The 139,266-nt window shown below is 45.1% G+C and overlaps 4 protein-coding genes, 1 long non-coding RNA gene and 1 pseudogene across 43 annotated transcripts, besides 17 other annotated features; 4 read left to right on the top strand and 2 right to left on the bottom strand.

The window, feature by feature from the left end:
• Positions 1,103-1,968: an enhancer, noted in NCBI's record as "H3K27ac hESC enhancer chr5:141428697-141429562 (GRCh37/hg19 assembly coordinates)". NCBI's record gives its function as "activates a minimal SCP1, AML or CMV promoter by ChIP-STARR-seq in primed H9 embryonic stem cells {active_cell/tissue: H9 hESC(primed)}" and the evidence as "EXISTENCE:reporter gene assay evidence [ECO:0000049][PMID:30033119]".
• Positions 1,969-2,836: an enhancer, noted in NCBI's record as "NANOG-H3K27ac hESC enhancer chr5:141427829-141428696 (GRCh37/hg19 assembly coordinates)". NCBI's record gives its function as "activates a minimal SCP1, AML or CMV promoter by ChIP-STARR-seq in primed H9 embryonic stem cells {active_cell/tissue: H9 hESC(primed)}" and the evidence as "EXISTENCE:reporter gene assay evidence [ECO:0000049][PMID:30033119]".
• MRPL11P2 (mitochondrial ribosomal protein L11 pseudogene 2) lies at positions 13,913-14,573 on the top strand (annotated as a pseudogene).
• Positions 18,022-18,316: a silencer, noted in NCBI's record as "tiled region #4900; K562 Repressive DNase matched - State 8:EnhW". NCBI's record gives its function as "represses a minimal TATA promoter and a strong SV40 promoter by Sharpr-MPRA in K562 cells {active_cell/tissue: K562}" and the evidence as "EXISTENCE:reporter gene assay evidence [ECO:0000049][PMID:27701403]".
• Positions 32,712-32,771: a silencer, noted in NCBI's record as "silent region_16467". NCBI's record gives its function as "represses an Ori minimal core promoter by ATAC-STARR-seq in GM12878 lymphoblastoid cells {active_cell/tissue: GM12878}" and the evidence as "EXISTENCE:reporter gene assay evidence [ECO:0000049][PMID:35858748]".
• Positions 32,922-32,981: an enhancer, noted in NCBI's record as "active region_23315". NCBI's record gives its function as "activates an Ori minimal core promoter by ATAC-STARR-seq in GM12878 lymphoblastoid cells {active_cell/tissue: GM12878}" and the evidence as "EXISTENCE:reporter gene assay evidence [ECO:0000049][PMID:35858748]".
• Positions 36,534-36,806: a transcriptional cis regulatory region, noted in NCBI's record as "candidate enhancer chr5.3497 targeted for multiplex CRISPR interference". NCBI's record gives its function as "positively regulates GNPDA1 gene expression with high confidence in K562 cells {active_cell/tissue: K562}" and the evidence as "EXISTENCE:mutant phenotype evidence [ECO:0000015][PMID:30612741]".
• Positions 37,948-38,217: a silencer, noted in NCBI's record as "silent region_16466". NCBI's record gives its function as "represses an Ori minimal core promoter by ATAC-STARR-seq in GM12878 lymphoblastoid cells {active_cell/tissue: GM12878}" and the evidence as "EXISTENCE:reporter gene assay evidence [ECO:0000049][PMID:35858748]".
• Positions 38,073-50,429, top strand: GNPDA1 (glucosamine-6-phosphate deaminase 1). Of its 4 annotated transcripts, none has more exons than XM_006714747.2 (8): positions 38,073-38,105; positions 38,761-38,812; positions 39,059-39,188; positions 43,200-43,301; positions 44,774-44,956; positions 45,984-46,168; positions 47,838-48,012; positions 48,971-50,429. In XM_006714747.2, the coding sequence occupies exons 3-8, from the start codon at positions 39,065-39,067 to the stop codon at positions 49,069-49,071; spliced, it is 870 nt and encodes a 289-aa protein (XP_006714810.1). In that variant the 5' UTR covers positions 38,073-38,105; positions 38,761-38,812; positions 39,059-39,064; the 3' UTR covers positions 49,072-50,429. The 4 variants fall into 4 exon arrangements, with proteins under 4 accessions (XP_006714810.1, XP_047272538.1, NP_005462.1 ...); XM_047416582.1 differs by having other exon boundaries at positions 38,073-38,185; NM_005471.5 differs by lacking the exon at positions 38,761-38,812.
• Positions 38,889-38,948: a silencer, noted in NCBI's record as "silent region_16465". NCBI's record gives its function as "represses an Ori minimal core promoter by ATAC-STARR-seq in GM12878 lymphoblastoid cells {active_cell/tissue: GM12878}" and the evidence as "EXISTENCE:reporter gene assay evidence [ECO:0000049][PMID:35858748]".
• Positions 50,430-60,807: 10,378 nt separating the features above from the next.
• RNF14 (ring finger protein 14) lies at positions 60,808-101,763 on the bottom strand. 23 transcript variants are annotated; one of them, XM_047417899.1, is made up of 10 exons: positions 84,196-84,257; positions 81,866-82,186; positions 80,223-80,396; positions 77,358-77,517; positions 76,145-76,296; positions 72,270-72,797; positions 70,749-70,977; positions 67,548-67,720; positions 66,167-66,297; positions 60,808-63,367 (listed from the first exon to the last, which is right to left on the bottom strand). In XM_047417899.1, exons 4-10 carry the CDS (start codon positions 77,509-77,511, stop codon positions 63,310-63,312), a joined length of 1,425 nt encoding a protein of 474 aa, XP_047273855.1. In that variant the 5' UTR covers positions 77,512-77,517; positions 80,223-80,396; positions 81,866-82,186; positions 84,196-84,257; the 3' UTR covers positions 60,808-63,309. The 23 variants fall into 23 exon arrangements, with proteins under 23 accessions (XP_047273855.1, XP_047273854.1, XP_047273860.1 ...); XM_047417898.1 differs by having other exon boundaries at positions 81,933-82,186; XM_047417904.1 differs by lacking the exons at positions 81,866-82,186; positions 84,196-84,257 and adding an exon at positions 101,690-101,722.
• Positions 81,320-88,553, top strand: LOC124901095 (uncharacterized). 2 transcript variants are annotated; one of them, XR_007058977.1, is made up of 3 exons: positions 81,320-81,492; positions 87,886-88,009; positions 88,475-88,553. It is a non-coding gene; the product is annotated as an uncharacterized LOC124901095 (long non-coding RNA). The 2 variants fall into 2 exon arrangements; XR_007058976.1 differs by lacking the exon at positions 81,320-81,492 and adding an exon at positions 85,690-85,775.
• Positions 81,813-81,962: an enhancer, noted in NCBI's record as "active region_23314". NCBI's record gives its function as "activates an Ori minimal core promoter by ATAC-STARR-seq in GM12878 lymphoblastoid cells {active_cell/tissue: GM12878}" and the evidence as "EXISTENCE:reporter gene assay evidence [ECO:0000049][PMID:35858748]".
• Positions 82,073-82,212: a silencer, noted in NCBI's record as "silent region_16464". NCBI's record gives its function as "represses an Ori minimal core promoter by ATAC-STARR-seq in GM12878 lymphoblastoid cells {active_cell/tissue: GM12878}" and the evidence as "EXISTENCE:reporter gene assay evidence [ECO:0000049][PMID:35858748]".
• Positions 92,226-93,131: an enhancer, noted in NCBI's record as "H3K27ac-H3K4me1 hESC enhancer chr5:141337534-141338439 (GRCh37/hg19 assembly coordinates)". NCBI's record gives its function as "activates a minimal SCP1, AML or CMV promoter by ChIP-STARR-seq in primed H9 embryonic stem cells {active_cell/tissue: H9 hESC(primed)}" and the evidence as "EXISTENCE:reporter gene assay evidence [ECO:0000049][PMID:30033119]".
• PCDH12 (protocadherin 12) lies at positions 92,898-107,519 on the top strand. The gene is made up of 4 exons (NM_016580.4): positions 92,898-96,128; positions 99,510-99,607; positions 101,517-101,668; positions 105,295-107,519. The coding sequence occupies exons 1-4, from the start codon at positions 93,249-93,251 to the stop codon at positions 105,717-105,719; spliced, it is 3,555 nt and encodes a 1,184-aa protein (NP_057664.1). The 5' UTR covers positions 92,898-93,248; the 3' UTR covers positions 105,720-107,519.
• Positions 93,132-94,038: an enhancer, noted in NCBI's record as "H3K27ac-H3K4me1 hESC enhancer chr5:141336627-141337533 (GRCh37/hg19 assembly coordinates)". NCBI's record gives its function as "activates a minimal SCP1, AML or CMV promoter by ChIP-STARR-seq in primed H9 embryonic stem cells {active_cell/tissue: H9 hESC(primed)}" and the evidence as "EXISTENCE:reporter gene assay evidence [ECO:0000049][PMID:30033119]".
• A 1,533-nt stretch (positions 107,520-109,052) lies between the features above and the next one.
• Positions 109,053-127,229, bottom strand: DELE1 (DAP3 binding cell death enhancer 1). 13 transcript variants are annotated; one of them, XR_427783.3, is made up of 14 exons: positions 127,128-127,229; positions 126,405-126,519; positions 125,573-125,690; positions 122,802-122,949; positions 121,360-121,518; positions 121,026-121,111; positions 120,826-120,922; positions 117,699-117,841; positions 116,702-116,860; positions 116,514-116,606; positions 113,743-113,902; positions 112,340-112,579; positions 112,196-112,248; positions 109,053-111,546 (listed from the first exon to the last, which is right to left on the bottom strand). XR_427783.3 is itself a non-coding variant. In NM_001142603.3 (13 exons), exons 1-12 carry the CDS (start codon positions 127,156-127,158, stop codon positions 112,341-112,343), a joined length of 1,548 nt encoding a protein of 515 aa, NP_001136075.1. In that variant the 5' UTR covers positions 127,159-127,229; the 3' UTR covers positions 109,053-111,546; position 112,340. The 13 variants fall into 13 exon arrangements, 7 of the variants coding, with proteins under 7 accessions (NP_001136075.1, NP_055588.3, XP_005268609.1 ...); XR_001742388.2 differs by having other exon boundaries at positions 112,196-112,579; XR_007058666.1 differs by lacking the exon at positions 113,743-113,902.
• Positions 121,279-121,779: an enhancer, noted in NCBI's record as "H3K4me1 hESC enhancer chr5:141308886-141309386 (GRCh37/hg19 assembly coordinates)". NCBI's record gives its function as "activates a minimal SCP1, AML or CMV promoter by ChIP-STARR-seq in naive H9 embryonic stem cells {active_cell/tissue: H9 hESC(naive)}" and the evidence as "EXISTENCE:reporter gene assay evidence [ECO:0000049][PMID:30033119]".
• Positions 126,835-127,348: an enhancer, noted in NCBI's record as "H3K27ac hESC enhancer chr5:141303317-141303830 (GRCh37/hg19 assembly coordinates)". NCBI's record gives its function as "activates a minimal SCP1, AML or CMV promoter by ChIP-STARR-seq in naive H9 embryonic stem cells {active_cell/tissue: H9 hESC(naive)}" and the evidence as "EXISTENCE:reporter gene assay evidence [ECO:0000049][PMID:30033119]".
• Positions 136,796-136,935: a silencer, noted in NCBI's record as "silent region_16463". NCBI's record gives its function as "represses an Ori minimal core promoter by ATAC-STARR-seq in GM12878 lymphoblastoid cells {active_cell/tissue: GM12878}" and the evidence as "EXISTENCE:reporter gene assay evidence [ECO:0000049][PMID:35858748]".
• Positions 136,796-137,382: a biological region, named in NCBI's record as "H3K27ac-H3K4me1 hESC enhancer GRCh37_chr5:141293283-141293820".
• Positions 136,845-137,382: an enhancer, noted in NCBI's record as "H3K27ac-H3K4me1 hESC enhancer chr5:141293283-141293820 (GRCh37/hg19 assembly coordinates)". NCBI's record gives its function as "activates a minimal SCP1, AML or CMV promoter by ChIP-STARR-seq in naive H9 embryonic stem cells {active_cell/tissue: H9 hESC(naive)}" and the evidence as "EXISTENCE:reporter gene assay evidence [ECO:0000049][PMID:30033119]".

Here is a 139,266-nt window from a genome sequence, read left to right as displayed (position 1 = left end):
ACTCAGGAGGCTGAGACTGGAGGATCACCTGAGCCTGGAGGATCACCTGATCCCAGCGAGGTTGAGGCTGCAGTGAGCCGTGATCATGCCACTACACTCTGGCCTGAGCCAGATGCTGTCTCAAAAAATAAAATAAAATAAAATAAAATAAAATAAAATAAAATAAAATAAAATAAAGACCTTGGGCTGTAATTACCCAGCTAAACCACTCCTGAATTCCTGGCCCAGAGAAATTATGAAATAATACGTGTTTGTTATTTTAAGCTGCTAAGTGGTGGGACAGTTTGCTATGAAACAATAGTCAATACAATGGTTATAGGATATTCGTTGAATGAATCAATTAGTCTGTGGTGAGTTTCCGTCTATCTCTTATTTTTCTCACCTCCTACCTTTCATTACATTCTCCTTGTGCTATTTGCATCACCTAAAAATTCTAGTTAGACCATTCTGTAAAATCTCCCTGATCTGCAGTAAGTCATATTAGTTGAGACGTTTGTTCAGCTGTTTTAATAAGACCAAATAAAAACAGTTTTGAAGAGGTAGATATGGCCAGGTGCGGTGGCTCACAACTGTAATCCCAGCACTTTGGAAGGCCGAGGGGGGTGGATCACCTGAGGTCAGGAGTTCGAGACCAGCCTGGCCAACATGGCGAAACCCTGTCTCTACTAAAAATACAAAAATTAGCTGGGCACCTGTAATCCTAGCTACCTGGGAGACTGAGACAGGAGAATTGCTTGAACCCAGGAGGTGGAGGTTGTAGTGAGGCGAGATCACACACTGCACTCCAGCCTGGGTGACAGAGCGAGACTCTGTCAAAAAAAAAAAAAAAAGTTATTTTTATATATCTTTATAAAAAAAAAGATATTTATATCTCTGCCATGTAAAAGTCTGAGCCTAGGAAGCCTAGAGGAAAGGTGAGGCTCTGTTTCCTGAGGGGGCCTCAGGCACCCAGATGCCTCCTATCTTGTTGCTCTGCCATCTCCAAGAGCCACGCTATCCAAATCTGCAGACACTAGCCACAGGTAGCTCTTTTACTTATTTAAAATTAAATAAAATGAAAGATTCAAGTTATCAGTTGCACTTGTCATATTTCAAGTGCTTAATAGTCACATGTGGCTAGTGGTTCTATGTTGGATAGTGCAGATGTATAAGATATGTAGTATTTCCATCATCACTCTGCTCTAGAGTGTTACCTTCATTCACAAGGTAGACAATTCTGCTCTACCATGTCCACATTCTAATTTATAGAAAGAGATAAAATAAAGTATAAACAGTTTCCTTCCTTTTTTTTTTGAGACGGAGTCTCACTCTGTTGCCAGGCTGGAGTGCAGTGGCCTAATCCCGGCTCACTGCAACCTCCGCCTCCCGGGTTCAGAGATTCTCCTGCCTCAGCCTCCTGAGTAGCTGAGATTACAGGCATGTGCCACCACACTCGGCTAATTTTTGTATTTTTAGTAGAGACGGGGTTTCACCATGTTGGCCAGGATGGTCTCGATCTCTTGACCTTGTCATCCACCTGCCTTGGCCTCCCAAAGTGCTGGGATTACAGGTGTGAGCCACCACGCCTGGCCCAGTTTCCTTTCAGTGCCATGACCCAGAGGGTGAATGCGTCACTTCTGCGCTCACATCCCATTGGCCAGATCTAGTCACGTGGCCACACCTAGCTAAAGAGAAGCAGAAAGATATTGCCTCCTGGAGAGTGGCTAACCTCAAGGTGAGACAGCCTCTCCCTGGAAGGAAGACTCAGAGAATGGACATTGGGGAACCATTAGCAGGGTCTGCCCAGTCATGTTCCTCCAGGAGTCACCACGTGTTCTCATGCAGCATGCACGTTTCTTCCTGCAGCCCATTAGGCTGCTGGCTCCACAGCCCCCACCTGTGCAACAGTGGGACCTCTGCCTTCCTCAGAGTGTCCCATTTCTTTCTGTGAGTCCCTGAGAGGAGCCTCACAAGGGCACGCAAAACCAGTCTATCCCTGGAGTCACCAGGCAGCCTCTAGCCTTTTTTTAATCTTTGGCCCCATTTCTGCATGTCTGTGCCCCTGAATCCCCTTGGAAAGGCATCACCTCTGCCTTAACCATCATGAGGGGCCTGTGGCTTTTCTGGGCCCCAAGGCAGAGCATTTCATGCAGAGCTGGGGACTGGATTGGCTCCCTCTGAGCTACACCAGCTTGCCTGGGCTCTCAAGCAGCTCTGCCTGGCCCTGAATTTTGGGAAGTCCCATCTTGAATTGTTCCATCAGCTTATTCTTGCTCTAAGTCCCTCTCTTTATAGAGTGCTTATGTCGAGTCTGAAGGAGTGAGTAGGGGGCACAAGTACTTCCATCTACTTCCAGACATTTCTTCCCCCTTTCATACAGCAAAACTTCCCACATAAATGGATAGAGATCAAGGAGAGCTGTTGGGAATATGGATTGTCAGAACCAACAGCTGCCAAGTCACAATGTACTATTATTCCCTGACCTCTCTCTGTAGACCTCACCTGAGAGACCCCTCTGGCGTCTTCGACTTACTTGGTTAGCATCTGCCCTCTCACAGATCCACATTTCCCTTCCTAGACTTCTCCGGAAACCCAACAGCTCCTGCTCGGCCCCAAAGACACCTGGCCTGACTGTGCTTTTGTGTTATAGATTTACTTCGCATTCTTGGGGAAGGAGTGCCTCCTGCACGTGAGAAGGAGCAATCCTGTGTTCTAGAGAGGATCCTCTTCAAACTGGCAATTGTTGGTTAGAAATAGGTTTTTGTCTCAAGGGTGGGGAGGCAGCTGCTTGGGAGGACAGCTTGGCAGCCTTCAAATCATGCATACCAGCCGTTTAACAAGCAGCTCCACTCCTGGAAATTTTAAAGGACATAAGCAAAGATTTAGTGGCAAGATACTCATTATAAATGTGTTTATAATAGTGAAAAATTGGCAATAGTCTAAATGCTCAAGAATAAGAGGATTAAATTATGGACAGCCATATGACGGAACATTATTTGGCTTTAAAAAATTATGCTGTATATAAATATTCATAGACATGGAAAGATGGTCATGGTAGATTGTTAGAAAAAATATTGTAGTATGTTGCCATTTTTGTCAGTTTACACACTGATACACATGCAGATGGATATATATCAAATGTTAACAGTGATTTGCTTGAGATGATGAGTATTTTTACTGTCTTCTTTTTGCCTATGTGTATCTTCTAGGTGGGTGTTTGTTACCTTGCAAAGGGAAGAAAATGATTAGAATTATTTGCAATTCAAAACTATACTGCTGGCTGGGCACGGTCGCTCTCGCCTGTAATCCCAGCACTTTGGGAGGCCAAGGCGGGTGAATCACTTGAGGTCAGCAGTTCACCTGGCCAACATGGCAAAACCCTGTCTCTATTAAAGATACAAAAATTAGCCCAGCGTGGTGGCAGGCACCTGTAATCCCTCCCTACTCGGGAGGCTGAGGCACGAGAATGCTTGAACCCAGTAGGCGGAAGTTGTCGATAGCCAATATCGTGCCACTGCACTCCAGCCTGGGTGATGGAGTGAGACTGTTTCAAAACAAACAAACAAACAAACAAAAACAAAAACCCAAAAAACAAAAATGAAAAAACTACACTGCCTCCCAGTCAGACTGGATAAAATCAAAAGGACTGACAATACCAACTGTTGGTGAGGATGTGGAGCAACCAAGACTCATCCATGGCTGATGGGAGTGTAAATTGTAACAACCACTTTGGAAACCTCCGCCTCTAGGTTCAAGTGACTCTCCTGCCTCAGCCTCCCAAGTACCTGGGATTACAGATGGGGTTTCGAAATGTTGGCCAGGCTGGTCTCCAACTCCTAACCTCAGGTGATCCGTCCACCTCAGCCTCCCAAAGTACTGGGATTACAGGTGTGAGCCACTGCACCTGGCCGATGGCTTCTGTATTGAATAGCACAGGACTATATCTTGAGTGGTGGCTTTAATGGTATATACTTACATATAAAAATTCATCAAGCTGTACACTTATAAAAGTTATATCTCAATAAAATAATTAAAAAAAATTTTTAAACGCTTTTTTTTTTTTGAGATGGCGTTTCGCTCTTGTTGCCCAGGCTGGAGTGCAATGGCACCATCTCAGCTCACTGCAACCTCGCCTCCCAGGTTCAAGCGATTCTCCTGCCTCAGACTCCCGAGCAGCTGGGACTACAGGCATGCGCCACCATGCCCGGCTAATTTTGTATTTTTAGTAGAGATGGAGTTTCTTCATGTTGGTCAGGCTGGTCTCAAACTTCTGACCTCAGGTGATCCTCCCACCTCGGCCTCCCAAAGTGCTGGGATTACAGGCATGAGCCACTGCACTGGGCCTTAAAACCCTTTTTAAAAAGAAGTTTGAGAGGCTGAGACAAGCGGATCACCCAAGGTCAGGAGTTTGAGACCAGCCTGGACAACATGGCGAAACCCTGTCTCTACTAAAAATACAAAAATTAGCCGGGCATAGTGGGGGGAGCTACTCTGGAGGCTGAGGCAGGAGAATCTCTTGAACCCGGGAGGTGGAGGTTGCAGTGAGCTGAGATCGCACCACTGCACTCCAACCTTGGCAACGGACGGAGACTCTGTAGAGGTTTAAAAGTTATATCAAGCAAAGAAGACCAGCTGCTCCAGGACCAACATGGTTCAGCATTCCAAGGGCAACCCCTCAGGTCAGCTGACTTGCTCGAATGACAGAGACTCCACCCAGGGTGTGGTAGAGCAGAAACCAGTTCCACTAAAAAAAGGAAGAACAGAAACTTGGGGAGAATGGCCTACTGCTAATAGAGCTGTGCAGCGATTCTAAAGGTCTGCACTCAGCACTTTATTACTGTTTGCCCCACAGTTGAAGACAATGATCGGAGACTCATGCAGAAGAAAGGCAGGGGAGATCCCGAGAAGGTCCTCATGGTAACAGCTGGTCCTTGTTCCACTCAAGCCTGAGAAAATCCACCTCCATAGATCTACTCTGAGCCCCACAATTGAGGCCAGTGTTCCTGAGATGGAGTGCACATATCAGATGATTTTAGTGGTATAACAGTACATTTTTTTTTTACTAGTTATGTATTTATTTAAAATTATAAGGCCAAGTGCAGTGGCTCACACCTATAATCCCAGTGTTTTGGGGCGCTGAGGCAGGCAAATCACCTGAGGTTAGGAGTTCGAGATCAGCCTGGCTAACATGGTGAAGCCCCATCTCTACTAAAGATAAGCTGGGCGTGGTGGTGCACACCTGTAATCCCAGCTACTGGGGAGGCTGAGGCAGGAGAATCGCTTGAACCTGGGAGGCAGAGGTTGCAGTGAGCTGAGATCGTGCCACTGCACTCCAGCCTGGGTGACAGAGTGAGACTCTGTCTCAAAAAAAAAAAATTATACATATATAAGTTTGTGTGTATATATAATGAAACATAAAATCCATGACTGTATAGGCAGCAACTGATTAGGGTAATGTTAAAGTTTAAAAGATGATTGTAAGGCTGGGTTCAATGGCACACACCTATAGTGCCAGCACTTTGAGAAGCCAAGGCAGAAAGATCAGTTGAACTCAGGGGTTTGAGACCAGCCTGGGCAACATAGTGAGACCCCATTTCTACAAAAAAAACTTTTAAAAATTGGCTGGACGTGGTGACACATGCCAGCAGTCCCAGCTACTTGGCAGGTTGAGATGGGAAGATCCCTTGGCTCAGGAAGACAAGGCTACAGTGAGCTATAATTGTGCCAGTGCGCTTCAGCCTGGGCAACACAGAGAGACCTTGTCTAAAAACAAAAACCAAAAAAACAAAAACAAAAACAAAAACAAAAAAATCCGTAAAGAAAAATATTGAGTAAATAATGACACAAATGGTACATAGAGAAAAAATATCATGAAGTATGCAAATCTTTGAGGTTTCAAAAAAAGTGGTTTATGCCACTCTCCCTCTGTGAACTGATCCTGGAGACCCAGGATTTTGGGGGTGGGGGAAGGGGAAGCACATAAGGGGCTACTCCATGTGGGTGAATCAGGAGCAAAATTGAATCAGCAATTTGTTCAGAATCTAACAGCTATCAGAAACTGCATGTTGGAAGTTAGAAGCTAATAGGCCACTTGCTAGAAAAACGAAGACCTTTGTAGGGACCAGGAGGACCTTTGGCTCTGAAGATTCACTGAAAAATCAACTCACAAAAGGCAGATTAATTGGAGAAAAGGTGTACCAATTTATTTAACATGTATACACAGGAGCTTTCATAAAGAAGACCCAAAGATACAGAGGAAATTGTGCATTTTTATGCTTAGCTTCAACAAATTATGGACAGCTGTGTTGAAATATGATTGGACCAGTTTTCCCAGCACCATTTACTAAATAAGGAATCCTTTCCCCATTGCTTGTTTTTCTCAAGTTTGTCAAAGATCAGATAGTTGTAGATATGCGGCATTATTTCTGAGGGCTCTGTTCTGTTCCATTGATCTGTATCTCTGTTTTGGTACCAGTACCATGCTGTTTTGGTTACTGTAGCCTTGTAGTATAGTTTGAAGTCAGGTAGCGTGATGCCTCCAGCTTTGTTCTTTTGGCTTAGGATTGACTTGGCGATGCGGGCTCTTTTTTGGTTCCATATGAACTTTAAAGTAGTTTTTTCCAATTCTGTGAAGAAAGTCATTGGTAGCTTGATGGGGATGGCATTGAATCTATAAATTACCATGGGCAGTATGGCCATTTTCACGATATTGATTCTTCCTACCCATGAGCATGGAATGTTCTTCCATTTGTTTGTATCCTCTTTTATTTCATTGAGCAGTGGTTTGTAGGTCTCCTTGAAGAGGTCCTTCACATCCCTTGTAAGTTGGATTCCTAGGTATTTTATTCTCTTTGAAGCAATTGTGAATGGGAGTTCACTCATGATTTGGCTCTCTGTTTGTCTGTTATTGGTGTATAAGAATGCTTGTGATTTTTGTACATTGATTTTGTATCCTGAGACTTTGCTGAAGTTGCTTATCAGCTTAAGGAGATTTTGCGCTGAGACAATGGGGTTTTCTAGATATACAATCATGTCATCTGCAAACAGGGACAATTTGACTTCCTCTTTTCCTAATTGAATACCCTTTATTTCCTTCTCCTGCCTAATTGCCCTGGCCAGAACTTCCAACACTATGTTGAATAGGAGTGGTGAGAGAGGGCATCCCTGTCTTGTGCCAGTTTTCAAAGGGAATGCTTCCAGTTTTTGCCCATTCAGTATGATATTGGCTGTGGGTTTGTCATAGATAGCTCTTATTATTTTGAGATACGTCCCATCAATACCTAATTTATTGAGAGTTTTTAGCATGAAGGGTTGTTGAATTTTGTCAAAGGCCTTTTCTGCATCTATTGAGATAATCATGTGGTTTTTGTCTTTGGTTCTGTCTATATGCTGGATTACGTTTATTGATTTGCATATATTGAACCAGCCTTGCATCCCAGGGATGAAGCCCACTTGATCACGGTGGATAAGCTTTTTGATGTGCTGCTGGATTCGGTTTGCCAGTATTTTATTGAGGATTTTTGCATCAGTGTTCATCAAGGATATTGGTCTAAAATTCTCTTTTTTGGTTGTGTCTCTGCCTGGCTTTGGTATCAGGATGATGCTGGCCTCATAAAATGAGTTAGGGAGGATTCCCTCTTTTTCTATTGATTGGAATAGTTTCAGAAGGAATGGTACCAGTTCCTCCTTGTACCTCTGGTAGAATTTGGCTGTGAATCCATCTGGTCCTGGACTCTTTTTGGTTGGTAAGCTATTGATTATTGCCACAATTTCAGAGCCTGTTATTGGTCTATTCAGAGAGTCAACTTCTCCCTGGTTTAGTCTTGGGAGGGTGTATGTGTCGAGGAATTTATCCATTTCTTCTAGATTTTCTAGTTTATTTGCGTAGAGGTGTTTGTAGTATTCTCTGATGGTAGTTTGTATTTCTGTGGGATCGGTGGTGATATCCCCTTTATCATTTTTTATTGCGTCTATTTGATTCTTCTCTCTTTTCTTCTTTATTAGTCTTGATAGTGGTCTATCAACTTTGTTGATCCTTTCAAAAAACCAGCTCCTGGATTCATTAATTTTTTGAAGGTTTTTTTGTGTCTCTATTTCCTTCAGTTCTGCTCTGATTTTAGTTATTTCTTGCCTTCTGCTAGCTTTTGAATGTGTTTGCTCTTGCTTTTCTAGTTCTTTTAATTGTGATGTTAGGGTGTCAATTTTGGATCTTTTCTGCTTTCTCTTGTGGGCATTTAGTGCTATAAATTTCCCTCTACACACTGCTTTGAATGTGTCCCAGAGATTCTGGTATGTTGTGTCTTTGTTCTCATTGGTTTCAAAGAACATCTTTATTTCTGCCTTCATTTCTTTATGTACCCAGCAGTCATTCAGGAGCAGGTTGTTCAGTTTCCACGTAGTTGAGCAGTTCTGAGTGAGTTTCTTAATCCTGAGTTCTAGTTTGATTGCACTGTGGTCTGAGAGACAGTTTGCCATATGTAGAAAGCTGAAACTGGATCCCTTCCTTATACTTTATACAAAAATTAATTCAAGATGGATTAAAGACTTAAACGTTAGACCTAAAACCATAAAAATCCTAGAAGAAAACCTAGGCATTACCATTCAGGACATAGGCATGGGCAAGGACTTCATGTCTAAAACACCAAAAGCAATGGCAACAAAAGCCAAAATTGACAAATGGGATCTAATTAAACTAAAGAGCTTCTGCACAGCAAAAGAAACTACCATCAGAGTGAACAGGCAACCTACAAAATGAGAGAAAATTTTCGCAACCTACTCATCTGACAAAGGGCTAATATCCAGAATCTACAAAGAACTCAAACAAATTTACAAGAAAAAAACAAACAACTCCATCAAAAAGTGGGCAAAGGACATGAACAGACACTTCTCAAAAGAAGACATTTATGCAGCCAAAAAACACATGAAAAAATGCTCACCATCACTGGCCATCAGAGAAATGCAAATCAAAACCACAATGAGATACCATCTCACACCAGTTAGAATGGCAATCATTAAAAAGTCAGGAAACAACAGGTGCTGGAGAGGATGTGGAGAAATAGGAACACTTTTACACTGTTGGTGGGACTGTAAACTAGTTCAACCCTTGTGGAAGTCAGTGTGGCGATTCCTCAGGGATCTAGAACTAGAAATACCATTTGACCCAGCCATCCCATTACTGGGTATATACCCAAAGGACTATAAATCATGCTGCTATAAAGACACATGCACACGTATGTTTATTGTGGCACTATTCACAATAGCAAAGACTTGGAACCAACCCAAATGTCCAACAATGATAGACTGGATTAAGAAAATGTGGCACATATACACCATGGAATACTATGCGGCCATAAAAAATGATGAGTTCATGTCCTTTGTAGGGACATGGATGAAATTGGAAATCATCATTCTCAGTAAACTATCGCAAGAACAAAAAACCAAACACCGCATATTCTCACTCATAGGTGGGAATTGAACAATGAGAACACATGGACACAGGAAGGGGAACATCACACTCTGGGGACTGTTGTGGGGTGGGGGGAGGGGGGAGGGATAGCTTTAGGAGATATACCTAATGCTAAATGATGAGTTAATGGGTGCAGCACACCAGCATGGCACATGTATACATATGTAACTAACCTGCACATTGTGCACATGTACCCTAAACCTTAAAGTATAATAATAATTAAATAAAAAAAATTAAAAAAAAAAAGAAATACGATTGGACCAAAAAGATATGCTCTGGCTGGGCATGGTGGCTCGTGCTGTAATCCCAGCACTTTAGGAGGCCTAGAAGGGCAGATCACTCAAGGTCAGGAGTTTGAGACCAACCTGACCAACATGGTGAAACCCTGTCTATACTAAAAATACAAAAATAAGCCAGGCATGGTGGCGCGTGCCTGTAGTCCCAGCTACTTGGGAGGCTGAGTCATGAGAATCACTTGAACCCAGGAGGCATAGTTTGCGGTGAGCAGAGATCGTGCCACTGCATTCCAGCCTGGGTGACAGGGGGAGACTCTGTCTCAAAATAAATAAATAAATAAATAAACACTCTAGACTGAATGGGATAATCCAGCCAGGCTTGTCTGTCTAGATTCTTCTTGGCGTCTCTGAGCAGCATTCTTTCCTTCTGGTGTGAGGCAGGACCCTCTCTACAATGGGGGTCTTATGACCTGCAATCAAACAAGGTAGGTCAGACCATTTCTTTACGGCCAGTTTTTTACACAGAAAAGTGGGGAGAAAGTTAGAATAATATTTTCAAGTTTTATGGCTGGCTTTAGGGAAAAGGGACTCTGGTTGCTATGAATCACATTAGGGAAGAGGGATCCTAGTTTCTAAGGCTAGAATGGGACTGGGGAGACAGGACGGCAGGAGAAGGTCAGAGAAAAACTTTTGTTCCTGATGTTGTTTCTGAGGCCTTCATTTTGGGGTGTTATTTTCTGAGACCCAACACCTTAAAGACAGCAAATGGTGCAGATTTCTCTAGAAGAGCTTATTTTGTAGTCACAGTAGAGATTTCCTTTTTGTTTTCCTAGGGCAAAGGGCAAAGGCTCCCACTCCTCACCCAGGTGATATCCCCAGAGCCATGCTCTTCCCAGTTCAGGCATCTCCCCACATGGGAACTTCCTGTTTGTTGAGACCACAGACAAAATGGCTGCCCACAGGGCTGACCATCAGCCATGGGAAAGTACATATACTAAACGGTTAAACAAAAAAAGACATGGAACAGTACTCTAACTTTGAGTGGACAGTCTCTTTTTTAAATCCTATCATAAATCCATTTTAAGAATTTAGGTTGCCAGGCTGGGTGCAGTGGCTTACGCCTGTAATCCCAGCACTTTAGGAGGCCAAGGTGGGTGGATTACCTGACATCAGTAGTTTGAGACCAGCCTAGCCAACATGGTGAAACCCCATCTCTTCTAAAAATACAAAAAATTAGCCAGGCATGGTGGCAGGTGCCTGTAATCCCAGCTACTTGGGAGGCTGAAGCAGGAGAATCGCTTGCACCCAGGAGGCAGAGGTTGCAGTGAGCCTAGGTCACGCCATTGCACTCCAGCCTGGGCAACAAGAGCGAAACTCAGTATCAAAAAACAAAACAAAACAAAAACAAGAATTTAGATTGCCTTTCAATATTCTGAAATCTTTTCTTTTCTTTTTTTCTTTGTTCTTTTTCTTCTTGTTTCTGAGTGAAATGCTTCCTAACTTGGATAAAGTTACCGTCAGATACCAAGGCTAGCTGTCAAGGTCAAGGTCATGCAAGAAACGGAGCAAGTAACGGTGTTGCCCCAGACTTTAGTTCCTCTGGGCACTCTCAGAACTCACTGGGAAGAGAAGCCCTGTCCCCCAGCCCTGTACACAGGGTGCTGTAGAGGAGGACCAAAAGATGCCACCACCTTGTTCTTACTGGAACTCTGTGCAACTGGGAGCAGAGAGGCAAACAAACAATACAAAGGCAGAAGGAGGCTGAGAAGGAGGAACACATAGGGCCAGGCTGAGGATGGAAGAGTCACCCCCAGGGCCACACCCTGGCTCATAAGACAGGGCTGGAGGAGGGTGAATTTTATATCCCTTCTCAGAGCTCCCTGCTATACAGATGGGTCCATCACAGCAGTGACCATTACTTCCATATACTGACCATTCACCACGAGCCAGGCACCACTCAGAGTGCTTTCCATGCATTATCCCATTTGGCAGAGAGACAATAATACACTCTGGAGTTTCTTTTTCAGTCAGCAAATTGTTTTAAGAGCCTACTATGTGTCAGGCACAGTTTTAGGTACTGGGGAAACAGCAGTGCCAAGGCCAAGTCCCTAGTCTAAGAAATGGCCAGGCATGGTGGTTCATGTCTGTAATCCCAGCACTTTGGGAGGCCATGGCGGGTGGATCACCTGAGGTCAGAAGTTCAAGGCTAGCCTGGCCAAGATGGAGAAACTCCATTTCTACTAAAATACAAAAATTATCTGGGCATGGTGGCATGCACCTGTAATCCCAGCTACTCAGGAGCCTGAGGTAGGAGAATCACTTGAACCTGGGAGGCGAAAGGAAAGGGAGGGGAGGGGAAAGGAGGGGAGTGGGGAGAGGGGAGGAAAGGAAGGAAGGAAGGAAAGAAGGAAGGAAGGAAGGGAGAGAGGGAAAAAAGAAAGAAAGAGAGAGAAAAAGAAAGAAAGAAAGAAAAGAAAAAGAAAGAAAGAGAAAGGGAGAGAGAGAAAGAAAGAAAAGAAAGAAAGAAAGAGAAAGGAAGAAAGGAAGGGAAGAAATTACAAGAGATGCTGAAGTTATTGCTGTTAAAAAAAAAAAAAAAAAAGAAGAGGAAGAAACTACACCAGAGACCAGGTCTGGGTATCATATCTGACTCCGCCTTTTACTAGATGAGTGACAATTAGTGCCACTAGACTTCAGCCTCTCCATTTGTGAAACAGCAAAAAAAAAAAAAATGTGAGAGAGATATTGATATAGCATATCTATATATCATATATAACAGATATATATCTTATCTATATAAATTCACCTTAAAGGTTTGTGCAAGGATTAAGTGAGATAAATATGTGCCTAAAGTTCTTGGAACAGTGCTGACAACACAGTAAATGCTTAATAAATACTGGCAACTACTTACAATGCTTGAGGTAGGTACTCTTATTGCCTCCACTTTTAAAAATTGTGGTAAAATATACATAACATAAAATTTACCATTTTAACTGTTTTTTTTTTTTTTTTTGAGACGGAGTCTCTCTCTGTCACCAGGCTGGAGTGCAGTAGCGTGAACTCGGCTCACTGCAACCTCTGACTCCCTGGTTCAAGCAATTCTCCTGCCTCAGCCTTCAGAGTAGCTGGGATTACAGGTACGCGGCCACCATGCCCAGCTAATTTTTGTATTTTTAGTAGAGATGGGGTTTCACCATGTTGGCCAGGATGGTCTTGATCTCCTGACCTCGTGATCCTCCCGCCTTGGCCTCCCAAAGTGCTGGGATTACAGGTGTGAGCCACAGCGCCCAGCCATTTTAACCATTTTTAGGTGCACAGTTGGTGAAGTACATTCACATTGATGTGCAACCATCACCACCACCATCCATCTCTAGAATTTTTTTCATTTTCCCAAACTAAAACTCTGTATCATTAAACAATAACTCCTGTTCTCCTCCCTCAGCCCCCAGCAGCCACCCTTCTACTTTCTGTCTCTATGAATTTGACTACTCCAGGTACACATAGACCTACAGCTATATGAATCAAACAGTATTTGTCCTTTCGTGACTGGCTTATTTCACTTAGCATAGTCTGTTCAAGGTTCATTCATGTTATAGCATGTGTCAGAATTTTCTTCCTTTTTAAGGCTGAATAATATTCCATTGTATGTATGTACCACATTTTGCTTATCTATCCATTCATCTGTTGATGGACGCTTGGGTTAGTTCCATGTTTTAACTACCTGTATTGTAAATAATGCTGCCAGGAATATAGGTGTTGTTAAAGCAAACTAAATATGGCCTGAGAAGGACTCCGTACTTCTCTATTTGAGTCCTTGTGGATGAACTGTAACCTAGCTTAATAGGCAGACAAGATTGAAAACCTAACTTAGGAGTGTGCACCTGTAACAATAGCTGAGTCTTGGCAAGTCCCAGCAGCCAAACTTCAACCACTCATAGACTGCTAAGTGTTAAAATTGTGTTCAAATAAGGCAACGCCAACCTGTAACCAATCCAGCTGTTTTTATACCTCACTTCCAATTTCCCTACATCGTTTCCCTTTTTTGTCTATAAATCTTCTACCACGTGGCTGTGCTGGAGTCTCTCTGAATTGGCTGTGATTCTGGGGGCTGCCCAATTCGTGAATCCTTCATTGGTCAGTTAAACTCCTTTAAATTTAATTCGGCTGAAGTTTTTCTTTTAACAGTGTACAAATACCTCTTCAAGATTCTGCTTTCAATTCTTTTGGACATGCACCCAGAAGTTATGTTGATAGATCGGCCCTGAGGTGAACTAAAGCCAGCAGCCCCACATCATGTCAAAGTTCGGCCGGGCCACCCGGGGCCTCAGGAAGCCCGAGGTCGGCGATGTGATCCGGACCATCGTGCGGGCAGGCCTGGCCATGCCCGGGCCCCCACTAGGCCCAGTGCTGGGTCAGAGAAGGGCTTCCATCAACCAATTTTGCAAGGAGTTCAATGAGAGGACAAAGGACATCAAGGAAGGCATTCCTCTGCTTACCAAGATTTTTCTGAAGCCTGACGGGACATTTGAAATCAAGATTGGACAACCCACTGTTTCCTACTTCGTGAAGGCAGCAGCTGGGATTGAAAAGGGGGCCCGGCCAACAGCCTCAGTTCAGAAGAGTTTGCAGCTTTCCAGAAGGAACAAGCCATCTTCCTGGCTGCTCAGAAGAAGGCAGATTTGGCCACCCAGGAGGAAGCTGCCAAGAAGTGACCCTTTCCCCCAACTCCTAGATTTCAAAGGAGGCAGCTGGGAAGGGGCCAGTTGCAAAGGCTGTGCCCAAGGGGAGGAAGGAGGTCACACCAATATGATGATGGTTTTCGTGACTTTGAATGATATATTTTTGTACATCTAGCTGTATCGAGACATCAGGCCTGAATAAACATCTTTTCTAAAAAAAAAGAAAAAAAAAGGAAGTTATATTGATAGATCATATGGCAAGTCTGTTTGTTTGTTTTTATTTTTTAACTTAAAAAAAATAAAAAGAGGCTGGGCACAGTGGCTCACGCCTGTAATCCTAGCACTTTGGGAGGCTGAGGCAGGCAGAAGAGGTCAGGAGTTCGAGACCAGCCTGACCAACATGGTGAAACCCCATCTCTAGTAAAAGTACAAAAATTAGCCAGGCGTGGTGGCTAACGCTTGTAATCCCAGCTACTTGGGAGGCTGAGGCAGGAGAATTGCTTGAATCTGGGAGGCGGAGGTTGCAGTGAGCTGAGATCATGCCATTGCACTCCAGCCTGGGCAACAAAAGCGAAACTCATTTCAAAAATAAAAAATAAAATAAAAAGAGACAAGGCCTCACTACGTTGCCCAGGCTGGTCTCAAACTCCTGCGCTCCAGTGAGCCACCCACCTCAGCCTCCCAAAGTGCTAGGATTACAAGCATGAGCCACCACACCCAGCTACCTGTTTGATTTTTGACAAACCGCTATACTGTTTTCCATAATGGCCGCACCATTTTACATTCTTACCAACAGTGCACAAGGGTTCCAATTTCTCCACACCCTTGCCAACACTTGTTCTGTGCTGTTGTTTTGATAGTAGCCATCCTAATGGGTGTGACTTGTATCTCATTGCAGTTTGGATTTGCGTTTACGTAAAGATTAGTAGGGCTGGGCACAGTGGCTCCTGCCTGTAATCCCAGCACTTTGGCAGGCCGAGGCGGGTGGATCACCTTAGGTCGGGAGTTCGAGATCAGCTTAACCAACATGGAGAAACCCTGTCTCTACTAAAAATACAAAATTAGCCGGGCATGGTGGTGCATGCCTGTAATCCCAGCTACTCAGGAGGCTGAGGCAGGAGAATTGCTTGAACCCGGGAGGCAGAGGTTGTGGTGAGCCGAGATCGTGCCATTGCACTCCAGCCTGGGCAACAAGAGTGAAACTCCGTCTCAAAAAATAAACACATTTTAAAAAATTTTTAAAAAGATTAGTGATGCTGGGTATCTTTTCGTGTGCTTATTAGCTAGCCATTTGTGTATCAAAGTACTTCAACTCAAGTACTTTGCCCATTTTTTAATTGGTTGTTTTTTGTTATTGTTGTTGAGTTGTAGCAAGGTGTTTTACATGCATTTCTTTCTTTCTTCCCACATGCATATGGCATCTCTTATTAATCCCCCACCCACAGCCAGGCACAGATACAGGTCCCCTCTGCATTCACTCCTCCACCTAGAAGGAGTGACATCCTCCAGGGCACCTCAGGCACCCTCAGATGATAAATGAAGTCTGCAATAGTAGCTAGAGACAAGAAGTACACAAACAGGAAGGAGGGAGGGGAAGGCCAGCCAGGGAGATGAAACAAACAGGCTCTAGTTCTCTCAGTCCAGTTCATATTAAATTAGCTACAAATTATCAGTGCCTCAAATCCAAAGACAAACTGATTTCATATAAATTTCATCTTTGAGCTTCACAAGGGGTATGGGTCTTTTGCACATTCTAGAGGTACCTTCCCAACCTGCTCAATAATTGAACACCTGCAGCAAAGACCAGAAGTAAGAAAAAGGCTGAGAGGCCTGGGAAGATGTTAGATAATGTGCAAACAGCCTTCTGGAAGGAGAAACAGAGAGAGTGCTTGCTCCCCTACCATATTCTTCAGAGGGGGAGTCTTAGAACCACAGTGTAATAAGGAAGTTGACAGTAACAAAATAAACGAAGCCATGACAATAAGTTGTGCAGGGAAGATATGTGAGAGTGAAATCACAGACCCCTAGAAAATGTAACCAGAGACCTCAGTTTTAAAAATCACCCACTCTCCCGGCCTGGGCAACAGGGTGAAACCCTGTCTCTACAAAAAAATACAAAAATTAGCCAGATGTGGTGGTGTGCACCTGTAGTCCCAGCTACTTGGGAGGCTGAGATGGCAGGATCGCTTGAGCCTGGGAAGTCAAGGTTGCAGTGAGCTGAGATTGCACCACTGCATTCCAACCTGGGTGACAGAGGGAGACCCTGTCTCAAGAAAACGAAACAAAACAAAAAAACAAAAAACGAAACGCTCACTTTCTTTTCTTTTTTAATTTTTTTAGTTCTGAGGTACATGAGCAGGATGTGCAGGTTTGTTACCTAGGTGAATGTATGCCACGGTGGTTTGCGGCACCTATCAACCCATCACCTAGGTATTAAGCCCTGCATGCATTAGCTATTTTTCCTAATGCTCTCCCTGCTACCGCGCTCCCGCAACAGGCCCGGTGTGTGTTGTTCCCCTCCCTGTGTCCATGTGTCCTCATTGTTCAACTCCCACTTACAAGTGAGAACATGCAGTGTTTGGTTTTCTGTTCCTGTGTTAGTTTGCTGAAGATAATGGCTTCCAGCTTCATCCATGTCCCTGCAAAGGACATGATCTCATTCCTTCTCATGGCTGCATAGTATTCCGTGGTCTATATGTACCACATTCTTTATCCTGTCTATCGTTGATGGGCATTTGGGTTGATTCCATGTCTTTGCTATTGAAACACCCACTTTCTTTTTCCTCCTTCCTTCCCCTCTCACCTCTTCGTTTCTTCCCCATCTGGTTACACGTGCTTATCTAATTGTGCTCTTGCTTAAATCCCAAAGGCTAATCTTGAAACCAGGCACTGTGTTTTCTTTTTGGAATCCTCCTGTTTAGGAGGAGTCATGAACAATTAGTCCACCACCATCAGGCCAAAATCAAGATAACACCAACCAGACCTCCAAACAGGCAATTACCCAAGATAGCCATAGGAACAAGACACACAGATGCTGTACCCTGCACCGCTCCCTCATGCCTCCCACACCAAGTTTCCCCTTAAGAACCCTAAGGTAAATGTTAAAATTTAAGATGGTATTTTAGAACACTAGCTCACCATCTTTTTGGTTTGCTGGCTGTCTGATTAAAACCTGCTTTTCCTCCCACCAAACCTCACCTCTTGTGTTTGGCTTTTGAATGGCAGAGCAGAGCAGAGCAGACAAACGCGGGTCCAGTTACAAAAAGGCAGTAATCTATGAGGCGCTTTGTAAACATACTCGCTCCTTTAACAGTGATTGCAGTCCTGCCCCAGGCTCCTCCCCATTAATGTTAGAATAAGACTATAGCTTAGGAAATGTGCTAAAAATGCAGGGTCATGGGCACCATCCTTGAGATACGGCTCTGGTAAGTCAAGGTGGGCCAAGGAGCCCGCATCTTTACCCAGATGCCTACAGGGAAGGTGTTGCTGGTGGCCGGAGCCTACAGTCTGAGCCATGCTGGCTACTGTCAGTGACAAAGGCTCCCCTGGGCTTTCCCCAGTCTGTGGAACAGTGATCACAGACTCCGTTCCACCTTTTCCTCTTCAAATCCTGGAGAGGATTCCTGAAATTATGAACGGAAAAATTAGAGGGTGAGGACATCTATCCCGTGACAACAGGATTCTTCCTTTCCCAAAAGAATTGCTAAGAGGTGCTCTTATTTTTCAGGAACTCGCCTGTAAGTGTTTGCCACGTTAAGAGCGCGAGGGAGCAGTTTGGCAGATGTTCAGGGAAGAGATAGAGGGCATTTAAGAGCTGTGGTGAACAGTGCATTGCTGAGCAATGAAGATAAAACGGGAATCACAAGCTAAAGTTACAAACGGAATAGGATTTGGCTTATATATTTGTCGAGAACACATCCATTTGCAATTGAAATAATAATGACAGTCTTGTCTAGGTGCCGTGGCTCACGCCTATAATCCCAGCACTTTGGGAAGCAAGGTGGAAGGACTGCTTGAGCCCAGGAGTTCAAGACCAGCATAAGTAACATAGTGAGACTTCTGTCTCTACAAAAGTAAAAAAAGAAAAAAAAATTAGCCAGGTGTGGTGGTGCATGCCTGTGGTCTTAGCTACTTGGGAGGCTATGGCAGGAGGATCACTTGAGCCCAGAAGGTCCAGGCTACAGTGAGCCATGATTGTGCCACTGCACACCAGCCTGGGTGACAGAGTGAGATCCCATCTCAAAATAACCATAATAATAATGACAGTCTCATGAGCAAGTCCTTGTGCTAATTATGCTTTATACATTAATTCACTTAAAAATATATTCACATATGAAATGTGCACATAAATTAACAAGTAAAAACTATAAAGAGGCTGCATTTACAGATGGTCGCAGATCAGCCAAGCAATACAGCCTGTAGTTTAGCCCATGAGCTCTAGACAGCTTCTGGTTCAAGTCCTGGCTCTGTTATTTATCAACTGTGTGACCTTCATAAGGAACATCTTCAGGCCTTGGTTTCCTCATCTGTTAAATAAGATGACACACGTAAAGCTCTTAGCACAGTCCTTGGCATGTAGTAAAACAGCCTCTAAGTGTTTTTAGTTATTGTTATTGTCAGTGCTGCTGGAGCAGAGCACAAGTCCCCTGCCCCACAGCAGAGTAAGTTGGGTCTGAAGCCGCTTTGGACTTCACACACAGCCCCACGGAGATCCACAGGGATCCAAGGAGCGCTGTCAGGCTGGCCTAGATACTGAGATGGTATCCTGAGATGATAGCAACTGCCATCTTTTCCTTGTGTCCCTCTGACGAGTGGAACATCACCAGTACTCACACTGGAAGATGCTCCCTATACAGAAAGCATGTCCTAGAAACTGTGGAGACCTATAAAGTAAGTGTGAGTTTGCTTTAAGAATTAAATGAGGTAGTAGATATATCATGCCTGCCACGCAGCAAATAATCATTATTATGCATTATTATAATCTATAACTTTATATAATTTGCTGTAGTGTCTCTAAAAGACAACCTCACGAATAACAACTAGGATTAATTGAGCACCTACTCCAAGAGCCATCCATTGGGTCTGGATGCTCAATACCTTCACCTTTTTCTGATGACAGCACTCCATTTTCCTTTGGGGAATTGCCTACCCCTCTCCCATGGTTCTGGTGGGACTGCCAATTACAGTCCTCTATTCCAGTCCCTGACAGTTTCTTTAAAACCTGATCAGCCAGAGACCACCAGAAATGAGCCTACAGTCTGAGGAATTCAGATTTCTTTCCTCCGAGCAGTAAGGTGGAGCACTCCAGAGGATCTCCGGAAGGAGGGCAGCTGTCTTGCAAGATTTGGGTTCCTGCTCAAGGATTCTAAGGAGGGTTGAAGGGAAGCAGGCATCAGTCTGGATTGGATGCTGTTTTGGATGAGGGATTAAGAAGAGCAAGGATTAACTACGGATTGAGCATTGTCATGAGGCCAGGGCAGCTGAGCAGTTGGTTATCCCCAGTATTAAATGAGAATAGCAAAGCACGCTTCTGCCTTTGTCTTTGGTCATAGGTAAGAGAGCAGTGGCCACTTGCAGAGGGTCCTTACAGCATTTCACAGCCACTACGACATTGGGAGGAACAATGTTTCTTGCCGGCTTTGTAGCTGGCTTTAACTTTTCTGTCCTCTTAACCTGCTGTTTTCTTTTCCAGGACAAGTTGATTTTCACTCTCAGTCCTAGATAAAGTTTTACTCTTTTTGCCTCAGTGGTGACTTTGAACAAAGACACCATTCCTCACGACATTTTACTGCTATTTGCTAGACAATTGTCATAATGAGTGTTCAAACCTCTGATGACTATGATGGGTAACCCCTGAAGTTTACAAAGCCTAATTGTAATTGTAGGCAGCAGCCCTGCCCCACGTGCCCTGAGCTGGGGCAATCAGGCATTGGGAGTTGGGGCAGGAGACTCTCAGATGGGAGGCAAAGGTTGGAGCAGGCCATCTAAGGAAGAGCCCCAAGGGAGGCTGGGCCACAAACAGTTGCCGCTGAGATTCCTGTCACTGCCTGGGCTCTTCGGGGCCTCCCTGAGGACTGATTGTTTATCTCTTCTTTTGATTCTGGAGCAATCCCAATCATTTCCCAGTAATCCTTGTTAAACTGAGCTAGTCAGTTTCTGTTGCTTACAACCCCAGAACCCTAAATAACGTTATCTGTTTTTGTAGGTCTTCTGTTGGATAGTGGGATAGAGAGGAATAAAGTGCAGGCTCACAGTGGTATACTCACTGTGTACCTATGATGTAAGGGAGTGATTACTCCCAAGACAAATGATTCTTCCCTTTGCAAAGTAATTCACCCCTGGGTCCTTCCCTTTCTCTCCTAACCCCTCATTCTGTAAATTCTATGAATTCTCACTATATCCCCAGTGCCTGGCCCACAGTAAGCCCTCAACAGATTCACTGAATGAATTAATGAATAAATGAATGGAAGTTATCAACATCTCCATTTCTACAGATAGGAAAACTGAGCCTCAAACAGACTCATAACTAAGCTTATGCACATGCTATTAACAAGTGGTAGAAGGCCAGGCATAGTGGCTCACGTCTGTAATCCCAGCACTTTGGGAGGCTGAGGAGTACCGATCACCTGAGGTTGGGAGTTCGAGACCAGCCTGGCTAACATGCAGAAACCCCGTCTCTACTAAAAATACAAAATTAGCTGGACGTGGTGGTGCATGCCTGTAATCCCAGCTACTCGGGAGGCTGAGGCAGGAGAATCACTTGAACCCAGGAGGCAGAGGTTATGGTGAGCCGAGATCGCACCATTGCACTCCAGCCTGGGCAACGAGAGCAAAACTCCGTATCAAAAAAATAATAATAATAATAATAATAATAATACAAAAATCTTAAAGCCACTGAACTGTACATTTAAAATGAATTAAATGGTAAATTTGATGTTATGTATATTTTACACACACACAACATTCACACTCTAGGAGCCACCCTGGCACTCAGAAACACCAAATGTTGCCCATGGCATCTCTCCTAGCCCTGAGGAACACAATAAGGACTCAATGAATGCTGACGTTTTTAACTCATTTTTAGGCTGTGCTGGAGAGAAGCCTTCTCCTGGAGGCAGTACGGTCGAATGGCTAGGAGTACAGACACCGGAGTTCAAACCCCAGGTCAGCCACTTATCAGCTTGGTGACTTTGGGTGACTTATAAACCTGTCTATGCAAGTTTTCTCATCAGTAAAATTGGAAAAACAATGCCTACCTCAGGGGGTTGTTCTAAGGACTAAGTGAAATGATAATGTGTGAAAAGCACTTGGAACCATCCCTAAGACACAGTAAGTGTTCAGTAAGTATCAGCAGCTGGCACAAGGGTGATTATACACTACAGTGAGTTCTGCTGCTCCCAACCCCTCCATTTTCACCAATGTTTACCATACTACCTCTCTGTAATACATTTCGTGCTGCAGATAACTGTTTTTGGCAGGAAAGGAGTTATTACCTTCAAAGCAAGCTGACTCCCCAAAGAGGAGACTTTTTGTGATGAAATTCCAAGGAAGCTCCAGAGACTCCCTCCTTGGTGTTTCTGTCCATCAGCAGTAGGGAGCTCTCAGGAAATGAATTTCTCTTTTTTTTTTTTATTGAGACGGAGTCTTGCTCTGTCACCCAGGCTGGAGTGCAGTGGTGCGATCTCGGCTCACTGCAACCTCCGCCTCCCAGGTTCAAGCGATTCTCCTGCCTCAGCCTCCCAAGTAGCTGGGACTACAGGTGCACACCACCACGCCTGGCTAATTTTTGTATTTTTAGTTGAAACGGGGTTTCACCATGTTGGCCAGGATGGTCTCGATCTCCTGACCTCATAGTCCTCCCACCTCGGCTTCCCAAAGTGCTGGGATTACAGGCGTGAGCCACAGTGCCCGGCCTAGGAAATGAATTCTATACAGAATAATCAGATGGTTCCTGTGCCCTTTGGCTGCTTGTGCAGTTAAGCACATTTATCATGAGCTCTTCTTCTCAGTCATTCGCTATGTGGGATGAAGCTGTTCCCCTCTGGGATTAGGACTTCCCCCATTTCCACCCAGGCTGTTTCTTGTGCTCCGTGATATGGAAGAGACTTGGAGACGTGGGAAGTGTCCCACACAGCTGATCAGCCAGGCGCGGAGGTCCACCCACCTGCAGAAGGGTCACCAGGCTCAGAAACATCCTGTCCACACCTGCAAATCTATCCATGCCTCCTGTTCATGCCCAGCCCATACATTCGATTTTTAAAAATTCATTGTTTTCAAAATAATTAAAAGTCTCTTGCTCACTCTGACAAAATAAGCTGCCATGTTGTGAGATGTTCTGCGGAGAGGCCTACGTGGCAAGGACCAAGGGAAGCCTCCAGCTGACAGCTCATGAGCAACTGAATCCTACCAATAAGCATGTGAGTGAGCCAGTGTTCCGCAAAGGGGCTGGATATGCAGAGCGACCCCCAAATGCCAGAGCCAAGAAATCAAAGGAGGCTGACAAATCCAGCTTGTTGGTAGAGGATTATTTGTTAAGGTAACTTAGAAGTGTGGTCTTGCATGGCCACAAGACAGGTAGATGTGTTACTCCCCACACCCAAGGATTATATACTATGGGGAAATAGTAAATATGCTCTGGCAAGACAGTTAAAAGCAGCCCTCCAGAACAGTCAAGAAGGCTGTGTGTGTCCTAGCCTATAAAGTGTGCAATAACATCAAGGTTGCTTTTTTCTTACACTAGGGATAACAAATAAAGTAGAAACCAGGAGACAAAATTAGCCAGGTGTGGTGGTGCGTGCCTGTAATCCCAGCTACTTGGGAGGCTGAGGCAGGAGAATCGCTTGAACCCAGGAGGTGGAGGTTGCAGTGAGCCGAGAGAGTGCCACTGCACTCTAGCCTGGGCAACAAGAGCAAAACTCCATCTCAAAAAAAAAAAAAAAAAAAAAAAAGACCTAGATAGGGGCCAGGTGTGGCAGCTCAATCCTGTAATCCCAGTACTTCGGGAGGCTGAGGCCAGAAGACTGAGAGACTGAGGCAGGAAGATTGCTTGAAACCAGGAGATCAGCCTGGGCAACGAAGCAAGATCCTGTCTCCACAAAAAAAAAAAAAAAAAAAAAAAATTTAAGGAAACAAAAAAAGACCCAGCTAAGCTGCACCTAGATTCCTGACCTCCAGCAACTTTAAGATAATGTTGTTGTTTTAAGGCACTACATTTTAGAGTAATTTGTCATGCAGTGAAGAATGACTAATATAGGTTGAGGGTCAGTTTTATATGTTAACTTGTCTAGGATACAGTCCTCAGTCAATCAAATAGCAATTTAGTTGTTGCTGTGAAGGTTATTTTGTAGATATGATTAAAGTCCATAGTCAGTTAACTTCAGGAAATAGAGGCCAAGCGTAGTGGCTCACACCTGTAATCCCAGCACTTTGGGAGGCCAAGGCAGGTGGATCGCTGGAGTCCAGGAGTTCGACACCAGCCTGGGTAACATGGTGAAACTCTGTCTCTAGAAAAAATACAAAAAATTAGCCGGGCGTGGTGGCACATGCCTGTGGTCCCAGCTACTTGGGAGGCTGAGGTGGGAGGACTGCTTGAACCCAGGAGGCGGAGGTTGCAGCGAGCCAAGATCACAACACTGCACCCCAGCCTGGGCGACAGAGTGAGACTCTGTCTCAAAAAAAGAGAAGAAAGAAGAAAGGAAAAAGAAGAAAGAAGGAAGGAAGGAAGGAGAAATAAGAGATTGTCCAAAATAATCTGGGTGGGCCCGATTCAATCAGTTGAAAGGCCTTAGAAGAGAGGAGTTGAGGGTTTCCAGAAGAAGAAATTGGACAACAGTTTCAGTTCATGCCCAAGAGTTCCTGCATGCCTTCCTCACAGCCTGACATATGGATTTCAGAACTCCCTCGCCAACTCCCACAACAGTATCAGCCAATTCCTTGCAATAAATGTCTCTCTCTCTCTCTCTCTATATATATATATAAAATATATAATTAAAATTGTTTAATATACATAATGCGCCTGGCGCGTTGGCTCACGCCTGTAATCCCAGCACTTTGGGAGGCCGAGACGGGCGGATCACAAGGTCAGGAGATCGAGACCATCCTGGCTAACACCGTGAAACCCCGTCTCTACTAAAAATACAAAAAAAAATTAGCCGGGCGCGGTGGCGGGCGCCTGTAGTTCCAGCTACTCGGGAGGCTGAAGCAGGAGAATGGCGTGAACCCGGGAGGCGGAACTTGCAGTGAGCCGAGATCGCGCCACTGCACTCCAGCCTGGGCGATAGAGAGAGACTCTGTATATATATATATATATGTATATATATATACACACACATATATATGTATATATATACACACATATATGTATATATATGTGTATATGTATATATACATATATATGTATATGTGTATATATACATATATATGTATATGTGTATATACATATACATGTATATGTATATACATATATGTATATATATACATATAGACTATATATAATATGTATATATTATATATTATATATCATATATCATATATTATATATGATATATATTATATACAATATATCATATATATGATATGATATATATTGTTATTATATATGTGTATATATAGACATAATGCATCACAGAGAATAAAGAAATGAAAACAGTATCAAAGGATATGCCATAAAAAGGAAGACTCCCTCCGCTTGCTGCCTTTTAGTTCCCTTCCCCCAAAGAGATCTCTGCGACCTGTTTCTTTAGCATCCTTCTAGAAATTGTCTATGCGCGCAGGAACATATATTTATTCTTACCTCCTTACCCTCATGCATGTTTTAGCACACATGTTATACGGAGTTCTGTATCTTGCTTTTAAAAATTTATTTAACTATTGTGGTAGTCTTCCTATCAGCTCATGGAACTGGCTCCTTTTTAGTAGCTGCATTGTATTCCATTTTACAAGTGTGCAAAACTATTCAATCAGTCCCTGATTGACGGATATTTAGGTTGTTCTAATATTTTTCTTTAACAAGCCGGGATGCCATGGATGCCCTTCCAGAAAGACAAAGGACTTAGATTTCTTTCTGTCGGATATGGGGCTTTCCCTCCCTTCCCGTCTCACTTTCCCCATAGAGTTGGCTGTGTATGTGGGGCACATCCTGTATTTTGTCTACTTGACTTTGTCAAGACTCCTTGAATGTCCTGTGTTCAGCTTTTTTCAATACATTCAAAAATCATCAGAGCTACTTTTCCTCGACAGTAACTGGCACCTAAATTAAATCACCTAAATGGCAACACTAGCTGAAAAGCGTATCTCCATAAAGATTTGGACAATACCTTCTTGGTTTCATGCAGGTTCGGCTGAGGGAAGAACAGAAGGGAAGACTGAGAATTAAGGGTACTTATTTTTTTATTCGGGAAAGGAAAACACTGTTCTTTGCAGAAGCCCAAAGTCATGAACAGGAGCCACCGTTAATTAGAGATAACTTCTAATCATACACACGTTCTGAAAATCAGCCAGTCGGCGACAGCATCGCTGCAGTAACTGCACTCCTAAAAGTAAGCGGATCCACTACAGCCCGAAAGGCAGCGCATCAGGGCCGGCCCCTCGGTCCCCTCCGCTGCTCGACAGCAGCCAATGAGCAAGTGTCTCGCTCTAGCGCCGGCGCTCCCGGAAGTCGGAGGCGAAAGGCAGCCTCCGCCTGTGATTTGCTAACACAGCTGAAAGGCCTTAGATTCCTAAATACTTAGGCTTCAGAAGCGCCACCAGACCCTGCATGACCCGCTTCCCTAAACCTTACACTAAATCAGCCCTGGGGGTTGGGAGACTTTCCCATAGAGGTACGGTTCTCTCTTGCAAGCAAACCGGAAGTTCACTTTTTTTTTCTTTTGGCATCAGATGTCAGGTTCAATGTAACGCAACTCTTTTAACAGTTGGACCTTGTTTATGGTTTGTTATGAGTTTGGACTTACGAGTGACAGATGTACTGAAGCGGCTGAGCTTAGCAAAGTCAGTCTTCCATTTTTGCAGTAGTTTATATGATCTGTTTTTTATTTGCGTATATTTGAACCACTGATTGTCAAAAAGCAAGTGTAAATTTTGTGATGAAATTTCTGACCAGTGGACATTTATTAAACAAGGAAAAGTCCTTTTGAAGCTCTTTGTGCAGTAATTGTTCATTTAGTATAAAAATGATAGAAAGTTAGATGGAAACTAGCATATATGAATGGCTAAACATAAAAGAGATGTAAGATTTTCTCAACCAGTACTAAGAAAAGTGATACACCAACAAAGTTTTTTGATTAAGAGAAACTCAGATTAAGACAAAAATAGTTGTAATAGAAGTTGTAATGGCCTTCCACACTATATCATTATCAGTCTTTCTGCTCAAATAACTATTTGAACATACTACTGACAAAGTATTTTCTGGTTCCAAAATTGCAAGCAAAATTTCAAATGCTAGGATAAAATCGACTGCCCTAATAAAAAATATAATAGCTTCATTTATTATTACAGAGATTATCAAATATCTAAATGCCTCATCTTTTTGTGGCATAGCCACAATACAAGTATCACAATACAGGTACAACTTTTCCTGCGCGCACTAGTTTTCTCATAAAAACACTTGCAACAAGGCAATTGCAGGTAGAATCCCTTCCAGGTGAGACTTCAGAAACAATAGCAAATATTTGCAGAGCCTCTTGAGTTGGCAGTTAATGAAAACGTTTTTACTGCTTTCGTTGGAAATAATACAAATAGAACTTTTGTTGGATGTATGCTTACAAGTACACTATTTATTTGAGTTGAAGCAAAGCCTCAATGATCCTATGGAAGGTATTGGCAGTCCTGCTCGTGTTCTCATAATGCTGCGTAAATAGCATTGGATGGATCTCTTCTATTGAAACTGAAGTAATTATCATGAAATTGTTCTCTTACTTTAGTATTTATAGGGTTCTAACTGAACATTTTAAGGATTTTTATGATTTTGGCATTCGGAATTATTCATTTCTCTTGCATTCAAAAATCCATTGGATCTCTTTAACAAACATAGTTGAGAGAATCTTCCATTTATTTCAAGCACTGAAATTATACTTTAATTATGAAGAAAAGGCCCCCAAAATTCTTGACTTTTAAAATAATCCATTGAATGGTGCCTAGTTATTTCTCATTCATAGTTTTCAGTGTCAATTCTGCTATAGGATTCTGCAAATTGAAAGAGCAAATAGTGTTATGGAAGTACTACTCCATTGCTAAATGTATTTGTTGAATGTGTTGAAGGAGAATTGATGAAAAATGCATCCCTTGAATTATCAAAACTATTGTTAAAAGGGACATTACATATGAACAGGAAAATACATTTTAGCTCAGAGTGGACAATTATTACAACACTTGTTATGACCATCTTTCAAGATGGATTTCATCCCTTGAAAAATTCAGTTTTTTACATGGATGTTACTAAATACTTTTCCAGTGTGGGTACAAGTGGAATCACCATGTGTGGTGTGATGAAAAAGAAAGAATAAAATCTATACTACATTATATTACATGTGTTTTTTAATTTATTACATGAGTTTTTATTCCTTCTTTTCATTACACTACATTATATGTTATGCATACAGGTACAATGATTATTCAAAGTTGAAGCAAAACCTAAATGATTACATTACGTGAAAAATTTCATGATAATTACTTCAGTCTCAATAGAAAACATCCAGTGCTATTTAAGCAGCATTATGAGAACATGGGCAGGACAGCCAATATCTTTCATAGGATCATTCAGGCTTTGCTTCAACTTTGGATAAACATTGTACCTGTTTGCATACATCCATCAAAAGTTCTATTGTAATCTACATGTAGTGTAATGAAAAGAAGGAATAAAAACTGATGACAGTGCTCCTTCTTGTCAGTGGACAACATTTTAAAGAGTCATTGATCAAAAGATGCAATGTGATCCTGAAGAACGGAAAAGCAAGTTATGCATGAAAGATGACACATGTGCTTCAGCCAATCAAATTTGAAGAGTAATTCTCAGAGTTGGTAACTTTATGCCTATGTATGTTCAATACACTGGCTTGTAAAGCTAATGTCAAGCATGATTTCTCATTAATGAATGTTCAGTGGCCAAAAGAACAAAATAAATTGGATGCAACCACTGCAGAAGTCATGATAAAATGTAAATGGAACACAGACTAATAGTAAGGAATTTTATACATAAATTCTGCAAAATGAAGAACTATTAGGGAGCACAAAATCTCCAGGGAAATATAATTAAAGAGGTATGTAATTTAGATATTTACAATTTATTTCAGATAAGCAATGAATATGTTACTAAAAGTAATTTACTAAAAGTATAAGTCAGTGCATGCAATATTTTTCTATCTCAGTGTACATATGCACAGGCAATTATAAATAATTCAGATTTCACTGATGTTCTGTACTTTTATTTGTTAAATCTACTCCCTCAGCCTCCGTGCCACTGTGCCTTTGTTTGTGCCTGCCTATAATGCCTTCCTCCTCCTCTTAAATGATCAAATCCTGGCTCTTTTGAGCCCATCTCAAAACCCTAGTAATAATGGTAATGGTCCCTTAGTGAGGGCTAACTCTGTGCCGGGCACTGTTCTAAGGGCTTTATATTTGTCAAATCATTTGCTCCTCCCTGAGATTCTTCTTTTTTTTTTTTTTTTTTTTTTTTTTTTTGAGATGGAGTCTCGCTCTGTCGCCCAGTCTGGAGTGCAGTGGCGCAATCTCGGCTCACTGCAAGCTGTATTTCCTGGGTTCACACCATTCTGCCTCAGCCTCCCGAGTAGCTGGGACCACAGGCGCCCATCACCACGCCTGGCTAATTTTTTGTATTTTTAGTAGAGACGGGGTTTCACCATGTTAGCTAGGATGGTCTCAATCTCCTGCCCTCATGATCTGCCTGCCTCGGCCTCCCAAAGTGCTGGGATTACAGGCAAGATTATTATTCTTGAGAATAATACTACATACAATGTGGCAGCTATTATTTGCCTTAGACGCATTACATCATTTACCCTTCGTGAGGCAACTGCTCTTGATAATAATAGTACATACTGTAAGGTAGATCTTATTTTTCCTATTTTATGGGTGAAGCCATTAGGGAACAAAGACATGTCATAACTTACACAGAAGTTACACAGCCCAAAAGTGGTAGAGCTGGGATTCGAAGCCAGATAGTGTGGCCATGGAGTCCATTTCTGAACCCTGACTTGCATGTACCCTGCTCTGCCCTGTGAGACTCTTCAAGCTATGACCCGCTTTCTCATTTAATGTTGGAGCCACACAATTTATTATATAGTTTTTTTCTTGTGATGGAGTCTAAAATTACTAAATTTGTTCTCATTTCTCCCTTTAAAAGGAATCTGCCATAGACAAGAGGTGGAATCAACTCAAACATCCATCAACAGATGAATGGATAATCAAAATGTGGTAGGAAGAGGCATAACTACCGTGATGATAAAAAGCTCAGTGAGGCCAGTTGCGGTGGCTCATGCCTATAATCCCAGCACTTTGGGAGGCTGAGGCCGGTGGATCAGTTGAACTCAGGAGTTCAAGACCAGCCTGGGCAACATGGCAGAACTCCATCTCCACAGAAAAAAAAAAAAAAAAAAGCTGGGCATGGTGGTGTGTGACTGTAAGCCCAGCATTTTGAGAGCCCAGGGCAGCAGGATTGCTTGAGCCCAGGAGTTTGAGACTAACCTGAGCAACATAGTGAGACCCCATCTCTACAAAAAAATTTAAAAATTAGCTAGGTATGTTGGCTTATGCCTGTAGTCCCAGTTACTCAGGAGTCTGAGGTGGGAGGATTGTTTAAGCCTGGGCAGTGGAGGCTGCAGTGAGCTGTGATCACACCACTGCAGTCCAGCCTGGGCAAGAGAGCAAGACCCTGTCTCAAAAATAAATAAATAAATGAATAAAAAGTTTAATGATTGCCAAGGGGTTCAGAGAGTTAAATAGGTCCTAAATCATAGTGTCATATAGAATAGTTTCACTGTCCTAAAAAAATCCCCTATATTTTCGGGGATTTTTGACACTATGCATGTCTCAAAACCCATAGAATTTTATAGCACAAAGAGTATACCAATTTTTAAAAAATCATTTAGGAGAAGGATCCCAGGACAGAATGTAGAATGTGACAAAACAATATAACTGCATTAAAATGTATTAAACAACCTCACTGAAAGTTATAGAGGGGGAAAGATGCTGACAAGTAACTTTGGAAATTAGTGGAACCTGTCAGATGAAAGGCAAAAGAAGCTGTACATAAGCACTGTGCTCTATTTGATAAAGTTGTTTCACACGGGAGTGAGGGTTACAATCCTGGTACTGCTATACATGTGTACTGAAATCAATTAAGTAAATGGATGGCAGATAGTAGGGGAAAATGTGGTATATGCATACAATGGAATATTATTCAGCCTTGAAAAAGAAGGAAATCTTGTCACATGCTACAACATGGATGAATCTTGAGGACATTATGTTAAGTCAAAAAATTGTTTAATGGCTACAAAGTTTCAGTTTTTCAAAATGAAAAAGTTCTGGAGATTGGTCACACAACAATGTGAATATATTTAATACTACCAAACTATAGACTTAGAAATGGTTAAGATGGTAAGCTTAATGGTGTGTGTGTGTGTGTGTGTGTGTGTGTGTGTGTGTGTTTTACCAAATTAAAAAGAAAAAGAAAGGCCAGGCATGGTGGCTCATGCCTGTAATCCCAGCACTTTGGAAGGCCGAGGCAGGCAGATCATGAGGTCAAGAGATCGAGACCATATTGGCCAACATGGTGAAACGCAATCTCTACTAAAAATACAAAAATTAGCTGGGCATGGTGGCGCACACCTGTAGTCCCAGCTACTTGGGAGGCTGAGGCAGGAGAATCGCTTGAACCTGGGAGGCGGAGGCTGCAATGAGCCAAGATCACGCCACTGCACTCCAGCCTGGCAACAGAGCAAGACTCTGTCTCAAAAAAAAAAAAAAAAAAAAAGAAAGAAAGAAAGAAAAAGAAAAAAGAAATTATTCCTTTGCCTTCTAGGCTTCTCCCCTCTCTTCTGCCCTCTAAGAAGCCAGTTTTTGGTGGTTTCACATCTGGGCTTTTGAGATGAGAGAGAAGAAGGGAGAAACAACTGAGAAGCCAAAAGGACTGACAGAAGTTTACTACAAGGAAGAGAAGAACAGAGCTAAATTGAAAGGAAAGCAAGGTAGAACCCCACTTTGGCTGGTCATGTGGGTGTGCTGTTGGGGCAAAGAGATTTTTTAGTTAGAATTAAGAATTAGTATCCCAGCACTTTGGGAGGCTGAGGCGGGCGGATCACGAGGTCAGGAGATCGAGACCATCCTGGCTAACACGGTGAAACCCCATCTCTACTAAAAATACAAAAAATTAGCCAGGCCTGGTGGCGGGCACCTGTAGTCCCAGCTACTCGGGAGGCTGAGGCAGGAGAATGGCGTGAACCCGGGAGGCAGAGCTTGCAGTGAGCCAAGATTGCGCCACTGCACTCCAGCCTGGGCGACAGAGCGAGACTCCGTCTCAAAAAAAAAAGAATTAGTGGTTGGCTGGGCGCAGTGGCTCATGCCTGTAATCCCAGCACTTTGGGAGGCTGAGGCAGGCAGATCCCTTGAGGTCAGGAGTTCAAGACCAGCCTGGCCAACATGGCAAAACCCCGTCTCTACTAAAAATACAAAAATTAGCTGGGTGTGGTGGCATGTGCCTGTAGTCCCAGCTACTTGGGAGGCTGAGGCAGGAGAATCGCTTGAACCTGGGAGGTGGAGGTTGTAGTGAGCTGAGATAGTGCCACTGCACTCCAGCCTGGGTGACAGACTGTGTAGAGCAGTTCCAAATGCTCTACACGTGTCAATTCATTTCATCCTCACAACTATCCTATGAGTGGCCATTATGATTATCCCCATTTTACAATTGAGGGAGCTGAACTACAGGAAGGTTAAGAAAAGTGTCCCAGCTAATTAGTGATTGATCCAGAATCTGAATCCAATGGGCTTCAGAGCCAGTGTTCTGAGCCACTTGGGGCTTTGGCTTTTATGTGCAAGGTACCACTGAGCTACAGGGAGTATGGGAAATGCAGGGAGTAGTGACATATGGCTATCATTATAGGAGGTAAGACAGGGCCTCAGAAAATGAAAAGGTGGAAAACAGCAAGTAGCAGAAAGAAAGGCTCAGCAAAAGCCTTGGCAGGGGATTCCACAAACATGTGGAAGGGGGCAGGATGTTGGAGTATAGGGGTGGGGAGTGGGGAGTCTCTGATGGGTCAGACATTGCACCTCCAGACACAAGGGACTGGCTACAAAGGTTGAATCTCTTGTTTGCCACCCTCCCCATTTGTGGATTTTTTTTCTGAGCGTATTAGATATATTGCTGCATAACAAATCATTCTCAATTTAGCAGCTTAAAACCACAAGTGTTTATTATCTCACAGCTTCTGTGGGTCAAGAAATCAAGAATGACTTAGTTGAGTGGTTGTGGTTGTGGTTGTGGTTAAGGGTCTCTCATGAGATTTCAGTGAGGCTACTGGCCAGGGTTGCAGTCATTTGCAGTCTTGACTGGGACTGGAGGATCTGCTTCCAAGATGGCTCCCATGGCTGTTGTCTTGTTTCCTCGCCACCTGGGCTTTTCCATAAGGCTGCTCCAGTGTGGAAATGGAGCAGCTGACATCACTGAGAAGGTGATCCCAGAGAGAAAACAAAGAAGAAGCTGCAATGGCTTTTATGACCTAACCCTAGAAGACACACCCATCATTTCTGCACTATCCTGTTGGGTTACACAGGTCACCCCATCCACTGTGGAATGGGACTACATAAGCGTGTGAATCACTAGGAGCCGTCTTGGAGGCTGGCTGTCACACCGAGTTACTAAAATTCATAAAAATGTAATTCCTAGAGCCTGGAGGTCCACAAGGGTATGGACTTTGCTTTGTTCATTGTTGTGTCCCCAGAACCTAAAATAGTGCTGGGCACATGGTAAAGGCTCAATAAATATTTTATAAATGAATGAAAAAGAAGACTGCAGGGCAGGTGGCAATTTACTTGGCTTGGATGGAAGCATAAGATTCATTAAGTTTTCAAGGTTTTGTTGTTGTTTTTCCTTCAAGACAAAATCATTCATTTCATACAAATATTAGGCAGAATGTATCCAACCCGCAGCACCCACTTTGAAAAAATATGATGAGTCAATGAGACGATGCTTTAAAAACTTTTAGCACAGTGACCAGCACAGAGTAGATGGTCAATTACTTTGATCAAATCTTTTTATTAAATTTTTTTTTTTTTTTTTTTTTTTTTTGCCAAATGGGGCAGGGGGTTTTGTTTGAGACAGAGTCTTGCTCTGTCACCCAGGCTGCAGTGCAGTGGTGCGATCTCAGCTTACTGCAACCTTCACCTCCCAGGTTCAAGCGATTCTCACGCGTCAGCCTCCTGAGTAGCTAGGATTACAGGCACGTGCCACCACACCCGGGTAATTTTTGTATTTTTAGTGGAGACAGGGTTTTACCATGTTGGCCAGGCTGGTCTTAAACTCCTGGGTTCAAGTGATCTGCCCGCCTCTGCCTCCCAAAGTGTTGGGATTACAGGTGTGACCCACCACTCCTGGCCAGATCACATCTTAATAACAAGTTAGTGTGTGTCTGTGGCAGATTGTATTTTTTAAACATGGCCATACTTGTACATGTATCCCGTCCAACATGCTCTTCTTATAATATTACTGAACTTCTTACACAGAGAGATGGGGGTCTATGTTTTCTCTTTTTAAATCTGGATAGGGGCTTGTGATTTCTCCAACCCACAGAGCTCAGCAGAAGTGATGCTATATGACTTCTGAGACTAGGTCAGAAGAAGGATACAGCCTTAGCCCATCTTTGTCTCTTGATACGCTTGCCCTTGGAACCCACCGCTATGTTGTGAGGAAGCCCAGGCAACAAGGAGAGCCATGTGTGAGTGTTCCACTGACAGTGAGCACCTGTTGTCAAGACATGTGAGTCAATGAGCTTTCATACGATTCCAGCCCCAGAATTTGAGTCTTTCAGTTGAGGGGCAAGATATCATCGCCACTGTATCCTGTCTGAATTTCTAGCCCACAGAAACTGTGAGAAATAAGTCATTATTGTTGTTTTAAGCCACTAAGTTTTGGGGTAATCTGTTACACAGCAATAGATAACTAATAAAATATCCTTCCAGAATTTCCTCTAACTAGCTTCAGGGGAAAATGATATTTAATTATGTATTCACTCATTCACTCACTCAACCACGAAACCCAAAAGGGTATATTTGGCTTCAGACATGCTATTCTAGGGGGCTCAAATGATGTCATCAGAGTTCTGTGTCTCTCTTCTATTTGTTGTACCTTTCTGTAGCTCTAAGCTTTCCTCTGTTTTACGGCTCAAGATCTCAGGAGAAGTGTATTTTCCCCCAGTAGTGGCATAAACCCTAAGGAAGATCTGAATCACCTGCTCTAGCAGTGAGTCATGTTTTCAATTTCAAGTCACAGGAAATTCTCCTAACAATGATTTAAAGTTTAAGCCATAAGGACATTTACCATTTACTTAGAAGAAGTCCAGAAGTAGGAGGTCCCAGCACTAGTCAGATATCAAGGACATAAGTGTTTTCCCTCCTCCACTCTATCCTTATGCTTGGTGCCTCACAGTTACAACGTGGCCTCCCCAGCTTCAGTCATCACAACTGCCTTCAAGGCAGGAAGGAAAGGGAAGGAACCAGAAACCGCCAGTTTGTTTCTCAAGCACAGCACTTTTCTCAGGAAGTAAAATATCTAACCAGAAGCCATCCTCCTCCCTCATTGGGCAGAATGAAGTTACTTGGCCACCCCGTAGCTGTGGGAGAAGCTGTGAGAGTCGTTGACTTTCCAGTTTCTCCAGTGGGAAGCAGCAAGGGAGAAGGAGTCTCTGAATGGCTGCTGGGTTAGTGTCTTCCATGCCTGCCTGGCCTTGAACTAATCATGGCCAGAGCCATGGAGTCTCTAATTGGTTTGCTCCTAAGTCAAAGGGTAGGGCCAGCACCACACAAACTCTATGAATTGAGCAGAATTTGGGAGGTAACATCTGGTCAGGTTGTTTGCCCAAAGCAAGGGTGCATTAGAAGGTATAAAAATATCTGACCATACAAGAGTTGCAGAGTGTTCCATTGCATGGATAAACTCACAATTCTTTTAATTTGGCAACTTTAGTTCCAAGACAAGAGGATGGGAGGATAGGTGTGGGTAATAGTTTAAACACAGATGTGGAGTAGGAGGAGTACAGGGAGTCAGGAGGTTAGGGCTAGAGAGCATTTCAGTATGGTTAGAGAGTGGGCTGTAAGGAGGGTTAGGAGGAAATAAGGGGTAAGTAATAACAGCTGGCTGTGAATGCCATGCTATGCTAATATTTCATTTAATAGTCACAACAGCCACACGAGGGCAGTATTACTTAATTTCCACTCAATTCTTATGTTTCAGGTAAGAAAACTGAGACCTGGAGAAGTTGAGTCATTTGCTTGAATTACTCACTAAATAACCAGAAATTAGCCAGACCAGAATTGAAATGCAGGTCTTTCCGATTAGTCCCCACGCTGATCCAAGAGCCTCCAGGCTTCGCAGAGACCCTGCACTGGTTCCCTGCAGAAGGGGTAACTCAGGGGAAATGGGCTTAGTCACCAGAAGTCAGTCACTCTCCTCCTGGAAAGGTCTGGATGCAGATGCTGCAGACCTGGCCCATGTTATCAGACGTGATCGGAGATTGGAGTTGGAGCTTCATTGTGAAACATCTGCAGTCCTCAAGCTGAGACAACATTTCTGGCTGGGGGCGGTGGCTCATGCCTGTAATCCCAGCACTTTAGGAGGCCAAGGCGGGCAGATCACCTGAGGTCAGGAGTTCACGACTAGCCTGGCCAGCATGGTGAAACCCCATCTCTATTAAAAGTACAAAAATTAGCTGGGCATGGTGGTGGGCATCTGTAATCCCAGCTACCCGGGAGGCTGAGGCAGGAGAACTGCTTGAACCCGGGAGGCGGAGGTTGCAGTGAGCAGAGATCACACCACTGTACTCCAGCCTGGGCAACAGAGCGAGACTCCATCTCAAAAAAAAAAAAAAAAAGATTTCTGACTGAATTTAAAAATAAACAAAAACTACACCAACACCGAGCCATTCACAGCCTCTCAGGATTTGGAAAACAAAACAAAACAAAACAAAATAACACTGAGGCAAAGAGCAAGTCCCCCACACTGTAAAGGTATCAGCTCCACCATCTGGTCTCATCAGGGCCTCACCAGATGAAGCCTACCCCTAGCAAGCTGGTCTGGAGCTGCAGTTGGGCCCAAGGGCTGGGTGAGCGCCTGGGGCTGTCCACAGTGAGCAGATTCAGCAGAATTGCAGAACGTGGCCACCCGGCTGACTGAGGAAGGCCCTGTCCCGTGGGCATAAAGCCAGGATTCCTTTGGCCTTTTGCTGCTGGAGGAAAACTAGGCTGATTCAGAAGGTCTCACCACTGCTCCCTAGCACTGACTAAAGTCCGGGATGTCAGACTATGAGGTCATATATCACAAGTCTCTGTACGCCTTTGATCCCCAGTTTCCACATCAATAAAATGGCGGTAATCATATCTGACGATTGGGCGGGATTCTATGAAATAATGCGCACAAAGCTCTGGCAAAACCCTATGTAATGGAAGATGTTACTGATGACCAGCACTCAAGTCCTTCCTCCAGCCTCCGCATGGAAAGTTCCCAAGTGTCCCTAGAAGTCTGGAACACTCTAATGTTGACTGGAAAGAATAAGATGGATCTCTTTTTCTGATATGGAAGCGTCCCAAATCCAGTCATACCAGCTGGGAGGCAGTGCCCGCTAGCGGTAAAAAGCATGGATTTTGGATTTGGACAGATCCCCCTGAATTGAAGGCACAAGGGAAACCACTTGTGCCTCTGGCCAAGTTAATTTTTCTCTCCAAGCGTCAGTTTCTCCACCTGTTAAAAAGTAACGGCAAACCTACCTCACTGGAGCTTAATAAGGATTAAGTGAAATAATGCAGGTCAAATATCCGAGCCTTGATATATATAAGCCTCATGTGTATGTGTTCCCATTTATGTAAAATAACAGTGTAAGCATATTCAAAGAAAGCAATTCAGAATGTACTCTTAAACTAAGCAATGGTTATCTTGGTGTGGGGAGTTGGGGAAACCAGGGGCCTGCCTTTTTCTCTATTATATAATGCTGCAAAGTTTGATCTTTAAAAAAGGACATTAAAAAGCCCAATTGTACTTTAAACAACACAAGTTTTAATACTTGGGTAAATAAATGGCATCTAAACAAAGAAAGAAACTGAAGGCAGAGCCAGGCCCAACCCTAGGAGACTGAGGAAGCGATTCTGCTTTGCCTGCCCCCAGCTCAACCCCTGCACTAAAACCCCCCGGCCCCAGCCCCAAGGTCCAGGGGGTTGTATTCCTGGGGGCGACCCGGCGCCCCTCAAGTCTCCCTCCTCTTGCACACACACACACACAAACCAGACTCGAATCCCCGCCTCCCAAGGGAAAGTGTTTTTTAAGGTCTGTTCCAGGGCCTGCCGGGGCCAGGGACCGAGGTGGGACTGAGTGGCCGGAACTCCTCCACCTGGGAGAGTCGGTCCGGGTAGCTGCGGCCAAGCTGAGTCAGCCCGGCGGGCGGCGCACGCGGCGCCGCGTGACCCGCAGCCACGTGACCCGCGCGGGGCCGGGCCGCCGGCGCAGTCGCTGCAGCCGCCGCGGGAGGCGTCCGTGTAAGTGGGTAGCAGGGCTGGCGGGGACCTTCCTCGCGGGCCGGAGCGCGGAGCGCTGCCCCAGCCCTACGGCACTCGGGGTCGGGACCCCGGGGAGCCGCCCTCACACATTTTCCAGGAGGGATCGGAGGGGCGATGGGGTGGTAATGGGGGTGGGGGACACGCTGTACCCCACCGACGACCGCGCGGGCCACCTTCGCCTCTTTCCTTCACACTCCCACTAACCGCAGTGCTGGGGGAACAAAATGTCCTCCTTCTGGAGCGATTACCTTTTCCCTTTTGTGCTTTGGGGGAAACTGAAGACCCAGAGGGGTTCGCAAAGCAAGGTGGGCCAGTAGGAAGACCCCTCCGCTAGTCCAGAGAGAGCACACAGCTCCCCAGGCAGAGCTCATTGCCCCACCTGCTCTAGTGGCCCAGCATGATCCCATGACCTCTCTACTTCTGGAGGAAGAGTCTTGGGGTAGACGGCGGGGAGGGGGTAGGGTATCCCGTTCCGGTAGGGGCAGGGATGAGGGAGGCGGGGCTGAGCCGAGCATCTATCTGGATGGTAACAGCCAACGTAGAAAATACTAAGTTGTTTACATGCATTCTCTCATTTCATATTACCCGTCGTGAAGTCTGTGAAGTAGGTACTATTGTCCCAATTTTTACATAGGAGGAAACGGCTCAGAGAGAACTTAGGTCCTTTGACCGAGGTCCTGCAGGTGGTAAGTGAAGGAGCTGAGATTAGAACCCAGATCTGCCCCCAGTGGCGCCTCCTCGTGGTCTGTGGGTGGTGGAGACGACTGGCCTAGCCTCTTAGCTCCTCTGTGAATAGAAAGGCCTTTTTCCTGGCTCAGACAGCTTGGGAAGGGGATTGTTGCTGGGTAAGAGAAGCTTCTCCCACCACCTCCATCTCTTTCTCTGCCCCTTACCATTGATTCCTTTCTGTCATCCCCTCTCCCCCACTGCAGGACAAGATGAAGCTCATCATCCTGGAGCACTATTCTCAGGCGAGCGAGTGGGCGGCTAAATACATCAGGAACCGCATCATCCAGTTTAACCCAGGGCCAGAGAAGTACTTCACCCTGGGGCTCCCCACTGGTGCGTTCTTGGATGGAGAGGGTGCCGTGGATAAGGGTGGAGAGAGTAGGCAACAGGGGCCAGGTACACCGGCTCACTCAGCCAAGGGACTTCACGGGGGCTCTGGGGTACTGGTGCTGAGAGAGCACCTTCCTGCCCCTTCCACATACAAAGGACCCAGCTTCCCTTATGGGTTGGTTTAGTCGCTGCCTGTCCCTGCAGAATCCTGGAGCAGAAGGGATCTTGGTTGGCAGGAAGAATTTGATTTTTAGGCTACATCCTAAGTCAGCCCTGTCCACCAGGGTTTCTTAACAGAATTAAGTCCTGATACCCTAAGGCATTCATTTTATGTAATGAATTAATTTCTCTTCTCTGCATCTAGAGGGGTACCAGCTAAGTACCATCCTTGGGAGAATTGAAAAGATAGTCACTTAGGTAATTTTCTGTAAGGCTTAATTAAACACAGGACCTAAATAAAAAACAGTTCTAATTTCTTTTGGAAAAAATCAAAATGTTGCTTTTTCAGAAAGATATTTTGACCCCAGCTCCTCAAGACAAATGTCCTGATTATTTCTTTCAGAGATGGATGGGTTTGCCCTAGTGGCCCTACCTGACCCATCCATTAGCGTGTCTATGTGTGTGTGTGTGTGTTGGAGGGGTCTTCAAACTTGTTCTTTTTCCTTTTTTTTTTTTTTTTTGGTCTTCCTTGCAGTCCAGACTTTTTCTGTAAATGGCCAGTAGTAAATATGTTAGACTTCACTAGCCATATAGTCTCTGTTGCAACAACTTAACCCTTCTGTTGTTTGAAAGCAGCTATAATTAGCCTGGCATGGTGGCGCTCACCTGTAGTCCCAGCTTCTTGGGAGGCTGAGGTAGGTGGATTGCTTGAGCCAGTAGATTGAGGCTGCAGTGAGCCATGATTGTGTCACTGTACTCCAGTCTGGGTGACAGTGAGACCCTGTCTCAAAAAAAGAAAAGACAATATATAAGTGAATGAGTATGGTTGTATGCCAATAAAACTGTATGGACACTGAAGTTTGAACTTATATAATTTTCACATGTCACAAAATATTATTCTTCTTTAATTAAAAAAAAAACTATTTAAAAATGTAAAAACCAGGCCAGGCATGGTGGCTCATATCTGTAATTTCAGCACTTTGGGAGGCTGAGGTAGGCAGATTGCTGGAGCCCAGGAGTTTGAGATTAGCCTGGGCAACATGGCAAAACCCCATCTCTACAAAAAATAGAAAAATTAGCTAGGCATGGTGGCACATGCCTGTAGTCCCAGCTACTGAGGAGGCTACGGTGTGAGGTGTGAGTATTGCTTGGGCCAGGAGGTCGAGGCAGTGAACCATGATTGTGCAATTGCACTCCAGCCTAGGTGACAGAGCAAGATTCTGTCTCAAAAAAAAAAAAAAAAAGAAAGAAAAGAAAACCATTCTTAACTCATAAGCTGTATAAAAACAGGCCACAGGGCCGGGTGTGGTGGCTCACGCCTGTAATCCCAGCACTTTGGGAGGCTGAGGTGGGTCGATCATTTGAAGTCAGGAATTTGAGACCAGCCTGGCCAACATGGTGAAACCCTGCCTCTACTAAAAATATAAAAATTAGCTGGGCATGGTGGCGGGCACCTATAATCCCAGCTACTCAGGAGGCTGAGGCAGGAGAATCAATTGAACCCAGCAGATAGAGGTTACAGTGAGCTGAGATTGTGCCACTGCACTCCAGCTTGGGTGACAGCGATACTCTGTCTAAAAAAATAAAAAATAAAGGCCGCAGGCCAAATTTGGCCTGTGGACCAAAGTTTGCTGAGTTCTGCACTAGAGGTTTGTGGGAGTAGTATCCACCTGTGCCTGTGAAACTACCAATGTCTCAGGCCCTCGGAGGCTGTGCTAACATCCTGTCTCCTAACTGTGGAGAGACCCAACCTCTGTATGGGTCAGAGTCTGGCCTTCTGAAACCATTCCCTCGTTCCCATCATTGCAGAGTCAGATCCAAGCTCTTCAGAGTGGCATTCAAGGCCCTCCAAAACCTGGCCTCTCCCTGCCTGTCCTGCTTGAACCAACAGGACAGCGTTTCCACACGGGTTCCTTGGAACATTGCTTCTGTTAGATGTAGCACCTGTCAGGGTTCTGAGTGGAAACCACAGAAACCAACTCCAGCTAAATTAAGCAGAAAAGGAGTTTATTGGCTAGATACTGGGAAGTTCAGAGAATTCATGGGAAGGCTAGAAGTTTGGAAAATGGCAGGAGAGAGGAAGCTATGTGGCTCAGGCATAGCTAAGGCCTTGTCACACGGACCAACTAATTATTTTGGGTGGGCTGCGGGGAGCTGCCATTCACTCAGCAGGTATTTATTGAGTACCCTCTGTATGCAAAGCTGTTCTAGCCTCTAAGGATACAGCAATGAACAAAAAGGATATGAACTTCTGCCTTCTGAGGCTTAAATTATAATGGGAGAGACATAATAATTAGCAAAATATAGAGTATGTTAGATGGTGATAAGAGGAAAGGAGAAACATGAAGCAGGAAAGGATAGGGAGTGTGTCGGCAGGGGTGGGGCTGTGCAGTGTTGGATATGGTGGCAGGGAGGGTCTCATAGCCAGGGGCCAGGTTCTGTGGAGCCTTAGAATAACTGGTGTTGCTGAGGGTGAAATGAGAAGCTATTGGTGGGTTTTGAAAAGAGGGGTGACATGACGTAATCTCGATGGGTTTTTTTTCTTTCATTTTTTTAGTTTGCAAAATTTCAAATATTCAAAAAAGAGGAAAAAAACAGGTCAATACCATTCACCTAAATTCACCAATTGTTACCATTTTGCCACATTTGCTTTTACCTTTCTCTGGCTCTTGTTCTTTATCTACACACACACACACTTTTTTTTTCTGAACCACATGAAAATAAGTTCCAGACATCCTGACACTTATCTCTAAATCCTTCAGCACATATCTCCTGAGAATAAGGACATTCTCCTACACAACCATGATACCATCATACCTAAGAAAATGAAAAATCATGCCATCATCTAATATGCAAACTGTGTTCACAATTTTTTCTCAATTGTCCACATTTATCTTTTATAGGTTGGTTTTTAAAAAATTAATTCAGTGTCCAGTCAGGGTTCATGCATCTTTAGTCTTTTAATATACAGTGTCCTCCTACCTTTTATTGTGTGTGTGTTTTTATGACATTGACTTTTTTTTTTTTTCAAGATAGAGTCTGGCTCTATTGGCCAGGCTGGAGTGCAGTGGTGCAATCTCGGCCCACTGCAACCTCTGCCTCCCAGGTTCAAGTGATTCTTGTGCCTCAGCCTCCCGAGTAGCTGGGATTACAGGCACATGCCACCATGCCCAGCTACTTTGTGTATTTTTAGTAGAGACAGGGTTTCACCATGTTTTCCAGGCTGGTCTTGAACTCCTGACCTCAAGTGATCTGCCCGCCTTGGCCTCCCAAAGTGTTGGGGTTACAGGCGTGAGCCACCATGCCTAGCCATGACATTGACTTTTTAATGAGACTCAACTAGGGCTTCGCTGCTCCTCAGGGAAGTCTTCCTTGAACCCTGAAGCACTGGGTGAGCCTGTGCTTTACCCTATCACAACTGACGTTCCTGCTTTGTGTTCTACTCCTAGTGAGTTATCTTAGAGTAGCTACTGTCCCTTGCTCCCCTGTGTCCTTATCACATGGCCCTGTGCCTTGCACATATTACTTGTTCAGGGAGTATCATGTCAATAATGAAGTCTGATGTTCACTCAGGTACTAATCAGAGTGATTTCAGTCATCAGTGTGCTGGATACTGGGAGATTCAGCAGTGATCAAGGCAGACACAGTCCTGCCCTCCTGGAGCTTACAGTCTAGTGGCAAAATAGGCATTAAACAAGCAATTAATGGATGGATGGCAGTTAGGATTGGAGTACTGGGTAGGACTTCAGATCTGACAGGTTCTCCCTGTGAGCAGCCCTGACTTATTCCTGTGAACCCTCTGGGCTTCCAGACTTGGGGTGCAAGGGGTGTTCATGGGTGTGGCCACTCTTGCAGGGAGTACCCCACTTGGCTGCTACAAGAAGCTGATTGAATACTATAAGAATGGGGACCTGTCCTTTAAATATGTGAAGACCTTCAACATGGATGAGTACGTGGGTGAGTCTTTCTCTTTCAAGGTTCTTTCCTGATTCTAGGAGAGTGATGCTCCTCCTCTCATTGGCCCAGTCCTGGAGAGGAATCGGGGAGCCAGTGACATTTGATGATAGGCTCAATTATCAATACTTACCTCTTGGTTTACTCAGCTATAAAATGGGGCTAATAAAGCTGACCTCACAGGTTGTAAGCATTAAATTCATTTAATCCTTTTATGATAAAAGATGTGGAAGTTTCTTATACATAACAAATACTTAATAAATATTAGAGTATCTCCTTCTCCTCTGCCTGCTCCTCAACTCCATTCCATTTCTTTCTGGAACAAATGATTGCAAGTGGGATCCTGGCTCGGGTGTTTCCCCTAGGATCTGTGTCTGTGCTTTCTCTTCTGTGTGTGGCCTCCAGCTCCCCTTTCTGCCAGGTACACTTGAAGGGGACCTGAGATTGGTATCCTTCCTGCTGCTGAAAGACTATACCTTGGTCTTCTATCACCTCTCCCTCACCCAGTCCTTTTGTAATAGCTTCATTTTAAACATCCTTTTTTTAAAAAAAAAATTGTGGTAAAATACATGTAACATGACATTTACCATCTTAACCACCTTTCTGTGTATAGTTCAGTAGTGTTAAGTGCATTCACATTGTTGTGCAACCAATTTCCAGAACTCTTTTCATCTTGTAAGACTCAGGCTCTATACCCGTGAAACAACAACTTCTCATTTCCCACTTCACCAGCCACGGAAACCACCATTTTACTGTCTGTTTCTATGAATTTGACTACTCTAGAATCAAACTAGAGTATATAACTGGAATCATAAAGTATTTGTCTTTTTGACTGGCTTCTTACACCTAGCATAAAGTCCACAAGGTTCATCCATTGTTGTAGTGTGTGTCAAAATTTCCTTCCTTTTTAAGGCTGATTTTACATATTCTTAATGCTTAACATTAAACATTATTTTTTTTTCCTGGCCAAAAAAAAAAAAGTTGATCTGGGGAAGCCCTAAGATAGTTCTCTCTAACCACCTGGTGTTCAAGCTGGGATTTATTCAGGCTGAGTGGGGTAGAACTGGGAGTGGATGGTGGGTTGAGAGGCACAGGGTGAGGGGTGTGCTTGCTTGCTTTCTAAGATGAGTTCAGCCCTACCCCAGGTGGCCAGAGTGTCCCCAGCCTCTAACCTATGGTCATTGCCTTATGAAAAGCAGATCAGATCAGAATGTGGGGATTTCCCAGGCCCTTGGTGTGCAGTTACTCTGGCCAAGCCCTGTGGCCACAGATGGTGGTACTGGGTGGGTGGACACTTATGGATACTGGCTCAGCCTGTGCCGAGTGGCTAGGGGTCAGAGGGCTGGTGCCTAAGGCTCCCAGATGGGCAGACCCCTGGGAGTGTCTCTGTAGGTCAGCATGGTGTCCTGGCATCCTTCTTAGGAGAGGGGCTTTGGCTTGGCCTAGGCATAACCGAGTGTCTCACGGCCCCACAGGCCTTCCTCGAGACCACCCGGAGAGTTACCACTCCTTCATGTGGAACAACTTCTTCAAGCACATTGACATCCACCCAGAAAACACCCACATTCTGGATGGGAATGCAGTCGACCTACAGGCAGAATGTGATGCCTTTGAAGAGAAGATCAAGGCTGCAGGTGGGATCGAGCTATTTGTTGGAGGTGAGCTTGACACTCTGCAGCACACATGTCCAGGGCCAGACCCGTGGGAAGGAGGACAAGACACAATGCCTGTCTGCAGACAGCTTCTTCTGGGTGTGCTAGTGACCGTAGAGACAGAGGCGGGAGAAATGGGCCCTGCCTGGCTCTGTTACTCAGGAACTATGTTATCTTGGAGATCTCTTTCTGCAGTTTGATGCCTTGTCTGTAAACTGAGAGGTTTGGGTTTGGACTCTGAGATTCTGTCTACTCCCCAGTCTTAAGGTTTTATGGATCAGTCCTGGAACTTATCTAAACATTTAACATCATGGACTCATGTAGTTCCGGAAGGCTCCACACAGCCCCTGTAGATAGCCAGTTGAACCCCAGAGAAGTTAGGTGACTCACTCAAGGTTCACAGGTGGGAGCAAGTGTGTGCTTCTTGGATTTGTGCTCGGGTCCTCTGGGCTGCCCTTCTGTGTATCCATCTATCGCCACCTCTGGAGTTACCCATGAGGGGTAACATTGAACTGCCTTTTATTGCTCTAGAGATCACTCTTCTATACTTCAAGGTGGGGAGGAGGGGGGCAGGACCTCTCATCCTCTGAGATTTTAGAACCTTGGCAGCCCCTGTCCAGGTTCTCTGGGTGTTTTGTTCACTGCACCTCTATCCCAGCAGCAGGACCCTCTAACTACAGGCAGAAGAGACAGAGAAGGTCCACTTTTCTGACAATCTGGGGAGGCAGAAGCTGTTTGGAGTGTTTCCTCCTCAGCTTTTTGAGGGTGATAGCAAGTTAACAATGTCTGTGTGTGCCTCAGATAGACATGATGGGGAGGGTCTCCTCTGAGACAGTATGGCAAAGAGAAAGAAATGGTAGGGAGGGGGACAGATCACATGTTTAAGGTGTACCTGCCCAGGGCTGCAAATGAGAAAGGTGACACAGCTTTCAATGATTTTTCTTCAGACCCTAGTTAGGGAAGGAGAGATTGTCCATTCTTGAAATCTTGGATCCCTGGGACTGACAGGGCTGCACGGGCTCTCTCCCTATAGGCATCGGCCCTGATGGACACATTGCCTTCAACGAGCCAGGCTCCAGTCTGGTGTCCAGGACCCGTGTGAAGACGCTGGCCATGGATACCATCCTGGCCAATGCTAGGTTCTTCGATGGAGAACTCACCAAGGTGCCCACCATGGCCTTGACGGTGGGGGTGGGCACTGTCATGGATGCTAGAGAGGTAAGGGCATAAGGGCCCCACCAGCTTGCGCTGGTGGACTTGTCTTTCTCTTGTTAATCTTAACTATACTGGTACCACCTACATTCTTATTAAAGATGAAGGCATGGTAAATAAGGCTAAAATCCCTGCTGACCCTGTTACTCACTGTTCCTCTTGCGTCTTTGGAAGACATCATTATTCCCAGTGTGAGGTGAATCCCTTGAGCACGTTTTTGGTGCCTTTGGCTGACTGCCTGAGACAGCAGGCTCTCTGGCCTCAGGCCCCTTTCATGCTTTTCACAGGCAGAGAGGAGGCCAGCATCGCTAATGTTGGAATATTTGTACCTGACCAGGTATGGAGAGAGGGGTTCCCTTGTTCCTTGTAGTTGGTAGAGGTCACTGTTGGGACACCAAGGATGCTTGTGCTTCTAGCCCCGTGCTCAGAGATTAATAAATGTGGTGAAGTATGATTAAAATATAAGTGTTTTAAACTGAATTTAGCTTTTCCCCTAAAAAATTGGCTATCATTTGAATGTGAATTTTTTGTGGTTCCAATTTCCTTATTTTCATTAGAACTTTAGAAGCATTTTCTCTTCCTTTCTGACGTGTATAGACATGTTAGATTTACATTTCTTTGCCCAAGCCAATAAACAAGCATCTAAATCAGTGAAAACTTCCCTGTTTAAAGTGAACTTTTGTGAAATGAGTGATGGCACCCAGATTTCTGTTGGGTAATCTTCAATCAGTACGTGGGGTGGGGGTGTTTACTCGCTGTTTTTAGCTCTGCAGCTTGGAAACAGGTTTAGGGCCGTCTTTATCATGAGGGCATCTTGATCTGGGAAAGGACCTGGGGCTGGAAATCAGGAAATTATCTTTTCTAAAGAGTTCTGGGTTGCTGAGGGGTCCGGAAGAAATAGTCACATTCCCTCTCTGCTTCTGCATTCTAATCTTTTAAGAAAGGAACAGTAAATCCTGTTCACAACTCTGTGGCACATGTGAATTAAAATGAAAGGAAATCTACAGAACTGAGTTTTTTTCTCTTTTCCTGCCCTTGAATAGAGCTGAGTTCTTTAAGATCACTTACATTCTCGATATTTTAACTGTTAAGTGGAGACTGTGCCTTTGTTTTATTATATATTAACAAAAACCATCACCCCAAGTCACATTAGTTCATAGGTTTAATGCTGTGAACTGAAAGTGACCAGATAATGGGGCAACCTTTCTGGGATTCAGCCTTAGAGGCCCCACAGATAACTCCCACCATTGCTTGCAAAGTGCCCTTGCTGGTGGTGCAGGTTGGGAGCCCTCTTTCACAAACTGTGCTTGTGTAGAGTCACCCAGCTGATGGGATAGCAGGCCTGGGCATGGCATGTCTGTTTACAGGGCACCTTCATAGTCATCATCAAAGATACCTGGAGGCACTGTCACGTGGTAGTCAAGAACATGAACTTTGGGGTCATAAATGACCCTGGGCAAGTTATTTAACCCCCTGGGGCTCTGTTTTCTTATAAGATGGAGATAATGATGCTGCCTGCCTCGGGTTATTTGTGTGATAAAGCACAGGGAGCACTGAGCAAAAGTATGTTGCATGGTAACCACTTACAATGTGATATGAAAAACAATCATCCTTACAACTGTTTAGGGTGTCTGGAATGCTCCCCTCCATCACAGACTTGTTTTCTGATCCCCAGGTGATGATCCTTATCACAGGTGCTCACAAGGCATTTGCTCTGTACAAGGCCATCGAGGAGGGAGTGAACCACATGTGGACCGTGTCTGCCTTCCAGCAGCATCCCCGCACCGTGTTTGTGTGTGACGAGGATGCCACCTTGGAGCTGAAAGTGAAGACTGTCAAGTATTTCAAAGGTGAGGGAGGTGTGGGTCCAGGAGGAGGTGGTCAAGCTTAGGGTGTGCTAGGAGTAAGGAGTAGATCCAGCTTTCATCCTCTGGTCATTTTAATTGACAACTGTAATCTTAAGAAATATCAAACCCAACTGCATCACACTACACAGTCATTTCTCTTCTGCCTGTGACTGCAAAGATCCATTTCTGGAGATCTGTTTGCTCTGAGGAGGAGGAAAGAAAACGCAATGTGGTCCAAGGACTATGTGGTGACCTCACAGTGCCATTAAGCCTCAGGTTTTCTCTTTTCAAATCTTAAACAAGCGATTCCTTTCTTTTATTTACTTTCTTTCTTTTTGAGACAGGGTCTCACTCTGTCGCTCAGGCTGGAGTGCAGTGGTGTGATCTCAGCTCACTGCAACCTCCACCTCCCGGGCTTAAGTGATTCTCCTTGCCTCAGTCTCCCAAGTAGCTGGGATTACAGGTGCCCGCCACTATACCCAGTTAATTTTTGTATTTTTAGTAGAGGCGGGGTTTTGCCATGTTGCCTAGGCTGGTCTCAAACTCCTGACCTCAGGTGATCCACCCACCTCGGCCTCCCAAAGTGCTAGGATCATAGGTGTGAGCCACGATGCCCAGCCCTTCTTTTACTTTAAAAGGATGCACACTGCTTTAGGCAAACATGTGAAAATCCTCTTTTACTCAAGTAGGTCAATTAGGAATTTGTCCTTTGCTGAAAAGACTAACCTTTAAATAGCCAACTCCCATAGTGATTGAATTTATAAAAGTTCCATGAATGTAGTACTCACTGTGAATAACTCTTTTTATACTCTTAGGGTGTTTATCATTTGGGGATCATAGAGAAAAGAGAGAAGTGTCAGCTCTAAGACAAAATTTGAGAGCTCCTGGATGTTATGATTGATAATCAAGGAACTCTTGCCACTGCCTGAATTAACTACTTTTTGTTTTTAATTTTTTGTAGGTTTAATGCTTGTTCATAACAAGTTGGTGGACCCCTTGTACAGTATCAAAGAGAAAGAAACTGAGAAAAGCCAATCTTCGAAGAAACCATACAGCGATTAGCCTGTGCTGGGACCTAGTGTCAAGTACCCATAGGGAAAGGCAGGTCTTTCTGGAAATTGTCTTTAGAAGAAAGAATTGTATTTCTTTAATCTAGTATGGTTACTCCAGATAAGTGGGTGAACTTATTGTTCTTGGCCATGAGGCTGGGAGCCTAGTCACGGAGTTTAGCTATAGGGAGAATGTTTGTAACTTAATCAGAAAAAAAATATCTGCAAAATGTACTCCATCATTTTGATGTCTGCCAAACCCAGGTTGGGAGTTTTAAACTTTTTGTTCTGCTTCAGCCATGGTTCACACATATGACACACTCCCGTCAGGAATTTCTCTCCTTACACGCACTGATTTTCAAGTGGGAGGGAATTAGGGGCTTATGTATATTGGATACCACCTCTTTGAAGAGTCTTGAGAGTCCTTCTTGCACAGGCCTGCCCCTTGGTTGAGAACCATTGTTCCAAGTGAAGGCACAAACTCTCAATATCTAAAATAAGTGCAAGGAAGCAGTCTCTTTGGTCAGTAACAAGTGCAATGGAAAGAAAACGATCCCTTCCTTCTTCCACTTTCACAGCTTTTCTCTGAACTAGGAGAACCTGGGGGTGGATTTGGGTGGGTGGGGCCAAAGAGGAGGCTTCTATTGATAAATCCAGAGCCTCAAGGGGCCCAGCCACGTCAAACTTCTCTCCCTCAGGGACTCTCCAGCACCAAAAGGCAGAAGGTGGAAGCCGTTTTTCCCCCAGAGCCCTGTGTTTTTGTGAAAGCCTCACTGTGGCTCCTCTGTTTTACATACTCATTAGTAAGTGGGAGGTCCACTGGGGCAACAGACACTGCCACAATTTCAGTGTTGTGTTCAGCCAAGGGGACGGTCTGGGCAGGCAGCTTAAGTGTGAGTTTAGTCACAACTCCTGAGTGTCCCGCTCTCCTGCTTACCTAGGAGGTGAGTGCCAGGAAAATACACCAAATGCTTCTAGTATTGTTTCCCCACTTAAAATAGTCCTGCTTAAATTCACATGGTGTGGTCTGATGTTCTGAGAGCATCAGGAAATACAACCCTTTTGCCCATTTACCCTTCTCCCCGGATCCCAAGGTGGTCTGTTGCTCTGGCTTCCTTTCATTGTCTTAGGCCTTCATGGAGTGGATGCTGCCTCCTCCTGGCTGTTTTTGTGCCTGTTTGAAGCTACTGCTGCCTCCATTTCTGGGAAAGACCTTTGAGAGCCTAGCCCAGGCCTAAGGGCTATGTTTGGTACCAGTGTTTTGTCTTTAGCTTTTCTATGTGATTGTGCCGTCATTCTGTTTTAAGCTCATGGATCAATGGATTTGTTTACAATGTGATATTTTCTATTAAATCCAGTATTTTCAAATAACATGTCATTTGTGGATTTGAGCCCCCAATTTTAGAAGACTCTCTGGGCTATTTATATATTTTAGAAAGAGCTGGTAAGCAAAGCCTCACATTCAGTCCTCACAAGAGCCTGCAGGAAGGCCACAAGCATAGCAACCATCATCAGAGTGAAAAATAAGATTTTATGAAAATGGAGCACTTACAGGAAAAAGGGTAGGAATGAACAGATGAGCAATAAATTGTCATGTTGGGGCTGTACCTGAGATCCAAACGAGGATACAGCTGTTATAAAGATTAAGGCAGATTTGTGATGAGGGATATTATTGCAAGGTATGCAAAAATACATATAGGTTTTTTTTTTTTTAAAGTTAATATAATGGAATATCTTAGGGCAATATAGCCAATTAAGGAGGTAGATATAGAAGTTAAAAGAAGGGTTTAATTTTTTTAACTATTTTGAGGCTGGGTGCAGTGGCTCATGCCTATAATCCCAGTGCTTTGGGAGGCCAAAGCAGGAGAATCACCTGAGATCAGCAGTTCAAAACCAGCCTGGGCAACATAACAAGACCCTGTCTCTACGAAATTTTTAAAAATTAGCCAAGCATGGTGGTGTATGCCTGTAGTCCCAGCCACTCAGAAGGCTGAGACAAGAGGATTGCTTGAGCCCAGGAGTTCAAGACTGCTGTGAACTATAATCGCATCACTGTACCCCAACTCTGGACAACAGAACAAGACCCCATCTCAAAAAAATATATTTTTTTGATATAAATCCAATGATTTTTATGTTTATAGAATACTGCACTTCCTTACCACAATCCTTTTTTTTTTTTTTTTTTAAAGAGAGAAAGTCTCACCCTGTCTTCCAGGCTGGAGTGCAGTGGCGCGATCTCAGCTCACTGCAACCTCTGCTTCCTGGGTTCAAGTGATTCTCCTGCCTCAGACTGCCCAGTAGCTGGGATTACAGGTGTGCACCACCACACCCACCTAATTTTTGTATTTTTAGTAGAGACAGGGTTTCACCACATTGGCCAGGCTGGTCTCGAATTCCTGGCCTTAAGTGATCTGCCTGCCTTGGCCTCCTAAAGTGCTGGGATTACAGGCATGAGCCACCGCGCCCAGCATCACAATCCATTTCTATCATTCCCAAAAGCTCCCTACTCCTAACCCCAGCCCCAGGCAACTACTGGTCTGCTTTGCGTCTACAGATTTACCTTTTCTGGTCATTTAATATAAATGGAATCATGTGACATGACATCTTTTGTGTCTGGCTTTTTTCACTAAGCATAACATTTTTCAGGTTCATACAACACGTAGCAGCAGTCCATTCCTTTTTATTGCTGTATAGTATTCCGTTTTGTGGACATATATTTTGTTTATCCAGTCAAGAAGGGTTTAAATTTTAAGTATGTTATAGTAACTACATTAAAATGAGACAAAAAAGGACTTAGTGATGACAGCTAAACTGGAGATACCTGTATGAACTTGAGACCTTAGAAAGATCTGATGTCCTTCCTGAGTCTGTGTTTTCCTGGTGGCTCAACAGCAGTGTACTGCTACAACCAGTGCTTATGCGATCAAGTGGGATGTACACCCCTGGGTCATCTTGGGCTTCTAATACCAGGGCTCCTTGTACAGGAGCTAATATGTTTGGGGGTAGGGATCAGAGTAGGCCTGGAATATCTTGTTACTGGAAATAAGGGTGCTTTCAAAAATGTCTGGGGCTGGCCAGGAGCAGTAGCTCACGCCTGTAATCCTAGCACTTTGGGAGGCTGAGGCGGGCGGATCACCTGAGGTCAGGAGTTCAAGACCAGCCTGGCCAACATGGTGAAACCCCATCCCTACTAAAAATACAAAAAATTAGCCAGGTGCAGTGGCGTGCACCTGTAATCCTAGCTACTGGGGAGGCTGAGGCAGGAGAATCGCTTGAACCCAGGAGGCAGAGGTTGCAGTGTGCCAAGATCATGCCACTACACTCCAGCCTGGGCTACAGAGCAAGACGTCGTCTCCAAAAAAAAAGTCTGGGGCTTGTCCCAGGAAGTCTGGGGATGAAAAAAAACAAAACAAAAATGTCTGAGGCAGTTCTGAGAGGACGAAACAGCCAGTTAAATGGGTTCCCACTGAACAGGTTTTCACAATTTGATCAAAAAGGAAATACTAAATACAGCTGACTGGAACAAGTTGAATTTGTAAAACAGCAAGTTTGATAAGAAAAGGAAAATGTAATATTAAGTGCACACAGAGCTGTATTTCAGGAAGAGTAGACAGAATGTGTTTACTTACATTTAGTAAAAAGTGGCAGTGTTGACATCAATGGGTGCCACCTTCCTTCTATTAGTCTGTTTATAAAGTAGAGGTGAACACAAGAGCCTGGCTATTACCCCTATGGCCTACTCTTCTACTCTTTCCGTCCTTCAGGCCTTGCCTCAAATGTCATTTATCAGATTAACTCTTCCCTGATCCTCCAATATAAAGCTGCAATCCCCAAGTTCCTATCCTTGCCGTGCGCTATTTTCTCAGAACCCTTTACCACTGGACGTGTATTTTGTTTCCCACTAAATGTAAACTCCATGAAGGTAGATGTTAAATACTGCTCTATTCTGCCCCTATAGCAGTGCCTTGATATCTAGAAGGCACTGGTACTTGTTGAACCATAAGCCTGATAGTTGTCCCCATGAGTAGTGATCGTACATAACAATCAGGGGAAATCATGGCATATTACATAATGGATTAGCCAACTGGCCTACTGAGGAGATCTAACTTGGAAAATTTGATGCTTCTTTCCTGGGAACCAAAATCCTTACTGTGATGAGATGCTAATGAAACACGTCCATTTCCGGTAAGATACAGTGTGACAGGATTTAGAGTTATGCAATAATGGGCAGGTAAAACAGAACATAGTACTTTGGACCTCAGGGGAGCCATTACCACCAGCTGGCAGTCATACTACATTAATAATCAGACTAGTCCATTTAGTATCCTCAAAGACTAAATCATAAGGTCCCAAACCTCTAACCCCTCTATCCCAGCTTTCCTTTCAGCTAATGACCTTGAAAACAGAAGCAATCAGAAAAGAATGTCCACGAGTTCCCATCATCACATACCCAGACGTCAGCCCTGCTCTCACACTTGCTGTCTTCCTGTTACCTGCTCCTTGGCCGAGCCCTCTGCTTGCACACCAGATCCCATCCTCTCTTGCCTCCTTGAGGACGTTGCTCTGGCAACACTCCCAACTCTCACCTACAGCATCAAATTGTCCTCTCCTGGACCACTCCTATGGCATTCAAGACAAGATTTAAAAACAAAACTGTACCTCATTTGCCCCCTAAGTACATCCTCATTTTTCTGATCTCCTTTAGAGTAAAGTTTCTAGTTACCCATACTCTGACTTTAATCTCTCACTCTTCTATTCTCTCTTCTCCTTCTGGTATGGTAGTCGCCCCTTCATCCACAGGGCATATGTTCTAAGACCCCCAGTGAATGCCTGAAACCGTGGATAGTACTGAACCTGATAGTTTTTTTTGATACACATATACCTATGATAAAGCTTAATCTATAAACTAGGCGCAGTAAGAAATTTACAAAAATAGAATAATTATAATACACTGTAATAAGTTATGTGAGCATTGTCTCTCTCCCTCTCAAAATCTTATTGTACTGCACTTACCTATTTTTGGACTACAGTTGACCATAGAAAGTGAAACTGTGGATAAGGGGGAACTACCGTATTCCCATTACGCGTAGCTACACTTTGCCTTTTTTTTGGAAACAAGTTCTCTGTTGCCCAGGCTGGAGTGCAGTGGCATGATCTCAGCTCACTGCAATCTCCACCTCCCGGGCTCAAGCGATCCTCCCACCTTAGCCTCCTGAGTAGCTGGGATTACAGGTGTGCACCACCACGCTTGGCTAATTTTTGTATTTTTTTTTTTTTTTTTTTTTTTTTTGTAGACACTGGGTTTTGTCATGTTGCCCAGGCTGGACTCAAACTCCTGGCCTCAAGCAATCGCCTACCTCAGCCTCCCAAAGTGCTGGGATTACAAGTGTAAGACACTACATCCAACCTACACTTTTAAAAATTATCCCACAGTTCTTGGATATTCTGCTGTTTTTAAAAATTTTCCATTCCTTTTTGAAATCTTTCAATTTCAATTTGGGAAGTTTCTATTGACATATCTTCAAGTTCACTGATTCTTTCTGGCTGTGTTCAGTCTTATGAGCCCATCAAAGTCATTCATGTCTGTTTCAGTGTTTTATTTCTAGCTTTTTTTTTTTTTTTTTTGAGACAGAGTTTCGCTCTTGTTGCCCAGGCTGGAGTGCAATGACACGATCTTGTCTCACTGCAACCTCCGCCTCCCGGATTCAAGCTATTCTCCTGCCTCAGCCTCTCGAGTAGCTGGGATTACAGGCATGCACCACCACGCCAGGCTAATTTTGTATTTTTAGTAGAGATGGGGTTTCTCCATGTTGGTCAGGCTGGTCTTGAACTCCCGACCTCAGGTGATCCTCCCGCCTCAGCTTCCTAAAGTGTTGGGATTACAGGCGTGAGCCACTGCACCTGGTCTTTTTTTTTTTTTTTTTTTGCATTTCTTTTTGATTCTAAGTTTCCATCTGTTGCTTATACTACGTGACTATTCTTGCATGTTGTTCATTTTTTCTATTAGAAATCTGGCACATTAATCAGTTATTTTAAATTCCCAGTCTGATAACTCTCAAATTTCTGACATATCTGAGTCTGGCTCTGATGCTCGCTTTGTCTCTTCTTTTTTCCCTTTTAGCATGCTTTGTACTTTTTTACTGAAGCCAGACATGATATATTAGGTAACAAGAACTTACGTAAACAGACCTTTAATGTGAGTTGTATGTTTATCTGGCTAACAGGCTGCATCTGATGTTCGCTGTAGGTGCTAGAGGCTCCAATTTTCCTCAATATCCTTGTCTCCCCTGTTGTCTTTGGGTTTCCCTAGAAATTCCTTCTTAAAATAGAGTCCATGTCTTGCAGCTCTCAGTTGTAATCCACTGTTATCCTGGAGCCCTACTGATGGTATCGTATTGGTGAGAAGATGCACTGCATATTCTTATGATTAAATCTGTCTTTTTTTTTTTTTTTTTTTTTTTTTTTTAGTGGAGACTTGTTTTTTCCTCCTCCTATGTGAGACAGGAAGGCTAGAAGGGGGTTGAGCCATCCAACTGCCCTTCTCCTAAGCTAGAGAAGGCTTCTGCAAGTAGTTTTCCCTGAGAAAACTGTTCTCTGCCATGGAGAACAGAAGATCTGGGGCTGATTTCTTCCTGGATGTATTTCAAAAGGATTACTTTCCCCCTTCCCGTGTCCAAAGCACAAGGGAATTTTCCTGCCATCTTTACAGGAGAACCTAGTGGGTCTCCTCGAGGTAAAACCCACCAAAGTGTGGGGTTCCCTTAGACAAGCTCCCGGTTTTGAACCCTCAAGCTAGTCCACACTTAGCCCACAGCAATATGTTTAAATCTCAATTACTGTCTCCAACAGCTTCTGCCTTAGGTGAGCCGATCTCCATTTTCCTGCCTGTTTTTGCGGTGAAGGTTTGCCCTGTGACCTCAATTCTCTGACAGATGTAAGAAAAGCTGTTGATTATCGGTTTGCTTAGCCTTTTTCTTATTATGAGGACACCCCATTCTTTCTCAAACATACTCTAGATTTGCAACTGCCCTCCACTGAAACAGCACTTGTCAAAGTCCCCAAGGACCTCAATACTGACTGCTTCAATTGTTACAGCTCACAGTACTTGACCTTTTTGCAGCGTATGACACAGTTGATTACTCCTTCCCTCAAACTTGACTTGGCTTCCAAGACACCACACACAGCTGGTTTTCCTACCTCACTGGCCACTGTCTGTCTTTGCTGGTTTTTCCTCATCTCCTTGACTTCTTAGCATCTGGAGTGACCCACGACTCAGTCCTTGGACCTTTCTCTACATAAAACTCACTCCCTTTCTAATCTCATCTAGTCTCATGACTTTAAATGCCATTTACATGTTGACTCCCATAATTCTATCTCTACCCTGAGTTGCTCCCTTGAACTCCGGACTAGAATATCCAACTGCCTGTTTATCATTTCCCCTGGGATAACTACCAGGCATCTCAAACTTACCTGTCCACAACCAAATTCCTGATCTTCAGCCACAGACCTGTGCTACCTACAGGTTTCTCATCTCAACTGCTCAGACAAAAATACCTAGAAATCAACCCTGATGCCTTAATTTCTCATATAGTCAGCCTGTCAACAAATCCTATTAATTTTACCTTCAAGGTAAGTACAGAATCTAACCAGTTCTCAAAATTCTAACTTCTGGCACACTGGTACAAGCCACCTGCACTTCTCACCTGAGCTACTGCAAATGGCCTCCTAACTGGTCTGTTTCCACCTTTGCTCACCAATCCCCTAAAGCACACGCCTGACCCTATCACTCCTCTGCTCAATGGCCCCCTCTCAGAGTGGCAGCCAAAGTTCACACAAGGCTCTATACAGTCTACAGGACCACATGCTTACATCCCGTCTCTCACTCTTCCTGGGTCTGCCTCAGCCCTCACTGGCTACCACACTGTTCCTGGAGCCCTCTTACATGCTCATAGCCCAAGGGCTTTGCCCTTGCTGTCTCTGCCTGGAATTCTCTCCTCCCAGGTGTCCAGAAGGTTCAATCCCACACTGCTGAGACTTTGTTCAAGTGCTATCTTGATGGAGTCTTCTCTACTCTTTAAGATTCCAACATTGCCCTGCCTCCCCTAACTCCCTATTTCTTCTCCCCAACTTCTATGGTTTTTTTTTTTTCTTTTTTTTTCTTTGAGACAAAGGTCTTGCTTTGTCATTCAGGCTGGAATGCAGTGGTGTGATCAAGGCTCACTGCAGCCTTGACCGCCTGAGCTCAAGAAATCCTCCTGCCTCAGCCTCTTGAATGTCAGCTGGGACAACAGGCACATACCACTGCACCCAGCAAATTTTTAGTGTTTTTTTGTTTTTTAAGAGAGACGGAGTCTTACTATGTTGCCCCGACTGGTCTCAAACTCCTGGCTTCAAGTGATCCACTCACCTCAGCCTCTCAAAGCACTGGGATTACAGGAGGGAGCCACTGCGCACGACCCATGGTACTTATCTTCTGATGAACCAGATAATTTACTTAGTGTCTCTTTCCTTCCGCCAGAATTTAAGTTCCACATGGGCAGGGAGATTATGTCTGTTTTATTTACTGCTACATTCTCACCACCTTGAAAAAGAGTAAGGCCCATTGCTGGGTATTCCATCAGTATTTGTTAAATAAGTGAGTTATTCTAGGAAATACTATAGGTTGCAAAAAGTAGAATGGTACTGAGGGTAAGACAATCGCTTTTAAAATTTACATGTATTTATGTTGTATTAGTGTGAGTTTAGCTGCTTTTCCTTTTTTGGTTTGTTTTTATAATGAAGGGAAAAAAGGAGATCCAAGCAAGGAAAAGAAGTGACTGTGTTAACTTTGTACTTAGCAACTTCAGCATCAAATCTCCCTAAGTTTCCAATGTACACAATCTTCTCCAAAGCATCCTCTGGCTCAGAGAAATGTGGGAGTCCTTGGAGTGGTAAATCTTCAGACAACCTGAGAAACTGTACAGTCTAAACGATGGGTGATGAAAGTTGATTATTACCATAAACATTGGCTAAGAATACCCCTAAAGCTCCCATAACCAGATTTCTGACCACACTCAGTCTGGCCTGATTTTTTTAGTTAAGCTAAGGTTTGGGGAGCAGGCTGGCTACTCTTACCAGCATCAGAGGGCACCATGGGGTTACAATTCCTTGGTCCTACTTAGGGGCTTTATATACAACTTAATTTCCCTACTTTGGTGGTTGAAGGTTAAGTGCCACTATCAGGAGTGACACTCTACTATGTAACAATTGCATAAGATGTCAACTGTGGTTCACATACACTTTTGAGTATTTAAAAATTTCTGATAATACTGCTGTTCCTGCCTTGATAGTACTGTTAGATACCATTCTGTCTACTAAAGTATAAAACAGACTATAATGAAATATAATGAGGAAAATTTAAATACCAGAAATTAAATCTACTTCTGTAACAAAACAACATACTCTATACCTGTCTTAACTAGTGACGATATTTTTAGAACATGGGAACTGCTGCCACCTGCTGGTGATGCTTATGGCAAAGTTAATACTAGGTAGGAGGGAGATCCAAACTCCAGTCAAAATTCTGAAATTCCCTTTCAAAGCAGACAGCCACGTGAACAACTTTATTATTATCTCCTCTAATTAACTCTCATTGCTCTTGACAGAAAAAATAAATACAAAGTATATGAAGAGATTACTAATGTAAATTAGAACTGTCTACTACTAAAAAAATGACTTTGGGCAAATGACTTTGGGCTGGGTGCGGTGGCTCACACCTGTAATCCTAGCACTTTGGGAGGCTGAGATGGGTGGATCACTTGAAGTCAGGAGTTCGAAACCAGGCTGGCCAACATGGTGAAACCCCGTCTCTACTAAAAATTAAAAAAAATAAAAAATAAAAAATTAGCTGGGTGTGGTCGTGGGCACCTGTAATCCCAGCTACTTGGGAGGCTGAGGCAGGAGAATCACTTGAACCCGGGAGGCGAAGGTTGCAGTGAGCCGAGATCAAGCCACTGCACTCCAGCCTGGGTGACAGAGCAAGACTCCGTCTCAAAAAAAAAAAAAAAAAAGACTGCTGACTAACACCACAAATCTGTCTGGGAATATGGCTTCTGATACTGAGCCTTTCTTACGTTCACCAGCTCCTCCACAGGTCAACAGGAAGGGATACATCTACTCAACAAACTTCGGGATTTAGCCAAGATGGCAGGCTAATTCTCACACCAGGGCACAGTCTAATGGGTCCAGCTGACTTCCTGACTTGATCAACTTGCCCAGTGTTTAATGATGTTTTTCAAGAAGCCGAGCAGGAAAATTACCAGAACAGGTGAACAGCCTAAAACTGCATACACAGCACTGAAGCATCCTGAGAAGTAACTGATTTAAAGCTACAAAAGACCTCAGTCAAAAAGAAATCACTGATTTGCTGAGCCTGCTAGGATTAGGTAATCTGTCTTCAAAAAGTTTTCTGGCTCCTGCCCAATCCAGATGTACCAAGGTATAATTAATGTTTATATAACAATAAAAACAGATGAGACAACTGTGACAGCTGAGAGGGGTCTAAGGAGACATGATAACTAAATATAATAACGTGGTGTCCTAGAAGGGATCCTGGAACAGAAGAAGGACATTAGGTAAAACTAAGAAAATCTGAATAAAGTATGAACTCTACTTAATAATATCAATACTACTTCATTAATATGACAAATGTGCTGCACTAATATGTTAATAAGGAAAACCAAGTGAGGGGTACATAGGAACGCTGTACAATCTTGGCACTTTTTCTGTCAATCTATATTCTAAAATAAAAAGTTTCTTTTTAAAAAATGGATGGTCTGTTAATAGGGTAGCTAAAAAAATAAAAATTATAATAATAAAAATTTAAACTAAAAGAAAAATGGATGAAACAAGATGCATCTCAACTGACAAAGGCAGGCCCTAAAGTTAGTTCGATCACAAGCTTAAAATGTCACAGAGCTATTTTGATTTAAAAAAAAAAATTATGGCCAGGCGTGGTGGCTCATGCCTGTAACCCCAGCACTTTCGGAGGCTGAGGCGGGTGGATCACTAGGTCAGGAGTTCGAGACCAGCCTGGCCAACATGGTGAAACCCCATCTCTACTAAAAATACAAAAAAATTAGCTGGGCACGGTGAGCATGCCTGTAGTCCTGGCTACTTGGGAGGCTGAGGCAGGAGAATCACTTGAACCTGAGAGGTGGAGGCTGCGGTGAGCTGAGATTGTGCCACTGCACTCCAGTCTGGGCAACAGAGGGAGATTCCATCTCAAATAAATAAATAAATAAGTTATTTGATAGCTTATTTTCATTTATCAGCTCTAGACCCAAACCTTTTATATAAAAATGAAGAGACACTGACTATTCAAACTCCCCCAAAAACACCCAGGAGGCCAGGCACTGTGGCTCATGCCTGTAAATCCCAACACTTTGGCAGGCTGAGGCAGGAGCATTACTTGAGCTCAGGAGTTCACAACCTGGGCAATATAGCGAGACCTTATTTCTACTAAAAAGAAAAAAAAAAAATTAGCTGGGCATGGTGCTATGTGCCTGCAGTCGCAGCTACTCAGGAGGCTGAGGTGGGAGGATTGCTTGAGACCAGATCTCAAGGCTGCCGTGAGCTATGATCGCACCACTGCACTCCAGCCTGGGTGACAGTGAGACCCTGTCTCAAAAAGAAAAAAGGCCCATGAAATTCATACTAATTTATGGCAAATCTCAACCCACTCATAAAAAAAGGCTTTCATGAAATTAAGGTAGGTACAAAACTCTTTATTCTATCATATATTTTGCTGACACCACAACCTTCCACAAACCCATTTGTTTTACAGGGCATTTGGGGAGTTACCCAAATCTTTCATTTTACTGAGACAAAAGTACTCTACCAAAACTATACATCTTAAAATTAGCTCATAACTCATGCTTCAAAAGTATAACTTTATAAGCCCTATTTTCTTTGTTAAAATTGAGTGATGAAGACTTTGTACCTAAGAATCACTAAGGTGACCAAACAAATTTTTGAGACTAAACACCAAATACCTGTGTTGTTTTTAATATCATAAATGGGAAAAAAGGCTCCCATTTCTTTCATAAAACTGTATTATAAAGGCTTCTTTCCTACTTCTATGACATCATCAACAATGTATAACAGCTTAACATAAAATGATCTCTAGAAAATATCAAGTAGCTCACGAACTATAGAGCTTCTGAGTAGCTCTTTCTGAATAAATCTGAATTGAACTCTTTGATCACAGAAATCACTCTTCTCAGGTATATACTGTAGAACAAATCATTTTAATTTCCATTTCTTATCTTTAATTTATTCTTTAACCTCAATTTTTTTTTTTTTTTTTTTTGAGAAGGAGTCTCGCTCTGTCGCTCAGGCTGGAGTGCAGTGGCGCTATCTCGGCTCACTGCAAGCTCCACCTCCCAGGTTCATGCCATTCTCCTGCCTCAGCCTCCTGAGTAGCTGGGACTACAGGCGCCTGCCACCATGCCCAGCTAATTTTTTGTATTTTTAGTAGAGACGGGGTTTCACCGTGTTAGCCATGATGGTCTCGAACTCCTGACCTCGTGATCCGCCCGCCTAGGCCTCCCAAAGTGCTGGGATTACAGGCGTGAGCCACTGTGCCCAGCAAATTAACCTCAATTTTTACACAAAATGTCCTGAATGGAAGACCATGAAACTATCTGGTTTAAACAAAATATGGGCCCTAAAACCTAAGCTCAGTCACAAGCCCAGGTAAAAGAGATGCTATTCTGTGACCTTTTTTTTCTTACTTTAAGAATATGTTATATGCCGAACAGTTTTAAAATGTGATTAGTTGCCTTGGTGACAGAACAAATAGCAGCAACTCTGTTCTAATTATAAGATGATTTTTAAATTTATTTTTATTTTAAGACTAAGCATCCTCTTTGACAATCCAAAAACATAATCCTTGCTCACTCTGGACACACACACCTAAAACAGTTAAAAGTGATTCCTCAATTTGCAATAACAAAGTAGGAAAAAAAGAATACGTTCTCAAGCTGTAGTTCAATTTTTCTGTCCTCTTTTCCAAAAAATGTTACTTTGCTACCAAGCCTCCCACCAATGATAAGGAAAGACAATTTTTCAAAAAGCCAACAAAACCCAGAAAAAGGAACAGGTATCAATTCAAAATTATCACCCAGAACACTGCTGTTGCAAAGAAAGAGTATGAAGCCAAATTCCCATAGCTTGTTAGAGAAGATCTTTAAAAATAATTCAGAAAGTTAGGACTGGAACTACTGTAGTATAGACAGGTTATACTGTCACTATATGCATATACAGTGGTAAATGCAGATATAATTCAAGAACATTCAGCTTGGGAATATATTAAGCTTTCTCCTATTCCAGCAGAGGAAATAAAAACATGTGTTCCTGGAATTAATATTAAAATCATCCTTACAAACAGAAGGTAGGGCAAAGGTAAAGAGAGAGAATGTGGAACAAAAGTAGCAAAGACAAGCCATTTTGAATCTAGGTTCTAACACCCAGGAAGGCTGAATAGAACTTAAATTCTTCTGAGCCAGTATCACTAAATTCTAGATTTGGCCTGAAACCAGTGGACCATATACACCACTAATAAATATCAAGTGCCCCACAGTGTTTGTGGTATTAAAACATATATTTATATTATAAATTTCCATTCTGAAAAGCAGATCAAAATGACACTGGACCATCCAGTCAGTTACGGAGTAATGGGCTTCCTCCAAAGAGAACTGACTTGGCAGAAATTTAGGTTGGTAGGAATGTGATTAACATGGAGTAAACGAGATCAGGTTCTCAGTATAATTTTCATAAGGCTTCTACCCACTCCAGTTGTAAGGAATAGTACTGAGGGAACTCCAACAGAATGTCTTAGAAGGATGCTTCTCAGAGACAAAGGGTCTCTAAGTTTAACTCTTGACCCCTCTTCTCCTTACCTAAAGCTTGGGGAAGAAAATAAATATTTAATTTTTAACTATTCAGAGCTTTGGGCACATTATAATATTTAATATTCTGTAGTTTAATTTTCTGAACCTTTGGCTTATAAATTTTTCTCAACTTACATTTAAAAATGTATCAATGCACCTTCTTCAGTAGTACCACATGAAAATATAAACCTCGTTCTTCCATATCTTCTACGCAGGAAGAGTGAATGAATAGTACCCTAAATATCCCGCAAAGTTACTTTGTGTACTTGACGGAAGATTAGGGAAAAACAATCCACTTCCATATCTTGAGCAGTAGTTAACTAGTCTTCTACCTCATCTTCCCAAATATCGTCGTCAACATCCACAGCATAAAACAGCCTGGAAGCATTAAAAAAGGTACATTTTTATACACTTGAACGAAACAATATAAATTGCCTCTCCGCTGAAAAATATTTTTTGTACTCTTATAACATCTTTGTACATCTTTTCTTCTCCTTTAATCATTGCACTGAGGAGGGCTGAAATATGGGTCCCTCTGAACAATCTACCCTAAAGTTAGTTAAGAATGGCCCATTTAAGGTGGATGAGTACTTGTCCAGCTCCATTCCCACTGGCCTAGAAGATTTAATTGGCTGTCTTTTGGCCTTAAGTCCCTTGGCCATAGGGGTCCCACTGAGGGCCTAGATGGAGGCGAGGCAGGTTAGCCACACCACTCCAGCAATGATATGGGACAAAATAAGTTTGACCATCAATGCTGCCTCTGGCAAATCTCAGCCAAAAAGGGGAAAATGAGAAATAAAAATGATACCCTAAGCCCCACAACCAACTGAACAGACCCTCTCCTGGCCAAGGGAACCCCAGAGAAACCCTGAAAACAGTTCCCGGCCATGATGGGATGGGAGGCCAGACACACCTGGTCATACCCCCCTCCCTCACTGACCACCATTAGGCTTTCTTTCCCTAAGGGTTCAAACCAACCCTTTGGGAAGACTTGCTCCACCGCTGATATCAACCAACTGCCTGATGCTGCCCCTCCCTTCTGCAGTTTTGGCACAAAAACCGACCAGCATTTCTTCCTGCCAATAGACCACTGACCATGGAGTGGTTCTAGCCAGTCTATGGAGGATGTGGACTGAGGTTTTCGTGTTCTCTGCTTCACCTTTTGATATCAGAGAACTCCCCCAGAGATCATGCTAATGCCACCATTTTTTGAACATGGGTCCCCTGAAGGGTAATGAAGCTCAACTGCACATGCAGCGTTTTTCTCCTTTCATAAATATTCATGACTCCTCCTATACCTTACTGAATATGTATATCTGGCTATCTTGTAGGGCATAAATCCCTGTCTTCCTCTTCCCATCCTTAGAGTGTCTGTTTCCAGCTTCTGGCTGAAGGCTATGCTTCCCAACCTGTCATAACAGCCACCTTGCCGGCTTCAACTCTTTATGAGAAATAAAGCTCTCCTTTCCAAATTAAAACAAACGAACAAAACAGTCCTTTTAGAATCCAGACAAATTCTCCAGGGCCAAGGATAAACAATAATGAGGGATAGGTATCACAAAACTGATACTCAGCGTATACAATACATGGAATAAGGCAAGACTGGGGAAGTCAGGCAATTTAAACTGAACCCTTTCAAGACACTATTATTACTACTACATGCTCATCACTCCATTCTATCTTCACAGTCCTTGCACCCTCCATTTGTAGAATGTTTTGTAGCTGTCAATTTGTCTTCCTTTCCTTATGTTATCTACAACTTATGCAATTTCCAACACTAGATTTCCAATAGTTCATGGCAGGGCTTGTTTCTTCAATTTCTCTTACAGTTTCACAATACCAATGTGTTTACTTAACAGACACCTCTTAACAAAGATCATCAACTGATGCTGAAAGTGGAGAGCTCTTGGAGAACAGGATATTCACATTGTGCCAAGGAATCACCCCACAGATTACTTCCTAATAACAAAATGGAAAACTTGCCTTTACAATAAAGCAAACTGTAGAAATGAGCACCACACTAATGAGGGACATCATGGACCTCTTGATGTGATCCAATACGGAATACACATCACTCCTCATGAAGTATCAGCATAAAAAATGTTATTCTAAATCGAATCAAGCTTCAGTCTAGACCTAACTTCCAGTTTATAGCAAATAAGAGAAACAAGCTAAAGGACACCATGGACAAATAAAAGTCTAGAAGGTAAGACGTTATATAAGATAACTGACCTGGACTCTTCAAAAAGTGAATGTTTTGCTGGGTGTGGTGGCTCACGCCTGTAATCCCAGCACTTTGGGAGGCCGAGGCGGGCAGCTCACGAGGTCAGGAGATCGAGACCATCCTGGCTAACACGGTGAAACCCCGTCTCTACTAAAAATACAAAAAAATTAGCCGGGCGTGGTGGCAGGCGCCTGTAGTCCCAGCTACTCAGGAGGCTGAGGCAGAATGGCATGAACCCGGGAGGCGGAGCTTGCAGTGAGCCGAGACGGCACCACTGCACTCCAGCCTGGGCGACAGAGCGAGACTCTGACTCAACAAAAAAAAAAGTGAATGTTCACAAAACACACACAAAAAAAAGGTGGGCCAAAGCTTTTCTGTATTAAGAGACTAAAGAGATAGAACCAAATACAATGACTGAACTTGTTCAGATTCTGGTTCAATCAAATAGCTTTAAAAGATATTTTCAGAAATAATTAGGAAGTTTCAAATATGTTTGTTTACTAGATAATAGTATGCCACTATCATTAAGTTTTTTAAAAGTACTGTCATTATGTAGAAGCATTTCCTTATCTTAGGAGAAACGTGGAAATATTTAGAGTTGAAGCATTATCATAACTCCAACTTCATGTAGTTCAGTAAAAATGTTAAGGGAACAAATATGGCAAAGTACTATCAACTGTTAATTTGGGTGGAAAGTATCCTACTATTCATAGTCCTATCCTTTCAAATTTTCTGTGTTTGAAAACTTTCACTATAAAAACTTCCAGATGGTGTATAAGTCTCATTATAAAACTCATTTTTGAGAAAATAATATGAAAATTCCTTTATAGGGGAAAACATGTAAGAGAATTCTCTAAATAAGTCCAAGTACTTAAATAAAACACTGGATTTGTGGTCTGCAAATCAAGTACCAAAAATTGCTGGTGAGCCTGAGGAATTCTGTGTATACATACCGGTTAAAACATGGTGAACCAGGGTCATTGAAATGTTTGTAAGGGTTTGCTCTAGAGAGAGAACCCATGCAAATCCAACAGAAATATTGCATACAGCCAGTACATGTCATCTTGTTACATCCGTCTAATTTCTGGTGGGAAGGATAGAAAGAGAAAAATATCAAGGCTGTAAAAGCAGAAGAGACAGCACATGCCAAAATGATTCAGTACAACATTGTCTTGGTCCTCTCCCTTTTCTTATGCAGGGTTGAGATATCAATGTAACACACTGATGACTATGTAATTCTTTCTATTTTGCATTAGAAGTAAAATACAGAAAATAGCTAGTGTTACTACAATTAGTTACTTGGCACAATCTCTTCTGACAAGCAGTAGATAAAAATCACACAAGTATAACTGGAAAATGTAGTTAGATTAATATTAAAATGTTTGGATGTAACGTGTGGGTTTTTAATTTTTACAGAAATCTAAGTAAATATTTGGTACCAAGTCCTCCACTCTGTCATAGGGCTAAGGTATGTCAAAAGTGATTATATGGCCAGGTGTGGTGGCTCATGCCTGTAATCCCAGCACTTTGGGAAGCCAAGGTGGGCGAGTCATTTGAGGTCAGGAGTTCGAGACCAGCCTGGCCAACATGGTGAAACCCTGTCTCTACTAAAAATACAAAAATTAGCCAGGTGTGGTGGCTGGCGCCTGTAATCCCAGCTACTCGGGAGGCTGAGGCATGAAAATTCCTTGAACCTGGGAGGCGGGGATTGCAGTTAGCTGAGATTGCACTACCGCACTCCAGCCTGGGCAAGAGAGACTCAGTATCAAAAAAAAAAAAAAAAAAGTGATTACATATAGTCCTAGTTTCCTTAACTGGAGCCCACTATGTTCAGTTCAGACATAACAGATTAGAACAATAGAATCAAATGCTAAGATGTATTTTGATTTTAAAACATATTAAGATTTTTGTCAAGAAGCAATATATCTGTCTAATTATTTTGACTCAAATTAATTCCTGAGTGTATCTTAAACAGGTGTGCAGCATTCCAGGATAAATAGTTCTGAGAGATCAGATTTGATTTTTTTTAATCACATAGATGAGGTAAGAGTTGACCATAGCTCTAGTATGCCCTCCTTACAACCCATTCAATTTTGAGGTGGATACAATGTGAGAACAATGGTCACTGTAAGCAAATACTTTGAAAAGGGAAGTCTACAAACATTTAAGGTCGATAACAAGATCTAATAGTGAAATTTCCACCTTCCACGTAAGAAGGTGTAATAATACCAGCATGTGTTTTGTAAGTCATAAAATTGACTAGTAAGGCTTCTTAAGGTAATCATAACATCCTTGCAAGTCTGATGGCCTCCAAGTCTGTCCCAAAACATTTACCTCTATGGGAGTTCCACAACATGGGCAGCTCTTTGAGTTCTTCTCTAGCCACTCCTTACTTTCCATCTCTTCCAGTGCCTTCTGAATCACTCTCTTACCATACCTTTGATCCAAAAGTCTTTTATTAGCCTCATCCGCTTGCAGGTATTCATTTCGTAAGTCCATTAATTTCTCTACAAAGTGAAATGGAAAATTAACTTTTATATAACTTTGTAATGCTGACCAAAAATCATTAAAAATGGCTATAATCTTCGACTATTCAATAATGTTATTCCTAGAACTTTATCATAAGGAAATAATCCAAAGTCATATGCATGGAGATGCATATAACAATGGCAAAAAAATTAAATTTCTAAGGAAATAATTATGTTTGGAAGAGCCATTTAATGACATAATATTCAATTATTAAAAACATAATTAGGTTCGCTACAACCCAATTAAAACACTCATCACAGAATCCAGAAAAAAAGTATATTTATGTTATAACCCAGTAAAAATTATACTTGCACAAATGATAATAAATGGAAAGGAATCCCCCAACTAGAAAAGATGTATCTGCTAAAAGTGGTAGAATAAGATAGGCTATTTTTTTCCTTTGATTTTGATTTCTTAATGTTGGTATGTTTATGCATCTAGAAGTATGCAGTTAAAGACTGACTTATCTAGAAGACACAAAGGTTGAAACAGACATTGATTTTTCCACTAAGTCAGCACCATTCACTGTTTGATAATGAAGAGGCCTACCAAATACAAAGGCACTTTTGGCTTAAGGGCAAAGACTACCTCTTCAATTCTGTGTAAAAAAAAAAAATCAGTGAATAAAACTTAGCACCCAAGTCTCACCCCGTACTATGCTTTGCTACAGGTGCTGAAAAGTTTTCCCTCGATACTCTTCAATCTGGCTTCTACTGCTCTATCATTTAACTGAAATGGAACAGGTAACCAATCCCAAAGGTTTTACTTGCAGACAAAAGGCTTTTGTTCACAGTTGTATTACCTTAATTTTTCAATACAATTAATTAAAGAGTTTTCTCAACAATGTTCTAGTTATTTTATCAGTTTACTTTCCTCACATTATTTGGAAGTCTATCTCCCTTTTAAAGCAAAAGACATCTTCTGGTATAGAATCCTATATCCTATCTCCACTCTTTGCTTTCACCTGTGAATTCTTTCTCTGTGTAGTACATTCCCACAGCTTCATCACCTCTACTTCAATGTAGCAGTGAAGCAATGTAAATCTCATCCCTCTAATAATTCAATGCATTTTTGTGTTCCTAGGCATCTTAAGGACAAAGGTTATATTGCTTTAGTCTTCCCAAAATAATAAAATTGTATTTCATATTTTATATAATATATACATACAAAGAGAGGGAGAGATTCCTAATTTTGCTAAAGCCCTGAATCTATCTTCAATTTCTTCCCTGAATGCTGTGAAACACTTGAAATGTACTGTTGACTTTTAATGAAAAGGTTACAGAAGTCTAAAGTAAAGGCTTATATTATACATTGCTAAGTTCTCCATTCCATCTGGCCTTACCTTCTGCAAGGTGCTGCCTGAGGCAACTGAAATTATCTACCCACTCTTTCCTCTCATGGTACTTTCTTGGAAATAATGACAGTCTGCTAACATTAGCAAGTAATAACTACAATAATAATAGCATTAATAATTACTATTTTTCTTTTTCCTCTTTTTTTTTTTTTGAGACAGGGTCCCACTCTGTCCCCCAGGCTGGAGTGCAGTGGTGCAATCTGGCTCACTGCAGCCTCTACCTCCCAGTTTCAAGCGATCCTCCCGCCTCAGCAACCTGAGTGGCTGAGACTACAGATGTGCACCACCACACCTCGTTAATTTTTGTATTTTTTTGTAGACACGGGGTTTTGCCATAGTGTCAAACTCTTGGACTCAAGCAATCCGCCCACCTTGGCCTCCCAAAGTGCTGAGATTACAGAGGTGAGCCACTATGCCCAGCCCCATTCTGCATTTTACATGTATTAGCCCACTGTTTCTCAAACTATTTATGGTAAAGGCCCAGTTTATTTTTTCTCTGATACGTCAAAGATCAACACTTTTATAAGATATAACCAGGTTTGCTTGATTTAATTTTTTTAGAAGCAGAGTCTCACTACGTTGCCCAAGCTAGTCTCAACTGAGGCTCAAAAGATCCTCCTGCTGTAGCCTTCTGAATAGCTAGAACTACAGGTGTGCACCACCACAGTCAGCTAACAATCAATTATTAGAAAAATGAAAAAAAGTCTAAATTTTTATTAGATTTGACATAAAATTATGTGAAATCACTATAAAAGTTTCTAACCCTCTCAATTTCTATATATTATACACCAGTGTAACAAATATAACAATTTTGAATAGCATGATATTCGTTCCCTTCATCCTTAGAATAACCCCGTGAAGTTATTGTTATCTGCTCTAGCTGCAATTTTGTGAGGTAGCTGTTATCATTATCCCTGTTAGTCTGAAGAAGACTAAGCCACCAAAGTCCAATTAAATCGACGTTAAGGGCCTGATTTATGATTCCTTACGTAGACTGGAAACGGCAAACACATTTCACTCCTGTGTCTACTTCATCAGAGGGTAGCTTTCCGAAGTGCCATGTTGAGGAAGATTCTGAGGCCTCTCTGGGCTCAAGGAGAAAGCATTTGATGACTAGTCAAACACATGTGCCATGGAGACAAGAATGGCAGCTTAGATGCCCTGCATTGGCCATCCAGGATCTACATTATTCCATGTTTGTATATAGAATTTCCTGTGCCATTCCTTCTCCTGGAATGTTCCTCCCTGGTATCTGCACGGTTTTTCTTACCTCCTTCAAGTCCTTACTTAAACCATTTTGCCGGTGAGGCCTCCCCTGTTTTCCCTAACTAAAATCCCAAGTCCCCTCCCCTTCAGAACATTTCATATCCTGTCCTTGCTTTATTTCTTCTGCCTCTTCAGCACTTACCACCACCTAATATCCTTATTTTGTTTTCCTGTCTCCCCTGGTAGAATGTGAGTTCCATGAGGGCAGACATTTTGTCTCTTCTGGTCACTACTACAGCCCCAAGGCCTGAGATAGTCACTGACACAGAAATATCTGCTAAATGAATACTTCCAAATTGAAGAATGAAGTCATAAGGCCCTGGTAGTAGAGTGAAATGTGAGGGAGAGACTGGGGATGGGGGTTTGGGTTCACAGTTAAAACATACCTGCAGTCACCTTACATGGGGAGACCCCATGGTAGGTCAACCTGCACAAAGTACAGAAGGCAAAATTGCAGCTGGAGCAGATACCCATGGTGCAGCCAGGTTCCTGCATCACAGGCAGCTGGCAGCACGGCCGGGGGCAGTACACCACATCTGCCATCAGGTCCAAGGAGGACTGGAGGAGAAGGCGGTCATAACGGGCAAATAACTCTGCTTCCACTAACTCTTTGACCTGGAGGGAAATACAAAACACCATAGGTTTGATGATTCCACAACCAGTTCTGAACCTGAGGCGATTCTTAGGATGCTAGTGTAAACCAGATGGGCACATAAATTAAAACCTCTCTTTCACTTCAAAATCAAACCAAGTACATTTTGACTGAGATGACAATTATAGGGGTCTACACATTTGTTAAAACTAAGCAAAGTGTCCAATTTATTTTATATTTTAGTTTTATTTCTTTAGAGATGGGGTCTTACTCTGTCGTACAGACTGGAGTGCAGTGGTGCAATCATAGCTCACTGCAGCCTTGAACTCCTGGGCTCAAATGATTCTCTACCTCAGCTTCCCAAGTAGCTAGGGCAACAGGCACTTGCCATCATGCCTGATTTTTTTTTTTTAAGACATGGAGTCATGCTATTTTGCACAGGCTGGTTTTAAACCCCTAGCCTCAAGCGATCCTCCTATCTTGGCCTCCCAAAGTGCTGGGATTATAGGTGTAAGCTACCATGCTAGCCTTGTATGATTTAAATGTGTAGTTTATTTTAAGTAAAATTATGCTTTAATAAGAAAACAAAAAACTGGCCAGGAGCAGTGGCTCACGCCTGTAATCCCAACACTTTGGGAGGCCAAAGCGGGAGGATCACTTGAGGTCAGGAGTTCAAGACCAGCCTGGCCAACGTGGTGAAACCCCGTCTCTACTAAAAATACAAAAAAAATTAGCCGGGCATGGTGGCGGGTGCCTGTAATCCCAGCTACTTGGGAGGCTGAGGCAGGAAATCACTTGAACCTTGGAGGCAGAGGTTGCCGTGAGCTGAGATCATGCCCCTGCACTCCATCCTGGGTGACACAGCAAGACTCCATCTCAAACAAAACAACAACAACAACAACAACAACAACACCACCACCACCTAAGTAGGCTGTACTTCTGCTGAAGTCTATAAAAAAGTTGGTTAATCATTCTAAGAGACGTCCCCTTCAGATGCCAACCTCACACAAGAATAAGCTAGTGATTCCCCAAGGTTTATGGGATCCTACTAGCAGATATACAAAGTAAATTATCACAATTACTTAATAACTACTTTAACACTCATCCTTGCCCACTGCAAGGCCAAAGGAAGCATTCCATTTGCTTAAGCAGTAGACTAAGACCATAGCATTTTTAATGGATACAGCAAAACAACTTGTGGGCTGGCTCCAAGGCCTCGGACTGCCCCATGAGCCCTATCAAGGAAGTTCCTGAGATGATATCTCCATTTATGGAAGAGAATTAGGAGGCAACCATCAGCAGGGTAAACAGTTACCTGACCAGGAGTGGCCACCGAAGGGCACTTTGGTTCTGGGCAGTTGAGGCATTGAACCTGGCCATCTCTGATCTGGATTTCAAAGTAGTCCTTCAGACAGGCTTTGCAGTACACATGCCTGCACTCCAAGAAGTACATGCATTCACTACCCAGCTTCTCACAGAAACAGATACTGCACAGGAACAATTTACTATTAAAGCATTTTATCTGCTGAGCTTGATCAAAGTCCAAGATTTCCTGGATCAGATTTGACAGTGATTCCACATCCTGCACTGCTCTCTCATCCACAATTTCCTCTTGGTCTACATCAGATCCAGCAGCTCCTCCAAAATCTAGCTCTGTGTTGGGAGAAGCTTGAGCTGTCCTTCTCTGCACTTTTTTCTGAGAACCAATCTTGAGCTCAAAAGGAGAGACAATATTCAAGTATGCTAGGGTCTCTTCCTTAAGAAATTGCATCCAGGCAAACAGGACCACGCTGCCACGGTGTTCTTCCCATAGGTTGTCTAAGTGCTTGCATAGAGCAGATAGCTAGGAGAAAACACATGAAGATGTTGGTGAGTTTGGAAAGATGATGCTGCTGCCAACTCCTGGTTTCCCTAGAAATCTTTTCCACTTGCAAGTTAGGCCCTTATTCTAACACTATTTTTTACTGCTGTGATACACTGTGCTACATACAAAACAGTACAAACATTCTTACTGGAGCACTTCTTAAACTATTCGGCAACATGAGCCAGAGTAGAACATAAAGTCAGAAGCAAGAAGTACCACGAGAAGAAGAGAAATAGCAAGACTCCGTAAGGTAGAGAAATAGCTGTACATTTTAGCCACTGAAATGGAAGACTTTTTTCTGTTCTTTAATCTTTTAGTACTGCCATATACCTCATGTAGGACAAAGAGATCTAGTTCTAAAAATAAACTATTTTTCTTCCATTAGGAGTCCTAGCCCTGTTCGTATCCTAGAATAATGGTTAGAAAAAGAATAGTTTAAAAATACTATCCAAGTTTTAAAATTAATTCTTTCAGTTTTATCAAAAAGTCAACTCATCTGAAACAATCACTAACAGAATTCAACCTCAGAGTCCTTGTTCAGATTTACAAGCTGCTTTTAAGTAAGCAATCTGGGCTTATATCAGATCCTGGTTAATGGAGGGAAGCTGCCTGATATTGACCCTGGTCCTAATCACAAGCCCTCAGCAAGGTTTGGCAGCCATAGAGAAAGCTTACACTTCCTAAGCTAAGCAACCAAAATTAAATTATTTGGAATTTTCCTCTTTAAAAGTGGTCTGTTCAATTTGAAAGGCAAATGTTGGAGAATTTTCCATTAGAAATATAAAATATTTTTAACTAGAGCACAGGAATTATAAGCAGCTTTTCTTTTTTAGGTAAACATCCAAAAATATGCCTTCCAGATGGCAAACAAATTTTGTAAATTTAAATGACAAATGAAAAGGGACCAGATTTTCTGTTTCTTACACTCTGTGTAGTGCCACTGACTAAACCCTGCATAGGTACTACCTTAAATACTTATTGATGAGTTAAGATTGAACAACTAATGATTTTTCACATTTGCATAAATATCCTTATAAATCAACCATGCTTTTGAGAAATCTGCTAACATCTGTAAAATGTGATAAATACTAAAAGGGAAGCTATGAGTGCTGTGTGAGCTACCAAGTCCTATGAAGAAGCCATTCTCCAACCTCTTTTCTACCCCAGTCCCTTCTCAAGAGAGGCAGCTGGGGCTGGGCGTGGTGGCTCATGCCTGTAATCCCAGAACTCTGGGAGGCCAAGGCGGGTGGATCACCTGAGGTCAGGGGTTGGTGATCAGCCTGGCCAACATGGTGAAACCCTGTCTCTACTAAAAAATACAAAAAATTAGCCAGGTGTGGTGGCGGGCGCCTGTATTCCCAGCTACTTGGGAGGCTGAGGCAGGACAACCACTTGAACCCACTAGGCAGAGGTTGTAGTGAGCTGAGATTGTGCCCCTGTGCTCCAGCCTGGGTGACAGAGCAAGACTCCATCTCAAAAAAAAAAAAAAAAAAAAAAAAAAAAAAGAGAGAGAAAGGCAGCTGGAATGCATGTAAATGGAAGGGGGACGGGAAAGAGACTGTGTAAGTATATTGGGGGAGGAATAAGGAATAAGGTTTTAGAAAACTAAAACCACTTCCCTCTGTCTACCCGCCCCAATTCAGGGAATGACAGCTCTATGTGTCAATTTCACCATTAACAGGTGAGAGTCATAATGCCAAGGAATCAGGGTACAGCAACAAACAAGAACTGAACCAAGAAGGAATATAAGAGACCAATTAAAATGTTAATTATATGCATAAACATTTATTTGATTAAGAATTCTACTGTAATTTTAGCTGTAACACATAAAACAACTCTCTTCCCCAGCACACACCTCCGCCCCCAAATCCAGCATTAAGTAGATGCTGGTTGGCTGGAATCTGAAACCACAACCACGCATCCAGTTAATCTGTCCCTGTTTTGTGCGTGTGTGTGCATGCACGTGCATGCACGCACATGCGTGGATGTAAAGTATGAAAAGCTCTCTGGTGAAATAGGACTATGAAGATCTAAATAATTAAGCCAACTATCAGTGGCCTAAATGCCAAACAGTCTTGATATTCCTGGACAAATCAACTGTCTTGCATCTGTTGCCTCTGGCACAGACATTAGAATGTAAAGTAATACTCCTTTTTATTCTACCTGTGTTATCCTTTTTAAGGTTTAATTTTGCTTTTAAACCATAAGCTCTAGTTTGTGAAAGTACTCTCACTTAAAAGATTAGATTGGTGGATGGGGAAATGAAAACTGTATGATCCAAAGAGAAAAACTAATGAGCTATTCCTTGAGGTCAGCAACTCTGACATCTTTTGTCTTTTTCTTTTTTTTTTTTTTTTGAGACAGGGTCTCTGTCTGTCACCCAGGCTGGAGTGCAGTGGCTCAGTCTTGGCTCACTGCAATCTCTGCCACCCAGGCTCAAGTGATCCTCCCACCTCAGCCTCCCAAGTATCTGGGATTACAGGGACGCACCACCACACTTGGCTAATTTTTGTATTTTTTGTAGAAATTGGGTTTCGCCATGTTGCACAGGCTGAGCTTTTGTCTTAATACACATTAGTCTATTGATCTTCATTATGACTTCTAGAAAAGCAGCTGCTGATTCATTATCTCTCCCAGAATGCTTTATATTATTTATATTTAGCTTCAAGCCATATTTATGTCTCAATCAAGAGTTGAGGTTGTTACTAGAAAAGTATATATAACCCAGAGGAAATGAGGTGCTTAACATAAGGCCTCAAGCCTTACTGAGATATCTACAGGAACTATACACATTTCTACTTGTATGCATTTATGTCTACGTGATACCAGTTGACTGTTATTTGTTATTAATACAGATTTTTACAAAGAAAATCAGTTATTGTATTCACTCAGAAAATTTGCTTATTATAACTACATTAGCTCAATTTTTAGTCCTAATTACAATGGAATCTTTCATTTAAGGAATGGATAAGAAACTAAGAGAAAAGTAGTATCAATGTCTAAGGAAAATGAGGAAGACCTCTTAGTCTCCATTATAATACAGATTAAACAGGAAAATAGCAAGACAAGAAAAGAAATAATATACTTGATTAAAAATTACTCCTACTACAATTCATGATTGTTTTAATTACTGCCATTCCTTTTTAAAACACCAAACATTTTCAATTTCTTAACATCAGGATTCACCAAGGCAAGGGAAAAAAATTACAAAACCAAAGCCATTTGTTTTTCATGCACTGAATTCAAGATCTTTAAGATAGTCTTCAATTAAAGGTGATTTTTAAGTTTCTAAAAATGGATAGGAAAAATTAAGTTTCAAGTCTAACCTGAGTTGGTGACAGCCATTTGCCACTAAGTGTGAATGAAGGTGGGGAAGAGGATGGATAATCTGGTGGCAGTTCAAAGTTCAGCACAAGTGGAGGCAGAAAGCAAATGGTGTATTCAAAGCCACTATTCTGGAGACACTCATTTGAATTGCCTGAACCAAAAACAAAGATTAGAAAGGATCAGTTGGTCAACACTTGAGTGTCCACTACTGTTGAGCAGCGCTCAAGAAAGACTTAATGCTTTAGTTGAGGGAATAAAAACCCTCCCCCAAAGCACTTTCTATTTCTTAATTTTAACTTCGTAGCCACCACCTTAAAAAAAAATCTTGTAAGCCCTTGAAAAATCTACAGCACCATGAAATGTATAATGAAAATACTACAACTTATTCTTGTATACACTTCTGAGTACAATTCCTAACACTAATGACCAAGGAACACACAATGTTTGTTTTGTTGTGGTTTGGTTTACAGTGGATGATTGAAGACACAATCTAGAGAAAGGATGTTCATTTCCATTGAACAGCATGACCTACTTAGACCAGCATGTCCCACTTAGACCAGCATGTCCCAACTACCCATGAATCAGTTGGGAAAATTTGTGCCAACACAATGATCTCAGGTTTGAGGATATAATATAGCACACAACACTCTCACAATCAAAGTTTCATTTAAATTACCACACTTACTTTCCTTACTCAATCCCTTTATAGTAGAAACATTTTGAGAAAGTGTGCATCAAAGTCTTCTGTAAATGTCTGTATCAAAAGCAGCAGTTTTGTTTTTTCTGAAGCAAAAGGTCACAGAGTAATAGCATGTGTCATATGTTTATAGTAGTTGAAATGATTCTGGAAACCAAATAGTATTAACCACCACCACTGTACTTGAAAATTTCTAAGCGTTTTCACATACATTCATTTTCTCTTTGATTACTGCTATGTAACAGCCAATGACTCATGGCTGATAAACTGCTAGTTAGCAGACCAGGATGTATGAAATATGCAGGATAATATCCCTCTTCAGTGATCAAAAAGGTAGAATCAAATTGAAAACTGCTTGCCCCTCATTGCAATTTTCATTTAAAACAGAAACATGCATTACCTCTGTAATACTACCACCTATCACTAATGCCTAAAACACAAAATGACAAATAGTTTAAGGTACACTAAGAAATAAAGAATAATAGAAAAATCTGTTTAAGAAATTATTAACTAACCGCTCACAAATATCTTGAAATTCTGTGGCAAATCCAAATAGATCCTGGTTTCTCCACCTTGGACAGACTCTGCTTTTCTAAATTCATCTCCATCGTAAATACTTGCCAGGGCCAGCAATTCATCCTCCTGAGCTTCTCGATCTTCTGACGACATAAGGACCTGAAAACATTAAAATCAGTTAAGAACAGAAAATGCACAGAGGCTGGCCGGGTGTGGTGGCTCACACCTGTAATCCCAACACTTTGGGAGGCCGAGGCGGGCGGATCACCTGAGGTCAGGAGTTCAAGACTAGCCTGGCCAACATGGTGAAACCCCATCTCTGCTAAAAATACAAAAATTAGCCAGGCGTGGTGGCAGGTGCCTGTAATCCCAGCTACTTGGGAGGCTGAGACAGGAGAATCGCTTGAACCGGGAGGTGGAGACTGCAGTGAGCCAACATCACGCCACTGCACTCCAGCCTGGGCGACAAGAGTGAAACTCCGTTTCAAAAAAAAAAAAAAGAAAAGAAAATGCACAGAGGTGGAAAAAGCTTAATGGCACAAAAAACAACTGCAAAGAATTAATCGATATTATCACTTTTCTCCTAAACCAAAAATGACAGCCATATCTGGCATTCCATTAGTTTTGCAATATTAACAGTCTTTTTCAAAAGGGATGGTTGTGGTACTTCTAATTCCTGATCTTATCAGTTAGATATTTTATGACTGAATTAGAGGAAAAAAAGCACAATTTGAAAATTTTCTTTGAAAAGGACAAATCACAAATTTACTTTGACTTGTCCACTGAACCTAGCAATGTGCCTGGTTCGCAAAAGTGGTCAAAGTATATTACACTCCTTTCTTAAGTTAATTTGCCAGGCGCGGTGGCTCGTGCCTGTAATCCCAACACTTTGGTAGGCCGAGGCGGGCAAATCACCTGCAGTCAGGAGTTCGAGACCAGCCTGGCCAACGTGGTGAAACCCCATCTCTACTAAAAATACAAAAATTAGCTGGGTGTGGTGGCTCACCCCTGTAATCCCAGCTACTCGGGAGGTTGAGGCAGGAGAACTGCTTGAACGTGGGAGGCAGAGGTTGCAGTGAGCTGAGATTGCACCATTGCACTCCAGCCTGGGCGACAGAGTCAGACTCTGTCTCAAAAAAACAAAAAAGTAAATTTTTTAAATCCACAGGAATCTTTAGGGCAAGTTTTCTTAGCTTCAGCTCTATTGACATTTTGAAGTAAATAATTGTTGTTGGAGAGCTGTGTTGTGCATTATAGAATCTTAACAGCATCCCCTGGCTTTTACCCACTAGATACCCAATAGTGGCCCGCTTCCACCCACAAGAGCTGTGACAACTGAAAATATCTAGCCAGGTGTGGTGGTGCTTGCCTGTGGTCCCAGCTACTTGGGGAGCTGACATGGGAGGATCACTTGAGCCTGGGAGGTCGAGGCTGCAGTGAGCCATGATAGCACCACTGCACTCCAGCCTGAGTGACAAAGTGGGACCCTGTCTCAAAAAAAAAAATATCTCCAAATAGCGCCAGGTCCTGGGGCAGGATGGGGGTTGGAGGCAAAATTGCTCCCAGGTGAGAAAACAGTGCTTGAGAATGTTACAGGCATAGATATTATGGAAGAAAATTAGATAACTGAGCAAGCAGCAAAATAATATTAAATTTTTGAAATAATAGATTTTGTCAAATCCAAGCAGTCACCAATTTAAAGATTCACCATTATGACTCAAGAATATTTAAAAGATAATAATTTTAAGAAAGATTTACCATTATTTTAGGTAATACTAAGAATTTAGCTACAAGGCCCAGGCACAGTGGCTCAAGTCTTTAATCCCAGCACTTTGGGAGACCAAGGCAGGCAGATCACTTGAGGCCAAGAGTTCAAGACTAGCCTGGCCAACACAGCAAAACCCCATCTCTACTAAAAATAAAAAAATTAGCCGGGCATTGTGGTACACGCATGTAATCCCAGCTACTCGGTGGCTGAGGCACGAGACTAGAGAATCACTAGAATCCAGGAGGCAGAGGTTGCAGTGAGCTGAGATTGCACCACTGCATTCCAGCCTGGGTGACAGAGACAGACTCTGTCTCCAAAAAAAAAAAAAAAAAAAAAAGGAAAGAAAGAAAGAAGAAAGAAAGGAAAGAAAGAAAGAAAGAAAGAAAGAAAGAAAGAAAGAAAGAAAGAAAAAGAAATTAGCTACAATTAAAGTATGAACTGGCTGGATATGGTGGCTCATGCCCGTAATCCCAGCACTTTGGGAGGCCAAGGCAGGAGGATCACTTGAGGCCAGCAGTTTGAGATCAGCCTTGGCAACATAGCAAGATCCTGTCTCTATAAAAAATTAGCCAGGTGTGGTGGTGTGTGCCTGTAGTCCCAGCTACTCAGGAGACTGTGGCAGGAGGATCGCTTGAGCCTTGGATGCTGAGGCTGCAGTGAGCCGTGTTTGCACCACTGCACTCCAGCCTGGGGGACAGAGCAAGACCTTGTCTCAAAAAATAAAGTATGAATCAATGTTTTTTAAAATAGCATCAACTGAAAGATACAGCAATTTCAGATAATTTAAATGTGAAAAAAATATGCAATGAGAATTTACAAAAATCATTTTAATAAAACAAAACTACCAGTCAATTAAAATATTGAACTACAATTGCATTTGCAAATATCCTCCCTCACAACTAAAATATTTTTAATTAAAATGTACATAAGTAAAAAGTTAGGATTTTTTACATTTTAAAAGGTCATACTATGAAATTAAAAATGATTTCATTTTCAAAAAACACTTTTTTTCTAGGAGATGTTAGTTCATGGCTCTGCTTAAGCTGCATCCCTATCTAAGACACAATTACATGTTCTACTTGAGGTCAGTTAGTACCTGTTAATAACAATCAGAAGAAAAGGATATTAACACCGCAGTCTGTATTTCAGCTCAGAGTGGAGTTCATGCAAATCCCATTTATTCTCTAACTGGTGGAGCTGAGACTGCTGAAGCTGGGTAAGAGGCCAAGATGTGGAACTCATACTACATATATTATGAAAATCCTGCCATCTGCAGAAAAGAAATACAAAAGATGGTGTTAGGACCCTCTCCAAATTAAAATTCTGAATTTCCATGATCACTGCTTAAGTCAAACATATCCTAACATATAGCCAATCCTAATCTACAAGTGCATGTTACTCTCCTAGGGCAGGCTAACTGAGCCATGTGGTTAAAGGAGTATTTGCATGTCCCCAGCAATGACTGAGGACTTTTTATCTGTCTGCCCTCAGCTATGGGAGGAGCTAAGGAGGAACACCAAGGTCATATGAAAGTACAGGACACCATGCCCCATAACAAACAATCTCTTCAGTTTGTTTTTTGTTTTGTTTTTTTCTCCTTTCCTCTTCTGCTTCTTGTATTCCTTCATTTGCCACTCCCCTCCAGTTTTTCCTCTCTTGTTCATGAATTAAGCCTGCCAGTGGCACTCAAGGTTAATTTTGGTAACAGAAAAATACTTAAACAAAACAAGAGTACACAAACACAAACTTTTAAGTTTTATTCTAAATGCTTTAGAGCTAGGCTTCTTCACTGGGGTGAGGGGAAAAGGGAGTGTGGTCTATAGATGGGCTACGGAGAATCCTATCAACACCCTAAAATTATATGCAAAAATACTATATACAAAACCATAATTAAAAACCAGATTCTCGGATGTGTAACTCCCAAATGAGATAAGAATGAGATTCAGAATCAATTTACATTAATTGAGCACCTACTATGTACTGTATTAGGTCCTTTCACATTGTCTTATTTTACTAGGTGGGAGTATATGGTGCTAATTGAATTAAGCTTTTTGTTTCTTCCTGTTAAAACATTTGCAAATGGGATGAGAGATTCATTCATGCAGTTTATGGTTTTAGGTTAGTGTTCTCCATCTGACTGCACATTAGAATCTTCTGAGGAGCTGTTTTTTAAAATCTCAATACCCAGGCCACACCCTAGAACAATTAATTCAGGCCTCAGTAGTTTTCCAAGTTCTCCAGGTGATTCCAATATGCAGCCAGGGCTAAGAACTTCTACTCCAAGCAGTTTCAACAGTTCCTCATGACCTACCCTACAAGATTTCAGCTTGTGAAGCTGTCACTTGGAATCCAGTACCTCAATTCAGGTTGCTAACCCCCATTTCCTTCTCACTCTATCCATTTGGTCTTCGGGTGTCCTAGTCTGGGTTCAGCTCGCCACTAGGCGTGCGGCGTCGTTTGGGCGACTGCCCCAAAACAGGGGCAGGCCCAACGCTAGCTATCCGCCCCAACGCTGGGATCAGAGGGCGCAATGCGGATGTGTGAGCTGCTGGCCAGCCTGGGGCGTCCCGAAGGAGCAGGGCCCACACCTTCCCCTTCCTCCTCAGCGTCCCGAAGGGAGTCCCGGCCAGCCGAGCTGCGGACGCCCGGTCCCGGATTTGAGGGACTGAGGCCCAGTGTACAGTCCCAGCCCGGTCCCCTTCTCTGCCTCGCGCGCCCAGAGAGCTATCCCCACCGTACCTTCCGGCCGCCCGGCAGTGCCGAACCCCAAAGTTCCGCCCTCCGCCCTTGCCTGGGGCCCACTCACCGCCGCCAGCCGACCAGGCCTAGAGACGCCCTGCTCAACCGGCGCGCCGCCTCTTCCGTTCTCGGGAGCTGTCAGCTGAGCCAGGCGGATCCCGCTGGCGCGACCGCCGGCATAGGGAGGACTCTGCGCAGCCGCCGTGGTCGCCCCTGCCTCTCGGGCGCCTCCCGCAGGCCCAAGGCGGCGCTGCCGGCGCGACCACCGTCACCCCCACTTACTGCGAGCCCTGTGCTCACAGGAGGCTCTTTTCAGTAGTTCTGATGGGGCCCGAGAATTCGAATTTTTACCAATCTCTAGAGGGGATCATGAGGCAGTGGTCTACCTAGGGCAGAGACTCTCACAACAATCCCAGACCTGCTTCTCCAAGTGGACTAAGCAAGCCTACTTCCTCCCGTTTACCTTCTCAGAAATGCTGCCGGTCTTTCTGGCACTCCACTGTGGAAGCACGCATTCATCGCTCATGTTATAACTGTAACACCGACCGCATTTATCGAGTAGTTAGGATGCTTCAAGCAGTGTGATAAATGCTCTACGTAAATTTTCTATCTTCACTGTAATCTTATGATTTAGCTACCATTTGTTATTCTCACTTTACAAATAAGGAAATTGAGACTTAGGTGCAAGAACTTACCAAGGGTCACATGATTATCGTCAGGCTAAGCAGGAATTAAAATTATACACTTCCTTCCTCACACCATATGCAAAAATTAACTAAATATGGATCAACGACCTAAATGTAAGAACTAAAACTATAAAACCCTTAGAAGGCCGGGTGCGGTGGCTCACGCCTGTAATCCTAGCACTTTGGGAAGCCGAGGCGGGTGGATCACGAGGTCAGGAGATCGAGACCAGCCTGACCAACATGGTGAAACCCCGTCTCTACTAAAAATACAAAAAATAAGCCGGGCATGGTGGCGGGCACCTGTAGTCCCAGCTACTAGGGAGGCTGAGGCAGGAGAATCATTTGAACCCAGGAGACAGAGGTTACAGTGAGTCACTGCACTCCAGCCTAGGTAACAGCGAGACTCCGTCTCAAAAAAAAAAAAAAAAAAGTCAAACACAAAAAGCCATATATTGTTTTTAATTTATATGAAATGTCCAGAATAGGCAAATCCATAGAGACAAAAAGTAGTTTAGTGGTTGCCAGAAACTAAGGCAGGAGGGAATGGGAAGTGACTGCTAATAGATACCGCTAATAGATATGGTGTTTCTTGGGTGATGAAAATATTGTGGAATTAGAGAGCAGTGATAGTTGTATAACTTTGTGAGTGTACTAGAAACCACTGGATTGTATACTTTTGAAGAGTTAATTTTATTGCATGTGAATTATGTCTTAATTAAAAAATTTTTTTAGGTACAAAGCACCGTTCTCAGCGCTTAAGTGGAATACAGAAATGTTGGCTCCTTCTCCTGGGACCCATCAAACTAATGTGCTCCTCACAATCTAATAAGCTCCTGTGTCCGCTTTTTCATATATTTCTTCCTCCAAAAGAGTAACTTGCAGAGCTAAGACTCTAACCCAAGCCTACAGGATTCTAAAGCTTTTACCACCATTGCCTCCCGGGCAGGATTAGATTCATGGGCCAGCAACCCGTGCAGTCACATAGGGCCCTGCACTTAGAAGGGCCCCAGATTTAGAAGTGGCCTGCTCTTAAGAATGATACAATGGACTTTGGGGACTTAGGGGGAAGGATGAGAGGGGGACGAAGGATAAAAGACTACAAATAGGGTGCAGTGTATACTACTCGAGTGATGAGTGCACCAAAATCTCACAAATCACCATTAAAGAACTTACTCATGTAATCAAATACCACCTGTACCCCAATAACTTATGGAAAAATTAAAATAAAAAAGAAGTGCCCTGCTCTTGATTTGATGCTGTGCTCTCACCCTCTTGAAGTTCTTAATAATTTCTGAATGAGAGGCTGCATTTTTATTTTGCCCTGGGCTTTGTAAATTATGTAGTTGGTCTTATACCCAGGAGAGAGAAAAAAACCAAGTGAGTAAATCAGGGCACCCAAGGGATTACCTGGCTGCCACAGAAAGAACCTTGAAATAGAAATAATCACTTCTAATTTTCTGTACTATAAATCTTGATTGTCACAAAACAGAAACCAAAATACCCTTCTAATAGATACCAAAACCAGAAACATATCTCGGAAAAATGCAAAGGACGGAAGAAGAATCTCCAAAGCCATTCATTAATATAATTATTCATGTTTAGCCAAAGGAATTAGACCAAGAGCAAAACACACAGCAACCCTACCTCAGAGTGCTCAGAGAGGGGAGACCAGAGACCTCTTCGTGAGGAAAAAAGTGAGGAAGCCCATGCACCAACCAGCTTGGGAAATCCTCACAAAGTCAGAGCAGAAGGTGAATTGTGACATCATGTCAGAGGTCACAGGATAGAGAGAATAGAAAGAGAATTTCAAAGCAGTGTTAATAATTTACTGAATGTTTAAAGTGAACTAAAGATTTAGAGTCAATTTTGAGGACAAGATTGGGTAAAGACAGCCTTCTAATAAGTTTTGTTTTTGACTCTAGGAAAATAACAGACTTTTGTGTCTTTGGTCTCATGTGCCTGGTTAGTCTTTTAAACTGCAGTCTCCCCGTGTGCCTAGCCCTCCACTGTGCTAAATATTTCACGTACATTCTCTCATTTAAATGCCCAGGACCCTATGACTTAGGTAATTTTATGTGCCCACTTGACAGAAGAGAAAACTGAGGCACTAAGATTTGTTTTTTTAATAAGGCCTTTTATATTTACACAATTACTATTTATGACATTTTTATTTATTTTTAATATAAAAAGATGTAATAAAAGACAGCAATGTCATAAAGTTGAAGTCAGGTGTATTATACTTTGGGGTTTTGTTTTGTTTTTGAGACCGAGTCTCACTCTGTCACCCAGGCTAGAGTGCAGTGGCACAATCTCAGCTCACGGCAACCTCTGCCTCCCGGTAGAGGGTTCAAGCGATTCTCGTGCCTCAGCCTCCTGAGTAGCTGGGATTCCAGGTGCACACCACCACATCTGGCTAATTTTTGTATTTTTAGTAGGGATGGGGTTTCACCATGTTGCCCAGGCTGGTCTTGAACTCCTGGGCTCAAGTGATCCACCCGCTTTGGCTTCCCAAAGTGCCGCGACTACAGATGTGAGCCACGGCGCCTGGGCCACTTTTTTTTTTTTTTTTTAACTTTTAAGTTCATGGGTACATGTGCAGGTTTGTTATGTAGGTAAACTCGTGTCACGGGGGTTTGTTGTACAGATTATTTCGTCACCCAGTGACGAAATATTAAGTCTAGTACTTTTTATTCTTCCTGATCCTCTCCCTCCTCTCATCCTCTCATCCTCTACCCTGTAGTAGGTAGGCCCCAGTGTGTGTTGTTCCCCACTTTGTGACCATGTGTTCTCATCATTTAGCTTCCACTTACAAGTGAGAATATGTGGTATTTGGTTTTCTGTTCCTGTGCTAGTTTGCTAAAGATGATGGAGGCACTAAGGTTTGGCCAGTATCACACAGTGGTGGAGCCAGGGTTAGAGCCGATTCCTCATCAGTCTGACTCTCTCCAGGAGCCTGTCAGAGAATAAGGGTTTTTTGTAACAAATTCACAGAGAGTAAAATAGTTCTGGCCTTAAGAACTAAACGGGAAGGCCCTGGGGAAGTTAGGATTCGAGTTTATGACTTAAGGATAGGTGAGAATGAGAACACAGACAGAGAAAGAGACCCAACTCCCACCCCCTGTCCCCAGGGACACCGGATGATGACGGAGCCTAGGGAGAGGAGAGGTTACAGTGTACCACCTAGACCAGAGGTCGGGACCCAGGCCACGGAGTGGAGAGTAGAAGTGAGTCACAAACTATGGCTTGTCACTATAGGGGTTAGCAGACCTGACGGTGCCTGCATTTGTTCCCATCCATCACTGGCATCTGGTAGCTGTCCCGAAACTTTGCTGAACTCATCCCACCATCCCAGGGGGGACTGCCTCCTTTTCCATGGCCACCACTCGCAAGCACTCCTGCAACAAGCCCTTGAACACAGAGGGGCAGCAGTGTGGAGAGGAAAACCCTGCCCAACTTTTGGATAAAACTGAACCTTAATGAGCCCTACCCCAGTACAGAAGTGTCCCTGACTTCTTGCTGGTCTCTTGTCATTGTGTATTTGCTCATCATGTAGATCTTAAAAGTCTATTATCATGTGGGCCTCTGAAACATTGTTTTTTTTTAAAAAAAATTAGAGGTTTCAGGCCAGGCGTGGTGGCTCATGCCTGTTATCCCAGCCCTTTGGGAGGCCGAGGCAGGTGGACCACCTGAGATCAGGAGTTTGAGACCAGCCTGGCCAATGTGGTGAAACCCTGCTTCTACTAAAAATACAAAAAAAAAAAAAAAAAATTAGCCGGGCTTGGTGGCGGGCACCTGTAATCCCAGCTACTCGGGAGGCCGAGACAGGAGAATCACTTGAACCCAAGAGGCAGAGGTTGCGGTGAGCCCAGATCGCACCATTGCACTCCAGCCTGGGCAACAGAATGAGACTCTGTCTCAAAAAATAAAACAAAATTTAAAAAAATAGAGGCTTCATCCTAAAAAATTGGAAGTGCCTACACTAGAAGCACAATTATAAATAACGCTTAAAGTGCTACTTATATCCCAGGCCCCACTCTAAGTGCTGTATGTTAACTAAGCTAAACCCAACATCAACCCTATAACATAGCACCATCATCATCATCATCATTCCTATTTTAAAGCTAAGGAAACTGATCATAGATAATTGACTTGCCATCGTCACACAGATGGTAAATTACAGAGCCAATCCCTGAACCCAGGCAATTGGTGCCCTGGGCCCACATCATTAACCCCATTGCTATGCTTAGACCAAGTCAATACTTGGCTCAAGGAAAGTGGTCAGCTGGGTCTGTAAGGAGAAATAGCCAGATTACCTGCGTGACCAGCTTCCCTGGCCAGTGCAACCTAAACAATAACTCAGGTCAGGTCAGCCCAGGGTTATATAAAGACAGACTGCTACAAGGGCTTGAGGTGGCTGACAGTATAAAATGTTTTCTGTGCTTTTGATGCAAGCTAAAATTTGATTTACAATAATAGGCACAGAATGATCATGTTTATACTCGCAACCTGGCATTTTATTATTATTCCCCTGAATAACAGTGAAAAGAGTTTTGTAACCCCAAGGTAACATGGCTCTGTAAGGAGGAAAGAGGGGTGAGATTTAGCAGCAGCTGCCATCATAAATCAGTGTGTGGCTGTTTCTCTCAGAGCTCCAGGCTCAACTCCTGGCTGTCATAAACTTATAAAGGGAAGCCCCATGAGAATTTATGTAACGATGGGAAGACTCATTTTCCTTCCTGCAAGAGCCTTTCTGAAGCAAGGAGAGAATTAGGCCGATTAGATTCTATATGAAGAAAAAAACCAAGCCAATGGTTTAGAGGAAGGGAAAATGTGGGTCAACTTGAGCTACTTCCCTTGCCAAAAAAATGACCTTGTAAATAGAGAGGAACATGCTAAATTCCACCAAATAAATGAGTGACTGGATGACTGAATGATTTAATAAATGAGTGTAATCTAGGCTTCCTCCAGGGTGGTTCTTTCGTGTAAAACAGTTCGATCTTGGAGTCACCCAGAAATGCTGAACACATAACAAGGCCAATCAACAGAGTTCGCTTCTGAATATTCATGCACAGATGATGCTCCCAGTCAATATGTTTGATTTTTTTTTCTGTTTACTAATAGATTTTCAAATTCACTGTGCAAACCAAAATTCTTAAAAAAAAAAAAAAAGGAACTTGTGTTGAAAGCATACATTATTTCTGGGCAGAGTTGTCAGATTAAAATATTTATACTAAAATTATTCATTGTTTATCTGAAATTCTAATTTAACTGGGCACTCTGTATTTTTATTTACTAAATCTGGCAACCCCTTTCTGGACCAATAACCCTACGTAGAGGAAAGGACAGAAGATAGCTTCTAGGGGACATGCCTGCACCTGGGAGTTAGAAGGAAGGAAAACCAAAGAAGGAGCCAGAGAGGCAGATAGAGGAGTCTGCAGAAATATGGAGAGAGAACCAGGTGAGTATGGAACTCTATAATGAATAGTGACACACATGTCAGGGAGAGGTGGGGACCATGAGGATGCTGGGTTAAGAAAGGCCTGATCGCTATAGAGTTTGGCCTTTGCAATGGGGGATGGTGATTCTGAGAATTTCTAATAGGTGGTTCTCGATGAAGTTGGGGTGGAGATAAGGATGCATGTCGGAATCACCCAGAATATATCAAAATTGAAATCTGTACACCAGAAGTAGTGCCCTTCCTCTCGAAGGTTGGGGAGAAAGACATGTGTGTGTAACTCTTATCAACCCAGAACTCAAGTGGTCCAGTTTTGGGTCCATGTTATGGTTACTAACGCACAAAATAAATTTGGAAAAGAACATACAAATCTTTTCTTGTATTTTTCTTGAAAATCATGAAGGAGGTCTATAATTTGCAATAACGAATTCAAAAGTCCTTTTCATCTTCATTCTACCTCCTTCACAGCCTCTGCTGTTGTCTGCTGTATTGCTCTCCAGAATTTTCTCAGATTGCAGAAATCTCCCTCCTCCCGTCTATTTATTTTTATCACGTAAATCAACTTAGCCTCTCTTTCCAGCAAAAAGGTCCAATCAAATTCCCCAACCCTGTCCCAAATGAAGGGTGCGGAACTGAGCTGGCAATTACAGACTATTCTTTGGCAGTATTCTGGGAAAGGGAAAAGTATGAATTTTCTTGCCCTGTCCCTGGTATTTTGTAAAGCTTTCCAAGTGACTTCGATATCTGGACCCTTTTGAGAACTGCCGCTGTTAACCAAGACATAAAGCTTTTTCATTTCTTGAAAGGTCCTATTTCTTGGCAAATTTCTCCCTGCAAAGTGCATTCTTTTTTCTGCACTGACCCCAGAAACAGGTGCCATTGTGTGGGAGACAGCACCTGTCATCTGTCTCAACAAAGTCCACAAAGTGCCCTGCTAGGAGCAGATAACCCAGAACATCTACCTGAGTCTCCCAGTCAAGATTCCTGGTCTGACTAGGAATCTAACTTCAACAAGATCTTCCTGAAAAAAGACGCTGAGCTTGGACGGTCCAACCACCTCCCTACCTGGGATAAGCCGGAGGATGCTTCTTGGCTTCCCCAAAGCTGTCTTGGTGGTGATGCTGTGGCAACCACAGGGGAGATTCACGAGGAGAAAGCCTGGAAGACCAGAGCCCTGGAAGTGGGGCAGCCAGCCCAGCGGGACATTCGTAGGGGCGAGGTGTGATCTCAGCCTTCATTCAGCTGGCCTGGGAGTCCTCCAAGGGTCAGAGTCACACCTTACTAGTCTGACCCCTCAAGGTTCCTTAGGACTCCAGGTGTTTTAAGAAGATTCTCTGAACCCCCACCCTTCCCACTTCACCCCTCAGCCCTCCCTGTGGTTAAGAACCCAAGTGTGAACAACCCCAAGTTTGGTGGTTAGTGAGGCCTTCAAGCACAAACCCTAATCCTGCCCTTTTAAAAAAAATATTTTGGACTTAAGGGAGGCTGTCCTCAATTGTTTCAAACCTATTTCAGAGTACCTCCACTCCTTCAAACCTATTTTCAAAACTCAGGAAAACGTCGCCTTTCCAGACGAACTCTAGTGACAGCTCCATTCACCCCTTGGCATTTGACTGCTAAAGATCAGCTGACCCCTGCAGCCAGAAGGAGGAGAGAAAATTGCTAAATGGGGACCTCATTTCCAGAGGTGATCACCTTAAAAAAGTCTGGGGCCTTGTTTGCCAGCTTTGAAATCTCAAAGGGTAATCTTAGCTTCATGTCCCCAGTGTGAATAAAACAAACAATAAAAACCACCTATGAAATCTAAATTCAAACTTTCTTGCGACCTATGCATCATTTTTTTGCATTCACATTCCCAGTCAAAACACAGACACACACACACACACACCCAACAGATATATAACTGCATGTAAAATATATATAGATAAAACAATGTCCTCTGAAGAATATAAATGTTAACACAAGTAAAATTATCATGAATTCCATAACTCCTTCTGTGGCCTTGGTCCACGTTAGGTTTTCCATTAAGAGATACTATTGTCATCAGTGAGTAGCTTCTCCTGTTGTATTCTTCTGTGTAGCACGGGGCTGGAGCTGTGGATATTTATGAACCCCAGGCACCCACTTCCTGTTTTCGTGGCTGTCCCCGGTCCCTGCCTCTGTGCCGTTTTCTCTGCCTTTGGCCACCAGATGGCGCTCTGGAAACGAGTTTTCTGCATCAAAGCTCCCCTGCATTACTCTCAACTAGGCTCCCTCCCTCTTCTCTGTTCCCTTCCAAGCCATTTTCCAGGGTGCAGCCAAAAGGCCTTTCTGGAGGGCACATCTGTGTGATCTTGGGCAAGTTACCTAACGCTGTGTGCTCAGCATCTTCAATGTGATGGTATGGCTGTGAGTGCGTCATGAGAGGATGTAGGTAAAGCACTTAGGACAAGGCCTGGCATGTGGTCGCTGTTCTCATTATCCTGCGTAGAGCTTTTCAAAAGCACTCCACGACCTTCAGGACAAGGTCTAAATTCTTAGCCATGGGAACCCAGGCCACTGCATCATCTGAGGACCCCTGCTTATGTCCCCTGCCCAACCTTCCTCCCTACACTACTGCACTGACCCTCTTGCAGCACAGCCAGGAGCCAGCCTGCCCACTTCGGGGCCTTTGCCCATTTTGCCCCTGCCACCAGCTTTGCCTGTCTCCTGCCTATTCAACTTCCTCGGGCTCACTCCTCCAGGTCCGTCAGGATTCAGCGTGTGCCCTCCATGAGGAGCCTCCCGGACCCCCAGGCCTGATTCCAGAGCCATTCTACTGGCCTCTCGCCTTTCATTTTCCCTGCCCCCACCTGCGACTGTCAGCCCCTTGCCTTGTTCACTGTCAGGCACACAGGGGGACGATTGCGGGGCGGATAGTGAGACTGTCACGTGGGCTGCCAGCAGGGGGCAATGGGCACCCTTGTGTCCCTGAGCTCCCAGGGGCTCCTAGTAGCTTAGGCAGCACCTTGCCCACACCAAGCTGAGGGAGACCTGAGAAATGGGATTCCTGCCAAAGAGGCAAAGAAAAAAGTGAAGGGACAAATGCAAGGCCATCTTTGCCATTTGCGTATGAGGCATAAAACTTGGAAGATAATAAACAGCAAAATCATAGTCCTTATGTGCTGAGTGCTTTCTCTGAGCCAGGCCCTGTGCTGAGTCCTTACCCCACCTTGTGAGATCGATGACAGCCCTCAGAGAAGGAAACAGAGGCTAGGAGAGGTTAAGTCCCTTGTGCAGTGTCTCAGAGCTTGTGAGTGGCCTGTCTGTCTCCAGGGCCATGCTGTAGGAGGTGGCCCTGGATTCAGGCCCCTTGCTATGGTTTAATGGGTTTCAGTGAAATAGTTGGGAAACCTCAGGAGTGGGATATGGAGTTAAGGGAAAGAAAAGCCAGAGAGAAAGGGAAGGAGTGCAGGTGACTGTCCCTTAGCCACCCCAGTCCTGATGACCACAGGCCTCCATGCCAATAAGCCCTGACTAGTGCCACTTGGGTCCAAACATGGCATCTCTGGCCCCAAGGGCTTAGTAGCAAACACCCATCTAGGGAAGCTGGCGTTCATTCTCATCACCTCAAATGCTTCATGAGCCTCAGGGATCAACCTTGAAGTGGGTATAAGGCTGGGAGAATGTTGGGGGCAGCAAACTGAAGGGCACAATAAGAAGCAATAAGGCCACCTCAAAGCCCACCCAAGCAAACTGCTCATTCACCTCCTTCCTTCCTGAATTTCACCTTATGAGGAGGTGAGTGGAAGATAGGGTATCCCTTAAAACATCTAAAAGGAGAGTTGGGGGCAGCAAAGGAGATGTGCTTCACGGGACTCTTATAAACAAAACTGGGGAGAGAAGAATTGGAGGAAGGGGGAAAGACATAGATGAAAGGGAGGGGAAGGTGTGGGAGAGGGAAACGTATAAAAGCTTCCAAGAGGAGTGGGAGGCTGGGGGTTCCCCAGACAGAGACTCAGTCTGGACCAGATGCAGAGAACAATGGACTTCAAGGCTGGAGGGGGGCAGAAGGGAAGCGGGAGGAGAGCCACACGGTCAAGTTGCACAGGTTCTTGCAGCTTCTGGAATCAAGACCATGGGCACCCTCATAAGTCAGTGTGGGCAGGGACTGCCCCAGGGCCAATCCAAGATCCAGAGGTAGCCATAGGGTGTGACAAGTTGTGCAGATTACAACACTCACCCCTTGCAATAACGTCACTGCCTGTGACTCGGGGCCAGGCCCAGGCCAAAGCCCTTCCTACATCATTTCGTTTAATCCTCACAGTTTCCTGCTGAAAGGGCTACTATTCTTACTCCCATCCCCACTCTACAGATGAGGTAATGGAGGCCCAGGAAAGTTAAGTGACTTGTCCCAGATGACACCGCTGGTAAGTTGCAAAGTCAGAATTTGAACTCAGGCAGTTTACCTCTGATGGCTGCTCTGTTAATCACAGCTGCTTTCCAGTGAGACAAAAACGGGTGATCAGGGCAGAGTCAAGACAGAGAGGTAAACAAGATTGGGAAAAAGACAGGAATGAGAGGGGAACAATGGGGGAAAAGATAGGAACAAAGAGAGTTGGGGAAGGGGAGAGAAACAGGAAACATGACTTGCCCGGGAGGGGCATCAGTCCACGTGCAAGCAGGTGGAGGCTCAAGTTTTCTGCTCACTTGGTGATGCAGAGGCTCCCTTTCCCTCAGCAGCCGCCTTGCTGCGTGGACAGCAGCTTCCCATCTGGCCTGTCCCCGGAGCCCCGGCCTCATCCTCCTCAGCGGCAGGCCACTTAGCTTCACAGGAAATGCTCTTTCTCTAATTGGCATTGAAACTCACAGCCCTCCCTTTTCCTGTAGGTGGGGTTTCCATAGGAAAAAGCTGCTTCTCTGTTTCCCCAGCCTAGCAACTGTTTGGCAGTCAGAGTCCCACATCCTGCTCAACTGGGTCAGGTCCCTCTTAGACCAGCTCTTGTCCATCATTTGCTGAAGTGGACCAACTAGTTCCCCAGTAGGGGGTCTCCCCTGGCAATTCTTGATCGGCGTTTGGACATCTCAGATCGCTTCCAATGAAGATGGCCTTGCCTTGGGGTCCTGCTTGTTTCATAATCATCTAACTATGGGACAAGGTTGTGCCGGCAGCTCTGGGGGAAGGAGCACGGGGCTGATCAAGCCATCCAGGAAACACTGGAGGACTTGTCCAGCCTTGAAAGAACTCTAGTGGTTTCTGAATCTAGCCCACTTGGCGGTAAGCATGATGCAACTTCTGCAACTTCTGCTGGGGCTTTTGGGGCCAGGTGGCTACTTATTTCTTTTAGGGGATTGTCAGGAGGTGACCACTCTCACGGTGAAATACCAAGTGTCAGAGGAAGTGCCATCTGGTACAGTGATCGGGAAGCTGTCCCAGGAACTGGGCCGGGAGGAGAGGCGGAGGCAAGCTGGGGCTGCCTTCCAGGTGTTGCAGCTGCCTCAGGCGCTCCCCATTCAGGTGGACTCTGAGGAAGGCTTGCTCAGCACAGGCAGGCGGCTGGATCGAGAGCAGCTGTGCCGACAGTGGGATCCCTGCCTGGTTTCCTTTGATGTGCTTGCCACAGGGGATTTGGCTCTGATCCATGTGGAGATCCAAGTGCTGGACATCAATGACCACCAGCCACGGTTTCCCAAAGGCGAGCAGGAGCTGGAAATCTCTGAGAGCGCCTCTCTGCGAACCCGGATCCCCCTGGACAGAGCTCTTGACCCAGACACAGGCCCTAACACCCTGCACACCTACACTCTGTCTCCCAGTGAGCACTTTGCCTTGGATGTCATTGTGGGCCCTGATGAGACCAAACATGCAGAACTCATAGTGGTGAAGGAGCTGGACAGGGAAATCCATTCATTTTTTGATCTGGTGTTAACTGCCTATGACAATGGGAACCCCCCCAAGTCAGGTACCAGCTTGGTCAAGGTCAACGTCTTGGACTCCAATGACAATAGCCCTGCGTTTGCTGAGAGTTCACTGGCACTGGAAATCCAAGAAGATGCTGCACCTGGTACGCTTCTCATAAAACTGACCGCCACAGACCCTGACCAAGGCCCCAATGGGGAGGTGGAGTTCTTCCTCAGTAAGCACATGCCTCCAGAGGTGCTGGACACCTTCAGTATTGATGCCAAGACAGGCCAGGTCATTCTGCGTCGACCTCTAGACTATGAAAAGAACCCTGCCTACGAGGTGGATGTTCAGGCAAGGGACCTGGGTCCCAATCCTATCCCAGCCCATTGCAAAGTTCTCATCAAGGTTCTGGATGTCAATGACAACATCCCAAGCATCCACGTCACATGGGCCTCCCAGCCATCACTGGTGTCAGAAGCTCTTCCCAAGGACAGTTTTATTGCTCTTGTCATGGCAGATGACTTGGATTCAGGACACAATGGTTTGGTCCACTGCTGGCTGAGCCAAGAGCTGGGCCACTTCAGGCTGAAAAGAACTAATGGCAACACATACATGTTGCTAACCAATGCCACACTGGACAGAGAGCAGTGGCCCAAATATACCCTCACTCTGTTAGCCCAAGACCAAGGACTCCAGCCCTTATCAGCCAAGAAACAGCTCAGCATTCAGATCAGTGACATCAACGACAATGCACCTGTGTTTGAGAAAAGCAGGTATGAAGTCTCCACGCGGGAAAACAACTTACCCTCTCTTCACCTCATTACCATCAAGGCTCATGATGCAGACTTGGGCATTAATGGAAAAGTCTCATACCGCATCCAGGACTCCCCAGTTGCTCACTTAGTAGCTATTGACTCCAACACAGGAGAGGTCACTGCTCAGAGGTCACTGAACTATGAAGAGATGGCCGGCTTTGAGTTCCAGGTGATCGCAGAGGACAGCGGGCAACCCATGCTTGCATCCAGTGTCTCTGTGTGGGTCAGCCTCTTGGATGCCAATGATAATGCCCCAGAGGTGGTCCAGCCTGTGCTCAGCGATGGAAAAGCCAGCCTCTCCGTGCTTGTGAATGCCTCCACAGGCCACCTGCTGGTGCCCATCGAGACTCCCAATGGCTTGGGCCCAGCGGGCACTGACACACCTCCACTGGCCACTCACAGCTCCCGGCCATTCCTTTTGACAACCATTGTGGCAAGAGATGCAGACTCGGGGGCAAATGGAGAGCCCCTCTACAGCATCCGCAGTGGAAATGAAGCCCACCTCTTCATCCTCAACCCTCATACGGGGCAGCTGTTCGTCAATGTCACCAATGCCAGCAGCCTCATTGGGAGTGAGTGGGAGCTGGAGATAGTAGTAGAGGACCAGGGAAGCCCCCCCTTACAGACCCGAGCCCTGTTGAGGGTCATGTTTGTCACCAGTGTGGACCACCTGAGGGACTCAGCCCGCAAGCCTGGGGCCTTGAGCATGTCGATGCTGACGGTGATCTGCCTGGCTGTACTGTTGGGCATCTTCGGGTTGATCCTGGCTTTGTTCATGTCCATCTGCCGGACAGAAAAGAAGGACAACAGGGCCTACAACTGTCGGGAGGCCGAGTCCACCTACCGCCAGCAGCCCAAGAGGCCCCAGAAACACATTCAGAAGGCAGACATCCACCTCGTGCCTGTGCTCAGGGGTCAGGCAGGTGAGCCTTGTGAAGTCGGGCAGTCCCACAAAGATGTGGACAAGGAGGCGATGATGGAAGCAGGCTGGGACCCCTGCCTGCAGGCCCCCTTCCACCTCACCCCGACCCTGTACAGGACGCTGCGTAATCAAGGCAACCAGGGAGCACCGGCGGAGAGCCGAGAGGTGCTGCAAGACACGGTCAACCTCCTTTTCAACCATCCCAGGCAGAGGAATGCCTCCCGGGAGAACCTGAACCTTCCCGAGCCCCAGCCTGCCACAGGCCAGCCACGTTCCAGGCCTCTGAAGGTTGCAGGCAGCCCCACAGGGAGGCTGGCTGGAGACCAGGGCAGTGAGGAAGCCCCACAGAGGCCACCAGCCTCCTCTGCAACCCTGAGACGGCAGCGACATCTCAATGGCAAAGTGTCCCCTGAGAAAGAATCAGGGCCCCGTCAGATCCTGCGGAGCCTGGTCCGGCTGTCTGTGGCTGCCTTCGCCGAGCGGAACCCCGTGGAGGAGCTCACTGTGGATTCTCCTCCTGTTCAGGTACCTGGGGCATGGGCAGCTCTTTCTCTGGTCACTCCTGGACCACCAGAAACAGAATCAGACACCCCCATAACCTGCACAGTCCTCATGTTTCTTCCTTAGGCTCACCTGGCACTTTCTGATGCTTTGGGTAGCAATGGTTCAGGGCACAGCTTTGTGATCGGCTGAACTTAGCTGTGTGATCCTAGGCAAATTCCTTACTGTCTCTGGGCCTTAGTTGTCTTATCTGTAAATTAGAGATGATAGTAAGAGTATCTACCTTGTAGAGTTGTCCAGAGGATTTGATCAATTAATTCCTATAAGGCATTTATGGTGCCTCACAAGTAGACACACAGCAAAGGTAGTGATTAAGAGTATAAGCTTTGGGCAAGGTTACCTGGGTTCAAATCCTGGCTCCACTTCTTCCTAGCTCTGAACCACAGAGGAAGTTAACATCTCTGTTGAAGATGTCTATGTTAACACCACCCATCTTCTAAGTTTGCTTGAAAATAAAATGAGTGAATGCTCTTAATGCCTGTAGAACAGTGTCCATCTGACATGTAGTCAGTACTCAGCAAATTATTACTATTACTTCCTCAAAGCACTTCTCCATCTCCACTATTTGCCTGCCTTCATCTCATCTGGGCAACTTCCCTATGAAGAAGGCCAGCATAGGCATCATTGCACCCAAACCCAGGTGTTGCAAATAATTTGTCTGAGACCCCAGAGCTTTCCGGCTGGGCCTGCGGATGGGGCAGTGGAAATTACCTTAGAACTTAGCAGTTAGGCAGATTGGAGTTCAGATTTCAACACAGCCACTTAGGAGCTGGGCAACCTTGTACACGTCCTTCAACATCTGAGCCTCATTTTCCTCATCTATAAAATGGGGATTATGAGACCAAACTTACCCTGTGTCTGCCTCCTTAGAGTGTGAGGGCTAAATGGGATGATGAGTGTCAAAATGTCTAAGGACCTGGGATTTTCTAGACACAAGTGGGGAAACCTTTCCAGGGATGATGCCTGATCTCACACCCATATCTGCTTCTGTGAACCTCAGATATTTTCACTGTGCCAGGCTGCCCGCCCAAGGCACACTTCTGTTTGGCCAGGCTATCAGCTCAGGTTTCCTGTGAAGCAAAACACAGTTTCCTTCCCTATTCCCTCCTCAGGAAGCCACCTGGAGATGGCCCAGCTGTTCTCTTAGGAATCTTGCCCTGGGATCGGTGCAGACCCAGAGGCTGCCAGAGCCAACCATTCATTTATCCTTCCATTCATCCATCCATTTATCAGGTGCTTTTTGGATAAACTCTGTGCTGAACACTGTGCTGGCTGCTGGTAGACAGGACAACAGAGAATAGGCCCTGTGGGTGACCCCGCTGAGGTGACAGAAAGAAAGGTGCCCATTTGGGATCAACTTGAGGGTAACAGGCAACTTGCCCAATGCTCATATCTTTCCAGCAGCACATAGAGTCAGATCTGAGTGTAAATTCCAGCCCTCCCACTAATTTCTGTGTAGCCCCTGTGAGCCTCCAATTCCACCTCTGCAAAATGGCCATAATGGTATCTCTTCCCTTAGGCTGTTGTAAGAATTAAATGAGATTATACACCACTGGACAATCACTGTTTATCATGGGATTTATTAATAAGCTCATTTAAACCTCGTAACCCACCATATGACCTGGGTCTCATTAATATGCACTTTTTTTACTGTTGAGGAAACTGAGTAATTTTCTCAGAATGCTTAAGTAATTCCTCAAGGCCACACTGATGGGAACTGGGGCAGGGACATATTTAGGATTTGAACCTGAGTCTGACTGATTCGAGTCTGGGCTGTAACTGTGAAGTGACCCTGAATGACAGTGCTCAGCATAGGGCTTGGCATGTAGGGAGTCATGTCATGAAAAGGCAGCTGTCACTTGAGCAAAGGGTGGCAGGTATCTTAGGAGGGCTTCTGGGCCTGGGCTGGGAGGTGGGATCTTCCCTGAGGCAGGCAATAAGACCCCGAGTCTCCCAAGTCACAGTGAAACCCCAGTCCTGGCCATCTCCTCTTCCAACTCTCCTCTGAGGTTGACACTTCCTACCTCAAGCTGCACAGAGGGGCATGGTGGACCTCCTAAGGGAGGAATGGGGATGGACCCAGGAGGAGGAAGCAGTGTTTCTAGGAATAACAGTGCAAACTCCTTGCTTTTGCAGAGGATTTTTAACTTTTTCAAACCATTTAATCGTGACAACACTGAGAAGAAGGCGTGTGGGTATTTCTAGCCCCCTATTAGAGATGAGGAAACTGAGGTCTGAGGAGGTCTAAAAACCTGTCTAATGCTATACAATAAGCTACAAATGGCCTTGAACTAGAACTCCGCCTCCCAGGACTTGATCTGTTGCCTCTCCCTTCCAATGGCCTATAGGGTCTGGCCGTGATATCTCACCCATCCCCTACTCCATTCTCCAGTCTTTCTGAAACTCTACCTTCTCTTCCAGCCTTTCAGTGTGCAGTGCTTCTGCCTGAAAACCTCCCCACCCCTTGCCCAGACCTTCATTCTCTTTCCACTTGCCAAACTCCTATGGAGCCTTTGGGTCTCAGCAGAGGTGCCTGGCATGTGGTATGAACTCAGTAACATCTGTTGAAATGAATGAATTAACTTAATCCAGTACCACCCCCCTGCTTCCTCCCTGCTCCAAGTTGGGTTAGGGGCCCTCTGCTCCCACAGAGCCCCCATTCTTTCCCTATGCCCAGAGGCAACCCCTGTGGTAAACACTCTTCGCTGCCCTGATCTCCAGCCAGCCTCCCTGTGGGGCTGCCTGCAACCTTCACATCCTGACAGATGTGACCACGCTGAGGGCAGCAGCTGGGGCTCCTTCTCCTTCTTACTCCCATAGCAACCACCCTGCCTGGCACTTATTAAGTACTTGTTGAATGAATGAAAAGATGAATAAATGAATAATTCAATGACACCATTTTGCCTTCTCTACAACATAGTCTTACATCTGGTCAACAAAAATTGGCCGAATGTCCAAATACTGCTAAAGGGGAACATAACTCTTTAAGATAATCTTCATCAAAGTAACAACAAATTGATGGTCAGGAAATGCCTTTTTCACCCCATCTCTCAGAGTCCACCAGGTGCAGGACACTCGGAGGAATGAGTATGAGGGGACAGGCCCAGAGGGTCCTCTTGCTCTCCTTCAGACACTCAGGTCCTGGGGTGACATGACAGAGCAGGGGACCTGCCCGCCCAGGTCCCTGTCTCTGTCACTGGGCACCATCCCCCATCTGATCACACAAACATCTGAAGCCAGAGGAAAGACTATAAAAAGAAAGCACCGGCATTGAGGGAAACATCCGGCGAGGAAGTGTGCTGAGTCGGAATTGTGTGGAGTCAACAGATTTTTCCTGTCTTGTAGCAAATCTCCCAGCTGCTGTCCTTGCTGCATCAGGGCCAATTCCAGCCCAAACCAAACCACCGAGGAAATAAGTACTTGGCCAAGCCAGGAGGCAGCAGGTAAGCAGCACGTAGCCCCCACAGGCATCTCAAGGCCCCTACTGGCCGCCCCTCATCACTGCAGCCTCTGTGAGTGAGGAAGGGTGAGCACAAGTCAGACACCGGTCCCCTGGGAGGGTGCAGCAGACAGCATCCATCCTCCCACCCTGGGAGTTTTGGTCGTGAGGTGACTGTATTGATAGTATTTACAGGACCTAGAAGTCCTGTAGGACTAACTAGCTGTATTGATAAATACCATCAATACAGTAGTCACCAAGGAAATGACCTCATCCCTGAGACTGTATTTGTCCCAATTACAGAGGTGCTGTAAATTGCCTTTATATCTGTAACTGTCACCTCTCTTTCTCTTGACCCATAAACATAATATGAAGGCTCCCCACTAAAGACATGGCTGTGTGGGCGTGTCCCTTTGGGCAATCCTAGAATTGAAGACACCTTAAGAGAACATCAAATCCAACTTCTTGTTACGGATGGAGAAACTGAGGCTCTGAGTAGCTTGATTCAAACCAGCTATGTAAACTTGAGCAAGTGAGATAATCTCTCAGGACCTTGGTTTCCCCATCTGTAAAACAGAACCCATCCCATTTCCCTTGTGGTAATGGGGTGAGGATTTCATAATCAATTGTATTCTAAGCCCATAGCCCAGCAACTGACACATAGTAGGTGCACACACAATGCTAACTCCTTTCCCCTTGAAGCAATTTTGCTAAAGGTCATGTAACAAGTGAGTGGCAAAGCTGGGACCAGCTCTCAGAGTTCCTGACTCCTGCATCAGTGCTCTTGCCCTGACAACTTACAGCTTCTTTTTACAAGGATGGTGAGAGGTAGTGTACTGCAGGGGTGAGTCCACACACTCCAGGGTCACACTGGCCTGGATTTGAAGTCTTGCTTTATCTCTTAATCTATGGGGACCTTGGGCAACCTGCAAAATCTTCACAAGTCTTGGTTTTCTCATTTGTACAATGGGTTGATTAAAGAGAACCCCTTACAGGTGTGGAAGGTTTGAATAAGACGGTGCATGGACCTTGCATCGCATAAGGCCTGACTCAGACTCACTGCTCAAAAACATTAGTTGTCATTATCACCCACACACTTGCCACCTCCCTGCTCATTTCTTCACAGCAGCAGAAATGGCTACAGGGGAACAAAACCAAACAAACAGAAGGACTCCTACGCCTTAAAACCCCTCAGGTAGCCTTCCCACCTGCTGGGATGAGGGTCCAGGCCTGTCCCCAAGTGTCTATGGGAGAGAGGGACCAGGATGGAGACAGCAGGAGACTGGGGTGCAGGTAGCAGATTCTGAGCAGCTTTAGGCTGCCTCACTCCGGCTGCACCCTCCATAGGTCTGCTCTTCTGGCCTAGGATTTGGCCTAAAGTAGGGAGGAAGGAATGTTCAGTCACTCATTCAGCACCCACTGTGTGCCACGCCCTGTTCTGAGCATCAGTAAGGGAGCAGGCAATGAGACAGGCAAAAATCCCAGCCTTCTCCTACGGACGGATGGACGGCTGCACTGGCTCCACTGAGGTTTACTAAACTCCTCCTGTGTGCCAGGCAATACCTAGACATGGGAGGGGCAACGAGAATGATATCAATGAACTCATCTTCACTTCTGTCTGCTGAGTGCTTACAATGTGCCAGGCTCTGTGGTAGGCCCCTCTACCTACAACGTCTCATTTTACCCTCACAACACCCTGTGAGGTGGGTGTTATTTATTACTCTCATTTTACAAATGAGGAAACAGAGTAAGAGGAGGGCGGGAATCACATGATCCAGGTTGGTCTGACTCTAGAGGCCAGGCTGTGTATCCAGTTCCCTATATGGGTAAATGAATGCAAACATGAATGGGCATGAATGAATGAATCTATATGGGAATGTCCCTACCCATGGACTGGTTGGTTTCTTTTGCAGGAGTGCAATCCCAGACACAGATGGCCCAAGTGCAAGGGCTGGAGGCCAGACAGACCCAGAACAGGAGGAAGGGCCTTTGGATCCTGAAGAGGACCTCTCTGTGAAGCAACTGCTAGAAGAAGAGCTGTCAAGTCTGCTGGACCCCAGCACAGGTAGGGACCCCCTGGAGTTACCTTGACCCTGCTTCTGCCCCATGGTGTCCAAGCTTCAGAGTTCTGCTCCAATCCACTGCAGGGAAAAGCCATTCTGTTTCTGTGGAGGAACATCAGCAACATTTAACTTCCCTTGCACCCTTGCAGCCTCAGAAAGTATTTTAAAGACCAGGTTCTACTTTGATTTTTTTTTTTTTTAGACAGGGTCTTGCTCTGTCACCCAGGCTGGAGTACAGTGGCATGATCACAGCATGATCACAGCTCACTGCAGCATTGACCTCCTGGGCTCAGGTGATCCTCCCACCTTAGCCTCCCAAGTAGCTGGGACTACAGGTGAGCACCACCACCACATCCCGCTAATTTTTGATTTTTTTTTTTTTTTGTAGGGACAGGGATTCACCTGTTGCCCAGGCTGGTCTCCAACTCCTGGGCTCAAGCAATCCACCCACCTCAGCCTCCCAAAGTGCTGGCATTAGAGGCATGAGCCACCTGTAATCAAAGCCAAAGTAGGCACCTGGCCTACGTTGATTATTCATTTTAAAAATCATTGTAAAAATAGTGAACATGCCAGGCACTGGGGAAGCATCTTATGTACATGATCTCATTTAAGCCTCCAACCAATCCCCTCAAGTAGATAATTATTACCTCGAATTTACAGATGAGCAAACCGAGGCTCAAAAAAATCAAGTAGCCTTCCCAGAGTCACCCAGCTCACCAGTGATTGAAGGGGAGCCAAACCCTGAGCCAGCCTGTCCTCTATGGACTTCTTACCACTCATTGGCGTTTGGTGTGTTTCAATACCCTTTCACCCTGGGAACCAGGTCAACTCTTTAATATGCTAACAATTGCAATGAAAACAAAAAGATTTTTTTGCAGAGAAATAATTAGCTTTGACAATAAATACATAATGTGAACTTGAATTCAAGAATCTGCTAGCGCCCCCCGCCCCTGCTGTGGACATTGGTCAGCCTCCTTTGGTAACACACCCCACGGCAGACCATCCCTGTGCTGTGGTTTTCTATCTATGTAGTTAACACTGTTTCTCATGTGCTCCATCTGGCTGCAGACACACTGAAGGTATGGCAGGGACTTCTCTTTCCTTGGTTAAAAAATATTGCTAATGTTTATTGGGCACTTTCTATGTGCTAGGCCCTGTTCTAAGTACCTCATGAGAAAATCTTATGAGATAGGGGCTATTCATTATCCCCATTTCATAAAGGAAAAATGTGAGGGTCAGGGGTGTTTCATAATTTGCCCAAGGTTGTGCAGCTCGTGGATGGTTATTAACACAGGCAGTGTGGCTGTAAATTTTAGAGCTGTGTTGTTCAATGAGGTAGTCACTAGCGACAAGTGGCTATTTAAATTTAAGTGAATTAAAATTAAATAAAATAAAATATTCAGTTCTGCCATACCAGCCACATTTCAAGTGCTCACTGGCTATGTATGGCTGGGGGATATAGCTTTGGATTCTATCTCTATTGGTCAGCTCTGGCTGGAACCTGTGGGGTCAGTTCCCACACGGTCCTGCTTGCCCACAGCACAAAGGGTACTGAACACAGGGGCACTGTAAGGAGTTGGGGGTAAGGAAAGAGGAGGGGCAGAAAAGCCTTTGCTGCTCACAGGCTGGACTGCCATGGGGAGACTGGGATCTTGCTGCTTCAGATCTGCTTCAGATTGCTTCAGATTTGCTGCTTCGGATTCAGATTGCCCCACTTGAGAATGCGACCATGATAATGTTTTCCTGGTTGCATGAACTCACTGAACCTCACAACAACTCCACAAGATACGTACTACTGTCTCACCACTTCCTAAGAGGAAACGGGAGCTTAGAGAGGTTAAGCCATTTTCCCAAGGTCACACACACTGCCCCTAAGCTGCAAAGCTGGGAAATCAAACCCAGGTTGGCCCAGTGCCCACCTGCAGCTAGAACTGGTGGGTGATGCTGGGTGAATTCAGCATCACTTTTCAGCTGTTCTCATACGCCCCAGTGATTTTCTCATTCCAAGCTTCACTCCTTCTGAAGCTCTCTGACCCATGTAAAAGGAAAGGCCTGATTCTATAACACCAAGAGTTCCATCCAACCTTATAGCCTCAGAGTCTCAAGGAACTAAGGTTTGCATTTCCCAAATGTTGAAGGTTAATATTTATGTTCATTCAATCATTCAACAAACATTCACTAAGTCCCAGGCATGGGGCTAAACCCAAGGATCCAGTAGGGCAGGAGCCCAACAGTGTCTCACAAGCTGCACAGTCCAGAATGCAGGGCAGAGATTCATTTATCAGTACAATAAATGACTACACATACTTCGGAATAACTTGTTCAAATTACATAAGTAATATTTGGTTAATATAGAAAAACATAGATAAACAAAAAGAGAATGGATTGCTTCTGCCCAGAGGTAATTTCAGTTAACATTTTGACATATCTCCTTCCAGTCTTTCATTCTGTGCGCAGATTTTAAAGTAACTCACCTTAGGCAAACATTAGATAAATGTTAAGTAGATGTTGTGCTTTTTTTTTTTTTTTTAATTTTTTTAAGACACTGTTTCTTAACTCCAAGACTTATAATTTCTTTCCTCTGGCTTGGTCTCTACCATCAGGCCTGGGACTGGTTTCTTGAAACAGGATTTTCTGTTAAAGGGATGGGAAAAGAAGGGTGACTGTGGCATTGCAAATGTAGGGGCCAGTTTTTTGAATTCCCAGCCACCAGGCTGACTTGCCACCGCCACTACCCCAGTCCCTCTCCTGGGACAGCCCTTGGACAGGCAGCCCCTCCCCAGCCTGACTCTAGGCCAGGGTTCCAGCAGCTTGAGAGATGATGTTGAGGAGGATTTGAGGATCTGGGGCCAGGTGGTAACAGTGCAGACCTTAGGTAGCCTGGGAATTCCAGAGGCCCCAGCTGGGCACCTGGAGTATCCAGGGGGAGGAAGGGCCAGCTCTTCAGAGAGAGGGTAGGGTGGTGCCATCATAGGCTTCAAAGTCATCAGACCTGGCATCAAATTGAGGTTTGGTTGCCTAGCAGATGTGTGACTTAACTTCTTTCAGCTTCAGTTTCCTCATCCATCAAATGGGAATAATACTCTTGACCTCAAAGGTTTGTGAAGTTAAATGAAATAATTATGTAAATTGCTCATCACGTAAGTACCTAATATGTGGTCCCTATTATTATGGATGGGAACCAAAAAAGGCAGCGCTAAGTCAGGAACTCCAGCCTTGGCAAAGAAAAGGGATTTTCCCTCCATCCTCAGCTAGTGGAGCCCTGAGGGGAGAAGGCGCCCTGAGGGGTAAAAATCCTGGATGAAATATAGAAGACACTGAGACTGGAAACACACGCCCAGATTGGGAAATTCTTCAGAAATCGGCAAATTTCTACTTCTAGGCCTTCTCCTCCTCCTGCTGCTTCCCCACTTGGTTCGCCCGGGTGTGTCAGTCGACTGCTTTCCTACCCAGGGAGCTTCCCTGTCAGGGCCTCTTCCTTCCTGTCCCCGTCTGGCCACTCTGTCTGTCCCCTGCCATTTCCCTTCCCTCCTTTGTCCACTGCCCTTGCCCTGCTCATTGCCCCACCCTCACCCGCCTGGCCCTTCCCGGAGCCTGGCCCTCACTGTGTCCCCTCCTTCCCCCACAGGTCTGGCCCTGGACCGGCTGAGCGCCCCTGACCCGGCCTGGATGGCGAGACTCTCTTTGCCCCTCACCACCAACTACCGTGACAATGTGATCTCCCCGGATGCTGCAGCCACGGAGGAGCCAAGGACCTTCCAGACGTTCGGCAAGGCAGAGGCACCAGAGCTGAGCCCAACAGGCACGAGGCTGGCCAGCACCTTTGTCTCGGAGATGAGCTCACTGCTGGAGATGCTGCTGGAACAGCGCTCCAGCATGCCCGTGGAGGCCGCCTCCGAGGCGCTGCGGCGGCTCTCGGTCTGCGGGAGGACCCTCAGTTTAGACTTGGCCACCAGTGCAGCCTCAGGCATGAAAGTGCAAGGGGACCCAGGTGGAAAGACGGGGACTGAGGGCAAGAGCAGAGGCAGCAGCAGCAGCAGCAGGTGCCTGTGAACATACCTCAGACGCCTCTGGATCCAAGAACCAGGGGCCTGAGGATCTGTGGACAAGAGCTGGTTTCTAAAATCTTGTAACTCACTAGCTAGCGGCGGCCTGAGAACTTTAGGGTGACTGATGCTACCCCCACAGAGGAGGCAAGAGCCCCAGGACTAACAGCTGACTGACCAAAGCAGCCCCTTGTAAGCAGCTCTGAGTCTTTTGGAGGACAGGGACGGTTTGTGGCTGAGATAAGTGTTTCCTGGCAAAACATATGTGGAGCACAAAGGGTCAGTCCTCTGGCAGAACAGATGCCACGGAGTATCACAGGCAGGAAAGGGTGGCCTTCTTGGGTAGCAGGAGTCAGGGGGCTGTACCCTGGGGGTGCCAGGAAATGCTCTCTGACCTATCAATAAAGGAAAAGCAGTGATTCATTCTCCTGTTTGCACCTGTCAAGAGGGAGAAGGGAAGAGTAATAGAGTGGGGTTTATTTGTCATCCAATCCCTGGCAAGACCGTCACACTGGGCCTGGACAGGAGTGGGGCACCTTGGTACACAGTAACAGGTACACAAATAGCAGACATGTGTGCTCTTACCCCTGTTCCCCTATCACTATGTTACCAACTAATCTGCTTCTCAGCTGCAAAATTAGAGCTAAGAAAGCACAACTATTTATAAAGCATTTACATGAGCCAGGCACCAGGCTTTACAATAGGATTTAATTTGATTTTCCAACAATCCTGGGAGGGAGGTATTATTAACCCCATTTCACAGACACGGATATGGGGCTTGGAGAGGTCAAGTGGCTTTCCCAAGATCAAGCAGGGAGTAGAGCCAGAGCCAGGATTTGGACCCAGGCTGGGCCAACACCAAAACCCATGCCTTCAACCTTGACACCAGCCTGCCAACCAAAGACAGGAGAAGGGAAGGCCCTGGAGGTGAGCTGTTGGCAGCAGTGAACTTGCTCGAGCTCCCTCGGGAAACACTGTTGAAAGGAACATTTCCAAAGCCATCCAGGCCCGCACCTCTCTACATTCCCAAGCACAAGGCAAAAGGAACTTGGATCTGAACTGATGCAGACCCGTTCTTTCCCAACAAGTAGCTCTTCAAGTGCGGATGTCATCTTTCCCAACCCCATTTGCGGGTAAACCTTCCTCTGTCATTGCAGGTTCAGGCTTGTGAATCCCAGAGGACGCTGTGTGAACTGGGTCTATGAAATCGGCACTGACAGCAGCCAGCCTTCCAGGGGATGGGGGAGGGAAGAAACAGCAGATATTTTCCCAAGGTTCAGCTTTATAATTTTCTTGGAAATTTCCGAGCAGCCAATCAGCTAGCTTCTAAATAGTGTGGGTCTCTCCTGGACACTGCAGGCAAAAGTTCCTCTATCTGCTCCTCTTTTTGTCCTTTCTTGGAGCTCAGTGCTCATGTTCACTGTTCAAGAAATGGGCCAATCATACTCCCAACTAGGGATAATGTGCATCATACATACTTGGAATACAGTGTGGTATCATTATTCCATTTTACAGATGAAGAAAATGAGGCTCCCCAAAGTTATGAGTTTCAGGGGCAGAGTTTCTCCTCACCTCACTCTAGGCCAGAGTGATCTCCTTACAGAATCTGTGATTTTCAGGCTGGATCACAGAACTGTTGGGTTCTGTGGGCCAGTGAGAGAAACTGGGGGATATCAAGCAGGCAGGCAGGGTCTCCAGCCTGACCAGCCAGGTGCCTGCTACAAAGCAACACTTGATGAATAGCTGTTGAATGGATGTATGAATGAATAAATGTGTCAATAAATGCTTCAGAGGCCCCTTTTATCCATATTGGAGCTCCAGGTAGGACTTCATTAGAAAAAAAGACTCTGTGATGTAAAAGCAAAGTCTGAGAACCACAGTACTGGAGTAGACCATGGTGACCTCCCAGTTACCAGCAGATTTTCAGTGCAGAGCAGATGTTGGGAGGGTGGAGAGAAGAGAGTGGGCAGGGGGAGATGACCTGAGGAAGCTGGAGCTATAGCTGGCAACTGGATCACTAGACACATGGGACCATTGCATCATTCTAGTTCAAAAGCCCTAAATCTGTACTCCTTGGGCACCCTGAATACTAGGTAAAACTTTGTGTCTAGACACTTTTTTAGGCAGAAGATACAAAATTCTCATCAGATTCTCAAAGGAAACCTTGACCTTTAAAAGGTTACACAGCATTGCTTTAAGATACTATCTAAACATCCACAGACATGGGCAGTTGTCATAAAGAGTCTGAACTTTATCTATTTCAACTCTTCATTTTATAGCCAAGAATATAGAAAGAAACGGCAGATGACTTGCCCAAGGCCACCTGGCAGGTTTGTGGGGGAGAGCTTTCCAAATTAAGACATTTAACTGAGTGCTTGCTCAAATCAGGATTTGGATCTGGGATTTAGTATGGTGGTCTTTTTAATACATCAAGGATTCTTAATCTGACGTCTTTGGTTAGACTTCAGGATCTATGAACCTACTGAACTACATGCAAAATTGGGAGGATATGCATTTTTTCTATGGAAAGAAGTAGGTGCTTAGATCAGATTCTCAAAGAGATTTCGGGCCCAATTAAGATTAGAAAGCACTACAATCCTCTAGGTCAGCCCTCAGCCCTGCCTTCCCTGCAGAACCTGGAGAACTCCTGCGTAGAGCTGCTCCTGTTCTGAACTTTGATCAGAATGGGGGTGTATGTACGTGAGGGACAGTGTTCTCTCCTGCACCATGTGTCCCCTCCTGATGAGCTGATACCAGCACCTTTCCCAATAACAGCTCAGAGTGAGACCGTGTCTATGGTAACAGAACTGGGTGTGTTGAACAGGAAGGTTACAGAAATTTCTTGACATCAGCCAAGATGTCAAAGCTGAGACTTTGGACACGCTCAAAACAGTTTCCACCAAGATGGGCTCTGTCCCCTGGGAGACTGAGGGAGCAGGCGAGCCAGCAAGCACTGTTACATGTCGTCCTAATTTGGAAAGCATAGAGGGACATTTTTTAAATCAATAGTCAGCCGTTCTCCAGCACCAGGAGTGCAATGCAGTGCTCACTCAGAGCCTGGAGGCAGCTCAGAGATTGACAGGCAGCTGCCTTGTCTGTCACCCAACTTCAGTTTGGCAGCTCACTGACGCTGCCTCTTCTCTGGCTGAAATAAGAGTGATGTGGCAACCACTACCTTTGAAACTCTGGAGAGAACCAAATCCCAAAAAAGAGAGGACAGGAGGAAGGAGAGGCTTGGCCTGGCACATAGTGTGTACCTAGAAAATAGATAAGCATTTTCTAGCTCCTACTAAATTTTGGGTACAACGTGGGAGGAGTAGGACATGATCAGAAACACTCATGCAACAAACATTTTGTGTTTATTGAATAATTACTAAGTGCCAGAAGTAGCACAGGAAACCGTGTGTGTGTGTGTGCGTGTGTGCGTGTGTATAGGCGGCGAGTGGGGGGCAATACAGAATTATTCATTCAAGTTATTTAAAATTATTCATTCAAATTACTTAAAGTACCTACTATGTGCTGGGTAGGCTTGGTGCTGGGCATTGGGTGGGGGGAGTTGAGTATAATCACTCACTTATTTGTTGAATGTATATTTACTGAACATCTGAGTGCCCCACACTATATTAGCACTAATGATATAGTAAACCAAATAGCCTTGTTCCCATCATAGTGTCAGGACTCCCTGAAAACAGCATCTCCGGATAGGGAAACTGAGGCAGTAGAGCTTCCCACAAAGGTCTCATTGGTGAGGGCGCCGGGCTTTAACCCAGCATCCTGACCCAGGCTGGCCCTGCTGATGGGAGCCACCTCCCTCTCGTCCTCTCACACTTCCTCTGGGGCACTGATGATGAGTCATTAATAACAGAATTTTAATGGCAAAAGCACAGCAGTACCCAGCTCTGCCAGTGAAGCCCATCCCCCTGGGGCTGGATCAAGACCGCAGTGACTGAACAGCCAAGGATTTTTGGTCCCTTGACAACACCTTTCTCACGACTCTGCCATCCTTCCCTTTCCACAGGAGAGGCCCTTCCTTTTTAAATTGGAGAGCTTAAAAATATCCTACCCCCAACCTTTGGCACCCCAAATTGAATCAGTACTTAGCTCAGTAGTGACTGAGTGGGAGGGAGAGCCACTCAGGGAGGGCTGCATCTGGCCTTCACCACAGGACGCCCAGTGGCCAGACTGTGAACCAGCCCTCGGCCCCAGCTATGGCTAGAAGGAAGTAGTCAGAAAATCCAAAATGACCACAGAGGGGAGGAGGCTGGGGAGTGGGGCTCCACAGGGAGGGCACACGGTGACATTTCACGCAGAGGGTGCCCCAGGAAGGCTCAAAAGCAATCTGTAGGGAAACGGGCTCTGGGCTCAATTCAGTGAGAGAAAACATTGGGTTAACCAAGTTCTTTACTGGAGGACTTCTTGGAACCTCAAATATGCTGATGTGTATTGTGAATCTATAAAAAGGGGACGTCTGGTGCAGCATTTCCCAAACTTATTTAACCACAGAAACCTTTTTTTGTTTGTTTTTTGGCAGAGAGCTTAGTGCACTGCACAGCTTAAAACCCTGAGCTTGAAACCTCAGGTTTCCTACCCTGCATGGGGCCTTGCACTCAGTGCTGGGGACACTGGAATACAAAGACAAGGACCCTGCTCCCAAGGAGTGCCATCTGTGGAAGGTGGCCATGTGCAGGGTCCAACAGTGGTGAGCCAGTGTGCAGGGCAGCCCTGAAAAGGAGGCAGGGAGCAGGCGAGGAGATGGAGCTAGAGGACGCTTGGGCTCCCCGGGTGAAAGAGAGGTGCTAGGAAAGTATGGCAGGACCACTAAGAAGTTGAGAGAGATGGGGTGGGAAGCAGAGAGGGAAACGTGGACAACTTTCCCCCCTCAAATCTTCTTGCCTTTGAATTGGCCAGGCTGGTTGGTCTCCACTCAGTCATGGGATTGTGGGGGGTGGGCGGTGGGCTCTCTATCCCTCCCAGACCCCACTCTCAACCACATCTATGCTATTCAACTTGGGCTAACATCCAGAAGCCAGGGAATAGCTATTCACAAATTCAGTAACTGGACTCATTAGCACTGACTCAGAAATCTTTTTTTTTCCTAAGTCTCTCTCCTGGAGAAGCTTTTAAGATCCTTTAAATTGGTTAGTGGAGAGTTTAGAGATGAGGACGGAGCCTCAGCTTTCAGCTCCCCCTGCCCGTCTCCCTGGCTCTTCCCATAATACTCAAGGGCAAGAGTGATGAGATAATCCAATATCTGTTTTATTAAACACCTAGACATTTCTGGCACATGTTTCCCAAATGGGGACCTCAAAATCTATACTCTCCAGCTTTAAGACTCCTAGCATTCAATCTACATTTACTCTCCCATGGGTAGGACAGTCATAATGCTTTCACATAAAATTGCAGTATGAACTGATGGACAAGAACTCTGGGCCAGGAGTCAGGAGGCCCAGGTCCTCACCCTGGCCCAGCGACTCATAAAGTCATGCAACCATGAGCATCACTGCCTCCTGGGCCAAAGTGAGCACAAAGGTCCTCTCTGTGGTGAAATGCCCTTGCATTTGTCTTCTAAGGTAGGAGGGCAGACACCATTGCCTTTGGTCTACAACTGAGGAAACAATATAGGGAGTCAGGTCACAGCTTCAAGGTGACATGGCCAGGCAAGTGGCAGAGCCAGACCTGGGTCTTCACACACTTTCCTCTTCTTGACTGTACTGGCGCAGGTGCTTAAGATTTGGGGGAAGGTGGGTGGGTATCTGGCCTCTTCTTTGGGACTCAAATTGTGATATCTCTCTGAGAACCCACAGGCTCCCTCTTTAGGGCTGAGGTGAGAAGTTCTGAAAGTCAAGCAGACACATCCAGGCATTTGGGCAAGAAACTTCTTCCTTCCAAATCAAAGGTGAAATGAAAACGATTATGAGCCCACGGGGGATGAACAGAGGTGAATGGTGGGCTAGTCTCGAGGATGGCCTAATTCAGAGTTTCCTAAGTGTCAGCCATTCATGGAACCACCCCTGTGATTTTTGCTACCTCTCTGGATCTGTGCCCACTTTTACGTTATGTTTTTCTTTAAACTGATTCACTATTTTTTTTTACAGTTAGCTTTATCCTAGACAGAACATCTATCAAACTACAGGTCAATATGCTAATCATATTTTTATATTATACATTAAATATATAACTAAATAGAAAATATTAATTTGAATACCATCTAAAATCTTCTTGTGAACCAGGGATACACACATCAGACATTGGCAAACAGTAGTACAGATTTAAGTGTGAGAAAACCCAGGCATAAGAAGGAAGAAGGTAAGTTATTTGCTCAAAGACAAAGGCTAAGGTGAGCACCAGGGTCTCTGGACCCTTCAGTAGGGTTTTTCATAGGTCACTGAATGCATCCTTTGGTGCACAGACCAGAAATGACTGTGAATGCATCCAAGACTCATCTGTGAGGCTACCAAGCGGGGGGAAAGATCAGTCACTTACCAGCCATGTACGTGAAATTGCTTGGGAACCTGAACTCCCGCTGGAATTTCTACCTGGAAAGGGTTGCTGATGCTCTATTTTTGTTATCCAACCTCCTGCCCGCTCTGGCCCCTAAGAGGCACCAGGGACTATGTTTTATCTCACCTTAGCCAAAACCTAGTCTTACAACACTCCTTTCCAGTGGGTAGGGGTGTGGGGGAATAGCCCTGCTGGAGGCTTCCAGGCTGGCTCCGAGATGCCCACTTCTGCAGAGGAGGCCAAGGTTGCCTGTGCTCGAGGCATGTGGTAGGCGTGAGGTTCCTGCTAGCAGGGTGTTCAAGCTGCAGAGGGAGGGGCTGGAGAAAGACTTCAGTCCTGTAACTGTCAGGTCGCTGGGCCCCGGGGCTACAAGAAGAGGTGAGAGCAACTCTTACTCTTGCTGTATATTCTTGGACTCCTACTTTGGAGCCAGCACTTCTTCAAGGGCTTGGTTCCCCAGGCATTGTTAACTCCCAACCCCAGTGACTCATGAGTGAGCAGGGCTCTTAGAGCCCTAGAAGGGTAATTCAGGCAACCTTGGGATATTGTCTCTCCTACAAAATCATCAGAGCAGCTACCATTTGTTCAATACCTACTGTGCTGTCAGGCTGTGCTAAGTCCCTTAGTGTCATCTCATTTCATCCTTATGACAACTTAATGAGTTAGGTGCTACCATTACCTTCATTTTCAGAGGTGAAGAAACTGAGGCACTAAGCCATGGAGTCCAAGTTCAGTGATAGTGGGGGTTAAAACTCAGGTTTGACTGGGCGCGGTGGCTCACACTTGTAATCCCAGCACTTTGGGAGGCCGAGGCGGGTGGATCGCCTGAGGTCAGGAGTTCAAAACCAGCCTGGCCAACATGGTGAAACCCAGACTCTACTAAAAATACAAAAAATTAGCCAGGGATCGTGGTGGGTGCCTGTAATCCCAGCTACTTGAGAGGCTGAGGCAGGAGAATCGCTTGAACCCGGGAGGCAGAGGTTGCAGTGAGCCGAGATCGCGCTATTGCACTCCAGCCTGGGCAACGAGAGTGAAACATCATCTCAAAAAAAAACAAAAAAAACTCAGGTTTGTCTTGACTCCAAAAGCTGCATTCTTTTTTTTTTTTTTTTTTTTGAAACAGAATCTTGCTCTGTCACCCAGGCTGGAGTGCAATGGCGCGATCTCGGCTCACTGCAAGCTCTGCCTCCCGGGTTCACGCCATTCTCCTGCCTCAGCCTCCCGAGTAGCTGGGACCACAGGGTCCGCACCACGCCCAACTAATTTTTTTTTATATTTTTAATAGAGACGGGGTTTCACCGTGTTAGCCAGGAGGGTCTCGATCTCCTGACCTGGTGATCTGCCAGTCTCGGCCTCCCAAAGTGCTGGGATTACAGGCGTGAGCCACCGTGCCCATCCCAAAAGCTGCATTCTTAGCCACCACTGGGGTTGGAAATGACTAGGAGACCAGAGACTACTGCTACCTACTTATCTGTCACAGAGTACTGAGCTCAGGGAATGAACCTGTTGGCTTGGACTTGGGTCTGTACCTGCAGCCCCCATGGAAAAGAGGGCTCGCAGCCTCTCCTGGGCGGCCTCATTTCCCAGAGCGGCTGACTGCTGGTAACATCTCAAGGCCTCTCCCAGATTCCTCTGCACACCAAGGCCTTTCTCATAGCAAATTCCAAGGTGGTACCTGCTCTGTGAGTCCTAAGGAGAAAATGGACAGACAAACAGATACACACATGCAGGAATGAGGAACTGACATGCTAAGGGAGGAGGAAGATGAAGTCAGGCATGCTGGGACTTCATCCACACACGGTCAAGGCCCAGTCCTGGCCCGCCCCATAGCAAGGGATCTCAACTACGAAATGCCAGAGGCTCAGAGCTCACCCAACACAAAGGAGAGGGGGATCCCTCCACCCAGGGAGATTCCAGCCAGGGCAGTGTGGAGGCTTCTCTTGCATAGGCTGGCTGAAAGCATGCACAACGAAGGCTACAGGAAACACTCAGGCCAGTTATAGCAAACCTGGGAGTCGGGCTCCTATGTTGCCCTGAAACAGCAAGGAGGCGAAGGTGGAGGGTTGTCTTCCCAAAGGCCCTGTGCCTTCCTGAATCTCTGCCTGGGAGGGCTGACAGAAAAGGAAACTCTTCTCCTTTAAAAAGCTATGCTTGGCCTGGGCGCGGTGGCTCACACCTGTAATCCCAGCACTTTGGGAGGGCAAGGTGGGCAGATCACGAGGTCATGAGTTGGAGACCAGTCTGCCCAACATAGTGAAACCCCGTCTCTAAAAATACAAAAAAAATTAGGCAGGTGTGGTGGTGTGCACCTGTAACCCTAACTACTCAGAAGGCTGAGGCAGGAGAATCATGTGAACCCGGGAGGCGGAGGTTGCAGTGCGCTGAGATCGCGCCACTGCACTCCAGCCAGGGCGACAGTGTGAGACTCCGTCTCAAAAAAACAAAACAAAACAAAACAAAAAACGCTATGCTCTTTGCCCCAGCTCTGGATCCTCGATTGTCTCTCCTCTCTCTGAGAACTATGCTCCTGGGAGGAACAGGATCAGGTAGAGGCTGGGTGTCCAGCTGCATAGCCAGACTGTCTGCACTCCCATCACGGCTCTACCACTTACCAGCTGTGTTAACTCAGGCACGTGACTCTACCTCATGGTGCCTCAGTTTTCTTACCTATAAAGTGGGATGCTAATAGCACCTACCTTATTAGGTTGTTGCAAGGATTAAATACACTATATGAAAAGTGCTTACATTCACTACATGAATCATATTCACTCTCCCAATTAAAAAAACAAAACAAAACACTATTGACTCTCAACCATGGTCCAATTTCTCTTCTACCCTCCACAGTCAAACTTCTGGGAAGAGTTGTCTACACATTCTCCCCCTGCTTCTATAACACACAGGCCAAAAGTCTCTCCAACAAACATGACAGACTCATGCCTACAGACCACGTTACAACACAGCAGTGGACACACGTAAGGCCAAAACACCACCCCTGCAACACTGCTCAGTACAAACCCAGAAAGACACAATTCCCTGTGGGGTGGAAGTGTGTTGGGTCTGAGTCCCAATACAGCGTCATATAGCAGGTGACAGATATCCTTTTGTACATTTCTCCTGCTAGCACGCTGGTCTGATTAAAGCAGGCCAGCATGCCCAGTCTTGCCCTGCACATGGATGTGCAGACCTGCCCAACTTTGGAAGGCTCTGTGGGGCTCTTTCAAGGCAAGGCAGGTACAGCAGTGGATACCTGTTGGTGACATTGGTCCCCTTTTGACAGCTACTACAGATACTCTGGGCAACACAGAGTAGACAAGGAAAAGCATTCTGATGCCCAGGAGTTCAACGAAGCTATCAGTGTATTGGCCAGAAAACAAAGGAAGCAGCAGTCCCCTATGTAGGGAGATTACAGTTCACGCATATATTGCTTGATTTAATCCAAGACTCCTGGTCCTTCAAGATGCAACTCAAAAGATATACTGGTCAAATACACTTGAGGAATACAGCAAATTACAGATGGCCTTTTCAGTGATCTACAGTGACATAAAGCTTTGAGACTTCCTATATTAACTGTTTAACTCAGTATTTCCCAAACCCATCTAACCATTTTTTTCCTCTTATGACTTACAAGCATCCCAGAGAACTAATGCTTCATGGAACACATCTGAATTGTCTGAATGCCAATGACCCCAGTTCACAGACAACCAGACATCCCCACCCACCCCAAACTGAGCAGTGTTCCCTGTTTACTGTCTCCACTTGATGCGTCTTCTAATTTCCCTGGGTTACCATCACTTGTAATGATGTGTTTTTCATGTGTACAGGTTTCACAGCACTGTCACACCTGTTAGTTATCTCAGTTAGATTTTGATCCTCACAACCACCCTGTGAAGTACTGGACAGGTAAGGCAAGCATTATTATTCTGATTTTAAAGACGAGGAAACAGGTTTGAATCAAGAAGTGACCAGGCCCAGTAGTGTGCTGGTAAATGTTGAACAACTGGCTCTCGAGGAGGGAAAAAGCCCTGTTTTATGGCATTTAGCAATTTCTGTGGTGCAAATATTCCCACCATAGCAGATTTTAAGCTGCCAACAGCTCTCACAGCCTGGTGCAAGCCAGCTCTGGCGTACTACTGCAACTGCCCAACGGTCACACAGTAAGTCAGTGAGCGCTAAGGCTTGAAGCCAGGCCAAGGCTCCTATCCAACAATCTCCTAAGCACAGAAGAACTCAGTACCAGTTCCAAAATCCCTTCTCTTATCAGGCTTCATCCCCAACATGCTTGTCCACTGAGATCGCATACCCCATTGTTGGCTGCAAGCCAAAGATATTTCACAGCTCTCTGCTCATCCAGGTAGGGCTCCTTGGTGAAAAGCACCCCGAGGAAAGCTTGGGCCTGTGGTCAAGGAGGAAGGAAAAGAAGGCATCTTGGTCACTTTCAGGCTCCACAGGCCTCAGAGACCTTGAACAGACCCTGCCAATGGCACTCACCTCTCTCAAGCCTGAGTCTGCAGCCTGCTTCAGCAAGGACACTGCCCTCTGCCGCTCAGGGTTCCACGAAGAGGCTGGGTCTCGTAGTAGGCACCTGGCATAGCGGTACTGAGCCAGGCTGTGGCCCTGGCTGGCAGCCAACTGATAATAAAGGACCGCCTGGGGCAAAGGGAGAAACACCCAGTCGGCTGGCAACTCTGTAAGCATCTTTTGCACTCAGTGAAATTTTTAAAAATTATTTTAATTAACTAATACATAATAATTATAGACTAGTCAGAAAATTCAGATAAGCTAAAATTTAAAAATATAAACCAAAAATAGAAACATAAAATCCCAAGAAATTCAGCCTCCTAAAGATCATTCTTGCTTAAAATTTTAGCGTACAGCCTTGCAAATATCTTCTCACATATATGTGTTAGACATACTCACACACATACCTTTTAGACATCTACGCATTTGCACGCACATATGTGTGGGGGGGGGCAGAGAGAGAGAGAGACTTAGATCACTCTATACTACTTTATAACCTATTTTTTTAACTTTAATAGTACACCATGAATGTCTTTCCCTGACATACAGATCTAGCACATCATTTTAAGGCCCAAATAGATGTAATTAACCAGTTTTCCATTGAAGAAACTTTCAGGTTTTTTTGGGTTTTTTTGCCTTCACATACAACTCTACGAAATACATTCTTATATATAACCTCTTTGTGTTCTTATCCCACTTTTTAAAAATTAATTAATCCATTCATCAAGATGCTATTCTAGGCTGAGGATGTAGTTGCAAAGAAGAAAGGCAAAATCCCTGCCCTCCCTGAATTTTGAGTCTAAATTCCTGGAAGTTAGGAGCTTCTTTCTTATTTTTCCTTCGCAGCTGGGCTAGAACCAAGTGGAGAAAAGAAGCCAAACTTTCCCCCATCCCTGCCCACTGCTCATTTCTAGACATCAATCTCAGCAGCCCAGCACAGAAGGCAGGCTTGGGGGCAGGGGAATACCTTGCTAATGTCCCTGGGGGTGCCTCTGCCATGCTCATGACACAAGCCCGCATTGTACTGCGCTTTGCTGTAGCCGCGGGCTGCAGCTTTCTGGAAGTAAGAAAAGGCTGCCGTGTGGTCGCCACTCTTCATGTTCTCTGTTCCTGTAAGAAGGCACAGGGCACAAACACAGCTTCCTCAGTGAACTTCCCCACACCCTCAGCCAGGTACCTACAGACTCCTCATCTGATCCTCCTCCCTTTCTTTTTTTGTGCCAGACACTTTACATATATATATATATATATATATATTTTTTTTTTTTTTTTTTGAGATGGAGTCTTGCTCTGTTGCCCAGGCTGGAATGCAGTGGCGCAATCTCAGCTCACTACAACCTCCACCTCCTGAGTTCAAACGATTCTCCTGCCTCAGCCTCCCAAGTAGCTGGGTTTACAGATGCCTGACCCCATGCCTGGCTAACTTTTGTATTTTTAGTAGAGATGGGGTTTCACCATGTTGGCCAGGCTTGTCTCAAACTCTTGATCTCAGGTGATCCACCTGCCTCGGCCTCCCAAAGTGTCGGGATTACAGGCGTGAGCCACTGTGCCTGGCCTTTGCATATATTTCTATCTTCTAAATATTTCACTGGTTTGCCATGGACAGCAGTGGGTTCTGCCCTACTATAAACCATTCCTCCTTCTCTTGGTAGTAGCATCTAGATTTCCCATTGGGAACAACACCTCCCCTAGTGCTGTCAATCAATGTGCTTGTGTTCTTCCTAACCACGGAGGTTCTTTCTCAGGAATCTGAACCTTGATCTGGTTGGGACAAGGAGAGAAAACAGCCCTTGTAGGTTTATTCTGACAGCAGCACTCTGAAGATACTATCAGCTGCTGCCTCTTAGGTCTCTGAAGCTTCCCTGATTCCTGTCCTTTCTGAGGCTTGGCAGGTCAATAGATCCCAATAGATTCCTTTTATGTTTAAGTTAGCCAGAGTGGGTTTAGGTTGCTCATAACCAACAAACCCTAACTGATACAAGTGATACTGTTAATCTTGTTTCATGAAGAAATTGGGAGCGGTAATACAGCAGTGTCAAGACCTGAATGCAGGCACATCCAACCCCAAAGTCCATGCTCTTTTCATTGCCCAAACAAAAAGGAAACAGGAAAGGATGAGGGCACGGCCAATTCTCAACTCAAGGCCTTTGCTTCAATTGTCTCTCCTGCCTGGGATCTTTCTTTCCGCCTCCACCATCAAAGCTCCCATCCTGTGTCTGCTCTAAACCTTCGGACCACACTCAGGCTTAAACACTTTTTTGGCACTTACTTAATATACCAAGCCTTTTTCTACAAACTAAACCGTTTCAAAAGTACAAGTCCTGTCTCCTCAATTAGACTGTAAAATCCTGGAGGCAGAAGCAGAAAAAGAATGTAGAAGAAATAATTTTGCCTAGGGTGAAGGCGCCATACAAATGCAAAACATGATTATGGCTTATGCTCCTTTCGCGTTCTGCCACCATGCCAAGCGCTTGCTGAATAAATGAATATATGAATGAAGGGATGGGCAAGTAAATTCTGAGAAGAGACTCTTTGCCCATCAAAATCACATAAAGCTCATGAGGGAGAAACCAGGTTCCATTCAGCCAGCAGTGAATTAAATAAAGTTGCCTCCTTGCTGCCTGAAAACTCACTGTCCAGGGTTGACAGAGCCCTCTGCCCTTGGGTAGAAGACTCAAGAGTGCAAAGGATCCCACCATCCTCCTCTTTCCCACCTGGCTCATTAATATAACCAGATCCATCTACTCTTCTTGCTCTCTTCTTTCTCTCATCTAGACCATGCCACTGACATGTTTTGTTCAGCCGTCACCAACAGCGCCTGCCTCGTCTCCTTTTTCCCCCCGGCAATCCTACAATCCATGTCTGTCTACATGGCAGCCAGAGAGATCTTTGGAAAAGTACATCAGATCATGTGGCTGCCCCCTTTCCTGCTCCTGCTTAAAGCCCTCCAAAGACTTCCTGTCTCACTTAGAAAATCCACACTCTTTACTGTGGCTCAGAAGACCTCACCTGATCTGACCCCTGCCTGCTTTTCTGGCTTTATCTCCTTCCGCCCTTCCCAAGATCTCTAAGCTCCAGCCACACTCACCTTTCTTTTGTTCCTCTAGCAATCAAAATCCAATCCTGCCTCAGGATTTTCGCGCTTACTGTTCCCGCCACTTGGAAAGCTCTTTCTCCAGATTGAAACAAAAGTGGCTGTCTTTGTGACAGGTCTTAGATCAAAGGTCTTCTGCTCAGTGAGGACTTCTAAATCAAAAACTGCTCCTTGCTCAAGTCACTAACACATTCCTTTATTTTCTTCATAACATCTATCAACATCTGAAATTCTCTTTTTGTTTCTCAATTATTGTTTTTCTGCTCCCTGAGAATAAGGACTTTGTCTTGTAAATCACTGTATCCCCAGTACCTAAAACAGGAACTGGCAAAAGGTAAATGCTCAACAAATTTGTTGTGAATGAATCCCAGCCTCTTGCCTATCTGCCCACTAGACCCCAATAGATGCTGTGGGGAGTCTGAGTCTCCGCATTAGAAGGCCTAAAATGAGCCAAGTTACTGCAAAGAACAGGGCAAATGGTGGAAGGGTATTTGGAGTCCCCACATGAGGGTTAAGAGGTTCCTGTTCACACATCGAGGATCTGCTCCAAACCCCAGGAGCCTGTTCTTTCCTAAGTGTGGCAGAGAATGCTACGTGCCCTCCAAGATTATTTTTTCCTTCATACACAGTAACTAGTCTCCTCTGTGGCGAGGTGTGGCCATGTGCCTATATTCTGGACAAGGATTTGTGCAACGTCTAGATTAAAGGGAAGGAGTGATCCTTTAGCTTCCCTACCTTGCCCCGACCAGCTGGCTAGAATACGGACAGGAGGGCAGGAGCTGGAATTGCCAAACTGCGCCTCAAGATGGGAGCCAGTTTTAAAAATGGCAGGACACATCTGCATAAGAATGGGTCCCTGCCATGCCAGATTTGGTCTACCTACCTGGGAGAAAATAAAATCTCTCGTTTAAGCCACTCCCTATCTTGACTATATCTGAGCTACCCCATACCCTTTCCATTTTCCCACCCTCCTGCCTTGGGGCAGGGTCCATTTGGTTACCCAGGAAGTTGAAAGCGATGGAAACACTGAGCTGGAAGAGCTGCTGAATGGAAGTCACAGCCTCCTCAAGGGAAAGAGTTTTTGATTTATCTTGTTCCTGGGAAAGAAATATAAAAGACTCACCAAGGGATGGTTTACCAGGATTGCCACCTGCCCAAGAGAATGTTATGGGGATCCAGGTGGCCAAATCTGGATAATACCTTTTCACCAGTGGGCTGAGGCTGGGCTGGTTTTGCCTCGGACTCGATGCTACTACTGGCATGCAGGAAGCCAAAATCACCGGGACCTGCAAGGGAAAGGCCGACACCCGGCCAGGGCAAAGGAGAAAGTTGTACTTCTTTTCTCCGACTCTCCCAGTCTACCCAGGCTTTCCAGCCAGCACCCTTGCCAGGAACCGAAATAACCCTGAATCACCTCACAAGGCATGGGACCTCACAGGAGTGCCAATTCCCTTCGCAGCAAACAACGTCCATCTTGCCCAGCTCACCACCACCGCCCCCTGCCTTCTGCTGATTCCATGAGGCAGGGACATACCTTCCTCAGAGGGGTCCTGAGGACGAGCTCCTCTCAAAGAGTTGTGTGAGAAGTTCCGGGGCTGAGCTGAGGCTTCTTCCTGGCCAAGCCTGGGTTCCCTGAGGCCAGTGTGCCTGGGAGCTGGGCCATCGGGGCTGGGGAGGATGTGTTGTCGCAGTGCTGGAAAGAGCCAGCAAGAGTAGTCAGGTCTGGGCCAGGCGCGATGGCTCACACCTATAATCACAGCACCTTGGGAGGCCGAGGCGGGTGGATCACCTGAGGTCAGGAGTTCAAGACCAGCCTGGCCAACATGGTGAAACCCCATCTGTACTAAAAATACAAAAAATTAGCGGGGTGCAGTGGCACATGCCTGTAATCCCAGCTACTCAGGAGGCTGAGGCAGGAAAATTGCTTGAACCCAGGAGGCGGAGGTTGCAGTGAGCCAAGATCACACCACTGCACTCCAGCCTGGGTGACAGAGCAAGACTGTGTCTCAAAAGAAAAAAAAAGAGTGATCAGGTCAGAAGAGGATCAGTGCAGGCTGCTCGGGCTTGACTGAGTCCTCCCTGAGGTTTTAGAGGCCATAGGAAGAATTTTGAAACTCCTGTGACACTTCCTTCACACTCCTCCTCCTCTGTTTCCTTGGCTTCCCTCCAGAGGAGTCTAGAGGGGCCTGTATTTGTGCTGATCTCCCACCCTAAGCATCAATCACTCCTCTGCCTAAATTCTTCAGTGGCAGGGAGGCATCTACCTTACTCACTGTTGTAGCCCCAGTACCTAGCACTTTCTTTGATAGCAATATTGCTAATGATTATCATCATAATAAGGACAAGAACTAATGCTTAAACTAATAATTACTACACACTTACTATGTGTCAGGCACTGCCCTAAGTCCTTGACATGTATTAACTCATTTAGTCCTCCCAAGAAACCTATGGGGTGGGTTTTATTATTACCCCAATTTATAGATAAAGAAACCGAGGCAGAAGGAAGTTAAAAGTGACTTGTTCAGGGACATAAGACTAGTATGCAGCAATTTTGGGACTTGAACCTCTATAATCTGACTCCAGAGCCTCAACCACTAGGCTATGTTGCTTCTGCACCATGGCACATAATAGGTGCTCAATAAAGATTCATTTATTTATGAATGACTGAGTGACTGACCAGAGAATAATTTAACTGGTTGAATGTGGGCCAGGAAGCCACACCCAGAATCTAAAGTAGTCTGGACCCTGTGGGCCTCCCTTGGTTGGAGGTGATGGGAGGAAATGGAAAGACACTGAGGGGCAGGTGTGGCCCATGCCCTGGGTGGATAGAACTTCCCCACATTCCTCTTCCTCTGACTTCAGATAGGAAAGGCAAGGAGCTGCTGATGGCTCTTTTCCTGAGGTGTGTCCAGAGACGCTTCCTGGCCCAGAGAAACGCCCAGCCCAGCCCTCCTGTCCCCAGGACTGAGAACTCACAGGAGCATGGGTGCCACAAGGGAGATGAGAAGAAACGGTCCAGGGGACTGTGCCAGGAGCAGTGTTCTACCCGCTGAGGTCCTGCTGGCAGGGATGCCTGGAAGTGGATCTGCCTTGCCAGCTGCAGGGCCAGCACGGCCAGAGTGCCCTGGGAAAGACAGCACGTTAAGGACACGGTCCTTCACCAATCAACTCCATCAGACCCGGCCTTATTCTCAAACATCACTTCCTCAGGAAATCCAGGTGGGGCAGCTCCCCGACTACAAACTTTCACAACACCCTAACTTCTCTGGAGCCCTGACCACACTGGCATTTAAACAATCATCTCTACATTTATTTATCTAAGGTCTGTCTCTCCTGTTAGTCTATAAGCACGACATGGGCAGGGACCATGTGTGTTTTACTCACCAATGTATCTCTGGTGCCCAAGTACAGCACAGTGCTAATATATAGTAGGGACCTAATAAGTACAACCTGAATAAATGCTTGATCAAGTGACTAAATAAGCGAAGACTAAGCAGGCAAAAAGATAATGGGGTAGGTTGGCACCTAGTTGCAAATATAGCAACAGGTCAGAGTTCCCCATTAGGCTCTCTTTCCAGTCTTGCACAACCCCTCCTTCCACCAACTCCCATTCCCCCAGTGAAGCCACCCCAGCACACACACATCTCCAGGTGTAAGCTTTGTAAAGGTGTTTCTTCTCTGACAGGTCTGCAGAAGACCTGAGCTAGCTCTTATCCCAGAGACTCCTTGGTTTTCCCTGTCTCCTGTCTCTCCTTATGTTATGCTTAAGAAGGTTGACCCAGGGTCGGGTGCAGTGGCTCATGCCTGTAATCCCAGCACTTGGGAGGCTGAGGCAGGTGGATCACTTGAGGCCAGGAGTTGAAGACCAGCCAACATGGAGAAACTCTGTTCCACTAAAAATACAAGAATTAGCCAGGCGTGGTGGGGCACACCTGTAATCCCAACTACTCGGAGGTTGAGGCATGAAAATTGCTTGAACCTGGGAGGCAGAGGTTGCAGTGAGCCAGGATCGCACCACTGCGCTCCAGCCTAAAAAAAACACACAGGTTGACCCAGATACTTACTTGTTGCTCCAGGCACTGCATACAATAGCAAGTAAGACAGACATAATTTCTGCCCTCATGAAGTTTATATCTTGTGTTTAGAAAGACAAAACACAACTACAGAGAGAAATAGAGTAATTACTAGTGATGTTAAATGCCAAGAAGGAAACTAATCAGAGAGTTACACAGAGCATAAAAGGGGTCCTGACAAGACAAGGAGTCAGGGAAAGCCTGTCTGTGGGGGTGACGTGTGGGCTAAGGCCAGAAGAAAAGGCACCAGCATTGTGAAGAACAGAGACAAGTATCCATGGTACTGAGGACAGCTTGCGTGCAGACCCTTTCATATGAGCAGTAGTGACAGAGCACAGGGATGGCATTGGGACTTCTGGAATCCAGGCCCACTTCCTACTTCTCACTATGGGACAGCCCTAGGGCTCAGATCTTCTTTGGCAACATGGGAAAATGCTCCTCTCTTCAGGGTATGATATGGCCTTAGTCCACAGCTCCCCATAGAGGGGTAACCCTGTCATGGAGACATCCCAGGCTCAGCTCTGCTGATGACACCAATTTACAGATGAGAAAGCCAAGGGTCACACAGGTCAAGTCATTTGTCCAAAGTACACAGCACGAAAGCAGCAGGGATGAGCTGTGACAAACATGAGAGTGATGTGTGTGTCAACTTCATTCAGAAGATCTTATAAGCAGAACTTCCACCTGGAACATTGCCTGAAAAGCGAAGACTCTGCCCTATGAGACCTAGTGTTCACTAGTAAGAATCTGACCTTATAGATCAGGTTCAACAAATATTTTTGAGCAACTATTACGGGCTAGGCTCTGTATTTGATGCAGCAACCAAGCAGTAGAACATGAACTCCAGAGTTAAATCTGGCTCCTCCACTTAACAGGTATGAGACCCTACGCATGTTACCTAATATTTCAGAGCCTGAGATTCCTCAGCTGTAAAATGAAGGTGATATTTCCCTTGTAAGATTTTTGTAAGGATTACACAAGATAATGCATGTATAATACTTTACATTAATAAATAATGCTATAAGGCCGGGCGCGGTGGCTCACAGCTGTAATCCCAGCACTTTGGGAGGCCGCGGTGGGTGGGTCACGAGATCAGGAGTTCGAGACCATCCTGGCCAAAATGGTGAAACCCCGTCTCTACTAAAAACACAAAAATTATCCAGGCGTGGTGGCACGTGCCTGTAATCCCAGCTACTTGGGAGGCTGAAGCAGGAGAATTGCTTGAACCCGGGAGACGGAGGTTGCAGTGAGCCAAGATCATGCCGCTGCACTTCAGCCTGGGCGACAGAGAAAGACTCTGTCTCAGAAAAAAATAATAATTTAAAAATAAAAAAAATGAATAATAAAAAAAAGATGCAATGTATTATTATTTATTGTAAGATCCATGAAGGCAAGAATGTATCTATCTTGTTCTCTGCTATGTCCGTAGTGACTAGCAAAAATGCCTGGCCCAGACAAGGTGTTACATAAATGTTTACTGAATTAAATGAGGAAAACATACATGGCGGGGGTGTGGAAAGTGGCAATATCTCCTTGAATATGCTCCAATACCATGGGTTACTTGTTAAATGGACACAGTGATTCCCTAGCCCTTGTTCCAGGTTCGGCTGTATACCCATGAAGGATCATTCTCATCTACACTGAAGGTCAAGGACCAGGCTGGGGAAGCCTTACCCAAGATATGGCATCCCATAGGGTGTTCGGGGAGACACGGGAAGACATCCATTGGAAGGCATCCTTCCATCCATGGGACCTTGGACCCCCGCTCGTGCCTGGGCCATGGGGACCTGACCTAGATGATGAAATAAGAGGCTATCAAGTAGGGGCAAAGGGAGACCAGGGACTGGGTGCGGTGGCTCACACCTGTAATCCCAACAATTTGGGAGGCTGAGGTGGGTGGATCACGAGGTCAGGAGTTCAAGACCAGCCTGGTCAAGATGGTGAAACCCCATCTCTACTAAAAATATAAAAATTGGCTGGGTACAGTGGCTCACACTGTAATCCCAGCACTTTGGGAGGCTGAGGCGGGCAGATCATGAGATCAGGAGATCAAGACCATCCTGGCTAACATGGTGAAACCCCGTCTCTACTAAAAATACAAAAAAAATTAGCCAGGCGTGATGGTGCATGCCTGAAATCCCAGCTACTTGGGAGGCTGAGGCAGCAGAATCGCTTGAACCCAGGAGGCGGAGGTTTCAGTGAGCCAAGATCGCGCCACTGCACTCCAGCCTGGGCGACAGAGCGAGACTCTGTCTCAAAAAAAATAAAATAAAATAAAAATTAGCAGGGTGTGGTGACGGGTGCCTGTAATCCCAGCTACTCGGGAGGCTGAGGCAGAGAACTGCTTGAACCTGGGAGGCGGAGGTTGCAGTGAGCTGAGATTGCCCCACTGCACTCCAGCCTGGGCGACAGAATGAGACTCCATCTCAAAAAACAACAAAAAAAAAAAAATAAAAAAAAAGGGTGACTAGGGGAGGAAATGAGTGGTAAAATGGCAGTATCTTACCTGTCGAGGTTAGGCACAGGAACCAGCAAAGTGGAGGAGGTAGTCTGAGGCCCATCTGGGCTGGTGGACTTAGGAGTCACCCTCCAGAGGCTAGGTCCCAGTGTACGGGGAAGAGCTGTACAGAACAACCAAAACTCAGGCACCTCAACAAGAACCCAGGAATCACTGTCATCTGCCTCAGCAGAGGTTCTTAAACATGGATACACATGGGAATCTTTTATCTACTACAGATTCTAGGGTAGTACCCCAGAACCAATAAACTAAGATTTCTCAGGGTAGAGCATCCACGTTTTTTAAAAGCGCCCATGTGATTCTGCTGGTCTCCTGTGGATGCCAACCACTGTTCTAAGATGACCAAACGTTCATACATATACTCTCACTAATGTTTGGGGCTCTTTGACTCTAAACCTCTCCTCTCTTCACTGGCTATGCCTACTCCATTGGCCCCTAATCCTCTTTCATTCATTCAGTCCACCATCTCCTGCCATTGGACTCCTCCCCCTCCCAACAGTCCTACCAACTTCTTGGACTCCACCCTCTTCTAGCTAGGCCCATCCACATCTCAAATTCCAGCAGCCCCTGACTTCCCCGCCCTCTTTCAAGCCCCGCCTTCCTTGGCTCTAACCCGGCCCACGATCGCTTCGGCTGTTTCCTCGGGCCCGCCCCCACTCCAGTTCGGTCTTTGCGGCCCAGAGTGACGCTGGTTGCTTGGACGTCCCTTACCTCGGCCCAGGAGTCCCGGGAGGCGCCACATGTCGCTGCCAGCACCACAGAGAGCTCGCAGCCGAAAGCGCGAGACCAACCCTTGGGACAGCGGCTAGAAAGGCCGCCGCGATGCCCCGAGTGGCCGAGTACCCGAGGAAGCTCTGAGCTGGCCAATTAGAAGGGAGCCCGGCCGGAAAGACGGCGCTGCAGAGAGGAAGTGCAGGGCGGAGGCGTATTCGGGGCCAGCGGGGCGGTGACGTGCGGCAAGGGCATGGGGATGTGGGCCCAGGCTTCCGTGGGGGATGTCCTTGGCGTTCCCAAGCCGAGGCAGGGGACCGCAGGTGGCGAAGCGAGCCACCCGGAAGCGGGACCTTCGGGAAGTGGGGCTGGAGCGGCTTCAGGGAAGTAAGAGGACCTTGCAGACCGTGAGGCCGCGAACCAGGAAAGGCTTCTCCAGGCCCTAGGCTTGAGGAAGTGGGAGTAACCAGGCTCCATGGGCGGAGGAGAGGACCCCCGGGGTCCCACAAATGAAGCCAGTAGGCCGGGCTTCCGTCCAAGGCCACCTGCCTGGAGATGCCAGGCCAGGGCCCGACTGCGTAGGCGATGAGAAACCGCACAGGGCAAGGCTTTGATTCTGGGTTCTAGCTCCGGTCCAGCTTTATCTCACTGTGCAGCTTCATGCCAACCCCTTACCTTGTCGGGGCCCCAATACGCGCCAGATAGGGTCAAATGGAATGACTGGCCTGACAAGCTGAGATTCTTGGGTAGCTCCTTTCAAAATACCTGAGACACCACCCGCGCCCTATTAGAACCCTCGTCTTCAGACGTGGCAAAAGTTATGTATGTGTTTGTTCTTTTGTGGAAAAGAATAGTTCCGTCTGGTCCCGGTGGCTCACGCCTGTAATCCCAGCACTCTGGGAGGCCGAGGCGGGCGGATCACCTGAGGTCAGGAGTTTGAGACCAGCCTGGCCAACATGGTGAAACCCTGTCTCTACTAAAAATACAAAAATCAGTTGCGCGTGGTGGTGGGCGCCTGTAATCCTAGCTACTCTGGAGGCTGAGGCAGGAGAATTGCTTGAACACGGGAGACGGGAGGTTGCAGTGAGCCGAGATCGCGCCTGGGCGACAGAGTGAGACTCCATCTCAAAAAAAAAAGGAAAAAAAAATAGTTCCTTTCACCACATTTGAATCCGTGAAATAACGGAGCTTACATTCAAGTATAAGATGTTTAGATTTCCTCCCTATCCCCTTCCTCCAGGTATGTGACTTTAAGGTGAGTGGAAGTTGCTACCTGGGGTAAAAGTGTACTGGGGGCACCTACTTTTAGACCGAGGCATGTGGCTTGAAAGTTGTATTAATATGTTAGACAACTTTTTTTTTTCTTTTGAGACGGATTCTCTGTCGCCCAGGCTGGAGTGCAATGGTGTGATCTCGGCTCACTGCAACCTCTGCCTCCCAGGTTCAAGCGATTCTCTTGCCTCAGCCTCCCAAGTAGCTGAGATTACAGGCGCCTGCTACCACATCCTGCTAATTTTTGTATTTTTAGTAGAGACAGGGTTTCACCATGTTGGCCAGGTTGGTCTCGAACTCCTGGACCTCAGGTGATCCTCCTGCCTTGGCCTTCCAAAGTGCTGGGATTACAGGCTTGAGCCACCGTGCCTGGCCGTTAAAGAACTTTTGAGCCATATATCAGCCCGTTCTAGGATCTGAGAAGACAGCTGAGGAAAGAGCATTTGTGGCCTCCAGGAACACGGTCCAGTGGATTAGTAGTGGGCTTTGGAGTCCCACAAATCTGGGTTGGAATCACAGCTTGCTTACTTCGTAGGTATGTTATCTTGTGCAGGTTCCTTAACCACACTAAGTCTCAAGAGCTTCATCCGTAAAATAGGGAAAATACCTCATGCAATTGTTGTGAGGTTTAAATAAAATAATATGTTAAAAATGTTTAACTTGGTGTTTTGGGAATACCCTTCAAAAAATAAAAAATAAATAAATAAAAATGTTTAGCATAGTTCCTGGCACATAGTAAAAGCCCAGTAAGTGTAAGTTGCTATTAATTATATTAGTAGGGGAGGTAAGCAGGCAAGTGTAATAGGTTAGGTTCCCATAGAAGCATGAACAATGGATTGTGGGATCCCTTGGAAGGCTTCAGAAAAGTAGTTGCATTTGAGCGGGGCCTTTAAATGTGAATAAGAGCTTGCCAGGTGGAGAAGGAAGAAAGGCATTGCAAGCGGAGGAAACAATAAATAAAGGCCCAGAAGTTTGAATGTTGGACAACTATTCAGAAATAGCCTTGCTTCGGGATTTGGGACGGCAACCTTTCACATTCCTTGTGTTGCTGTCCCGAAAATAAAGTAACAAACAAGTATGCTGGTTTGGCTGTGTTCTTCCTCCTGCGTCTTTTGTACCCTCCTTCCTTTCAGACTATCCATAGTTTGTGTCATTTCTCAAGGTTCAGCCCAATCCCAGCTCTTCAGTGTAGACTCCTCAACTGTTTGAGCCCTCCCTGCTCCCTACTTTTCCCAATTCCTATAGCACTTAATTTCTTACTACACAGTTTAGCAGTAATTATATGCTGTCTTGGTATTTATCTCATTTGTGTAACTCTAGCCTTCCCAGTTCTCTCCTTTCAGGACAGGAATAGCATTTCCCTATTCCGTGTCCCACATAGGGCTTGACATAAATTGTCAGCCCAAAGAATATGTCCAAACAATCCCTGTTGACAGAACATCTTGTACTAATGATTATTACAGCCAAGGGTACCAGACCCCAGCCAGGGGATTTACTGATTTGAGTGGAAATGTATTCATTGCAGATACAAACATTCATTGAGGGCCCTCCCTGTTTGAAGCTAGTTGAAAAGTTTTGAAGGAGAGACTAGGACATCTGCCCCCATGTATAGAATGGCATTATGGCATCTCTTGTCCCCATAAACAGAAACATCAGACCACTTGTGTGAGGGTAGATGGCGAGGGTGGCTGGAGCCCACAGCAGATCACCTGTTGAGTGCAGCTCACGGGAGTGCTGTTGGTTGAATGGCAGCTGCCTCAACTGCCAGACCCCAAACTCTGTGGTTTTGGATTGTGGCTCAGTCCCTCTACACAGTCCCTCAAGTTGACTCAATCCTCCACAAAGGTAAACTGACACTGGGAACCTATTGCCTGCTGTCCAGTTAATCACCTTTCATGATGACTACACATGCCATTGTGTACTTTGTGTACTGTCACTACAGTGAGTATTCTAGATACTTGTTGCCTTCATTTTTGTAGGCATTCTTAATTTGCATTAATCAAATATATGACAGCTTATTTAGTGCTAAAGGATATGCTAAGTATATAACAATTTTAAAACATGGATGTGGGCAGGGCGCAGTGCCTCACGCCTGTAATCCCAGCTCTTTGGGAGGCCGAGGTGGGTGGTTCACGAGGCCAGGAGTTCAAGACCAGCCTGGCCAACATGGTGAAACCCCATCTCTACTAAAAAAAATACAAAAAATTAGGCGTGGTGGTGCGCATCTGTAATCCCAGCCATTTGGGAGGCTGAGGCAGAAGAATCACTTGAACCCAGGAGGCAGAGGTTGCAGTAAGCTAAGATCGCACCATTGCACTCCAGCCTGGGCGACAGAGCAAGACTCTGTCTTGAGGAAAAATTAAAACAAAACAAAACAAAACATGGATGTGGTCCTTGCCCTCACAGAAAATAGCCTAGGAGTGCAAACAAAGTCAGTAAGCAATTAAAATACAGAGTGGTGTTTTAGTTACTTATTGCAGCATAACAAACACCCCAAAATTGAGTGGCTTAAAACAATCATTATCTCTCACAGTTCTGCAAATTGACTGGGCTCAGCTGGGCAATTCTGCTGGTCTCACTTGGGGTCTCTCATGAGGTTGTAGTCAGATGGCAGTCATATGAAGACTCAAGTAGGGCATTGGAAAGGCTGGGCCTCTTTCTCCATGTAGTCTCAGGTCCCCTCTGCGCCACATGACCTCTCCAGCTGTGTCGCTGAACTTCTTACACAGTGGCTCAGAGCTTCCAAAAGTACACAAGTGGAAGCTGGCAGGAACTGGCATAGCATCACTTCTGCACTCTGTTGGTTAAAGCAACTCACAGGGTCAGCCCAGAATCAGTGTGGGAGGGGAAAACATAAGGTCACAAATACTGGGAAGTAGACTTTGGAGACAAGCAAGTGCTGTTGTGAAGAAAGTACAGAGTGCTATGGGAACACCCAGGGAAGGCCCATAACCTAGGCATGGAAGTCAGGAAGACTTCCTGGAAGCAGTGATGCTAAATTAACCTGAATGATGAGGCCTGGAAACTAACCAGGTGAAGAAGAGGAAAAGAAACCCAGTTCAGGCAGGGGACACAGCTGACTGATACAAAGTTCCAGAAAGGCAAAGAAAGCACAGTTTAAGATCACTGTAGCTGGAGCCGGGAGGGAGGCATGGAGTCATGGCGATGGGGTGGTGATAGGCCTTTAGTCTGGAGAGGTAAATAGCGCAAGGTCATAACGCCTTGTAAGCCCGTAAAACATTTGGACTCTGTCCTGAAGGCACGAGACATCTAGGAAGGGTTTTGGCAAGGGAGTGACCAGGCCAGAGGGATCCAAGAAAGGCTATTGGCTGCTGTATTAGTGGGGGTCAAGCCCTCATTTTCACCCTGTGCCTTCTAGGCCAGTGACCTCACCTTCAGCCCTGAGAAAGCTGAGTCATCACCTCAGCACTGATACTAGTACTAGCTCCTCTTGCTTTTGCTTTTTATTAGTGGGGATTTTGTTTTTATTTATTTTTTATTTTTTGAGATGGAGTCTTGCTCTGTCGCCCAGGCTTGAGTGCAGTGGTGCAATCTTGGCTCATGGCAACCTCCGCTTCCTGGGTTCAAGCAATTCTCCTGCCTCAGCCTCCTGAGTAGTTGGGATCACACACCCAGCTAATTTTTGTGTTTTTAGTAGAGACGGAGTTTTGCCATGTTGGCCAGGCTGTTCTCGAACTCCTGACCTCAGGAGAGGAGGTCTGACCAAAGTGCTGAGATTATGGGTGTGAGCCACCACACCTGGCTGGGATTTTTCTTATAAAACTGCAAATGCCTTTATACAAATATTTTTGTTTTAATTGCTTTTTAAAGAACATATCATAGAAAACCTACCTGGTAGGGATCTGGACATGGGGTTGGTCAGGGGTCAATTTATTTTATTTTATTTTATTTTATTTTTTGAGTTGGAGTTTCGCTCTTGTTGCCCAGGCTGGAGTGCAATGGCACGATCTCGGCTCACCGCAACCTCCGCCTCCCGGGTTCTAGGGATTCTCTTGCCTCAGCCTTCCAGGTAGCTGGGATTACAGGCATGCGCCACCACACCCAGCTAATTTTTGTATTTTTAGTAGAGACGGGGTTTCACCACGTTGGTCAGGCTGGTCTCGAACTCCCGACCTTAGATGATCCGCCTGCCTCGGCCTCCCAAATTGCTGGGATTACACGTGTGAGCCACCACACCCGGCCAGGGGTCGATTTATACTTAAGTGTGACGTATATTAAGGAAGAGCCCACTGGCAGGGAGCATAGAGCAAGCCAAGCTCAGTGGATTTGACCCCTCAGATAAATAATGGTCGTTGAAAAGCTCCTACTCTAGTAAAAAGTCAAATAATACTAAAGGCTTATATCAAAAGACAGCAGACCTCTGCCACACGCTCTCTACCCTCTAATCCTACTCTCTAGAGGCAACTCTGTAAAGTGTCAGAAAGCAGCACAGGAGAGCAGGGCTTCTAGAATTGAATTGTCTAGCATCCAACACAACTGTCTCCCTTAGCAGCTGGGTTATCTTGGTCAAGTTCATTATAATATCTTTTCCCTTAGTTTCTTCATCTGTATGATGGGAATGATAATGGTATTCTTCTTATGAGATGACACAGTTAAACTGCTGGGCACACGGTCTATAAATGGTGGCTGTATTTGATGATGATGAAGAAGAATCTAACTTAAGAGCAGCTGTGAGTACACCTAGAGGTTAGCTGCACACTAAACAAATAAATGTAAGGCGTGTTTATGATTTGGCGGAAATGACAAGAACACAGTCTCAGTTGGAAAGGTCTGTCTCTTCCCTTTGTTCTAAGGCTAAACTCTGTTCTCAGTCCCATTCCCTTCCTGTCCCTTTTAGAACCTTGTCTCTATAATTATCCCGACCCTCATGCCAAAGCATACATCTTTCTCCTACCTTTTTCCTTTCCGCCTGTGAAATATACACAGGCCTTTCCAATCTTGGGGGAAAAATTCTTTACTTGATCCTCCTGCCCTTTTCAGCTACCATTCTGTTTCTTTCTCCCTACTGCCAGATTTCTTAATTAAGTAATAACACACATGCTACCTTCCATTTCTGCATGACTCCTGCACTTTTCAGCCTTGTCTCCCAGCTTCCATCCCTTTTCTTCTGACACAGGGATCACTAGGGTCATCAAAGACCACCTCATTAACCACCAGTGGACCTTTGCTCCATCAGACACCTTGAGCCAGAGCACTTGACTCAGTTGACCATCCACTCCTTAAACGTCACACGCAAAACCTCATCATCTGCTTCCATTTTTCTGCTATTGTGTAGTTTCCCCAAGCCACCCAGGAAAGGAATCTTGAATTCATTGTTGGCTCAACGCTTCCTTCTCTGCCCTCCCCAATACTAGTTTTCTGTTTTCTTTTTTTCCTCTGGTTCAGGTTTTCCCATGACCCCACACTAGTTTTGACTCTTACTTCAAATATTAGAAACTCACTGAAGCTAGCTTTTGAAAAAGTTTTATCAGGGTATGGAAGAGTGGACAGGACATTTAATGAACCCCAAGGGAAGAGACAGCTGGGACCCAGGAAAGACCAGAATTATGGACTCAGGAGGCAACAAAGTGAGCCCTTTCTCTCTGGCTTTCTGTCTGGCTTTCTCATGATTTGCCCAGATACCCCAAAGGTGTCAGACACTCCCATACCCAGTTGGTCACTGGGTCCTGTCAAAATCACCTTCTTTTGCATCAGACTCTTAAATCTGTCTCCTCTTCAGCTTCCCTGGTCTCTACATCTCTCTAGCAGTGCTTCTTCCTCCTTCTGACCGCTAGTACCAGCATTGTCCAGATGTCCATTCTTTCCCTATTGCTCTTAAACTCCCTCTGTCCTGTTGACTCTTAAATGAAAATACAGTGGTTAAGAGCTTGGGTTCTGGAGTCCTCATAATCAGGGTTTGAATCCTCCACCACTTTCTCAGTTGTGTGCACTTTGGGAAGTTATTTGAATTTTTTGAGCTTCACTTCCTCATCTATGAAATGGAGCACATGTAAAGTGCTTAGTTAGCACAGTGCCTGGCACACAGAAAGAACTCAAAACGGTGACTATCATTAGCCTTACCTTTGTCCTCTTTCCTGAGTTCCAGTTCAGTCCTCCACCACCTGCTAGATTTATCCATTAGATGTCATGCTGTGACCTCAGATCCACCTGTCAGAATTCCCCAGATGCTAGTGGAGGATGCAGCTTTCTGATAGCTGGAGGGTGGGAAGACTTGAAAAGGCAGGTGGTCCCATCGAATCCTCAAAGAAACCCCGTACCTGACCTCAGCCAGGCCTCAGCAGAGAAGGCCCTGAAGAACAGCTCCCCCAGAAGCCTCCAAACCCTGTGCTGGCTGACTCTTGGGTTCTAGGAGGGCAGGCAGAGCTGTCATTATGAGAGCAAATGGAGGATGTGAATTCAACCTTTAAAAAAAGCCCCAGGTGGTGAAGGGAGGTGTAGCAGGATCAGTGAAGTTTGGAAGCGGGTGAGAAAGGTGACAGCAACACCCTCAGGGCATTGAGCTGGGTTTAGGCTGGGGCCTCCCTCAAGCACTGGGGATTTGGCAGCATGGAAGTCAGAGATGCTCCTGTTTTTAGCTGAGCTGCTGCAGGTCCCCTTTGCCGCCCTTGTGAACATTCCTCATTAAGTGCCATGTGTGGAACAGGGTGGATGCATTCCCCGCCCCTCAGCCCTGCTCTCCCTACCTCCTCTCTGCTCTTGGGTGGTGGCAGTCCTATTGGCAGGAACCGAGGAGGGGCAGGGCCGAACTCTATCCAGCACAGAACTGGAGTCATGACGGTTGGAGGTAGGTAATCTCACAGCTGTTTTCTCCAGGCAGTGTGACCAAGTAGATCAGAGCTCTGGCTCTGAATCGGAATGTTTGTGCGCCTGTTCGAATCTCGCTTCTGCTTTTACTCTTTTTTTGACACTAGGCAAGTTGTTTAAATTCTTTATGTCTCATCTGTATAATGGGGATGATAATAGGCCTCTCTAATAGTTGTGAGTTTTAGTTAGATAATGCAGGTAAAGCACTTAGCTTAGTCCATCTATGCCACTTGGAGCCAAGGGCCCTGTCCTTGTAGGAATGACCACCCCCATTGCTGTCTTCACCCCATCTGTGTTGTCCTCTGTTCACATATCCATCTCTGCCTTTGAACTACAAGCTCCATTAAATCAGAGATTGAATTGTATGAGTCTGTGTCTCTGGTGCCCAACACAGGACCTAGCATATAGAAGAACTTAATAAATGAATGTTTACTGTTGGAAGGAACTGGTGAAACAATGTAGAAGACCCAGGATTCCCTCTGGCCTGAGTCCCACCATCCCCTCTGGGTCATTTACCACAAATAGAGAGCCTAGGCCAGTCACGTCCCGGGGACTGAGGATACAGCAGCGAATGAGATAGGCTGGGCTCCTGGCCTCATGGAGTGAATTGTCCAGGGGGTGATGGACGGGAAACATAACAAAACTGATGATACGTTTCAATTAGGAAGGTTGCTAGGAAGGAGAAGCTGGGCTGCTATGAGAGCATAGAGCAGAGGAACTATATTTTGGGCAGAAATGAATCGGGAAGAATTTCCTGGACAATGTTACAAGTAAATTGAGGCCCAAAGAAAGGGCAGGCTGGGTTGAAGCAGAAGGTGGAAAAGAGCCATCTAGGCAGAGGGAACAGCAGATGCAAAGGTCCTGAGGCAGATAGGAACTAGGTTGCTCAGTGGAAGTCAAGGTTATTGTGGCTGGAACCCAGTGATGGAAGGGGTCAGTGACCTCTCCAAGGCTGCAGAGCTAGGAGCACGGGTTGTAAGAGCCGTGTAGGCTATGATGAGAATTTGAATTTTTATCCCTGATTATAATAGCTAACATTTATTAAATTGTATGTATATGTGCACTGTGTTAAGTATTTTGCATGGTTTCTCATTTTCTTTTCACAGCCTCCCTGGGAGACTGGTACTATTATTCCCATTTTACAGATGATGAAATGCTGGCTCAGGGAGGTAAATTTCTTCAAGGTCACATAGTTGACGGTGGCAGAGTTGATTTGAACCCAGGTATCAGGATCCAACGCCTGCCCCTTTAGGCCCCGCGTGGCCCAGCTTAAGAGCTAAGTGCGGACTTGGATCCGCAGTACACGTTCCTCAAGGCCTAGGTTCCTCTTTCGCCGCCTCCCTTCCCCCGGATTGGGGAAGGCAGGTGCAGGTTTGCCCTGACCAGAGGAGCGCCCCAGCGGCAGGCTCAACTGCCTGCGGAGACGGCCCCAGAATCGCCCGGGGTCAGGCCGCACCCACGTGATGGCCCCGAGGCTGAGCTGCGGAGCACCGCCGCAGTGCAGTGGGCGCGGGCGTGTGCGCGCTCCTGCTGCTGCCGCGGCTGTGAAATCTGGAGGGAACCGACCCCAGACGGTGGCCCGGGGCCTGGGAGGGAGGGCGCCCCTCCGCGCTCGGCAGGGGGCTCTCTCTCCCCACGATCCCGGGGCCGAGCCCGCAGCTCCACTGCCTGCATCACGTTCCCTCCAGCCTTGAGGGGGAAAGCAGCGTTCATTTCTGATTAAAAATGACTATTTTTAATGGGCATCATTCTTTATTTCTTGCTGTCCTCTCCCAGGGCTAGAAAGAGGCGGAAAGCGACACTGAGAATCCATTCCAAACGAGCAGCCAAGAGGAGACGCGGCAGCTCCCAGATGTTGATGTTTTGTTTTTTGACATAAATCTTTGCACTCATATGGGAGTTTTCATTGATTCATGTTCCCATCTGCTGAATTTCCTTTTATTTATTTAATATGGCTTTGGGGGGATATCTTGCTCCGAGGCTCTGGAGGAACAATAACTGTGGCAGCCGTTGCACCCCACCCCCAAATCCCAAAAACCTTGGCTGCCGGGGGAGGGAAATTTAGTGGCATCCTGCGCTCATGCCCTCATCTTGGAGGCAAGCGCTCTAGGCATGCGTTTACGTGGCTGTTCTACTTGGGGCCTGCCCAAGGCTGTAAACCCAAGAAAGAAACAGCATAAGAGAGTCGGGGATCATTCTCTGTTCCTCATCCTTCCTGCCCACCCACAGCACCGTGTTTCCTTCATGCTAAAACACACTTACTCTCCTTTTAACAACTTGGAAATCAGGAAACATTTAACAGCGGATGTATTAAGTGTGTTAAACGTATATCCTTCTCCCCCCACTCATTCTGCACACTCCCATCCCACTAGTGATTCTTAGCAATAAAGAACTCCAGCTCTGGAGTCAGACTGCCTGGGCTTGAATCCTGACTCTGCTTTCTCTAATGAATTCTTGAGCAAGATAACTTCTCTGAGCCTGGGATTCGTCATCTGTAAAATGAGGATAATAACTATCTCTTTCTCAGATATACGTACATTTTACCGATGAGGAAACTGAGGCTGAGAGTAATTAAGAGATTTGCCCAACTAGAGCAGAGCTAGGAAACACCTCCTAGGTCTTTCTGATCCTCACCCTATCCCACCACCTCTCCTATGCCCACAGCCCCCTATGTATCTCACATCCAGTCCACCCTTCTCTGCATGTACTACATGGGACTGTCCTTGCAGGACAGGATATGGCTGGACATCTAAGACTCTATAAGTTGGTTCTAAGCTTACCCTGTGGGTGCACATACCCTTAACCCTTCAACTGTGCATGCCCTTTTACTGGAATTTCCATGCATGGTAAGCAGTCAGGATGCCTTTGCATGTGCTTAGTATCTTATGGGAGGTAAGCCCTCAAAATATGTTTATTCAAGAAAATTTGAGGCTGGGCGTGGTGGCTCACACCCGTAATCCCAGCGCTTTGGGAGGTTGAGGTGGGCGGATCACTTGAGCTCAGGAGTTTGAGGCCAGCCTGGCCAACATGGTAAAACCCCACCTCTACTAAAAATAAAAAAAAATTAGCCCAGTGTGGTGGTGCACACCTGTAATCCCAGCTACTTGGGAGGCTGAGGCAGGAGAATTGCTTGAACCTGGGAGATGGAGGTTCCAGTGCACCAACATTGTGCCACTGCATTGCAGCCTGGGTGACAGAGTGAGACACCATCTCAAAAAAAAAAAAAAAAAAAGAGAGAGAGAGAGGAAAAAAAAAATTTGATGGTGTAGAAGGGCATTTCTGCTCACGTTGCCCAAAACCACCTAGAAAGAAATTATTGCCTTCTTGAACTAAAGCCTACTCATTGGTTCCATGATTTTATCATTGAGGTTGCCGTGAGATAGAAAAGAAGGGGAAATTATTAATCAAAGTAAGCGGGAAAGAAATAACTCCAGAAATAATGGGAAGTGGGTGAGTAATACATTGTAGCAAAATGGCTAATTATCCACCAACATCCATTCTCTCCTTCTTCCATGGTATTAGAATTCAGCTGGGATGTGGCTGTCCAGTCAGGGTCTACATTTTCTAGCCTTTCACGAAGATAAGAGTAAGTTTAAAAAAAAAACAACTCGAAAGAATATGTACAGTATGATCCCATTCACTTATATTTCAAAAATAGGCAAGACTAAATTATATTATTTAGAAATGCATATATGGGTAATAAAACTATAAAGAAAGAAAGGGAATGTTCTTACAGATACATATGTAATAGATATACATTAATATATTATAGATTCATATACATGTTTTAGACATCTTCTGTATATATGTTATATTTCACAATTACCTTTTTAAGATGTTACTTACCTGGCTAGGCGTGGTGGCTCACACCTGTAATCCCAGCAGTTTGGGTGGCCAAGGAGGGTGGATCATCTGAGGTCAGGAGTTCGAGACCAGCCTGGCCAATATGGCGAAACCCCGTCTCAACTAAAAACACAAAAATTTGCCGTGGGTGGTGGCACACGTCTATAATCCCAGCTACCTGGGAGGCTGCGGCAGGAGA

This window comes from Homo sapiens, chromosome 5 (assembly GCF_000001405.40).
Source record: "Homo sapiens chromosome 5, GRCh38.p14 Primary Assembly".
Classification (NCBI taxonomy): domain Eukaryota; kingdom Metazoa; phylum Chordata; class Mammalia; order Primates; family Hominidae; genus Homo; species Homo sapiens.
Note: the sequence above shows the minus strand (reverse complement) of the source record. Positions and strands in the feature narration are given on the sequence as shown.

What these genes read in the sequence shown, in the direction of transcription:
- PCDH12 (NM_016580.4), top strand. Translation starts at nt 93,249, where the DNA reads ATGATGCAACTTCTGCAACTTCTGCTGGGGCTTTTGGGGCCAGGTGGC. An exon ending in GCCAAGCCAGGAGGCAGCAG is followed by an intron (nt 99,608 to 101,516) that starts GTAAGCAGCACG and finishes TTTCTTTTGCAG; the next exon opens with GAGTGCAATCCCAGACACAG. An exon ending in TCTGCTGGACCCCAGCACAG is followed by an intron (nt 101,669 to 105,294) that starts GTAGGGACCCCC and finishes CTTCCCCCACAG; the next exon opens with GTCTGGCCCTGGACCGGCTG.
- RNF14 (XM_047417904.1), bottom strand. Translation starts at nt 77,511, where the DNA reads ATGTCGTCAGAAGATCGAGAAGCTCAGGAGGATGAATTGCTGGCCCTG. An exon ending in GTTGTGGAACTCCCATAGAG is followed by an intron (nt 66,298 to 67,547) that starts GTAAATGTTTTG and finishes CCTTCCCACCAG; the next exon opens with AAATTAGACGGATGTAACAA. An exon ending in GGTTCACCATGTTTTAACCG is followed by an intron (nt 63,368 to 66,166) that starts GTATGTATACAC and finishes TAATGCTTCCAG; the next exon opens with GCTGTTTTATGCTGTGGATG.
- DELE1 (NM_014773.5), bottom strand. Translation starts at nt 127,158, where the DNA reads ATGTGGCGCCTCCCGGGACTCCTGGGCCGAG. An exon ending in TCAGGACCCCTCTGAGGAAG is followed by an intron (nt 121,112 to 121,359) that starts GTATGTCCCTGC and finishes TTTCCCTTGCAG; the next exon opens with GTCCCGGTGATTTTGGCTTC. An exon ending in CAGACTCAGGCTTGAGAGAG is followed by an intron (nt 116,607 to 116,701) that starts GTGAGTGCCATT and finishes CCTTGACCACAG; the next exon opens with GCCCAAGCTTTCCTCGGGGT.
- GNPDA1 (XM_005268348.2), top strand. Translation starts at nt 38,351, where the DNA reads ATGTCCTCCTTCTGGAGCGATTACCTTTTCCCTTTTGTGCTTTGGGGG. An exon ending in AGAGGGGTTCGCAAAGCAAG is followed by an intron (nt 38,432 to 39,058) that starts GTGGGCCAGTAG and finishes CCCCCACTGCAG; the next exon opens with GACAAGATGAAGCTCATCAT. An exon ending in CAACATGGATGAGTACGTGG is followed by an intron (nt 43,302 to 44,773) that starts GTGAGTCTTTCT and finishes ACGGCCCCACAG; the next exon opens with GCCTTCCTCGAGACCACCCG.